This window comes from Geotrypetes seraphini, chromosome 11 (genome assembly GCF_902459505.1).
Source record: "Geotrypetes seraphini chromosome 11, aGeoSer1.1, whole genome shotgun sequence".
NCBI classification, from domain to species: domain Eukaryota; kingdom Metazoa; phylum Chordata; class Amphibia; order Gymnophiona; family Dermophiidae; genus Geotrypetes; species Geotrypetes seraphini.
Genome location: NC_047094.1, coordinates 127,748,130 through 127,892,308, shown reverse-complemented (window position 1 = coordinate 127,892,308; position 144,179 = coordinate 127,748,130). Strand labels below are relative to the sequence as shown.

At 42.8% G+C, this 144,179-nt stretch overlaps 1 protein-coding gene across 5 annotated transcripts; it reads left to right on the top strand.

Annotated features, from left to right (window-relative positions):
* Positions 1 to 43,361: 43,361 nt before the first annotated feature.
* On the top strand, positions 43,362 to 123,075 carry LOC117369323 (phospholemman-like). 5 transcript variants are annotated; one of them, XM_033963752.1, is made up of 10 exons: positions 43,362 to 43,554; positions 58,329 to 58,969; positions 78,381 to 78,445; positions 95,874 to 95,912; positions 105,565 to 105,597; positions 106,657 to 106,731; positions 107,847 to 107,883; positions 115,734 to 115,783; positions 117,143 to 117,188; positions 122,483 to 123,075. In XM_033963752.1, the coding sequence occupies exons 2-9, from the start codon at positions 58,947 to 58,949 to the stop codon at positions 117,163 to 117,165; spliced, it is 345 nt and encodes a 114-aa protein (XP_033819643.1). In that variant the 5' UTR covers positions 43,362 to 43,554; positions 58,329 to 58,946; the 3' UTR covers positions 117,166 to 117,188; positions 122,483 to 123,075. The 5 variants fall into 5 exon arrangements, with proteins under 5 accessions (XP_033819643.1, XP_033819645.1, XP_033819646.1 ...); XM_033963754.1 differs by lacking the exon at positions 58,329 to 58,969 and having other exon boundaries at positions 43,367 to 43,554; XM_033963755.1 differs by lacking the exon at positions 105,565 to 105,597 and having other exon boundaries at positions 43,371 to 43,554.
* Positions 123,076 to 144,179: the final 21,104 nt, after the last annotated feature.

Here is a 144,179-nt window from a genome sequence, read left to right as displayed (position 1 = left end):
AGCAGCATACTGTACTGACCTGAAGAATAAGGATTTGGCATCTGAAAGCTAATTGAAAAATGGATTAGTCCAATAAAAATTGTATTTTCTTAGTTCCCAATATTTGTTTTATTTCTGTTTGTTAATTTGCAAAATGATGATTGCTATTTATCAGTTTTTTTCAAAATTATATCTACTTTCTTTATATTTTGCACAATATTAAGATAGAATAAAGTGCTTTATTTGGACTATATTAATTGAAATATTAATTGCAGATGTCTTTGTACTGTATTCAGTACAAAATATGGAGTCCATTTTCAGGTTTTGTATTTCACAATGTGCATGGTAATGGAGAGCTTTGTGTTGTTATTGCTCAGATAACATGAAAATTAGAATATTTTTTTTTGTATGATGACTTCCAAAGAGAAATGTTCTAATTCTGATTTTCATGTAGCGGTGAAAGAAGCGATCAGAGACAAGAAGATTTCTTTTAAAATATCGAAAAGGTCAAAAACGGACGAAAACTGGAAAAAGCACAAGCAACATCAACGCAGGTGCCATAACACGGTAAGAGGGGCCAAAAGGGATTACAAGGAAAAAATTGCCAAGGAGGCAAAAAACTTCAAGCCGTTCTTTCGATATATTAAGGGGAAACGACCTGCGAAGGAAGCGGTGGGGCCGTTGGATGACCATGGAATAAAGGGAGTGCTAAAGGAGGACAAAACCTTAGCCGACAAACTGAACACGTTTTTTGCATCTGTATTTACAGAAGAGGATATACGCAACATAGCGAAGGCTGACAGGCTATACCTAGGAAATGAAGATGGGAAACTGACTGGGTTGACAGTCAGTCTAGAAGAGGTATGCAGGCAGATTGACAGGGTTAAAAATGACAAATCCCCGGGACTGGATGGAATCCATCCGAGGGTAATCTAGGAACTGAAAGGGGTTATAGCTGAACTGCTTCAACTAATAACCAATCTGTCGATCAAATCGGGAAGGATTCCGGAAGACTGGAAAGTGTCGAATGTTACGCCGATCTTCAAGAAAGGTTCGAGGGGAGATCCGGGAAACTACAGGCCGGTGATTCTGACCTCGGTACTGGGATAGATGGTAGAGGTGTTGATAAAGGATCGCATCGTTGACCACCTTGACGGACACAATCTGATGAGAACCAGCCAGCATGGCTTCAGCAAAGTAAGATCTTGCTTGACGAACTTGCTGCATTTTTTCAAGGGAGTTAACAGGCAGATAGACAAAGGTGAACCGGTCGACATTATACATCTGAATTTTCAGAAGGCATTTGACTACTTCGAAAAATTGCGAGGCATGGGATTGAGGGTGAAATACACACGTGGGGGTAAATGGACAATACTCGGACTGGAAAAGCCTCACCAGTGGAGTGCCGCAGCGTTCAGTGCTTGGGCCTGTGCTCTTCAACATATTTATAAACAACATGGAAATTGGAACAACGAGCGAGGTGATTAAATTTGCAGATGATACAAAGTTATTCAGAGTAGTGAAGACGCAGGAGGATTGTGAAGACCTGCAACAGGCCATAAACATGCTCAAGAAATGGGCTGCGACATGGCAAATGAAGTTTAATGTGGACAAGTGTAAGGTGATGCATGTTGGTAACAAAAATTTTGTACACGAATACAGGATGTCTGGTGCAGTACTCGGAGAGACACCCCAGGAAAGAGACTTGGGAGTACTGGTTGACAAGTCGATGAAGCCGTCCGCACAATGTGTGGCGGCGGCGAAAAGGACAAACAGAATGCTTGGAATGATTAAGAAGGGGATCAGAGAAGGTTATTATGCCGTTGTACCGGGCCATGGTACGCCCTCACCTGGAATACTGTGTCCAGCACTGGTCGCCATACTTGAAGAAGGACACAGTACTATTCGAAAGGATCCAGAGAAGAGCAACTAAAATGGTTAAGGGGCTGGAGGAGTTGTCGTACAGTGAGAGATTAGAGAAACTGGGCCTCTTCTCCCTTGAAAAGAGGAGACTGAGAGGGGACATGATTGAAACCTTCAAGATAATGAAGGGAATAGACTTAGTAGATAAAGACAGATTGTTCACCCTCTCCAAGGTAGGGAGAATGAGAGGGCACTCTCTAAAGTTAAAAGGAGATAGATTCCGTACAAACGTAAGGAAGTTCTTTTTCACCCAGAGAGTGGTGGAAAACTGGAACGCTCTTCTGGAGGCTGTTATAGGGGAAAACACCTTCCAGGGATTCAAGACAAAGTTAGACGAGTTCCTGAGGAACTGGAATGTACGCAGGTAGGGCTGGTCTCAGTTAGGATGCTGGTCTTTGACCTAGGGACCACCGCAGGAGCGGACTGCTGAGCATGATGGACCACTGATCTGACCCAGCAGCGGCAATTCTTATGTTCTTATGATGTGGGGAGGTAGAATATCAGTTCTCATGTAACTAATTTTATTATAGTGTGTTAAACTGAGCTTTTCTTTTGCTTTCTTTCTCATTTTGCTCCTTGTTGTTTGAGCCTCATCTATCTCCTTTGTGTTTTTGCTGAAAAGCAGGTTAAAGTATGTGTGGCGAGAAACATGGGCCTAGATTCACTTAAGATAGCGACTCAATCGCTATTGGCCAATTTTCTGGCCGATTTGCAAACAGCGAATGATTCACTATCAAGTTTGCATGCACGGAGGTGAAAATCATTTGCATGCAAACTCATCGACTCGATCGCTCAATGAGTGATTGAATGGGTGCAGAACCCTGACAGTAGTGACAGGAGAAGCAACCTCCTGTCACTGCTCTCAGGGCTTCTGCCGGGTACAAGGAGGAGGAGCCTAAGGGAGTCCCTGATTGGCTCAGACGCCTAAGATCCTGCCCAAGGGGAGGGGTTTGAGGCATCTGAGCCAATCAGGGCCTTAGGCTCCTCCCCATGCATCAGATGATACACAGCAGCGGCTGGCGGAGGAGCAGGAGGGACTCCTTCTTCCAACTAAAGGTACTGGGTGGTGCAAGGGAGGGTGGTCTCTGCTAGCAGGAGAGTGGGCATCACTCCTGCTATTCGTTGGTGTCGGTGGCAGGTGTCTGGTGGCAAGAGGGAGTGGGCGTCCCTCTTTCCATATTTAATAGTGCAGCGGCAGCAGCGGGGTAGTGTCTGGTGGCAGGAGAGAGTGGGCATCCCTCCTGCCTTATGTTTGGCGGCAGCAGGGGCACTTTTTGGGTTTGGGGAGGGAAGGAGGGAGAGGTTTTGTCATGGGTCGTTGGGGAATGTTTTTGATTTTTTTTAATTGGACATATATTTTGCGTGTATAATACACGCAAAATATCTATGCCATTAAAAAAAATGAAAAAACCAGCAGACCTGTTGGTACCGATAAGTCTACAGCAGTCGGGTTTTAGGATCGCAAAACCCAATGCAAAATAGCCAAGCAAATGTTAGTGAATCAATCGTGTGGCTATTTTGCATAGGGTTTTACAAATTTGCATGGCCAGATTGGAAAATGGATGATTGAGGGGAAAAACACATGGTGGGGCGTTTTGTAAATTGGGTCAGTTAGCAGTGATCGTCACTAAACTTGTGAAAACATTAATGAATTGGGGCCATGGTTCTTTGAGTTTGTTTGGAAAGATCTATTATTTTGCTTTACACATGGGTGACCTGGGCCTAAAAGGAGTGGTGTGCGAGGCTCTGCTGTCATTTACTGTGCAGATGGCCCTGAAGCCATCTGCACAGTGCGCAGAAGCCTCGAAAAAAGCCAACAGGATGCTGGGCATCATAAAGAGGGGCATAACAACCAGGACGCGGGAAGTCATCATGCCATTGTATCGAGTGATGGTGCGTCCACATCTGGAATACTGCGTTCAGTATTGGTCGCCGCATCTCAAGAAGGACATGGCGGTACTTGAGAGAGTCCAAAGGAGAGCAACAAAACTGGTAAAAGGGCTGGAACACTGCCCATACGCCGAGAGGTTGGATAGGCTGGGGCTCTTCTCTCTGGAAAAAAGGAGGCTCATGGGAGATATGATAGAGACCTTCAAGATCATGAGGGGCATAGAGAGGGTGGATAGGGACAGATTCTTCAGACTGAAGGGGACAATAAGTACGAGGGGGCATTCGGAGAAACTGAAGGGAGATAGGTTCTAAACAAATGCAAGGAAGTTTTTTTTCACCCAAAGGGTCGTGGACACTTGGAATGCGCTACCGGAGGAAGTGATCAGGCAGAGTACGGTACAGGGATTCAAACAGGGATTGGACGGATTCCTGAGGGATAAAGGGATCGTGGGATACTGAGAGAGGTGCTGGGATGTAACACAGGTATAGAAAGCTAACCAGGTAATAAGTATAGAAACCCAACAGGTCGTGCATGTGCAAGACCGGAGGGTTAGGACTACGATGGGAAGATAGGACTTCAATGAGAAACCAAGGTGGCAAGGGAGCCCCTTCTGGTGATTCAGACAGGTCGTGACCTGTTTGGGCCGCCGCGGGAGCGGACTGCCGGGCAGGATGGACCTATGGTCTGACCCGGCGGAGGCACTGCTTATGTTCTTATGTTCTTATGTACTGTGTTCCTGAAGCAACTACCCTCTAAGAAGCTGCTGCTTTATGCAGCTGACCAGTGTTGCCTAATAGTTGGGGCAACCCTTGTCACACCCCTATTTTGGATGCTCGGGGGGAGGGGATAGGGAGGGGACTCCAGCTCGTCCCTTGCTTCAGGCAGCAGATTGCCTTGAGCCGCTCCTGCTTAAGAACCTACATAGATTGGCTGATTAGCAGAGAACTGTATTCTGTTCTAAACCACACAGGGAGAATTGGCACTCAGCTGGCAGCTATAGACCTAAAACATCATTGGTATCACATTATGTTTCCCAATAAAGCATTGAGGGCAACCTGCACAAAGCAGTGAGATAATTCTACTCAGCTTCCAGAGACATAGAGACTGCATCATGCAGTGATTGTGGCAGAAACCAAAATTTCAATGAACATAGAGAAGCCACATTTACGTGGAAGAGAGCTGATTTAGTGGAAAATATGTGGGGCTAAGGATTTAAGATTTGAGGTAGTCTGGAGGTTGTAGATTGCCACTTTGCTGAGTTTCAGAGGGAGGGCAGCTGGGAACTCATATTTATGTCTGCCCAAAATATATTAATCTCGTATAGCAATTTGGATGGATTTTGATCTTTTTTTCTGCCATCATTTACTATGCTAGATCTCTCTTGAGATGTGCTTATTTCTCTCTTTCTTCAAAGGTCTGTTTTATTTTATGTTGTTTTACATTATTCAGCAGGTGAACTGAAATATGGACATGTCTCACAAGCTTCACTTCACTCTGAAGCAAGTTTTGTCTTTCAAAACTCATTCGGCTTAGAAGCTCACTGCAAATTAGCCTGAAACCGTGTTAGAAGCTCAGCTCCACTCCTGCTGAGAAACAAGGGATCTTTATTCTGAAAGAATGCACTCTAAGCTGTTCAAGAGGAGGTCTCAATTTGCACAGCTGTGCTCTTATTTGCAGAGCTGGACACAGCTGCAAGCCCAGCCCTGAATGTGTTTGTAAGAGTTCTGCAGAAACAATCGAATATTTTCTCATCCATTGTGGCTGCTGACCAAATTCTATCATTCATTGTTACTTTTAACCACTTCACCAAAGCAATGGAAGATGGAACAATTTTCACATTAACTGAACTTGCAACAGACGTGTGGCCCATGTTTCATTTAATTTCCTTAAAAATTGAAACAACCTCTCTGATTGTTTTAAATTTCTCTTTATTTTTTTGTTATCCCAGTTCTTAAAAAGCTGCATTTTGTTATCCCAGTTCTTAAAAAGAACATTTTAAGCAGAGGCCCAGCAGGTTGGAACATTCTGCCCTCAGTCATTTGTTGCATTTCTTCTTATAAAGATTTCTGGTAGATGTTCTGTAATTTCTTAACTTGAGAACATTTTATGTATTGGTTATGGCCAAAGATTTATTGAATTTGGGAATAATACTGAAAATGAAATTTGCCTAAAATGTTCTTTACCTGCTGTATAGGTATTGATTTGATTGAATATGCTGGGATAGTTTAAAGGTGGTGTACTAATACTGAATATTTTTACTGCTAGAATTCTCTATTGCTTTTTCTTGCTGTACATTGGTTTGGGTTAATTTCTGCAAAAAGCTGGTCATTCCTAAGGAGTTTCTTCAACAATGAGAGAGGCATTTTGGAGCCCCTAGAACAGATGCAGTGCCTTGGGATTGTTCCAGTAGATAGGAAAAATGTTTTTGAGGAACTCATGGCTTAGAACTTAGAGCAAGATTCTAAAACCGCGTTAAAAAGAGACGGTCTGCTAACGCAGCCGTTTTGATAGTGAATTTAAAAAAGAGAGACATTCTCCAAAAATCACGCATGCAACAGCAGCGAAGATTTGCTAAATTTACATGCTAGTGACTGGCACATGCGCAGAATATACAAGGAAAGAGGCGTGAATGTGCGCATGTCCTGGGAAACAAAGCAACGCAATCAGCACGTGTGGTTTTTAAAAAATTATTTATTTATCCAATTTTTCATTAAACTTCCAAGCATATAAATCTTGTACAGATAGTGTGATTAAACAAATAAACATAATAAGGAATTGCAATTAAGCACACAATGAAGAAAACTAAAAACTTAGTTATAATTGTTAAATGCACTCAAGTCCATAATCAGATCCAAGAATTATTAGAAACATAGAAACATAGAAACAATAGACGGCAGATAAGGGCCCACGGCCCATCTAGTCTGCCCACCTTAATGTTCCTCCCCTACCTTTGCCCTGTGAAGAGATCCCATGTGCCGATCCCATTTGGCCTTAAAATCAGGCACGCTGCTGGCCTCAATCACCTGTAGTGGAAGACTATTCCAGCGATCAACCACTCTTTCAGTGAAAAAGAATTTCCTGGTGTCACCTCGTAGTTTCCCGCCCCTGATTTTCAACGGATGCCCTCTTGTTGTCGTGGGACCCTTGAAAAAGAAGATATCTTCCTCCGCCTCGATGCGGCCTGTAAGATACTTGAACGTCTCGATCATGTCCCCCCTCTCTCTGCGCTCCTCGAGCGAGTATAGCTGTAATTTGTCAAGCCGTTTTTCGTATGGTAGATCCTTGAGTCCCGAGACCATCCGGGTGGCCATTCTTTGCACCGACTCCAGTCTCAGCACATCCTTGCGATAATGCGGCCTCCAGAATTGCACACAGTATTCCAGGATTTACATTTTATAAAAGGAAATTAAATGTCCACTGCTAGGCAAGAAACCCAAAATTCATTCATGAGTTGTTATTGTTGTAATTCCTTCATTTTCCGCTCGTTTTTGAGATAAAAATGATGTTAATTGACTCGGATCGAAGAAAACATATTTTAAGGATTTATATCTAACTATGCATTTACATGGATAACGGAGGAAAAAGATTCCTCCAATCTGGATCACACTAGGTTTTAACAAAAGAAACGACGTCTTTTTTTAGTTTCCTTCGAAACATCAGGGAAAACTTGAATATTCAGTCCCAGGAATTCTTTCCTTCTATTTTTGAAAAACAAATTCAACAACCAGTCTCTGTCCAGATATAATGCCACTGTAATTAAAAGAGTAGCCGGAGTAACTATATCACGGTCAGAGGTTTCCAATAGTGTAGAAATATCTAATGGAGCTTCTCTTTGTATATTTAATTCTTCATCTTGGTTTCAATGCGATATTGGCAAATAATATGCCCATGTAAGAGGGGGGGGGGCAAAGATTCTTCAGGAATTTTCAAGATCTCGAGAAAATATTGTTCTACCATTTCTCTGGGTGGTGTTGAGAAAGTCTTTGGAAAATTTATTAACTGTAGATTATTAATTCTATTATGGTTTTCAAGAGTCTCAAGTTTCCTCTGCAGAACAATGTTATCTTTAACAGTTAAATCTTGATTTTGTTTTAATGTTATAACTTCTTTATCAATTTTTTGAGTATCTCTTATCCAAGGCAAATTCATTTTTTTAAGGTGTTAATATCTTCTTTGTGAATATTCACTTCTTTTTCCAAAGTTTTTGTTTGAGAAGTGAAGGAATTTCCTAAGTTTACAATTAAGTCTCATATAGCTTCCAATGTTACCTCCTGGGATTTGGTAGGCTTGAAAAGGGAGCTTGGCATAGATAATGAAGAAGAAACTGGCAATTTTACCTCACAAACGGATATCTTTTCCCTCCCACAGGTTCAACTCCGGAAGTCGACTCATATTGGGAGGTCTCCAACGCCAAGTTCACCAACAAACCGGCCTCAGGAGTCGAGAGCACCTCCTCTCCGGGTGTGTTCTCGTCTCACGATGAACTGGCTCTCTGTGGTGTAGGTTGCATGGGAGGCACTCTCATGTCAGGGCTCAAGGTAACATCTAGCCCTGGGACAGACGCTGCCGCATTACTCCCCGGTAGCGTCTTCAGCGGGCGATTCCCTAACAGTAAAGGTTCTTGCTGTAGTCTTCTGAGGAGCTCATCAATTGTCACAAGAGGGGCTTCTGAGCGTCGGGAGGCTCCACCAGTGCTTTTGCCCCGTCTCTTCGGCATCCACCAAAGTTTTCCGAATCAAGATTGAAGAAAAACTGAGAGGTAATCAGAAGCGTACAGTAGCAGTCAGGCATTAGCAGCATGTGCGTTGTTTGAGCATAGAATATGTTTACGTCACATGTGCGCAAAACACGTGGCTGTAGCAGTTGGTGGCAAAAGCTGTGGTGTCGCAAAACCCGATAGAGTCCCATTGTGAGCAGTTGCTATTGCAAGCACATGGTATAGCAAGCGTGGAGATATTGCCAATCCTTGTTAATCAAATGTTCTACGGTGAGTATAAAAGTAGGTTTTGCAGTTTTATCAGTGATGGGGGAGGGGGGAAGTTGGTATATTTTTGTGTTTTGTCCCCTTTTTCAGAACTGCAAAGAAAAATGAGGGGAGGGATATTTTTGTGTTTGTTGTCATCTTGTTAATCAAATGTTCTACAGTGACTATAAAAGCAGGTTATGTAGTTTTATTAGTGATATATATTAGTGATATATATTAGTGGTAGTTGGTATATTTTTGTGTTTTGTCCCCTTTTGCAGTCCAACAAAAAAAATAGGGTGTGTGTATATCTTTGTAATCTTCCCTTTTGCAATGCTGCAAAGACAGTGTGTGTGTGTGTGGGGAGGGGGGGGTATATATTTGTGTTCTCCCTTTTGCAGAACTGTAAAGCAGATGGGGAGGGGGGATGGGGCTCTCACAGTGGTTATTGCTTTGTTCCCTTTTTAGAATCCCAGAGTGAGCAGTTGCTATTGCAAGCGCGTGGTATAGCAAGCATGGAGATATCATCAATCCTCGTTAATCAAACATTCTACAGTGTGTATAAAAGTAGGTTTTGCAGTTTTATCAGTGATGGTGGGGGGGGGGGTTAGTTGGTATATTTTTGTGTTTTGTCTCCTTTTGCAATACAGAAAATAAAAATAGGGGGAGGAGGGTTATATCTTTGTATTCTCCCCGTTTACAGTGCTGCAAAGACGATGGGGGTGAGTATATTTTTTTGTTTGTTGTCCCTTTTTGTAGAGGATGGGGTGGTATATCTTTTGTGTTCTCCCCTTTGCAGAACTGTAAAGAAGATGGGGGGACAGGGCCAGATTAACGAATAAGGCCAGTAGGCACGTGCCTAGGGCCCAAAATGGTCAGGGGGGCCCAATGAAGGAGGGTATTATTTTCATACAGTGATGGGCCCCCCCAAGCATTGATCGGCAATGCGGCCCCCCCGATCGGCAATGCGGCCCCTCCCATCAGCAGACCTATCGGCAACGGACCCCCCCTCTCCCATCAACGGAAAGTAAGATAAGCAAGGAACGCGAGTAAGAAAGGCAACAGCAACCGTAATCTTCCAAGCGGTGCTACTTGCCCAAAGCTTCCCTCTGATGCAGCTTCCTTTTTCCGCCAGGGCACGTCAGAGGGAAGCTCTGGGCAAGCAGCATCGCTTGGAAAATTACAGTTGCTGTTGCCTTTCTTACCCGTGTTCCTTGCTTATCTTACTTTCTATCGAAGGGGGAGGGGGCCCATTGTCGATCGGACCGTTGATGGGGGAAGGCCCGTGTTCCTGATTGGGAGGCCGTGTTGCCGATCAATGCTGGGGGGGGCGTCGCTATTGAAAAAAAAATAAAAAATCGGAATGAAAGTTGAGTGATGAGATAGGCCTAGGGTGGAGAGAGAGAGAGAAGAGGGACGAGCAGAGCAGATGATGGATGTGGGAAGAAAGGGGCTGGACAGATGATGGAAGTGGGGAGAAGAGAGACAGAAGGGAGCAGGGCAGGGCAGATGATGGAAAATGGGAGAACTTGTGCCCAGCGCTCACCTCCTCACCACTGCTGCTGCTTTCCCACATGCTGGATTGGGGGAAGAAGACAGTAAGTGAGATAGTGGAGGGGTGAAGGAAAAGGGTGGCAAGCTGTGAGTAGACAGAGTGAAAAGAGAGAAATTGAGGGATGAATAGTAAGAAAGAATTTAATTTACACAGAGGCAGAAAATAGAGAAGGAAGACCAGAGAAGAAAAGGAAAGGGAAGAGAAGAGCGAGGAGAGAGATGCCAAAGAACAGGGAAGGAGACAGAGATATCAGATCTGAGTGGAGGAAATGAGAAGAGAGAGAGATGCTAAAACCACAGGGGGGAAGGAAGGAGAGATGGAAGGAGAAAGATGCCAGACCATGAAGGGAACAGAGGGAAGATGATGGATGCCAGACCAAGGGGGAAGGGGGAGGGGGGTAGGAGGAGAGATGGCAGAGGGAGGCAGACATTTTCTGGAAGGGGCAGACGGTGGATGGAAAGAAGAAAATGACTAGAAGATGAGGAAAACAGAAACCACATGACATAGGTAGAAAAAAATTATATTTTTAATTTTTTTGCATTAGGATAAAATAGTATTGTAGCTGTGTTGATAAATATTTACAACAGGGGTGCCCAATACATCGATTGCGATTGACCGGTCGATCACTCAGGCGACCCCAGTCGATCGCAGAGTGGGTTCCCTTCTTCCCTTCTCTTTTTTCCCCTCCTGACTGGCCCGCCTCTTGAAGAACGCCGGCCAATCAGAGTGCTGGCAGGGTAGGGTGAAGGTCGGTGAGGGATGGAGCATAGCGCACCACAGGAAACAGAAGCGCCTGTTGAGTGAGGTAAGAGCCGAGGACTAGTGCTGCCTGATTCGAATCGATTCACATCGGGTGAATCGATACGATTTAAAAAAACAACAACAACCCAAAATCAGCCTCCCAATTCTAGTATTGACCCTCCCCCCTCCCCCCCTAAAGCAGGATTGGCAGTGCTGCCTCTTGCTGGCTGGCCGCCGCCGCTCCTGCTTTAGAGGGGGAGGGGGGAGGGTCAGTTGGGAAGTCAGCTGTGGTGTCCTGCTTTCTCCCTGCCCTGGTTGTAACCCCCTAATTCCAACCCTATGTATCACCAAAGATCATTAAACAGAGACCCCCTCCATACACAAGGAATCCTTGGAAATCAAGCCCAGCTAATTACAGTTTCCTGTGTTTTGCCGTCAGCTAACTAACGCAACCAGTGCACTCACACTGAAAGCCTGCATGTGATCAGCAGATCATACATCCATTCAATGGCTCCGTTCTCCTTCCTCTGCACTCCAGCAATAACTCCATGCGGCTTCTCAGTTATAATTTTATGCCTGAAGAGAGGCAGAGATTTTGTAATTATGTCTGGAGAGAAGTAACAGGCGCACGTGGAGGTCTCAGTCCTGGAAACAGCAGGGGTGTTGCAGAGTAGGACTGAGGTGAATGGACAGGGCTGAGCGCAGAAACAGCTGGGATTTATCATGTCCTTATTCTAATTAATCGCACTCTTATAGATTTGGAGCGTAAGTCTAAATTTCACAAAGGATTAAAAGAAAAGCTCTGGTATTAGGATGACATTACATCACTTCCTTGTTCCTGTGGGGACCTCCAAAGGGGACGAATGGAGACTGCCGGTGGCAGGTGGTACTTTAGCAATTCTTACAGGTTGCCATAGGCCTCAGGAGCTGTTTTCCCTCTGCCGTGGTCCCGCCCCTCCTCTGAGTCAGAGACAGGATTTGGGCAGAGGGAAGAAAGCTCCTGAGGCCTATGGCAACCTGCAAGGATTGCTAAAGTACCAGCGAACCTCTCTGCAGGCTGCTCCCTGCTGGAATTAGGTAAATGGATGTGGGGGAGCAGGCCTTTGAGGGGGGGCAGGCCTTCAGGGGGGACAGACAGGCCTTCAAGGTCCTCGGGGGGGGCAACCTTCGGGGGGGGGGGACAGTGCAGGCCTTCAGGGGGGGTCAGCTTCGGGGGGAATGTGCAGGCCTTCAGGGAAGGGGGGCCCTGTGTAGAAGTAGATGGAGGGAGGGAGAGAAGAGGGGTTCAAAGAGACGGACTTTGGGGGGAAGAAATAATGGGTCTTAAAAACAGAGGAGAGGGAGAGAGATGGTGGACCTTGGGGGAAGGAAGAGTCAGGGAAGAAGTTGGACACAAGGGATGGTGTGGAGGGGGGAATAGAGAACATAAGAAACGCCCTCACCGGATCAGACCGAGGTATACTGATACTGGATAGGAAGGTAATTGGGAAGAGAAGGGAGAGATGGTGGACCCAGGGGGGGGGGGGGAATGAGGGAGAGATGAAGGATGAAAGGGTAGTTGAGAACAGGTGGATCTGTGGATGGAGATGATAAAAAGGAAAGATGCCAGACTTCCGGGGGAGGGAAGGGAAATGGAAGGGGAGGACAGAGATGGAAGATGGATGGTTAGCATGGAGAAAGAAGAAAACGACAAATACAGGGCGGGATTAATTCGTCGAGGGCCCCTAGGCACACAAGTACACTGGGCCCCCTGCCCCGCCCCACCCCACCATGCGCCCAGGTGGAAACAGGAAGCTGCGTCAGAGGGAAGTTTGGGCAAGCAGCACCGCTTGCACAATTACAGTTCCCATTGCCTTTCTTACCCGCGTTGCTTGCTTCTTACTTTCCGTCTATGGGGGGGCCGCGTTGCCAATCTGGGTGGGGCCTGCATTGCCAATCGGGGGGGGGGGGCCTGCGTTGCCGATCGATGCTGGAGGGGCCCATCGCCATTTGGAAAAAACAATGTTGATGCCCTCCTTCATCGGGCCCCCCTGACCATTTCGGGCCCTAGGCACATGCCTACTTGGCCTATTGGTTAATCCTGCCCTGGACAAATGGGCAGGAGACCCTGGCAAGTGAGTTATCAGAAGACAACCAGAGCCTGGGGCCAACATGATTTGAACAGATAACAACAGATAGAAAAAATAATTTTATTTTCTATTTTGTGACTACAATATGTCAAATTTGAAATGTGTATCTTGCCAGAGGTGGGGTTAGACTGCAAACATAAGCTAGGATTTAACAGAGAGAGGAAAAGTCTTTTTTGTTTATTTTGTTTACACCACAGCGCCAGTGTGGGTAGGAGAGGGCAAAGGGGGTGAAAAGGCTATAAAATAAACCCACCAGTATGTTTGAAAAAGACACTTACTTGGGCAGGAAAATCGAATTGAAAAATCAGTTCAGTAGGCTGAATCGAATTAAAATTTTTTTTTTCCTGAATCGGGCAGCACTAGTTGGGAAGAGTTGCTTCAGGACATAATATGGCCAGTCTGAAATGACACCTGCAATCAGATGGAACATGTAGTTCGGACCCAAAAGAAAAATGAGTACAGTCTTAGACTAGAGAAAAAAACGAGGAAATTATATACTCATGGTGGGATCTTAAAACACAGAAGATCATCTTAAAATGAATTGTAGAAAAGATAAAAAGACCCAAATTAAGTTTAAAATAAATGAATAATCCAAGGTGTGAAATAAGTGATCCAAAGTGTTCATGTTGGACAGTGAGCGGTGACTAAATCATGCAGTAAATTAATAGAAGATGAATGTTGAAAATAAGGAAAAAAAAGTCCAAACTTCAATGTTATATATTCAAAGAATACTACTGTGTTTCCCCGAAAATAGGACCTACCCCGAAAATAAGAGCTAGTGCATCTTTTGGGCCCAAAATTAATTTGAGACACTGTCTTATTTTTGGGGAAACACGGTAGCTGAAAACCAGTGAGCTACGTAAAAGGGAGTAGGTAGGTCAATTTGAACCCAATAGTGTGGCAAGTTGAAGTTGTTTTAACATACTGTGTGTGTGTGTGTGTGTGTGTGGTTTGTTAATATGATAATTTGAGCTCATGATAGTGAGTGGGAACAAGTTGGTGTTTGTAATGACTAATAAATTAAGCCAATACTGGTGTTTAGATAGACGAAACACAATGACATGAATGGTTGTATTATTTGAGAATCATGTTATATTAAGCATAGATGTCTTGAAATCACTAATACAATTAATATCAAATTTTATCTGGACTTTTTTCCCCTTATTTCTCTCTCCAGTGTGTCTGTGGGTACACTCCAGTTTTCTGCGGATCTCTTGCTGCCTTTTCCTGATCAGCTAGTTAGGAGAACTTGGAAAAACCTCAGTATATGTAAAAAGCACACTTGATTCTATTTCAAGCTACTGCAAAACTCCACCACACATATCAGTGTCGGAGACTGATAGTAACCTCACTAAAGACGGAAAAAATCTGTTTTGATAATCCGCCGCTAAACTGCATAGAGGCTAAACTGCGGGAAAACAGTTTAGCGAAGGCGTTAAACTTTTGAGAATCTTGCCCCTAGTTAGCGGCTTCCAGTTTATTTATACTAAAGAACAGGCCCAGTCTGACAAACCTCCTTGCCCTGTGGCCAGCGATGTCTAAACTGCCTTCTTACAGCAGCTGCAGCGTTGAAGCTGTGTGTGGCTGCCGTAATGGTCATCTCTGACGCAACCGGAAGTTGCATCAGAGATGACCTTTACGGCAGCCATATGCAACTACAACACTCCTGCTGCTGTAAGAAGGCAGTTTAGACATCGCCGGCCACAGGGCAGGGAGGTTTGTCAGACTGGGCCTGTTGGAGGGGGGGGGGTGAAAGTGCCACGAAGGTAAGGGGGGGGGTGAAAGCACCACGAAGGTAAGGGGCAGGGAGGGAGAAAGGGAGGAAAGGTGGGGTGGAGAGGAAAAGACACTGAAATTAAATGGGTAAAACAGAGGGGGGAGAAGGACGCTGAAAGCACATGGGGAAGACAGAGGGGGGAGAAGGACGCTGAAAGCACAGGGAAGACAGAGGGGGAGAAGGACGCTGAAAGCACATGGGGAAGACAGAGTGGGGAGAAGGACGCTGAAGGGAAATGGGGAAGAGAGAGTGGGGAGAAGACATTGAAGGGAAATGAGAATGACAGAGTGGGGAGAAGGACGCTGAAAGCACATGGGGAAGACAGAGGAAGGAGAAGGATGCTGAAAGGACATGGGGAAGACAGAGGGGGAGAAGGACGCTGACAGCACATGGGGAAGACAGAGTGGGGAGAAGGACGCTGAAAGGACATGGGGAAGACAGAGGGAGAGAAGGACACTGAAAGGACATGGGGAAGACAGAGGGGGGAAAAGGACGCTGAAAGCACATGGGGAAGACAGAGGGGGAGAAAGACGCTGAAAGCACATGGGGAAGACAGAGGGGGGAGAAGGACGCTGAAGGGAAATGGGGAAGAGAGAGTGGGGAGAAGACATTGAAGGGACATGAGGATGACAGAGTGGGGAGAAGACGCTGAAGAGAAATGGGGAAGAAGAAGTGGGGAGAAGATGCTGGAAGGGAAGAAGACAGAGATGCCAGACTATGGGGGGGGGGGAGAGGAGGGAAGAAGATGGGTGCCAGACCAATTTGGAAGGGAGGAGAAAGGGAGAGGCACAGTAACAGAGCAAATGGAAGACGCAGAGAGAAGATAGACAGTGGATGGAAGGAATTGAATGAGAAGATGAGGAAAGCAGAAACCAGACAACAAAGGTAGAAAAAAAAATTATATTTCTTTTTCTTTTTTTTTTGCTTCAGGATACAGTAGTATATTAGTTGTGTTGATAAAAATTTATAAACAAAGCCCTGCCAGCTGAACATCTCTTTCTCCAGTTCAGCAGCCAGAACTTTGATTTATAAGGAAGGAATAAGTTACGGGTGGGGGTGGGGTGGGGGGAGGCGTTTCTGATCTTGTTGCCAAAATCGGAAAGGTGAGGATGGGAGAAAGATGGGCCTGTGGTGGATGGAGAGATTGAGAGAAGGGGCAGATGATGAAAGTGGGGAGAAAGGGGAGAGAGAAGAGGGCAGATGGTGGAAGTGGGGAGAAGGGGGAGGGAGAAGGGGCAGATGATGGAAGTGGGGAGAGAGAAGAGGGCAGATGATGGAAGGGGCAGATGATGGAAGTGGAGAGAAGGGGGAGAGATGGAAGATGATGGAAGTGGGGAGAAGGGGAAGATGATGGAAGTGGGGAGAAGGGAGTGCAAATGCTGAATGGAAGTGGAGAAAGAGAACACATACTGGATGGAAGTAGGGATAAAAAAAAAAGGACATATGCTGGATGGGGGAAGAAGATAGAGTTAGTGAGTTAGTGGAGGGGTGAAGAAAAGGGGTGGCATGCTCTGGGTAGACATAGTGAAAAGAGGGAAACTGAGGACTGCATAGTAAGAAAGAATTTAATTTAGACGGAGGCAGAAAATAAAGAAGGAAGACCAGAGAAGGAAAGGGAAGAGAGAGAGAGAGAGATACTTGAATACAAGTCTCTGAGGTCCATCTCTCTTGTTAAAAGTCTGTACTATTTTGTGCTAACTTTTTGAGTGTTTGTTGTTTTGATAGATTCATTTTGAACACCTGGTTTTGTATTTGTACATAAGAACATAAGAATTGCTGCTGCTGGTTCAGACCAGTGGTCCATCGTGCCCAGCAGTCCGCTCACGCGGTGGCTCTTAGGTCAAAGACCAGTGCCCTAATTGAAACTAGCCTTACCTACGTATGTTCTGGTTCATCAGGAACTTGTCTAACTTTGTCTTGAATCCCTGGAGGGTGTTTTCCCATATAACAACCTCCAGAAGAGCGTTCCAGTTTTTTACTACTCTCTGGGTGAAGAAGAACTTCTTTACATTTGTACGGAATCTATCCCCTTTTAACTTTAGAGAGTGCCCTCTCATTCTCTCTACCTTGGAGAGGGTGAACAACCTGTCTTTATCTACTAAGTCTATTCCCTTCATTATCTTGAATGTTTCAATCATGTCCCCTCTTTTCAAGGGAGAAGAGGCCCAGTTTCTCTAATCCCTCACTGTACGGCAACTCCTCCAGCCCCTTAACCATTTTAATCACTCTTCTCTGGACCCTTTTGAGTAGTATTGTGTCCTTCTTCATGTACAGCGACCAGGGCTGGACACAGTATTCCAGGTGAGGCGTACCATGGCTCGTTACAGCAGCATGATAACTTTGTCTGATCTGTTTGTGATCTCCTTCTTAATCATTCCTAGCATTCTGTTCGCCCTTTTCGACACCATTGTGCATTGCGCGGACGGCTTCATTGACTTGTCTCTTTCATGGGGGGTCTATCCCAGTATTGCATCAGACATCCTGTATTCGTGTATATGATTTTTGTTACCGACATGCATCACCTTACATTTATCCACATTAAACCTCATTTGCCATGTCACTGCCCATTTTTCGAATATGTTTATGTCACGTTGCAGGTCTTCGTAATCCCCCTGCGTCTTCACTACTCTGAATAACTTCGTATTATCTGCAAATTTAATCACCTCACTCGTCATACCTATTTCCAGATCGTTTATAAGAGCCCGGGTCCAAGCACCAAACCCTGCGGCACTCCACTCGTGACATTTCTCCAATCCGAGTATTTTCCTTTTATCCCCACTCTCTGTTTCCTATCCAATAGCCAAATTTAAATCCACGTGAATATTTCACCCTCAATTCCATGGCTCACAATTTTATAAAGTAGTCGTTCATGCGGAATCTTGTCGAACGCCTTCTGAAAATCCAGATATACAATGTCAACCAGGTCACCCTTGACTATCTGCCTGTTTACTCCCTCAAAAAAGTGCAGCAAATTCGTCAGGCAAGATCTTCCTTTGCTGAAGCCATGCTGGCTGGTCCTCATCAGATTGTGTCCGTCAAGGTGATCAATGATGCGGTCTTTTATCAGTGACTCTATCATCTTTTCTGGTACCGAGGTCAGACTCACCGGTCTGTAGTTTCCCAGATCTCCCCTCAACACTTTCTTGAAGATCGGCGTAACATTACCACTTTCCAGTCTTCCAGAATCCTTCCTGATTTGTGCAGAAAAACTTCAGTACTGCAAAACTTATACAGTCCAATTCATGGTTCATTTCAGTTTAACTTGTAGCATTCAATTTATTTCAATGCATCTCTACTTGTAACGTTCAACTCAATTCAGCTACTATTTCATATGCTATTATATATACTTAGCTCAGGTTGCCCAAACAGAGCCGGCATTGTTGCTTATAACCATTATCCGACAAGGCCTTAGTTTCGCAGGACAGACCTTTCTCAACCGCTGCTTTTGTTTCAGCATTGCATAAATCACTTCCCTGAAGTAGCGGGTGAGAAAGGTCTGTCCCACGAAACTAAGGCCTTGTTGGACAATGGTTATAAGCAACAACGCTGGCTCTGTTTGGGCAACATTGATTTAGAAAGGTTTTTGCGTAAATTGCAAATAAAAATATTTTTTGCCGATCAGGAGCTGGTTCCAGATAGAACCATTGTCAAACCAAATTCCACATGGTATCCACCAACACCTATGGATCCATTAGTCAATGCATTTAAACAATGTACCTTGAATGAAGTTACTGCCTGGATATACTAATAATATTTATTGAAACACTGGGTCTCTTGACATACTATTTGGAGTTATTTGGCCTGTACTATACAAAAAATATGACTCACCACAAAGAGATTTTTGAAGGATATTCAGATGAACAGTTCCAGCAGATACTTTTAAGACCTAGTCCGCTGGATGATGGTGGAGATAAACTGATGACTAGCTCCTGGTCAGATTTAGAAAATGCTTGGAAAAGACTTACCGTATTTTCACGCATATAACGCGCGCGTTATACGTGTTTTTACAAACCGTGCATACCCTTGCGCGGTATACACGTGAGCGCGTTGTACAAATTTTTTTTTACATAGTTCCCCCCCCTGACGTCCGATTCACCCCCCGCAGGACCGCTCGCACGCACCCAAGAGGTTCTTTCACAAAAAGAATTAGGGCGCTTTTCCAGTGAGTGGTTGAGTAGGTTGGCTACACTGGTAATACGAGAGAACTATTTCTGGTATAAAGGGGAATTTTTTAAACAAATCCAGGGGGTGGCTATGGGGGCCACATTGGCCCCATCGGTAGCAAGCCTTTATGTGGCTAAATTCAAAAAAGATCGAGTATACCCAGCCCCTGTATTTTTGTCAACATATACGACTAGGGAAGAGATATTTAGATGACATCCTTATTTTCTGGGAAGGGTCCAAGTCTGAATTACAAGAGTTTTGTGAATGGTTGAATACCCTCGATACCCATCTTTCTTTTACTATGACTCACCATAAAGATCAGATAGCTTTATTGGATATTATTTTGATTAGAAATGAGAATAATAAAATATCTACTACCCTCTATAGAAAGGAGGTAGATAGGAAGAATTTTCTACATTTTCAAAGTTTTCATCCATATTTTCTTAAATATAATATCCCCATTAGTCAATTTTTGAGGATCCGTAGACTATGCTCCCATAATGAGGAATTTGAGAGACAAGCTATTATATTGAGAGACAATTTTTATGCTAGAGGATACCCCAAAACAGCAGTCCGCAAAGCATATCTAAGGGCAAAATACGCCCAGAGATCATTGCTATTAAAAGAAAAGCCTATGACTAACCAAGAGGACATTTTAATAAGTGTCCTCCCATTTACAGCTCTTAGTAATTCTTTCTTTGCCATAATCAAACAGCACTGGCCGGTACTTTGACTAGATATTCCACAAGAGAGACTTCCTTTAGTCTCATATAAGAGGGGAAGAACGATTGGTGAATTGTTATCTAACCATCGTTTTGAAATTAAAGAAACAACAGTAGATGAGTTCTTTAGTCATGAGAGTTGCGGTACTTGCCAGTGGTGTGAGTTAACCATAGGAGGACCTACATGGATGTATCCTAATACAAAGAAGATCTATCAGGTAACTTCAAATACCTCCTGTACTAGCACTAATGTAATTTATATGATTGAGTGTCCCTGCAAACTAACATATGTAGGCAGAACAAGTCGAAAGATCAGTGTTAGACTAACGGAACATAAGTCACGGATCACTACAGGTGCCCTTGAGGCACCTTTAGTCCAACATTGGCGAGAAATGCAACATAGAATCTCTGATATTCGCTGGAGAGTTATAGATCAGATACAGATTGGGTGGGAGGGAGGGAACTTTCAAGAAAAACTTAATTTTAAAGAACAAAAATGGATTTATAATTTAAATTGTGTGAAACCTTGGGGTTTGAATTCAGAAATAGAGTGGATGATGTTAGTATGATGGGTTTGCTTTTGGTTGGCCAGGGGCGGGACGAATGAGCATTATGTCATCATCACATGATCTGTCTGAAAGAATATAAATTGAGAGAATGCAGCAGCCATGTTCCCTAACTGACTGAACAATTTAGCGCGGAGAGCATGAGCTGTATGGCATAAGGTATTTATTTATTTATCTATTTATACTTGTTAAGGTTTTATAAAATGCTATTGAGTTATTTAAAAGTGTATTTAAAAGTATATTTATTGCTTCTTATAATACTTGAATTGCTGTTTGCACTTTATAGGGGGACTTTCCTTGATAAAGCCCGATTAGGGCGAAACATAGTTTCTATGTCGGAGTGCTGTCCCCACCCGCGTAGACTGAGATGAGTATGACTATTTATACTACATGAGTTAATAAAGAAAATTGCACTATCAATCTCAGCGTGTCACTCATCTGTATGGAAGAAGGTTTGTTTTCATGCAGCCGACACTAATGAGGTTTATAAACTTTAGAAAGTATCCATGAAGATATACCTTTAGAGACCATATATACTAATAATATTTATTGAAACACTGGGTCTCTTGATATACTATTTGGAGTTATTTGGCCTGGAGTAAAGCAAGACATAAAATCCAAGGCAACTTATTCACTGAACAGAGAAAATCGCTATTGGCCCTGAAGGAGGACAAATCAATTGTCATTAAAAAGGCTGACAAAGGTGGGGCTGTCGTATTATTAAACAAAATCGATTATCATGCAAAAATTTGCAAACAGTTAAACTGTAAAGACACTTATGAAAGATTAAGGTTAGACCCTACATCTCGCCTTCAGAGAACCATTTTGAAAGTCATCAATCAAGGTCCCGTGGCAGGTTTTCTAACCAGGCAAGATCATCGATTTTTGAATAAACAATTTCCTACAATAGCTATATTGTATATTCTCCCTAAAATCCACAAGGATTTGAATTGTCCTCCAGGCCGCCCTATTATGTCGTCTAGAGAGTCGCTACTGGAGCCTTTATCGATTTTCGTTGATCAGTTTTTGAAGTGGGAAGTGCCAAAAATTCCATCTTACATTAAAGATACAACTGATTTTTTAATGAAAATATCAGAGATTAATGTTCTGGATTTCCCATTTATTCTTGCCACTTTTGCTGTAAAGTCACTTTATACAGGATCTATTCCTCAAGAAGAGGCTTTGTTAACCATCAAACAAACATTAGAAGCAGACGCCAGACCCACTACAATTCCTTCAGAATTTTTGCTTACATTAGCTAGATTGGCGATGACCGAAAACTTTTTCATGTATAATAGCTGTATAAACAAAAATTCGGGGTGGCCATGGGAGCTACATTCGCTCCCTCCATAGCTCAATCTTTTTATGACAAAATTTGAGACCGAGAGGCTAGATCATTCCCCTTTTGGCAATAAGTTATTCAAATGGTTCCGTTTCATTGGCGACGTTTTCGCATTATGGAAAGGAACAGAAGCCAAACTATTGCTGTTTTTCAACTGGTTAAATTCATGTAACGAATGTATACAGTTCACCATGAACAGATCTCGCGAGGCAATTTCTTTTTTAGATTTAAACATCAGGCAAGTGTCTGATCACTTTGAAACCAATACTTACACAAAATCTACGGATACTAAAACATTATTGAACTATAAGAGTTGTCATCCGGTCAAATTAAGGGATAGCCTCCCATTTTTGCAATTTTTGCATTTAAAAAGAAACTGACTGGCCCAGAACTTCCTCTCCGACGTCAGAATTGATGTCAGGAAGAAGGCTTGTGGGCAGGCGCCTGGACCTTCCTTTGCTTTAGTTGCAGCGGGCGGCAGTTAGCAGCGGTGGATTGGGGGGGGGGGTTGAAGCGGCAGTAGGCAGCAGCTGGGGCTGGGCTGGAGAGAGGGCAGACTTCAGCTTGGGCGCTGGAGGGAGGGAGGCAAGCAGGCTGGCTTTAGCACGTCAGGGAGGGAGGTAGGCTGGCTAGCTTCGGGGGAGGGGTGGAACAAAGGCTGGAAGGCAGTGAGGGGGACATAGGAAGGAGCAATGGGGGCACTAAGGACATGGGAAGGAGGCACTGGGGGCACTAAGGTCATAGGAAGGAGGCACCAGGGTCACTAAGGACATGGGAAGGAAGGAAGGAGAGAGGGAATAGAAAGGAACAATTGTTGGGCCTGAGTGCAGAAAGAAAGAAAGAAATGAAAGAAAGGATGCACAGTCAGAAGGCAACACAATCAGAGACTCATGAAATCACCAGACAGCAAAGGTAGGAAAAATGATTTTATTTTCAATTTAGTGATCAAAATGTGTCTGTTTTGAGAATTTATATCTGCTGTCTATATTTTACTAAACTGAAATAGCAGTTTTTAGCATAGGGAGCCTAGTAGCATCGAGAGCAGTGCAGGGCATTCATTGCAGCTCCATGCGCTAAAAACCGCTATCACGGTTTAGTAAAAAAGGAGGGGGTATATTTGTCTATTTTTGTATAGTTGTTACTGAGGTGACATTGCATAAAGTCATCTGCCTTGACCTCTTTGAAAACCCGTGGAATATAAATGATAATTAACATTTTCTCTGCGTACAGTGTGCTTTGTGTTTTTAAAAATTTTATTGTTGGTAGATCATTTTGACTTGGCCACGAAGGTAAGGGGAAGAGAGGGGAGCTGTTAGTAATCCTTGCAGGCTTGATTGTGCAGGGAATTATTTTTGTAAAATCATGTTTTGTTATGTGACTTGCATTATTTAGACTTTAATTTCTATGAATGAATAGAATGAAAATGATATAAAATTGCTTGCTTGTTTTTATGTGCGTGCGCTGAAGGGAAGTGGAGAGAGGACGCTGAAGGGAAATGGGGAAGAGAGAGTGGGGAGAAGACGCTGATTTATAAATTGACAATTGTACAGAATATTGTTTCTTTTTATACTTTAATATAATAAGTTCAGTATAAAACTATTCGAGGCTTGTGTGGATGGGATCAGATGGTTTGTGAGGAAGGGGACCGAGCTCGTGGGGACAAAAACAAATTTTTATCCCCGTGTCATTCTCTAGGCTCTGCCACGAATCGATTTCGACTACATGCAAGTGAGCGGGGTGTCAGTCGGGTTGATGTAGCCGTCGTAGCACAAACAGGCGCAGGGTATGGCTTTCAAAAGAAATCTTAATCGTACTGCTGATATTTGGCTCTTTTGACTAATGAGTTTGCCTACTACTGGTCTAGGAGCTTCCATGTATGATCCACCCAAACCACTTCTGTACATGTTCCAAGTTAGTGGAGTTCCCAATGATGCCTTCCCCAGCCCATCCTACACTGAATCGCAACATATGGAACACAGATCATGCAAGTCTGTCCAGTATCGGTCTTAGCACATTAATTTACATTCTTTGTTTAGAAAATGAAGAATATAAATTAAAGAGCTAAGGCCGGTACTGTACAGACTTGCCTGGTCTTTGTTCCATATGTTGTGATTTGGTGTAGGATGGGCTGGGGAGGGCATCAATGGGAACTCCACTAACTTGGAACATGAAGATGTTACTGGCCAGACTTTACAGGAGATATCCTGCAAACAGGATAGTTGGATAGGCTGGAGTGAGCTTGGACTGCAACTTCAGCATTTGGAAGCTAGGACAATGCAGGTGGACTTTACAGTCTATGACCTATAAATATCAAAGAAGAGACAAGTTAATTTAATCATGTATTTTAATGTGTATAATTAATAGGCAGACTGGATGGACCTTTCAGGTCTTTATCTGCCGTCATTTACTATGTTACTATGAGTATTAAACAGTTTACAAAACTAAATACATTAGGTACTTTGGACTTCATTCTCTTTCCTGAACGGGCTCATAATCTAAACTAAAGCGCCTTAAGAGATATAGAAAACCAGGGAAAACGAAGCAGAGTGGTTACATTATAGAGAAAAAGATAGAATAATAAATCTAACAAGATAAATAAAAATTACTATATCAGGTTACAGTTTATATCATCCTATCTATCTGGATAGTTATCCAGGCTCCGGCACTGAATATTTCTGAAGCCCAGATAAGGTCAGGGACAACATCTGGACCACTCTGGCAGTAACTGGATAGTGCTACAGTAGTCAAGGCAGAAATTAGGTGATACTGTCCAGTCTCATAAAAAGTTCATATTATACCCCTTATCCAGTACTGGAGTCCCCTCCCATAATTTAGATTTGACAACATTGTAGTTTCAGCTTGTAAAGTTATTTCTAGAGCTTGTAAAGATGGAACTTTCTATGCCTTAGTATGGATTATTCCTTCTCTTTTAATATCAACTGCAGTCTTGTTATTCAGTTGATTCAATTCCTTGGCAACACAGCCTTCTTGATGTCTTGATTTGCGTGTGGAGCTATATGAGCACAAACTGTAATAAGTGTTTCTTAGAACAATAAAGTCATATTCTTAGCTCAGCTCCCTGATGGAGGCCAGTTCTAGGGAAGTTCATGCCCATATTTTTGCACTGAGGGCTCCCTCTGCTGATATTATAGGGAATTTTGATTATATGTTGACCTCTAAATGAATAATGACATTTTTATGTAGGGGCAACTCAGATGTATCTCTGTTTTGATTCCAACGTGGATGTTGTTCTGGCTCAAATCTTCCCTTAGATTTTTGAGTTGGTAGTAACCCAGTTGTACTCAGAAGAAACATATGCTTATTCTCTGGACATCTGGTGACATGCAGCTAAAAATACTAAATTAACACAGGATTGAAACTTCTGACCAGTGGGGACTTATTCCCAAGTTTAGGGTTGAAATCTTAATGATTAATGTTATTTGTCATAGGTTTCAGATTTCCTCTCATTCAAATGATGTATAAACTTTTAATCATAATTTAAAATAATTTAAACTACTGCTTATTATTTCTATAGCGCTACCAGACACACACAGTGCTGTACATTAACATGGAAGAGGCACTTCCTGCTTAAAAGAGCTTACAATCTAATTGTGACAGACAAACAGGACAAAAAGAGTGAATCTATACACACAGCTCAGGTAGTGACAGAGGGAATAAGGCAGGTAGGGTAGGGAACTATAGAGGGAATACAAACAGATATGAGTGCTTTACAAATTTGTTAGAGCTAGGACTTGAAAGCGGCTTCAAAAAAGTGGGCTTTTAGCATGGATATGAATGCTTCCAGAGGCGGAACCTGACATACCGAATTAGGCAGTTTGTTCCAGGCTTACGATGCAGCAAAGTAGAAGGGATGGAGTCAGAAGTTGACAGTAGAAGAGAAGGGTAGAAATGTGAGAGATTTACCTGATGAACGGAGTTCCTGGGGAGGAGTAGAGGGAAAGACAAGAGAGGAGAGATACTGAGATGCTGCAGAGTGAATGCATTTGTAGATCAGTAAGAGGAGTTTGAACTGTATGCGGAAAAGGACAGTGAATGAAGTGACTTGAGGAGAGGAGTAATATGAGCATAATGACACTGGCAGAATATGAGGTGTACAGCAGAATTCTGAACTGACTGAAGGAGAGAGAGATGGTTTAGAGCACAGGTGTCAAACTCAAGGCCCGTGGGGCCATTTTATGTGGCCCGCGGTGTTTTCATTGCCGTCCCCTATGTTATCTTCTGCCTGTCTCCCTCCTCCTCACTGCCGCAGTGTGCACAAAGTTGCAAGTGGCGGTTGCGTCTCCTACACACGCCATGCGCTTGAACCAGAAGCCTTCTCTCTGATGTCTCAACTTCAGAAGGAATGCTTCCAGATGAGATGCTGGATGTGCGAGGAGCTGCCATCCATGGCTTTGCGCACACTGCGGCAGTGAGGAGGAGGGAGCAGGCCAGAAGATAACACCGGGAGCGGCAATAAAAACACTGCATCACACCGCGGGCCACATAAAATGGCCAGGCGGGAGCCGGCCAGAAGGTAAGACACCCACCGGAGGGAGGCACCTAGTTGAGGCACAGCATGGAGGGAGGGAGGGAAACAACAAAGGTAGGGGAAATGATTTTATTTTCAATTTAGTGATTGAATTGTGCCAATTTTGAGAATTTACATCTGCTGTCTATATATTGCACTGTTCAGGAAGAAATGCATTTGTTTCTTTTTCTCTGGGGTTGTATTGCATGCAGAGTCTTGAATCTTAGGGTGAGCCTTGAAGACGTATGCAGGCAGATAGAAAAACTAAAAACTGACAAATCCTCAGGTACGGACGGAATACATCCAAGGGTTCTGAAGGAATTAAAGGAGGAGATAGCGGAACTACTACAGCAAATTTGCAACCTATCCCTAAAAACAGGAGTGATCCCGGAGGATTGGAAGATAGCCAACGTTACGCCCATCTTTAAAAAGGGATCAAGAGGTGACCCTGGAAACTACAGACCAGTGAGTCTGACCTCGGTTCCGGGAAAAATGGCGGAAGCTCTGATAAAAGAAAACATCGATGAACATTTCGAAAGGAACGAACTTCTGATAACCAGCCAACATGGTTTCTGCAAGGGGAGATCGTGCCTAACGAACTTATTGCACTTCTTCAAGGAAGTTAACAAACAAATGGACAGAGGAGACCCCATAGACATCATATATCTAGATTTCCAAAAAGCCTTTGATAAGGTGCCCCATGAACGTCTACTCCGGAAACTGAAGAACCATGGGGTGGAAGGAGATGCACATAGATGGATCAGAAACTGGTTGGAAGGTAGAAAGCAAAGGGTAGGAGTGAAAGGCCACTACTCGGACTGGAGGAGGGTCACGAGTGGTGTACCGCAGGGCTTGGTGCTTGGGCCGCTGCTATTTAATATATTCATAAATGATCTAGAAACAGGGACAAAGTGTGAGATAATAAAATTTGCAGACGACACCAAACTATTTAGTGGTGCTCGGACTATAGAGGACTGCGAAGAATTGCAAAGGGACTTGAACAAGCTAGGGGAATGGGCGACGAGGTGGCAGATGAAGTTTAACGTTGAGAAATGCAAAGTATTACATATGGGAAGCAGAAACTTGAGGTACAACTATACGATGGGAGGGATATTATTGAATGAGAGTACACAGGAAAGGGACTTGGGGGTAATGGTGGACATGACAATGAAACCGATGGCACAGTGCGCAGCGGCCGCTAAGAGAGTGAATAGAATGCTTGGTATAATCAAGAAGGGCATTGCGACCAGAACGAAAGAAGTTATTCTGCCGTTGTATCGGGCGATGGTGCGTCCGCATCTGGAGTACTGCGTCCAATTTTGGTTGCCGTATCTTAAGAAGGATATTGCGTTACTCGAAAGGGTCCAGAGGAGAGCGACACGTCTGATAAAAGGTATGGAAAACCTTTCATACGCTGAGAGATTGGAGAAATTGGGTCTCTTTTCTCTGGAGAAGAGGAGACTTAGAGGGGATATGATAGAGACTTACAAGATCATGAAGGGCATAGAGAGGGTGGAGAGAGACAGATTCTTCAAACTTTCAAAAAATAAAAGAACAAGAGGGCACTTGGAAAATTTGAAAGGGGACAGATTCAAAACGAATGCTAGGAAGTTCTTCTTTATCCAACGTGTGGTGGACACCTGGAATGCGCTTCCGGAGGACGTAATAGGGCAGAGTACGGTAATGGGGTTTAAGAAAAGATTGGATAATTACCTACTGGAAAAGGGGATAGAGGAGTATAGATAGAGGATTACTGCACAGGTCCTGGACCTGTTGGGCCGCCGCGAGAGTGGACTGCTGGGCACGATGGACCTCAGGTCTGACCCAGCAGAGGCATTGCTTATGAACATAAGAACATAAGAACATAAGCAATGCCTCTGCTGGGTCAGACCTGAGGTCCATCATGCCCAGCTGTCCGCTCACGCGGCGGCCCAACAGGTCCAGAACCTGTGCAGTAATCCTCTATTTATACCCCTCTATCCCCTTTTCCAGCAGGAAATTGTCCAATCCTTTCTTAAACCCCTGTACTGTACTCTGCCCTATTATGCTCTCTGGAAGCGCATTCCAGTTGTCCACCACTCGTTGGGTAAAGAAGAACTTCCTAGCATTAGTTTTAAATCTGTCCCCTTTCAACTTTTCCAAGTGTCCTCTTGTTCTTTTATTTTTCGAAAGTTTGAAGAATCTGTCCTTCTCTACTCTCTCTATGCCCTTCATGATCTTATAAGTCTCTATCATATCCCCTCTAAGTCTCCTCTTCTCCAGGGAAAAGAGACCCAGTTTCTCCAATCTCTCAGCGTATGAGAGGTTTTCCAGGGGAGAAGTGATGAAAGTGTGGATGAGGGTTCCTAGCAGTATGCTCAGAAAGAAAAGGTCAGAATTTAGCAATGTCATAGAGAAAGAAATGACAGGTTTTGGTGGTCTGTTGGATGTGTGAAGAGAAGGAAAGATATGTGTCAAATATGACCCCAAGGTTGCGAGCTGATGAGACAGGGAGGATGAGAGCGTTATCCACAGAAATAGAGAAAAGAATAGAGGAAGAGGAGAGGTGGGTTTAGGAGGAAGAGAAGAAGCTCATTCTAGCAATGTTTAATTTTAGATGATGGTAAGACATCCAGGTTGCAATGTCAGACAGGCAGGCTGAGACTCAGGCCTGGATTCCTGTAGAAATTTCAGGTGTAGAGAGGTAGATCTGTGAGTTGTCAGCATAGAAGTGATGTTTAGATCCATGGGAAGAGATTAGAGCACCGAGGGACAAAGCATAGATGGAGAAAAGAAGAGGTTCCAAGACAGAGTCCGGAGGAGTGGTATAACTGTGGTATGTTTGAAGGCTTCAGGCACAGTTGCAGTAGAGTGATAGGTTGAGGATATGGAAGATAGAGGGGATGACAGTAGGAGAGAGGGTGATAAGTAGATGAATGGGCTCAGAGGAATGGAATGGGATCAGAGGAACAAGTAGTGAGTTTGAAGGAGGAAATAAAATGTGCAGTTTCTTCTTCAGTGATTACAGAGAAGGAAGAAAAAATGGCAGGCGTTGGCAGAGTGAACTACAGGAGGAAGAGGTGGATGTGATTTGGTTGAGAACTTGAGGTTAATCTTGTGAACCTTGTCATGGAAGTATTCAGCCATAGTCTGGGGAGAAAGTGGAGGGCGGGGGGGGTGGGGGTGTTTGGAGGTGAGGGCACTTTGAGTAGAGAGTTGAGTGTGGCAAAGATATAGTGATGGTTAGATCCAAGAGAATTAGTCAAGTGGGTGTAGTAATCTTGTTTTGCAAGGAAAAGTGTGGACTGGAAAGAGATCAGCAGGAATTGGAAATGCAGTACTCCCCCCGAAATTCACAAGGGTTCTGTTCCATTAACACCCGTGAATTTAAAAAAACCACAAATGCAATTTACAAGCTGATTGAAGGCAGGAGAGGGCAGCTGGGGCACTGGCGGGTGCTGAAAATTATTTTCTGACCGCCTCTTTCTGGTACTAAAGTCAGGCTACACCAATCAGGAGCTGCTTTGACATGCCAGCCAGTGTGTCAAAGCAGCTACTGATTGGTGTAGCCTGACTTTAGTACCAGGAAGAGGCGGTCAGAAAATACCACGAATTACTGAATCCGTGATTCGCGAACCTCGAATTCGCGGGGGTTTATTGTATACTAAGTCAGCAAGAATGTGGGATTTCAGCCAAAGATGTTCCACAGATTAGGTACAGGAACATAAATAGCGGATTGTAGAAGTCAGTCAGGGCTGGGACTTTGGCATGCCTTACGTGAAATGGGAGAAGCAAGGGTATCAAGAGCAGAATACAGGAACACAAATAGCGGATTGTAGAAGTCAGTCAGGGCTGGGGCTTTGGCATGCCTTACGTGAAATGGGAGAAGCGAGGGTATCAAGAGCAGAGGAAAGAATGATATTATAGGAAGAGACTGTCTCATTGACAGACTTACGTAGCATAGTGTTTCAGAGGAGGGAGGAGACTGTGGTGGAGAGAGTAAATGGGGCCCTAATTTGCTTAACACAAATTTCTTTAAGTAACTCCGGTGTGCTTGGATTGATTGAATTTTTCTTGTGTGATTGCATTCTGTCAAAATGCAAGACAAAGAATATCTGAAAAATATATTTTGTTGGAGTTAATTTTCTGTCTATACTTTTATTGATTTCATTTGTAAATCACCTTGACTTGGTATTTCTAAAGTTGGCAATATATCAGATTTTAAATAAACAAATATTTAGGATACAGTACCAAAATCTTATGATATGTGATATGTGTTAACAAATTATACGAGGACACACAACATATAATATGTTCATATAATAAGTCAAAATGTTGTATGATCGTGGCACCGAGGTACCCCCCTCTTCAAACCCAGCATGCTGCTTCCTCTGTCACTGCTGTTAGGGCTCTGCGCATGTATCAATCGCTCATTGAGTTGGGTCTGTTGGGTTTGCATATAAATGATTTACACCTCTATGCAAATGATTTGCATGCAAACTTGGTAGTGCATCAATCGCTGTTCCACAATTGGCCAGAGAATTGGCCAATAGTGATCCAGTTGGTATTACCAACTGACTTTAGTGCATCTAGCCCTTACTGTCTAACTATTTTCTCACCTTTGCTACCATACCATATCATTTCTTAAAACCTGCAAATTTCAGCTTGGATACATTGTCGTTTTTTTTTTCTTTTCTCTGTCTTAATTTTGACTGTATAATTTATTGCACACTTTTCTTCATAGTGTTTTTGTGTATATCTTATTGATGCAGGCTGTGATCTGGCGTCGTCTTTCCGGTTCAGCTGTCTTCTTGGTGTGGAAGTATTCTGGAGCAACATTCCTTGTTTTTAGAGCAGGCTGGAAAGATTTGAAGAAGCTTCTGGCTATGTGGCTATGTGGATGGTGTCGTTGAGAGTGTTTTGGCTTCCTGGACCATGGGATGATTTTCCAAGGATTGCTGAGAAGGGATGGTGTGCATCTATCAAAGAAGGGCAAAAGTTTCTTTGGCAGCAGGCTGGCTAATCTACTGAAGAGGGCTTTAAACTAGAAGTGATGGGATGGGGCAAGGTGATCAAAGCCCCCGGGTGAGTATAAGCCCTCAATTAAGTAAATCACTGAATACCTCAACACGGATGGGAAAAGTGGGCAATGCTCGAATGCTCGAAGTATGGGGAGCAAGATTCTGGATCTAGAAGCTATGATAGAAGAAGATAAGTTGGATATAGTGGCGATCATGGAGACTTAGTTCACGGAAAACCATGACTGGGATATAGTTATACCAGGCTATAATCTGTTCAGGAAAGACAGTTAGTATATATGTTTTTGTATGTGTCTACTAACCCAACCTGGTTCTGTTTAGTATTTTAATTCTAACTTGTTTTGTTTCTTTTTTAAGACATATTTTATTTCTGTACACTGCCTAGAAATTTGATTAAGCGATATAATTTTTTTTTTAAATAAATTTGAAACAGGGCAGGAAGAAAAGGAGGGGGAGTAGTATTATATGTTAAAGAACATATTAAATCCACACAATTGCAGGATCTGCACGCCAAGGAAGAGGCACTGTGAATCAATTTGGAAACAGGGAATGGTGAATATATTTACATTGGTGTGATATACAGACTTCCTTCACAGACAGAAGTGGACAGAGATTTAATAGTAGACATCCAGAATATATCTAAAAAAGGGGAAGTTTTATTAATAGATGATTTTAACATGCCGGATGTTGACTGGGGTTTCCAGCAGTTGGTAATGGAACCCACACAGGATACTGGACATAGTGCTTACAAATGGGAAAATGTTTCTGATGTTACAGTAGGTGATCATATGGCATCCAGTGATCATTGCATGGTATGGTTTAATAGTATGATAGGTGGATGGAGTCTGAGGCATTTGAGCCAATCAGGGACTTCCTTAGGAAGGAGCCTAAGGAAGTCATTGATTGGCCATTTGTTTTGGGGACTTCCTTAGGCTCCTTCCTAAGAAAGTACCTCATTGGCTCCGGGAGGAGCCTGAGGTATGTGAGCCAATCAGGGCCTTAGGGCCCTCCCCAGTGTATCACATGATGCACTGGGGAGGGGCCTAAAGCCCAGTGTTGTTTTGGGAGGAGCAGGAAGTGTTTCTAGTACCTCCTACTCCCAACTTCCAGGTACAGGGGTATGGGGCTGGGAGAGGGAGAGGGGGAGGAGGTGTCCAGTGGCAGGAAGGAGCATCTTTGGGGGGAGGGTAGGGGGGAGGTTTGGGTGGGTCACAGCAATTGTCGGGGAGGAGGTGAGCGATTGTCGGGGGTCATTAGGGAGGGCCAGAGTTGACAGTGGGGAATTGTTTTTATTTTTTTTAAATGGGAAAGATATTTTGCGTGTATAATACACGCAAAATATCAGAGTCAATCAGGGATTTCCTTAGACTCCTCCCTAAGGAAGTCCCTGATTGGCTGAGGTACCCCGGCCCCTCCAAAGGGAGGACCCTGAGGCACCTCAGCCATTCAGGGCTGTTGTGTTCATGAGGAGCTAGCTAAAATAAAAGTACACAAAGTGATGGGGCCAGATGGTGTACATCCAAGTGTGCTGAAGGAACATAGGGAAATTCTGGTTTCGTCTGACTTACCTTTTCAATGAGTCTCTAAAATCAGGAGTGGTACCGGAGGACTGGAAAAGGGTGGATGTGGTCCCTCTCCACAAAAGTGGTAGTAAGGAAGAAGTAGGGAATTACAGGCCAGTAAGTCTGACTTCTGTGGTAAGAAAATTAATGGAAACACTTTTAAAACAGAGAATGGTGAAGTTTCTGGAATCCTGTGGATTACTGGACCAGATGCAACATGGATTCACTAGAGGTAGGTCTTGTCAGATATATTTGGTCAATTTCTTTGACTGGGTAACCAGAGAATTGGATAGATGGAGTGTGCTAGATGTGGTGTATTTAGATTTTAGCAAAGCCTTTGACAGTGTTCCACACAGACGTCTACTAAATAAACTTAAGTGCCCTCGGGATGGGTCCCAAAGTGGTGGGCTGGATCAAGAACTGGTTCAGTGGAAGATGACAAAGGGTAGTGATCAATGGAGATCACTCTAAGGAAAGAGATGTTAACAGTGATGTGCCTCAAGATTCTGTTCTTGGGCCTGTTCTTTTTAACATTTTTATAAAAGATATTGCTGAAGGGCTGTCAGGTAAGATTTGCCTCTTTACAGATGATACCAAAATCTGCAATAAAGTAGACACCCAGGATGGTGTGAATAACATGAAGAAAGACCTGGCAAAGCTTGAAGAATGGTCTGAAATTTGGAAGCTAAAATTTAATGCTAAGAAATGCAAGGTCATGCATTTGGGCTGCAAAAATCTGAGAGAACGGTACAGTTTAGGGGGGTGAAGAACTTATGTGCATGATAGAAGAGCAGGACTTGGGTGTGATTGTATGTGTTGATCTTAAGATGGTCAAACAGGTTGAAAAGGTTACAGTGAAAGCTAGAAAGATGTTAGGGCGCATCTGAAGAGGTATGGCCAGTAGGAAAAAGGAGGCATTGATGCCTCTGTATAAGACTCTTGTGAGACCTTATTTAGAATATTGTATACAATTCTGGAGGCCACACCTTCAAAAAGATATAAAAAGGATGGAGTCTGTCAGAGGAAGGGAAATCCCACATCCTCCGTAACTGTTCCCTGCACTGCCAGCACTGCTCACACCACTCAGCAAGGCAGCCAAGGACCAGCAGATGCCTGCAGTCAACAGGAGAGGCTCTCACCAAGATCCCAGAGGCACAGTTCACGAAGGCACTATGGCAGGAGTCTACACAGGAGGCACTTTCACCACACCTCCTCCTCCTCCACCTCTAAACACAGCTAAAAACTCAGCCATGGAAACAGCAGCCATGGAAGCGCACCCTCCTACTTCTCCACAGGTTCACCACCCAAGAAAGCGACCAGGGAGTGGATCACCTTGGGTTTGGCAAGCTACCCAGCCAAGCAAGTGGGGCAGTGCATGACACAGTGAGCCAACAGGGGATGATCAGCAGCAGCAGATAATCCTCCTGCTGATCCAGCTTCTCTCTCAGCAGGGGACGCTACCCCTATACCCCCTCCAAACAAAGCTGCACATAGCACAATGGCTGAAGACCAACTTGACCCAAACTTTGACAGCGACTCTGTTGCCGACTTCCTCGGTACTTACAATTCGGATATCTCACTGCCTGACTCCCCAGCACCATATCAGGATGCCCCAGCAATGGACAAGACTGAAGCTCCCCCGAAAACCAACACCAGAGGAACTGGCCTACCCCAAATTCCTCAGGAAGCTGGCAGCCCAGCTCAACATCTACACAGGGGGGAACATCAGAACCTACCAATGACCAACATGAATTCCTGCAATGCCTCAGCAACCACAATACCTCCATAGCAATCCCAGTGTGCAAGACCACCCTGGAATGCAAGGACAAGATATGGCAAATTCCCTTTTCAGGGCTACTGATATCCAAGGGGCAAGTCCACTGAGCAACGGGCTTTGAAAAGACCCAGCTCCCCCACAAGTCCATTGTGGTCACCTCAACACTTAAGAGACACAAAGCAACTCACACATTCTCCAATGCACTGCCAGAGAAAGACCAAAAAATCTTGAATTTCATGGGGAATCCAAAGTGCCATGCATCACTGCATATCAGTTCCAGATGCTTCTATACCAGGAGGCAATTCTTGACAAGATTAAACAGGGCCTCCCATTCACCACCAAGGCAGTCCAAGAAGACCTCCCTTTTCTGCTCCATGACCTCAAAGATTGCAGCAAACACCTCTTCAAATCTAATATAATCTAATCTAGAATTTGTGAGATGCTCTATGCCTGAAAAGGTTCAAGGTGACATACAATTCAAGTTAAGGCAGAGAAGTAGAGGAGGAGAGGAAGGGAGGAAAGGTCTTCTTTCTTCTTTCGATGCTTTTGAGACCACAGCACGCACAAGAGGGATGGCCTATACAACTTGCACCCACTGATTAGACCGCCATTGTGGGACCTCAACCTAGTACTACAGCAACTCACTCAACCCCCATTTGAACCACTGGGGGAAGCAGACTCCAGGTTCCTCACATGGAAAACATTGTTCCTTACCACCATTGCCTCAGACAGGCGCATCAGCGAAATCCAGGTGCTGATCCACCATCCTCCGTACACACTATTCTTTGAGGACCAGGCTGTGCTCAAGATCCACCTCAGATTCCTGCCTAAGATGGCTTCAGCCTTTCACCTAAACCAAGTAATCGTCCTCCCTGCATTCTACTCAGACTAGGGGAAAAATGGTGGACCCAGCTAATGGCCCACCCTGGACTGCATGCAGGCCATGCGCACCTACCTTGACTGGACACAACAGATCAGGCAAGCTTCTCAACTGTTTGTCCCTTATGACTCCAACAAATTAGACCTCCCAGTCACCAAATGCACACTCTCACGATGGATAACCCAATGCATATCCTTCACCTACAGCAGAAAACAACTTGACCCACTACCGGGGGCCCATGCTCACCAGCTCAGGGTGCTTGCCTTGACCTTGACCCACATCCACCATACACCCATTGAGGATCTCTGCAATGCGGCCACATGGGCCTCGACCCACACCTTTGTCCAGCAGTACTGCCTGGACAGAGACCCCTTCAACCCCGCTTTTGGACAAACAGTGTTACAGGCTGCCCTATCACAACAGCAATGATCAGACCAATCAAGGACAGACCCAACCTGAGAGTTTGGGGCCATTCCAAAGAGGGGACAGGACTTGCTCTGGGCATGAGATAATCCCTGGACACTCCCAGGGCCACTTCAAAAAATAAAAAAAAAGAGACTAAGATGTTGCTACTAAGTTAGTTAACTGGTTTGTAGACAAGAAAGATGTTACTGTTGCTGCCCTGTTTACATGCAAGTTTACATGAAAATGTGATGTTTTAATGCCTTAACTGTTCTACCAAGACTATGTTCTACCTCATTAAAATTTTGACAGTGTCCTCCTTTAACTTTGCCCGGCTCGGATTACCACAGCCATGCTAGGAATGTGCCAGCTTGAGTAAGCCTCTACAAGAGACAGCTGCATATCCCTCAGCTTGGGAATCACCCATTTGTGGCTGACTCATCCTGCTTGTCCTAGGAGAAAGTGTAGTTGCTTACCTATAACATAGGCTCTCTGTGGACAGCAGTATAAGTTAGCCACACTACCCACCCTCTTCCCCTAAGTGCTGATCTGGTCCTAGCTAGGGACATTCTGGGGAAGATGGGAGAAGGAGGGACGTAAGGGGGACCTACCTGGACATGCCCAAGGGGGTTCCCAGCAACCAATGATCCCAGAGAGAGAAAGAGAAAGAATCTCTCTGAGCTATTGGAGAGCTTATCCGACCAATTGTAACTGTCAGGGACATCACCCATTTGTGGTTGACTTATCCTGCTGTCCATGGAGAACCTACTGGGCTTCCTCTCCCTTGAAAAGAGGAGACTGAGAGGGGACATGATCGAAACATTCAAGATAATGAAGGGAATAGACTTAGTAGATAAAGATAAGTTGTTCACCCTCTCCAAGGTAGAGAGAACGAGAGGGCACTCTCTAAAGTTAAAAGGGGATAGATTCCGTACAAACGTAAGGAAGTTCTTCTTCACCCAGAGAGTGGTAGAAAACTGGAACGTTCTTCCAGAGGCTGTTATAGGGGAAAACACCCTCCAAGGATTCAAGACAAAGTTCCTGCTGAACCAGAGCGTACGCAGGTAAGGCTAGTCTCAGTTAGGGCACTGGTTTTTGACCTAAGAGCCGCCACATGAGTGGACTGCTGGGCATGATGGACCACTTGTTTGACCCAGCAGCGGTAATTCTTATGTTCTTATGTACATTACAGGTAAGTAACTACACTTTTCATACACTATTTCAGCTTCCTATGGACTTTTACCATACTTATTCCAGAGGGCACTGCATTTTGCCAAGGTTCTAAAGCTCTCTGTTACACACACATAAAAGGTCACCACTTAGACCTCATTGCCACCTCTTCCAAAGACCCTCTCCAAACCCCTATATCCTCCTCAGAAGTCAATTGTTAACAATCATTCTTGTCAGACCACTACATATTCAAATTCAAACTTAACTGGCTTCAGTCGAAAACCAACAAAACCATACCTCCAACCACAATCTTAACCAGAACACCAATCGATGAGGCCACCTTTGGACTAGCTATGACACCATATTCGCCGACCATCCATCACATGACTTCTACACTGCCTGGGATTCTTTCAGTGACAACACTGTAAATCGCTTTGTACCCAAACGGCTCATGCTCAAATACCCAAGGAAATCAGATAAATGGTTTGACAAAGAGCTGCAAATACTGAAACGTCAAGTAAGACACCTGGAATGTGTCTGGATCAAGAGTAAAGGAGAAGACACCCAACTGAAATGGTGAGAGAAATCAAGAGAATACAAATTCCAACTGAAAGAGAAATGCAAAAACTACTATTTCTCCCGAATAAACAATCATGGCCTCAACTCTAAAGAGCTATTCATACGAGTTGACTACCTGACCGATGTCTCACCTCTAACTAGCCCCTACCTTGATCTCCCTTCCTCTACCAATGCCCTCGCTCACCATTTTCAATCTAAAATACAAACCTCAAGAGCAGTGACAAACCTAGCATATGTGACACTCGGGGCCCATCATTTTTTGACCCCCCCAATCTGTATAAAAATATGATTTTTAGTAACAATCTACATGTCACACAAGAGTGTACCTAGGAAAAGGCAGCATCTTACATACTGCAGTGAGCAGTACATCAATACACCCATTGTAAAACTAAACATGCCAGACTAGTACAGATCAATCATGCATAGTCAATCCTAACAGAAAACCATATCTTTTGCCTAGTATGGAATATGTAATCACAAACTGTGACAAATCTAGCTCTCCTCCTAGCTTCATCACAGGATTGACAAGGAACAACAGTAAGCCCCTATGCAGGAGAGCTGACCAGATTAGCTCTGCTGATTAGGGCAGCGCTGACCTCCCTTGCACCAATAATGATGAGCTAGACAGTGACTGCCAGGTAGAGCTCAGATCAGCTATAGTTCACTACCAAGCCTGTTGTTAGCTCACTTAAAACCTCGAGAGTAAGGAGACTACATTTCCCAGAAAGGCAGAGAACCAGCAAGAAGCTGTCATGTGAGCAGTCACAGCTACAGAGGGAGCTTTCTCCCTTCCCCTTCTTCAGAGCAGGGAGGGGTGGCTTGGAGCCAGTTAAAACGAGGCAGCTCAGAACCAGATAGGAGGAGGAGCAAAGAGGCTGGAAACAAGAGCCTCAGAGGCAGCAGGGCTTGTCTCCCCAGCTGAATGCTGATGAGCTGGGAAAAGATTGTGAAATGGTGGACATTTCAGAGGTGCCTGATCCCACAATTGAGAGGCAGCTAGAAAGCTGGGAACCCATGGACATTGGTGTGCCAATTATTCCTGGTGGGAGATTGGAAGCAATGGATACAAGCTGAAAAGGTTGGAAGTGTTTTTGCTATTTTTTATTCTTACCTGTTTCCTGAAAGTTTTGGGACTAAGTTTGTTTTGTGTTCAGAATTGGTTAAACTTCTCAGAGCTAGGCTCTGAAGAATTCTTGCCCATCGTATATTACCTTGAATTGCCTAACAATTGCAAACTACCCAGCACAGCTGGAGACTAATTAGCTGGAGATAAGCTAGTGCAGGGAACATCAGCCAAAGGAGCTCTGTTTGTATGAGTTTTCTAGCTGCTTGCAGTCTGTGTAGGAGCTTCAAGTTTAGCAGTTTCCTTTTTGGTTTTTGGAAAGTTTTATTTTTTCATACAGCAAGTCTTTTGTTTGCTCCTCTTTCCTGCTCTTTCACACGAAGAGAGCATTGCTAGAACTATCTTTAGCATAAATGGGAATTTCTCGGACTGGGAGAAGGTGACAAGCGGTGTGCCCCAGGGCTCAGTTCTTGGGCCCATCTTATTCAATATCTTCATAAATGACCTGGAAGAGGAAACAACAAGTAATATAATCAAGTTTGCAGATGACACAAAACTATGTTGGGCAGTTGGGTCACAAAAGGACAGCGAGGATCTCCAGAAGGATCTGAACCAGCTGGAGAAATGGGCGGAAAAGTGGCAGATGAAGTTAAACATAGAAAAATGCAAGGTGATGCACCTGGGTAGGAAAAACAAGGAACATAAATATAAAATGTTAGGTGTAACTTTGGGCAAAAGCGAACAAGAAAGGGACCTGGGGGTACTGATAGACAGGAACCTGAAGCCGTCGGCTCAATGCGCAGCGGCGGCAAAGAAAGCAAACAGGATGTTGGGCATGATAAAGAAGGGGATCACGAGTAGATCAGTGGGTGTCATAATGCCGCTTTTCAGAGCAATGGTCAGACCACACTTGGAATACTGTATCCAACACTGGTCTCCATACCTAAAGAAGGATATAACCCTGCTGGAGAGGGTGCAGAGGCAAGCCACAAAACTAGTAAAAGGTATGGAAAATTTGAGCTACAAAGAACACCTCGGAAAACTGGAACTGTTCACCCTCAAAAAGAGGAGACTGCGAGGGGATATGTTAGAGACTTTTAAAATACTAAAAGGATTCGACAAAATAGAGCAAGAAACATTGTTATTCACATTGTCAAATGTGACACGGACAAGAGGTCATGGACTGAAACTGAGGGGCAGCAGGCCCAGGACAAATGTCAGGAAGTTCTGTTTCGCACAGCGAGTAGTGGACGCTTGGAATGCTCTCCCAGAGGAGGTTGTGACGGAGACTACCATTCTGGGATTCAAGCGCAAGTTGGATGCACATCTTCTTGCAAATCACATTGAGGGATATGGGTAATCAAGGTCTCCATCAGGGAGCACCTAGCTTGGCCTCCGTGTGTGCGGGTCGCCGGACTAGATGGACCTAAGGTCTGATCTGGTGAAGGCGTTTCTTATGTTCTTATGAAAGAAAACTTGGAAACTTGGATCTCGATGTGAGACTATCTTATGTCCACAGTAGTCCTTCTTGGAGGCTTCCTTTTGGAAGGGGGGGGGGACCCCCCATCCCCTTCTAGGGTTCTGTTCCCAGTGTTTAGGGTTTCCTAGCCACTTCAGAGACCCTTGTTTTTATTACTAATAACAATATATGCAAATGAGTTTGCAAATTAGTCCTTTTAAGTATGCAAAAAACAGTCCAGCCCTTTATGAAGCAATTCTTTGAGATAGTAGAGCCCGTTTGTCTGTGTCATCACGTATAGCCAGTACATGGGTAGTTTCTGTAATGCCCTATGGTGAGGCAAGAGAAATGAGTTGAATTGGAGGCTTAATGAGCATGAATGGAAATTTGTCATCAATTGTTCTACATGCTATGTAAACAGTAACACAAAAGTAACTTGTAAATTTTGTTAGTAGTTACTAAAATAAGGTAACTAGTTACTTAATTTTGTCAATCTTATCAAGAAGTAACTAGTTACGTTACTAGTTACCTAAAATGTAACTAATTACAGTAATTAGCATTATTATAACTAGTTATAACCCAGCACTAGCCAGGGGGACAGGGGTCTGAAATGGGTGTATTGGCAGACTACAATGCTTAATCTTCTGCTGCAAAGATTTGGTTATGAGAGCCCAATTTGGTTTAATGTGGTAGACTTTTGTGATAAACATGTCAGATAATGGATCAATTCACAGGAAAGGCATACAACTTCCTACTCTTTTAAATAAATCTTTGGGCCACTAATTTACCACAATACAATGTATCCAATGTTATGTTCTTCATATCAATAAAGGTTTCATGCATGAGAAGGGATGCCCGGAAGAATGTGCTGCCTACACATGCTGTAACTCTTGCCTCGAAAATATATCCAAGTTGAGCAGAAAACTAGTGAGAATTATTCCAATAGTTAATATAGCAATGTTTGGGACTGTGCAGACTGTAATGTAGTATTTCTACAGACTGTTCTAGATTTGGGACACTGCAGAATGTCTTATTCCAGGTTCAGAGTTCTGGATCTGTTTTACTTGCTTGAGATTTTGCCAGGTACATGTAGCCTGGGTTGGCTGCTGTTGGGGGTGCGGTGCTGGACTTGGGATCAAATCCCAATGTTGCTCTTTGTGACTCTAGAGAAGGAGACGACTTCAAATTATACAAAACACCGCAATTAAATTAATTCACAAAGCGAAAAAATACGACCACGTTACCCCTTTATTTATCAAATCTCACTGGCTTCCAATCTCTCACCGAATCACTTTCAAAACCTTATTTTTAGTTTATAAAACATTAATCTCAAATGAACCCCAATTTATATCAAAAATGATCGTTCCATACAACCCTTCTCGATCCCTAAGATCATCTTTATCTAATCAGCTTTCAGTCCCTTCATTAAGAATAATCGGCACTAGACGTAATGATATGTTCTCAGTGGTGGCTCCCTCATTGTGGAACTCCCTCCCAAATTTTATTAAAAATGAAAAAGATCTTATCTCTTTTAAAAAATTGTTAAAAACTTACTTATTTCAAGATGCATTTGATTTATGATATGATCTACTTTAGACTTTTATATTTCTCTAATATTCTTTTTTGCCTCATCCCATTTATACCTATTGTATTATCCATTCTATGTAAATTTTAACAAACAATGCAATTGTAACTTTCCCCTTCCTTCCTACCCAATCATGTTTGTCCAAATTGTTTTGTCAATTGTATAACTTAGATAAATTATATGTATTACCACAATCTGTTGGTTTTTAAATTGTGCATCGCTTAGATATTTTTTATAAGCGATACATCAAATGTAAATAAAACTTGAAACTTGAAACATTGTCTCAGGTACAAAATAAGCACCTGTATATACGTAACTGTTTTGAATATGTAACCACAAAAAAGCGGTATACAAGTCCCATTCCCTTTCAGTCTGTCCCAGTTTTGAAACTCTTGTGTTCTTAGCTATTCCTTCCACTGCTTTGCTTTTTGAGCTGCCTGTTTGCAGTTGGATTTGTTTTTTTTGTGTCGTGCCACAGTATGTGGTGACATCTTTATTGACTCCCTTGTGCAGTGCTCTCCCATTGCTTAAAAAAGTCTGTGAGTATGCCTGGGAGTTCCCTGCCCTGTTAAGCACCCCACCCTCTAGCTGCTCAGTCCATAAGATAGCTGTTGGTGGGAAGGAAGGTGTGGTCAAAGTTGAAGTAATGAGCTCTAGCTTGATAAATATTGATATGTTAATATTAATTTTGTTCGATGTACATTTGGTTTGTTTTTATAATATGTATGTCATTTTGTACATCACTTTGATTTTAAGTGGTTGATAAATGTTTTTTAAATAAATAAATAAAGTTCCCCTGCTATTTACAGAGAAGCCCTGTTACAAGTAAGCAACTCGCTTTTTCCTTTCCAGTGGCCCACTTTTTTGAGGTTGCTTTTAACTCCTAATCCCCACTCGCTTGTAAAGCATCCATGCCTGAGCAACTCCCTGACCCTCTACTTGTCCTGTTTGTTTGATTATAAGCTCTACTGAGCAGGGACTGCCTCTTGAATGTTTTAATGTACAGTGCTGCGTACGTCTAGCAGTGCTATATAAATGATAAGCAGTAGTAGAAGGATATGGGACACTAAAATGCGGTATTTCTATGAAATAGATTGTAAACTCTGTCCAGCAGAGACCATCTCTTAGTTGTTTGCTATGTACAGCACCATCTATGTCTAGAAGTAGTAATGCTGTGGTGCATTGTTCACACTGTTCTTTGAGCACTGAAGACAGGAGAATACAACTATGAAGCCGAAATGGTTTTATTTCAAGAAAGAGAGACACACAATATCTCCCTAGTAAATCAGCAGTGAGTCTTCCCCCCCTTTCCTTATTTTATCCAGATCCTCCACACATCCTGAGCTTTGAGGCTCAGGCAGTCCCATGTCCAGTCTGAAGAAACCGGAGGGGAACCCTGACTGACAGCAGGGACTGTGTAATCTCTCTCCCCATCCCCCTCCCAGCCCAGAGATGGAAGGGACCCAAAAACGGGCCAAATTACAGCACAGCTGCCCAGCAATGTGTGAGAGAGTGAGAGGAAAGGGCAGAGGGAGGGGTGGGGGGGGGGGGGGGGAGGCAGAGAGGGCGAGGAGAAGCTGCACAGTAAACAAGGACTGTTTAAATATCCTCACCACATGGACACGCCCCTCTGACAGCAGAAGCCACTGTTTGACAGCTGCAGCAGCCACCCATCAAATCCCCTTCACCCCTAAACGGGGTAAAGCAGCAAAGACGGGAACTTTCAGAGAGGACTCTCTAGTGCCATCACCCAAGAAGGGAAAAGGTTTTCATTCCAGGGTAAGTGTTGCTTGGGCTTCTTGGGATCCCGTGTACCATGCATGCTAGGGAAACCGTTAGTGAAGTGCAGCTGGGGCATGAGTTGGCATTCTCACACCTTCCAGAACTGTTTTTGTGGAGCTCAGAGGACAGGGTTTATACAGTGTTTTGTGAAGTGAGATAAGGGAGGCTCAGTGTACAGGGTCGGTTTCATGTCTGTAATTTCTACCTTCCTTCCAAGTTTATTTGCAGAAGTCAGCTGCTGTGTCGTCTTGAGGTAATGAACTCTGATGAATAGCTGATAAAGATAGGAAACAAACAGAAAGCAAGAAAGAATGAGAGACAGGCAAGGTGAGAAACATCTCGCAGTAACAGAGAAAGAGAAGTTATAGTAACATCAGGAAAGGAAGAGAGATGAAAAATGAGAGTGAGTAAGAGAGAGGGAAAAAGCAGAATGGGGCAGAAACATGAGTGGGACTGAGACACTGCCAGGAATAAAAAAAAAGACACAATGGAAGAGAGAATGAAAACAGAGAACCAGGCAGATAGAAGCAGACAGACCCAGAAAAAGCTCCCTGTCCTCTGTTTGTGGTGGTGCCCTCAAGCCAATAAAACAAGGAGAGACACAGCCTGAGAGAGAGAGATGTCCGAAACTCTTTTCAAGTTTCATAAGCATTATTAGGAACCTCAATATTAGGGTTACCATATGGCTCCGGAAAAAGGAGGACGGATTGAGACATTCGGGTTTTACTTCCATTGCTTTCTACGGAAATAAAACCCAGATGTCTTAATCTGTTTGCCTTATTTCCATTGCTTTCAGTGGAAGTAAAACACAGATGTCACAATCCGTCCTCCTTTTTCTGGAGCCATATGATAACCCTATGTTTGGTGAAAAGGTAGAAGAGATTGATAAGACACTTTTTGTTATGTTACATTACAGCTTACCCCAGCTCTTCCTCCCAACCCCCTTGAATGTTTTGCAGATAAAGCTTTCAAAATCACAATGAAATTTGTTGAGGTAACAGGTCAAACTGACCTTCCTCCATTAAGACTTCAGCAGTGGGTCAAAGGTGAGATAAGTTCCTCTGACCTGAGCTCTCATCTGGTTTGGCAGTATCACTGTAAGCCGGAGGACAGACGCCAATATATATCCTGCATGCCCCCTATCCTTTGAAATCCCCAAATCAACTGAGTTTAAGGCATTAGCATAGTGTCAGGGTTAGAAAAATGCAACGTTAAAACCTATATTTCTGAAATATTTATTTTAAAAAGAAATATTCCACACTATCTACCATTCTAGGTGGATCACATAAGGAAACGCACAAAATTCATAACATACAGGGTTAATAATGAACAATCAAAACTTTCTTAGAACCATTTAGTGCCACATATCAGGAGCCAGCTCTCCCAGTTGCCTGTGAAAGAGAATGAGAATTGTATAAGAAAGGGACAATGAAAACAGAGAGGTAGAAATTAGTTGAGTTCTCTATAGCTGCATCATTATTTTGCACATGTTGGGGTGGAGATAGGGGAGGGGGGTAGCCATACAGTTTATTTGGCTGCTAACCTGGGGTCACAAGGTTCATTTCTATGATTTCAGATCAATCTAGAAGCTCTCCCAGCTATCTACTCTTCTTATCATGCCTTCTGACCAATAGAAGAGTTATCAGCTGCCTACACTTTTTTCTACGCTCTAACCAATAGAAAAGCTGTCCCACCTGCCTTTGTTCCCTTCTATAGTATTTAACAAATAAAATTATGTCTCCCTCCCCCCTCCCCAATGCTTGATTAACACTATATTGGATTTTAAGCAACTATACATTTCTGGCTCTCCCTACCATGCTCCCTCCTCCCTCCACGCACCCTGATTTTTATCCATGCCTTTTCCTCCCAACATTTCAACTCTCCAAAGGTAATAGGGAAAACTGCAGAGCTTAGCTGTGGGCATAGGGACTGCACAGGCATACTGTATATTCTTCAAAAGGAGTGGCTTAATGGTTAGAGCTTGAGAGCTGCCAAGCTAACCAGTTCTAGGAGGGAGATTTTGTCTGTATTTCAGACAACTCTATCCTGTTGCATTATGAGACCTGCGGTTCTGATTTCAATGGTTATAAGAACATAAGAACATAAGAAGCGCCATCTCCGGATCAGACCTTCGGTCCATCAAGTCCGGCGATCCGCACACGCGGAGGCCCTGCTAGGTATTCACCTGGCTTATTTTATAGCCAACCATGTCTTTATATGCCTCTCTCAAGGAGATATGCATCTAGTTTGCTTTTGAAGCCTAGGACTGTCGATTCCGCAATAATCTCCCCTGGGAGAGTATTCCAGATGTCAACCACTCTCTGTGTGAAGCAGAACTTCCTGACATTAGTCCTGAACTTGCCCCCCCTTAGCTTCATTTCATGTCCTCTTGTCCGTGTCAAATTGGACATTGTAAATAATCTTCTCTGCTCTATTTTGTCAATTCCTTTCAGTATTTTGAAGGTCTCGATCATATCCCCACGCAGTCTCCTTTTCTCAAGGGAGAACAATCCCAGTGTTTTAAGTCGATCCTCATATTCCAGTTTCTCCATACCCTTCACTAGTTTAGTTGCTCGTCTCTGCACCCTCTCCAGCAGTTTTATATCCTTCTTTAGGTAGGGAGACCAATGTTGGACGCAGTATTCCAAGTGGGGTCTGACCATTGCCCTATAAAGCGGCATTATAACTTTCTCCGATCTACTCGAGATTCCTTTCTTTATCATGCCCAAGGACTTGAAATAGCATACTGAACTGGAATGTAAATTCAATGAACAGACTGATGAAAAGTCTCTGTCCTGGAACTGGACAATGTAATAGTTTTGCAGTAATGGGCTGAGAAATGAGGTAATTTGGGAAGTCATTTTCTCCCTCTGTTGCCCTAATTCATTGTATCGCAAACTGTGTGCCTCCTAAGATTTCAGGTGTGCCATGGCACTCTGGGGAGGAGGAGAGGTTAACTGCCTACAGGACGTTTCTAGAGTAATTTATCTTTTTTTTTTTTTTTTTTTTACTAAGGCCCACTGAAAAGTGCTGAAGTACCCAATGTGGCCCTTGTGGTGAAAAGTTTAGAGACCCCTGCTCTAGATTATGGAACAATGTGCCACATTCATTTAGAGGGTTAGCACTGTTTCCAGCTTTTAAAACAGCACTGAAGACACATATTTTTGAAATTACATTCAGTCACCAGACTGAGGGCTGTCCATTGCGTCCTGTGGAAATTATTCTGTGGAAATTATCCTATGGAAACTGTCCTTTGTTGAGTGTGTCAATCTAAGAATGAATAATATCCTTTTTTAATTTTAAAATTGGAGTTCCTTTCTGTGTGTAGATATAACAAGAACCTCATAAGCAGGTACATTTGTAGCAGGGGACTTTTCCATTCCAGCCCAAATTTTCGAAGGGAAGCTCTAGAGCAGTTGCAGGTGTGCTGCGAGGTTGCAGGTATGCTGCGAGCTGCCGGCACTGGCAGACTGCCTACAGACCGTGCCTCTTGTGGAGGGAGGTATGTCCTGTAGACAGCCGGCGCCTCTCCTCCTCCCCGGCATCTCTCCTTTTGAGTAACCCCCACTGGCAGCTCAGGGTCTGTCTGCAGAGCCTATGTGCAGATGTCATAGTGATGATGTCACACGTGTGTGATATCATCAAGTTGACGTCCGCACACTTCCGGTGCCCTCCTGCCACAGCCTGCTGTTTAGCGTGCCGCAGCTCTGGATAGTTTGCGAGACACTGCTCTAGAAACCCAGAAATATATATACACATACATATGCATTCTGTTATATTTAGTCATACATGTATTCACCCTCCATGCTAATTGAGCACATGAACAGCAGCACAGTATACTCAAGAAATAATGTATGTCTTTCTGAAAAATGACAGAGGGCTTCCATGTGTGTGCCTGATTGGTACGGAGGGCGAGTACAAGTATGACTAACTACAAAAGAATGCATGTGTATGTGTATATATATATATATATTTCTGTGTCTCTAGAACTTCCCTTTGAAAATTTGGGCTGGAGTGGAAAAGCCCACTGCTACAAATGTACCTGCTTATGAGATTCTTGTTGTATCACCTTTCTGTGGTACAACCAAAGCAGGTTACATACTACATATAGGTTCTTTCTCTGCCCCTAGTAGATTCACAATCTAAGTTTTGTACCAGGAACAGTGGAGGGTTAAGTGGCTTGCCCAGGGTCCCAAAGGACCACAGTGTGAATTAAACATTTTCCATGGTTCTCAGGAATAGTTAGGGCTAGATTCATTAACAATAGCGACTCAGTCACTGTTGGCTGATTCTCTGGCCGATTTTCCAACAGCAATTGATTCACTATTAAGTTTGCATGCAAATGATTTGCACAGAGGTACATCATGTGATGCATGGGGAAGGGCCTAAGGCCCTAATTGGCCTGTAGCATCTGAGCCAATCAGGGACTTCCTTAAGAAGGAGCCTAAGGAAGTCCTTGATTGGCCAAAACAAATGAACGATACAGTTTAGGGGGTGAAGAACTTATGTGCATGATAGAAGAGTGGGACTTGGGTATGATTATATGTGATGATCTTAAGGTAGCCAAACAGGTTGAAAAGGTTACAGTGAAAGCTAGAAAGATGTTAGGGCGCATCTGAAGAGGTATGGCCAGTAGGAAAAAGGAGGCATTGATGCCTCTGTATAAGACTCTTGTGAGACCTTATTTAGAATATTGTATACAATTCTGGAGGTCACACCTTCAAAAAGATATAAAAAGGATGGAGTCTGTCAGAGGAAGGATACCAAAATGGTATGTGGTCTAAGTTATAAGGTGTATGGGTACAGACTTAAAGATCTCAATATGTATACTTTAGAGGAAAGGTGGGAGACGGGAGATATGATAGAGATGTTTAAATACCTAAATGATGTAAATGTGCATGAATCGAGTCTCTTTCATTTGAAAGGAAACTCTGAAATGAGAGGGCATAGGATGTAGTTAAGAGGTGATAGGCTCAGGAGTAATCCAAGGAAATACTTTTTTACAGAAAGAGTAGTAGATGCGTGGAACAGTCTCCCAGAAGAAGTGGTGGTGACTGTGTCTGAATTCAAGAAAGTGTTAGATAGGCACGTGGGATCTCTTAGATGGAGGAAGAGATAATGGTTACTGTGAATGGACAGATTAGATGGGCCATTTGTCCTTTATCTGCCATCATGTTTGCATGTTTCTATGAATTCAATTCAAATTTATCTGCACGATAAAAGAAGGTGCAACAGTGTGAACTACCCCAGTCTACATGGACAATACTGAGTAATCAGAGGTTAGGATATGAAAGACAATGACTCTCTTAAACCTTAAATACAAAAACTCATTTCAAAAAATGCAACTAGCAACTCTAAATCACTCTCTTAGATATTTCTTATAGGCCTCAGAATTGGAGCCTACACACAGTTGTGAAATCACTAACTAAACCCAACCAGCGTAGTGTTATTGCTCCTGCTCCAATCATTGGCCAAAAAACCTGGTGATATCGTTACTATTTTTATCTCTAATTATTTTTTCTACTAATTTTTTTATAAATTTTAGTTATTTTCTCCATATTTTCAAATTTCTGAATCAAAGACTTATTCTCAACGATAGTCCTTCACCATATATATTCAACAGTGTCCTCAATTTATTTCAACAATTTGCTAACGTGCAATTATCTAAGTTGAAAAAAGTGACAAAAAACTACTTATCTTCCGCAATGCTTGTTTCCTAAAAATGCCGACGCGGCCAGCGTTTCGCGAAGGTTATTCTTGTTCGCTGCTTCAGGGCCAATACTCAGGCATCAACTCTACAATGAAAACAATTCATTAACTCTCTATAAAAAATCTAGCGTATATATTCAATAAAACAGTACAGTGGTGCCTCGCATAATGAACGCCTCGCACAACGAACGCTGCACACAACGAACTTCATGTCTTGATTCACACAACGAACTTCGTTTCACACAACGAACTTCACACAACGAACTTCGTTTCACACAACGAACTTCGTTTCACACAACGAACTTCACACAACGAACTTCGTTTCACACAACGAACTTCGTTTCACACAACAAACTTCACACAACGAACTTCGTTTCACACAACGAACTTCGTTTCACACAACGAAGTCGCCCGAGCTGCCGATGTATTGCATCCTTCCGCGCAGGCACTGCAGGCAGTCGTTAGTCACTGCGCTTAACTGCCCTCTCTCACTGTATACAGTCGTCCTTTTAAGATAAACTCAATATTTTTTATATATCATGGCTTCTAAAAAAAGCAGGAAGGTGATTTCTGTTGAAATGAAACGGGAAATAATTAGAAGGAGTGAATGTGGGGTAAAACAGTGTGACCTCGTCAAAGAGTTTGGCCTCAGCAAGACCACCATTTTCACCATTTTGACAAATTTATCTTTTTTTATGTCATCTTAGCATATTTTATGCTGCAGAACGAATTATTTTTTTTAACATGTATTGTTATGGGAAAACGCGTTTCACATAACGAACTTTTCGCATAACAAACTTGCTCCTGGAACCAATTAAGTTCGTTGTGTGAGGCACCACTGTACTTACAACGCTATATCATGCTGTCAACAATTTCCAAACCTCATCAAGATGGCAAAGGCGTTTCTTTATACTCTTGCACTGACATGTTGATGTAACTCCTCCCCACCATCCTCATTGGTGCATGACTCAAGGGACTGTCAATCCAACTCAAAGCCAATCTATTACACATCATTAGCTCAAACTTCCAGTAACTCTGACTTCATATTAACCAGTTGAAACTAAAAGAAATGTTGCCATTCCATATTTTTGTTTAAACCCTTCGGGCTCAGCGTATCTAGTCGATTAATCCAACGTTGTTCATGTTGGGCTAGATAACGTCTAAAGTCACCTCCTCTATTCCCTCTTTCCATCACTTTTATAACGATCGCTCTCAATGACATAAATTCATGGTTATTCTCAACACAATGCTTCGCTAAGGGAGCCCCCATGATCTTATTTGTAATATTACTTTTGTGTTCTGTTAAATGAATGTTAAATCTTCTAGATGTTTATCCTACATATAGCAGATCACAAGGACATTTTAATACATAGATTACCCCATGTGTCTTACAATCAGAGGTATGGTTTAAACTATATTCCTTCTTATCCCTCGGATTGCAAAACTTATCAGTACAAATCATGAGCTCACACATTTGGCAAGCCCCACATTTACTATGACCCTGGTTTAGTATCCCGTTGTCATAGCTGATCTTAGGCAGACTATTTGGGCATAAAATTTCCTTAATATTACGCTTCCTTCGATAAGCTATTCTTAAATGATGATCTTTAAAGACCCCAGATATCTTCAGGATCTCCCAATGTTTTCTAAGGGAACGGACTATTTGATAGCTATTACTTGAATACTGCAGAATATTCATATGAAGGTATTCTGCACCATTTATAATTGTTTGTGCTCGGATTGTTGTATACCAGTACAGACAATATTACAGTAGTCCAGCCTTGATAGGGAAAAGGCATAAAGAAGGGTCATTTGCGAAGAGGGGGGTCAAGATAAATCATGAAAGTGTGAAATTGGTAAAAAGAAAAAAAAGAAGCCTTTACCAAGGTGCTTGATTATCAAAAGAGAGTTAGTAATCAAGTATAATTCCTAGGTTTTTGAAGTGGTCCACAAGGGTTACTGAAGAGCCACAGAGTCTAGGGGTTGGCCAGCAGTCTGTGGATTTTGAGGGGAAGAGAATAAGGCACTTAGAGGATAGCCAAGAAGAGACAGTAGACAGACAACTATCCAGGTGTGAAAGATCAGAATTTAGTGGGCAAATATAATGAATAAGGATATTGTCTGCATGATAATATATACTGACTCTATAGTTTTGAATTAAGAGGGCAAATGGACTCAAAAAATATTAAAAAGGAGTAAGAATAGAGCCTTGAGGGACCCCAGAGAAAACAGGGGATAGGGAAATAGTACCTTAGAATGAAACAGAGAAAAAGCAATTGTGAAGAAAAGGGGAGAACCACTGAAGAACAGTGACTGCAATACCAATGTCTTATAGTCTGGAAGGAAATAGAGTTTGTAAAGCTGTGATAAATTAAGGAAACTGATAGTACTATTTTCCCATCATTGAAAGCAACATGTAATTCATTCAGGAGAGAAGTAAATATAGTTTCAGTACTGTGATCTAAACAAAGACCAGATTGACATGAATGTAAGACACATTCAGTATGCTGAGAGAGTTCTTGAAGGACAACTTTCTCAGCCAACTTCAAGATGAAGGAAAGATGGGAAATGGTGAGAGATGGAATTGTGGGGTACACAGAAGATTTCTTATGGTTGGATAAACTATTACATGCTTTCAGAGATCAGGAACTTCACCACTGAATAAGCTATTATTGATCTGAAATAGAGCCAGTGGAATGAGATCCATGTTGTGCTAAAGAGAACTTGTATTTACAGTACTTGCCCCATCACATTTCACCCCATTCCTCTTAAATTACTACCCCTTCTCAACAACCCTAGTCCCCTCCCAAGACACTCACTTGCTCACTGGCTCTCAAATGTCTTGTGCAAGGGGGAGTGGTCTACCTCGGGTACAGTCTATAAGGGGGGTTGCTCCGAGGGCCAATGTCGTGAACTTCTTCCTGCAGTAGCAGCATTCACAATTTGCTGCTCTGCCAGCATCTGACCTTCCTCTCTGCTGCTGTTTCCATGAAGGCAGCAGAGAGGAAGACCCGAAGCCAGCAAAAGCCGTGAGTTGTGAAGGCTGTGCTGCCAATGGAGAAGGGGAAGGAGAGAGGGGAGTAGGAGAGAAATGCTGTACCCAATTGTGGAGAGAGAGGAAGAAAGAAGACAAGAAGAAAGAGAGATGCCAGACAATGGGGAAGGGAGGGAAAGGAAGGAAAGAAAGAAAGGAGATAGCAGACCATGGATGGGGAGGGAGAGATGCCAAGGCATGGGGGGAGGGAAGGAGACAGATGCCAGATCAGAGGAGAGGAAGGAGGGAGGGAGGGAAAGGACAGAGAGGAGATGCCAGATCATGGTGGGGGAAGGAGATTTGAAAGGGAAGGAGAGGAGAGAGATGCCAAAGCTCTTTGAAACACCTTCTCTTCCTCTGTCCTTTCACTCATCTCTACTGGAAATCTTTACTATGCTCCCTATTCCACATTAATATCTCAAAAAGTTATCAAATGTTATGAACATGAATTGTCTGTGGATGGTGCTTTTGTGATAGATATCTTAACTCTTGCCTTGAAAATTCTCCTCAGTTCATGGAAAGATTTAACCAAGGCATCCCACTCTCAATGGTGGAACCTGGTATGTTTAACATACAGATTTGAAGCCTAGATTTCCACAATTTCAGAGAAAATGGAATTCTCTTAAACTTATTTACGAAGCTCCAATCCTTGATTCATTCTTTTTTCCTCTTTACTTCATTTCTATTGTGTTTTTTTTTTTCTTTTATTTCGATTCATGCTGTCAGATGACTAGTTATATGATGTTATATGCAATGTGAGTTATGCCTTTCAAAAGTAACTGTTTTGTTTATAAAAGTCCTCTTGATGTTTTTCTCATAGTTGTGTTTTACACTGCATACTTCTTATGTATAACTTTCATGTTGGTTTTTGTTTTTTTTAAGTTCCAGTAATTTTTATTGGTTTTATAATCAATACATGTTTTATAATGTGTTCATGCATTTTTCCATATGAAAACTTTCAATAAATAATCCTTGATTAAAAAAAAAAAATTGCAGCTGGTTTTCTCAACTCCCTAAATTTCATGAAGCTCTCCTCAACCTTTCCCGTAGTGTGGAGCAAAGATTTGTTAATGTAAATCCAGTACCGCTGTCCCTCCTGGACTGGACACTGTAAATCCCTCATGGAATAATAGTTCTCTAGCCACTCCTTCCACTGAAATGCATCTGGGTTGCACTGAGGTCTACCGAAAAACTTGGGTTCTCTCCCAAAGCAGGATGAGATGAGTCCACTGGGTGGGTACGAGCTCCAACGATCGTCATCTGAACCAGTTGCTAGGAAAACATTGGCCATGTTGCCCAGGAAAATAAACATATCATCTGCAAAGAGATTAATTTTGTGTTCCTTGGTCCTTAGTCTTATCCCCTGAAATAAGTGCAGCTGCCTGATCTTTGCCACCAAAGGCTCTAAGAAGAGTACAAAAACAGGGAGAAGGGGATAGTCCTGCCCTTCTCTAGATTTAAAGTTGGGGTAAGGTCCCCACTGATCAAAATTTGAGCCATTGGGTTATCATACAAAGCATAAACCCCTGCCAGAAAACTTCTCATTATGCCAAATTGAAGGAGCACCCAAAAAAATTCTTCCAAATGCTTTTTCAGCATCCAGGCTCACAATGAATGCTTCCCTTTGCCATCTCCTATCCCCTTGCAGCACCACCAGTGCTCAAAGAACGTTTGCAGAGGCATATCTACCCAGTACAAACCCAGCTTGATCAGGATGGATCAAGGAAGGCAGGATCTTCCCTATCCTGGTGCAAGAATTGCATCAAACAGCTTGATGTTCTGATTCAGCAGCAAGATCGGACGATATAAACCAAACTGTTCTCGGTCTCTCCCAGGTTTATGTAACACCACGATAGTAGCATACAAAGAGCCTGAAAACGACCCAGCACCTTGGTATGTAAAATTTTATAACATTCCAGTCCAAAACCATCAGGACCTGGTCCTTTGGTCTATTTCAGAGCCTTAATTTCCTTCTGTATCTTGAGTCCCCTGAATTGGAGAATTAAGTCTATCTGAGCCATATGGTGATATGACACCATCCCATTCTCAATAATGGCCTTTTTAAACCTTGATGACAAAGGTGCCTCCCAACTAAGTCAACGCAGCTTGTAACAAATGTCAACACCACTAAAAAGCAGGGTCATGAGGAGTCTCCCACCTGACATCAACCCCCTTCCTGATACTGTAAGATCCACTTCCCTCCATCTAACTCTCCTCCCAATCCCTCCTCCTCCTTTTACACACTCATATCAATCACCATTAATACTGAAAAACAAACCCACACATTGATAACAACCCACCAATACTGCACATTCTCATGCATACTCAATACCACTTCTCATACACTTGCTCTTTACTCCTATCCACTTCCCCCACATCCATATCACCAAAAGAAATAGTAGTACTTTGGAGTGTAAAAAACAATACAACTACAACAAGAACTCAACAAGACAACATAGGAAATCTAGCAGCCTAACAGAATCCTCTATCTTCCACAGGAATCTGCGGGTGGCTTTATAGCCTGTAGAAATCAACACACAGGGTAACTCCAACATTGTCTAACTAAAATAGCAAAGCAATCACTGGCACCAAAAGCTATGCATATCAAGTCATCGGGAAAGGTCCCATATATCTTCCACAGGAGTATATAATTAAATTGCGAACAGCCCTTCTGGATAACAAATGCACCATCATCCTCAGTTAAATCAAAAATCATTCTTCAGGGTCTCTCCTTTTTTATTGAGGCAAAAGTTCCTCAATAAAGCGCCAAAGCTCCTCAGGATTAGTCATGTTAAAAGTTTGATTATTATAGGTGAGACAAACTCTGAAGAGTGAAAGACTAAAAAGGTTAGGGCTCTTCAGCTTGGAAAAGAGAAAGCTGAGGGGAAATATGATTGAAGTCTACAAAATCCTGAGTGGAGTAGAACGGGTACAAGTGGATCGACTTTTCACTCTGTCAAAAATTACAAAGACTAGGACACTCAATGAAACTGCAGGGAAATACTTTTAAAATCAATAGGAGGAAATATTTTTTCACTCAGAGGATAGTTAAGCTCTTGAATGCGTTGCCAGAGGTTGTGGTAAAAGTGAATAGCATAGCTGTTTTTTAAGAAAGGCGAAAAAACAGTGTGACAAGGCAGTGGCTGCTGCCAGAAGGATTCTGGGCTGTATAAAGAGAGGCGTAGTCAGTAGAAGGAAGAAGGTGTTGATGCCCCTGTACAGGTCATTGGTGAGGCCCCACTTGGAGTATTGTGTTCAGTTTTGGAGACCGTATCTGGCGAAAGACGTAAGAAGACTTGAGGCGGTCCAGAGGAGGGCGATGAAAATGATAGGAGGCTTGCGCCAGAAGACGTATGAGGAGAGACTGGAAGCCCTGAATATGTATACCCTAGAGGAAAGGAGAGACAGGGGAGATATGATTCAGACGTTCAAATACTTAAAAGGTATTAACGTAGAACAAAATCTTTTCCTGAGAAAGGAAAATGGTAAAACCAGAGGACATAATTTGAGGTTGAGGGGTGGTAGATTCAGGGGCAATGTTAGGAAATTCTACTTTACGGAGAGGGTGGTGGATGCCTGGAATGCGCTCCCGAGAGAGGTGGTGGAGAGTAAAACTGTGACTGAGTTCAAAGAAGCGTGGGATGAACACAGAAGATTGAGAATCAGAAAATAATATTAAAGATTGAACTAGGCCAGTTACTGGGCAGACTTGTACGGTCTGTGTCTGTGCATGGCCGTTTGGAGGAGGATGGGCAGGGGAGGACTTCAATGGCTGGGAGGGTGTAGATGGGCTGGAGTAAGTCTTAACAGAGATTTCGGCAGTTGGAACCCAAGCACAGTACCGGGTAAAGCTTTGGATTCTCGCCCAGAAATAGCTAAGAAGAAAAAATAAAATAAAATAATAATTTAAATTGAATCAGGCTGGGCAGACTGGATGGACCATTCGGGTCTTTATCTGCCGTCATCTACTATGTTACTATGTTACTATGTTTGGACAAATTCCTGGAGGAAAAGTCCATGGTTTGTTATTAATACATGGGGGAAACCTCTGCTTGCCCTGGATCAGTAGCATGGAATGTTGCTACTCAGGGTTTTGGCCAGGTACTAGTGACCTGGATTGGCCACTATGAGAATGGGCTACTGGGCTTGATGGACCATTGGTCTGACCCAGTAAGGCTATTCTTATGTTTCTTATGTAACAATGCCCTTACTGAACAACTGAGAACAAAACCGTGTCAGATTTGCTCAAGGAAAAAAGAGGGCACATGGCGTCACCCTGTTATGCTTCCAGCCCTGCCATGTTCCGCCCCCCACATAAAACTCATCTCTTCTCCTTCCTCAAGCACACCATTGTTTTCTTGGGTTGCTTCTACTTCCCTATCCCTTCCAGTACTTCTCTCAGGACTTTAAAACGATGGCAGCTCTTCTGAACTTAAAGGTATGGCTTTGTAGTAAATCTCGAGGCTGCTTAGGTCAGCTTAAATTTTAATGTCTGAAGCCTATCCTTCCAGACCTTGCGAACAAGCTGTGACTTCTGTTACTAGATACTGTAGGTCTGAGTTTTAAAGCAGGGTGGCTGGTATACTAGATGATAAGGGCACAAGTTCTAAATTGGGACATGACACATTTTTAAATAGTTTAGACATGAACTCATTGTTAGCTTTGTAGACATGCAGTGTGTGTTGTACTGGTTTGTGTAGGTTATATGAGTTTATAATTTTGCTGGGTTTTTTTAGTCATTAACTAGTTTTTAACTTGCTCTTTACCACATTGTATATGTATGAAATTTAAAAAAAAAAAATACAATTTGTAAATCAATCAAATGAATTTCATGTCCATTCGGGGGGTAATTTTGTAAGAGGGGTGGTTCAGCATATGAGATCTACACACAAAAGAACAACAGGATTTGGAGATGATCGTATCTTTATTAGAAATTCTATGCTGCTTAAATGACTATAAGTAGCAAATCAAAGTGGTTTACAATGAACAATCAAAGTTACAATAGCCATAAGAACACACAGATTCACGTAGGACATTGATAAAATGTACCATCATTCTCTTCCCAGTGTAGTCAAACAGGTAGAAAAGGTGATGACAAATGCTTGGGTACTAGGGAGAGAAACAGCTAGCAGGAAAAAGGAAGTGGCAAACTACGAGCCTAATGGTTAGTGTAGTGGGCTGGAGAACTGGGTTCAATTCCCACTGTAGCTCCTTGTGACCCTAACTAAGTCACCTAACCCTCCAAAAACTTTAGATTACACTATGTGACAAAATTGTATATATATATATATATATGTATATTTTTTTTTGTTTCTGGATAACGTGTTCTTTCTTAATTGCTTATGCCACAAAAGTATAGAAAATGGTTAGCATTCCCCTCAGAATTTGCTTTTGTGACCAGGACATTGATATTTAGAAATTTACCTTTTTTGCAGAACATTCCAGATTGATTCCAAGCTGAGTAAACTTAGGGTCCCTTTTACTAAAAGTGCAAACATCCAGTAGGTGCATTTTACTTTGTATGCTGCCAGTTTATCAAGACAAGAGGAAAAAAATGCTCCATAGAAACATCTGCTATGATAGGCGATGCCTACAAGACATATTTCAACATGTCTTTTGGGAATCAAGACAAAACCCTGGGCACTTCAATTGCAAGCACTGCCAAAAAAAATTTTGGAAGGTAAGACAAATCTGTTTCTCACTAGGATGGTGGAGTTTTCTGCTATAACATTTCTTAGCATGTTTAAGCCCCCTTGTATCAAGCTGCTGGCTGCTGCAGTAAAAGCTCCAATGCTCATAGGAATTCTTTGAGCTTCTGAGCTTTTACCACTGTGGCTGGCAATAAAAACTCTAATGCGGCTTGTTAAAAGAGGCCCTTAATTTTTAAACATAATTATTTTTAAAGTTTTTCAGTGTTATCTGAAAATATATCATATATGAAATATGTTAAAAGAATCTCATATAGATTAGTCATAGGTGAAATAAATTTATTGTTTTCATTACCACAATTTCATTTTTACGTTTACAGGATGTTACAGAGAGGAAGAGAGCCATGAAGTTTGCTATCCCAAGAATTTGGCAGGAACCCACTGACCACTCAAGGAACTGCTACTTCTGCATGGTGGACCCTTCCAAACGTCGAACTGGCAAGCATACATCTGCAATCACTTATCCGGATATACTTTCAGCCATTGTGCTGGTGCCACATTGCCTTGAGTTCTCTATACCCACTCCCCCAGAGAGAGAGCAGCTGTCTTCAAAAGAGAGCAGCAAGCCAGAGAGTGAGGGAGACATTGTAGATTCAGTTTACGATATCAGTGGTGCAGCTGATGAGAGAAACCCATAGCATCCAAACCAAAAAGATCTCAACGATTTGATCAGAGATCTCGGTCTCACTAAGTCCGATGCTGAGCTTTTGATGTCTAGGCATAAGCAGTGGACCTTGTTGGATGAAAGCATTTAAGTTACAGATCAGAGGAAGCATCACCAAGATTTTTCCACCCAAGCTTTTTTCACCTTCTTTACCCATCAAGATGAGCTCTGCTTCTGCCACAATGTGACCGGGCTGTTTGAGGCAATTGGAATTGTCTGTAAACTGAAAGAATGATATCTCTTCATTGACAGCTCATCCAGGAGCATCAAAACCATGCTGCTCCATAACGGGAACAAGTATGCATTTCTTCTACTGGCTTATTCAGTGTACCTCAAAGAGGATTACAACTGCATCAAGACCTTACTAGGCACCTTGAAGGATGATGAGTATGGCTGGATAGATACCAGAGACTTCATAATGGTGACATTCCTAATTGGTCTCCAAGGCAGTTTTACTAAGTTTCCCTGCTATCTCTGCCTTTGGTACAGCAGGGACACAAAGAGGGGCATAATCTAAACTTTAAAATGTCCAGAAACCTGCCTAAGTTGGCACTTGGACATCCTAATAGCAGGGACGTCCAAGTGCCGATATTCAAAACAAAATTTCTGGATGTTCAGCAGCACTTCTAAGCTACTGTGTTTCCAGAACTCAAAGGGGCATGTTGGGAGGTGTGTTATGGGTGGGAATCGGGCAGGCTTCCACCTGGACATCCTGAAGCAATAAAAAATCAAAGCTTTTTCAAGACATCCTAGGACTGAGACTTAGACCAAAGATCTAATTGCCCCAAAAGTAACCAAACTGACAAGATGACCACTGGAGGGTTAAGGCACTACCCCCCTTAATCTCCTAGTGGTCATGACCCCTGCCTTTCACCCAGAGATGGGGGAAAAACCCAGCATATTGAGGGCTTGCCATCAGCTGATCACAGCAGAGGAATCCTCATCTGCTGAGCCAGTTTTGGGAATTCCTGCTGGCTCAGTTGATGGGGATTCTCCCTGCCAGGATCAGCTGAGCCACGGAGCCCTACAACTCTTCCCACGACATCCCCCAACATACCCATGACATCCCAACCTCCCTGACATCTCCCAACATTGTTGGACCCCCCCATATCCTCAGACTCCCCGTACCTGCCGATGACAGATCAGCAGGAGGGAAACTAAACTAAACTAAACCTGAAGTTTATATACTGCATCCTCTCCATAAAGATAGAGCTCAGCATGTTTTACAGGTACTTTAATAAATGAGGGAAGAACATAAGAATTAGTGGTTATAAAGGGGGTGGTGAGCTTCACATTTTTGAGAAAAGCCAGGTTTTCAGATGCTTTCAGAATAATTGGAAGGAGCCCAGATTCTGGAGCAGGGCAGGAAGGTTATTCCAAAGCTCAGTGATTTTGAAGAAAAGAGATTTCCCTAATTTTCCTGCATAGATGGCACCTTTTAATGAGGGGAAAGATAGTTTAAGTTTTTGGGTGGATCTGGTAATGTCAGGTCTCGAAGAATTCCAAGATAGTGGAATTAGGGGAGGTAGAATACCTTAAATACCTGGGCTTACAGAGCTGCATGCTGCGAATGACGGGACTTCCACCTCCCAATGCATTTTGGGATGCAGTGGGAGGGGTCTAAGGCCTTGATTAGCTCAAAATGGCAATTTTGAGCCACTCAGTGCCTTAAGCCCCTCTCACTGCATCCCAAGATGCATTTGGAAGGGGAAGGTCCATCATTCAGCCCTGTAGACAAGAGGGAGAGGACTTCCCTTTTGCTGATCTGTCACTGGCAGGCATGGGGAGTCCAGGGATAAGGGAAGGGGGTTCAACAACATTGAGGGATGTGGGGAAGGAGGGATTAGGGCTCCTTGGCTCATCTGATCCTGGCAGGGGGAATCCCCATCTGCTAAGCTGGTAGAAATCCTCGAAACCAGCTCAGCTGATGGAGATTCCTCTGCCGCCATCAGACAAGGTAGTTGGGTATGTCTACAAAACATGCTTTGTGTGTTTTTCTTGCGGACATTTTTATTTTTGGAAATGGCCAAAAAAGATAGACGTCCTAAGGACCAAAACTTATACATAGGTCATTTTCAAAAATAAAAGATAGACATCTGGCAGTTTTGAAAATGGACATTTTTTCTGCTGGGTTTATAGATGACTTGCCCCAAATATCCAACCTCAGTCTTAGATATCCTTTCAAAAATTCCTCTCATAGGCATACTACCAAATGTGGGACTGGCTAGAGCGGACCAAGTTCTTGGTGGGAAGACATAGCGTCAAATGGGAACCACTGATGGACTGAAGGTGCCGATGCCACCACTGCACATCAAATTGGGCCTAATGAAACAATTTGTTAGAGCTCTAGATAAGGAATCAGCAGCCTTCAAGTACCTCCAAGGCATCTTCCCTAATCTATCTGAGGCAAAGATCAAAGCTGGTGTCTTTGTCAGACCACAGATAATGAAGATTCTGGAGTGCAAGGAATTTCCCAAGAAGCTAACTAGGTAGAAGAAAGCAGCTTGGAACAGCTTTGTCGCAGTGGTTTGGGGCTTCCTGGACAATCATAAAGCCAAAAATTGCATGGAGTTGGTTAAGAATCTTGTGAAGAATTACAGTAAAATAAGCTCTAGGATATTTCTCAAGGTCCAAGTCCTTGATGCTCATCTTGAGACATTCAAGGAGAACATGGGAGCATACTCAAGAGGATTAAGGTGAGTACTTCCACCAGGATATACTGGACTTCAAAACACCAAGGACAATATAATGAGAACATGATGGGAAACTATATCTGGGGTCTGATTCATGAGAAATTTACAATATAATTGCAAATCTCGAAATACTACTCACTTTTAAATCTTTGGTCATTTTTGTATAATTTCAATATAAATACATGTTAATTATGATTCATATGTTGCTTTTTATGACTCTATAAAAGATTGAAAAGATAAAAATTCAATTGTTTCATGTTTTAAATAGGTAAATAGCAAAATTTGACTATAATGAGAGTGGCCTAAGGTATCTGGCCATTCTGAATCTTAGGCCACTTCCAGTACATCCTAAGATTCCGGTTGACCCAGGTACCTAAGGCCCCTCCCATAGGAGGGGCTTTAGGCACCTGGGCCAATCGCGGCCGCTAAACTGATTGTGGTAGGGAGATTACCTTGCTGCGATTGACTTAGCGGCTATGTCTATTTGAAATATAGACCAGCATTTTGCTGGCCTACATTTCAGGTGCCTATCGCAGCCCTAGGGAGATGCCCAGGACCGCCTAGGACCTTCTGCGTGAAACCATGCCCATACCTAGCCTTGGGCGAGCTTAGGCAGCTCTAAGTGTCTCCCTAGGCTCACAAAAATGCCTACAATATAGGCTGCTAGCCTTGGGGTGTTTTTTTTTTTTTAAACATGCATCCCGATTGGCTGGTTAGACAGTGGTAGGATGCCTGCTGCCGCCTACAATCGGACACCGTTTATACAATTCACCCCCACCTTTTCTCCCTACTTCCAACTGCTTGATTTCCCTTCTTACACCAACTGCCTTCTGTGCTTTTCTCTACAGTTTATTAGACAGAAAAAACCTCTGACTCTTTCAAAAGAGCCAATAGTAGCTCTCTGTCCCTGGCAGTTGGAGAAGTCAATTATAGCTTTATTTGTAATTAGTATGCTGTGTTATTTGTTCTGCTTTACACATTTGGGGATAATATAGATCACAATGTTGTCTTCAGCAAAAAGCAATATATAAAATAAAAGAAAATTTGTAAGAGTAGGAGAGCATTTTGGTGCTATACTAGACATTTAGTCAAGGTACTGGAGTCAGAGAATGCAAAAGAATGAAAGGGAGGACAGAGACTTCTTATCGTATACAAACAGTGTTAAGTAAATATAAAAATGTAGTTCTCATGACAACCAGTCTCTGATCTGCAGTACATAACCCCATAGTTGACAAACTTAGGTAATAGATTACTGCAGATCATACAGGCTTAAAGATTGTAAGTGGGAAATTTGAGAGAAAAAGAGCTGGCCAAAAAAGAGTAAGACTTCAGAGTAAGGTGAGTACAGTATTTATGAGGCCCAGTTTCAAAGACAGCTTTTAAACCTTCAAGGTAGGAGTGACCAATTGGCTCCAGATCCCTTTCCCTGATACCCATTTATCCTCCTTCTCCTCGATTTTCTAATTGGTGCTTATAATACAGATGCTGGTTAGTGAATCGTGGTGTTAGGTGAAGGACTGGCCTCTCCCACATCTAAAAGGTCTTGTTTTGGGCATTTGGGAGTTGGATAAATTTTTGGTCAAGAATATGGTATAAAGCTAGATGTAGTGGTGATTTGGGCGATTAAACACCTGGACGTACAGGTAAGCCATTCTTGAAAAAAAAAAAAAACCAACACCACCACATTGTGTACATACTTTTTGAGAATGGACATTTTCCTACCGCCAACTTTGGCCGACTAGTGTCTTAGGCCAAAAACGGGCTTGGACGTTTTTTTTAAATTATGCCCCTCCACATGTTCAATCCCAACCTGCAGTCCGGGTATTGCAGGAATTCACATTTTTTTCAGAACACATGGTGCCCCCACCCCCAGTGGTAAAATCAGTTCAGTCCCAAAGTCAAGCACATACCTGTAAATCCAGAACAAAGGGGGTAAAGGGGAGAATTCCCATCAACACAAGTAAGTCACAAACTGGTATACTCTGCAAAATATCAACAAGGAATAAACAGGCACAAAGGTATCTCAGAAGAAAACATTGATAAACAATGTAGAACTAACCTGCTGTGTGCAACGAGCACCCCAAGAAAGAGTCTTTGACAATGTGCATACTCACAGAAAACTCCCCACAGGATCTGGCAACTGGCTGGCCAATCTTCAAGCCTGTAAGGAGAATAACCGAGGCAGAAAGAAGCAGGCTATTCCAAACCACCGAGTGGGTGGGTTGTATGGAATCCTCCAGGGACTAACAGAAAGAAGATTATCGTAGGTAGAAACCTAATCTTCTGTTCTGCTACGTCCCTTCTGGATTCCATACGCTAGGTGATGTACCAAAGCCACGGAAGCTAGGGATGACTGAAGAGCCTACCCACAAAACTGAGGACCTGAAAAACAGCAGCAGAATGCACTGCCACATCCTAAACTAAACTAAACCTTAAGTTTATATACCGCATCCTCTCCACAATTGTAGAGCCTGGTAGTGTCAGGACTCGAGGAGTTCCAAGATAGTGGAATTAGGGGAGGGAGGATGCTGTGTAGGATCTTAAAAGCTAGGCAGGCACATTTGAAATGAACCCTGGACATTACTGGGAGCCAGTGAATTTTGGCCAGAAGTGGGGGAAACATGATCAAATTTGCGTTTTGTGAAGATCAACTTGGCTGCAGTGTTCTGAATTAGCTGAAATCGTTGAAGACTTATTTTTAGTTAGACTTAGGTAGATGGATGATAGATGATAGATTGAACAAGGATGGCAAAATGTTGGCGAAAGCAGGATCTCACTTTCTTCAGCATGTGGAGGCTAAAGAAGCTTGATTTTACCAAGGAGTTGAGGTGGTCGTTGAAGGAAAGAGAGGAGTTGATAATGATGCCTAGAACTTTGCTTGAGAACTCAAGCTGCAGTGTGGCACCAGAGGGCAGTGAGAAGAGGGTGGGCAGCTGTTCTAATTTTGGGTCGAGCCAGAGTAGTTTCATTTTAGGTTCGTTCAGTTTCATTTGAACTGAGAGGGACCAGGATTGGAGTTTCATTATGCAATGTTATGTTCTCAAAGAGGTTGGTGAGGTTCGAGTTTGTCTCGAGAAGGACAAGGATATCATCAGTATATATATAGATTGTTTCAAGGGAAGATAGATGGAAGAGTTTCAGGGAAGACATATAGATGTTGAAGAGAATAGGGGATAGGGGTGATCCCTTCGGGACTCCGCAAGTTGGTTTCCAAGGAGCGGACGTGGTGCCATTTGTGTTGACAGTGTAGGAGCGGGAGTGTAAGAAGTTCGAGAACCACTCTAAAACTGTGGAGTAAATGCCTATCTCGGAAAGTTGATAGATTAGAATATTGTGATGGATGACACCAAAAGCTGCAGAGAGATCGAATTGTAATAGAACAGCAAACTTATTACGAGAATGTAATTGTTGCACCTTTGAAATTGAGGAGACCAGTAGGGATTCAGTGCTGAAGTTGTGTCTGAAGCTATATTGATAAGGTAAGAGAATGGAGAATCTCTCTAAGTAAGATGATAGCTGGGTAGATATGATGGCCTCTACCATTTTAGTCAGGAGAGGGATATTTGCTATGGGATGGTAGTTAGATGGTAAGGAAGGGTCAAGATCAGTTTTTTTTCAGTAATGGAGACAAGGCAATATGTCCCATTTCTACAGAGAATAGGCCCGCTAGTAAAGCAGAGTTTATAAGTCTGGTGAGGGATGAGATGGCCTGCGCGGGAATATTCTCATATAGGTAGGAAGGGAATGGATCCAGGGCACATTTGCAGGATTTCAGTTTGAGACAGAGTTTAGAGATCTGGGATTCGGATACGAGTTCAAAGTCAGACCAGGATCTGTCTGCTGGGATAGGGTTAGAGTCGTTGGGGGCCAGAGAATTGTAGGAGACTGTTGGAGGGAAGGAGTTCCTTATGGTAGTGATCTTTTTGTTGAAGAATTTTGCTAGGTCATCTGCTGATGGGGAGGAGGGGGGAATGGTGGAATCAATTTTAGAAGTTAAGGTGCGCCAGATGTTAAACAGTGTACTACTTTGGTTGTTGGATCTGGAGATTTTCTCACCATAGAAGTTCTTCCTTGTTTTTTTTTAGTACTGCGTTATAGAACTTGATATTGTTCCTCCAGGATTGTTTGTCTGTCTGAAGGGGATTTAGATTTTTTTCATTTACGCTCCAGTGCTCAACATTTCTGCTTCAGTTCTCTGTGGTACGGAAGATACCAAGGGACCTTACGGGAGTAGGAGATAGTTTTAGTAGATAAAGGGGCAAGAGCACAATAGGTAGTCTTGGAGAGGTTTACCCAATTGTGTCAGTTAGATTCTGGGTCAACAGGCTTAGGACAAGAGGGAAGTTGGTTGAGAAATTGGGTCCAGAACAGTTCGCTTGCGATTTTTTTACGGAAGGTAATAGAATTTGTGGCATGGGGTAGAGATCCAAGGTGAGACATGAAAATGGGGAGGCAGAAAGAACCTAGAAAGTGATCGGACCAAGGGACATGTTCCCAACGAGCATCTTCGGCAGAAGTTTTGTGCTCGGTCAGGTCGAGGAAGCTGATGATGTCTAGTGTATGCCCCTTTTCGAGGGTTGTGGAGGATGCAGAAGTGGGGAAACCTAGAGAGTTATTGAATTTGGTTACATCCTTGCTGGTGTTATCATCTAGGTGTAGATTAATATCGCCAATGATCAGTAGTCTCTGAAATTTGAGGAAGGCGCTGTTATGGTTTCGAGGTTAAGATCAGAGGATTTATTCCAGGGGGTTGGTGACTGGTATAGTAACAAGATACCTAATGGGTAGGGGTGGAATTCGTCGTTGACTGAAGCTAACATATATTCTAGTGAAGTACAGCTACCCTTTTCGAGGGAGTGAACGTTGAAGAATGATTTGTAGAGGAGTGCCAGGCCTCCTCCTTTCCGGTTTATTCTAGGAGAGAAGAGGCCATGGTAACCATAGGAGCAGAGTTCATTTTGTGTGAATAAATCATCTTTTTCGATCCAAGATTCTGTGATGCACAGGAATCCAGGATCGAAGTCTCCAAATAAGTCCTTTAGTATTTGGGTCTTGTTGCAAGCTGATCTGGTGTTACAGTAGAGTGTTGAGACTGGGGTGAGAAAGTCAGAGGTGAGGTTGGGTAGATTGGCAGGAGGAACGGGCTTTAAAGAGGAGTAGTTAACTCCTCAGGGTTTGTTTGTTTGTTTTGAAGGGGTGAATTCTGGTGTGAACTAGCACGAGGATCTGAGGCCAGGGCAAGTATTACTGTGCTTTGTGGAGTCGAGTAAATTGGGGAGGAGAGGTTTCAGGCAGTGAGTTGTGTTGGTAAATGAGCAGAGTAAGAGAAGAAGGAGACAAGAAGGTGGCTTCATGGTGGGATCACGGAGAACTGATAAGAGAGCTAAAGGCAGAACCTGTTTGTTTGTCATGTAGAGATCTGGAATCAGAGGTTTGGTGCTTGTTGAGTGTTTGATAGTAGAGGTCTAAGGATTTGTTTGATTCTCTGAATAGTGGCTTAAAACAGATGAAAACTTAGCACCTGATTGCTTCTATAAAGACAAAACGGAGGTAAAACTTAAATCAGAATGAAAAACAGCACCTAATTGCTTCTAGTAGGACAAAACGGGGGAAAAACTTAAATCAGATGAAAACTTAACACCCAATTGCTTCTAGTAAGAACATAAATGGAAGTAGAACTTAACAGCTATTAGTTTCATGTAAGAACTTGGTCAGAGATAGACATTAGCATCTAGTTAAGGTACGATTTAGCACCAAGGTACGATTTAGCATCCATTCGGTAAAACTGGGTAAAAGTATAAATGAGGACCAAGAGCCACCCTGCAAATTTCAGCAGGATAATTCACACAAGATACCGCCCATGATGCCACCACCCTTCCCGTCAAAAGTGCTGGAAGTGAAATCGGTGGCTGTGCACTGCAGGCAATGTAAGTCATGGAATGGCCATTCGAATCCATTGAGCAATCGAGGAATTGGATGCCAGCCCACCACAGTGAGGTGCAGCAGTGAGAACCAAAAAGTGATCAGACAGCCCAGAACTCAGTTATCCTTTCCGAATAAAGGAGCAAGATCTTCTGGACATCTAATTTGTGGAAGATCTGATCTGCGTGCTATGAACCTGTTATATGAAATGCAGGCAATCTAACCTCCTGATGGATTCGGAAAGCTGAGACCACCGTTGACAAGAAAGAATGTTCACTACGGAGGAAAACACCCATGTCTCTCACACGGTAAAAAAGTGCTCTGAACGAAAGAGCAAAAACTCCAAAATACACTGTGCTGAGATAACAATGACCAGAAAAAACATCATGAACATCAGATCCAGAAGAACTATATCCTGTAGTGGATCAAAGAAGACTCATCAAGGCCTTGCAAAATGATGTTAAGAATCCACGAAGGGAAAAGGAGATGCAAGGGAGGACGCGGACATAACATCTCTCTCATACATCTGGTCAGATCTGAAAGAGTAGTAAGCGAATTAGCTCCTCTGCACACCTGAAAACATGCAAAGCCTGCAACCTGAACTTTCAAGGAGGCCACTGCCAGATTTCTGGCTAAACCATCCTGAAGGAAAATCAGGACTACCTAACTGGGAGCCTGTTCAGGTTCCGCCTAACTCCTAGCACCCCCCTGTGAGAAAAGTCTACCAGGCTTTGGCAGAAGAAGCCAAAGTAGAGGGAACTTTGAGCGCAAAAGAATCAAGATAACCTCCAAATAACCATTCATCATTAAGGCTGAGCACTCAAGAGCCATGCCATAAGACCAAATTGCTGTGGGGTTTCCAAGGACACCAGACCCTGACTGAGAAGATATTAATAAAAGGGAACCGGAGCCTCTCGTCCCGCTAAAGACATACGAGAACCACAGTGAGTGGCGAGGCCAAATCAGAGCCACTAAAGACACCAAGCTGGAATATGCCGCTTGTCCAGTAGTACTTGAGCGGGTCCAGAGAAGAGCGACAAAAATGATAAAAGGTATGGAAGGCTGTTCATACGCTGACAGGTTGGACAAGTGGGGGCTCTTCTCCCTGAAGAAGCGGAGACTTAGAGGAGACATGATAGAAACTTTTAAGATCATGAAAGGCATAGAGAAAGTAGACAAGGAAAGATTCTTCAGACTACGGGGAACCACAAGTACAAGGGGGCACTCAGAGAAACTAAAAGGGGACAGGTTTAGAACTAACGCTAGGAGGTTCTTCTTCACTCAGCGGGTTGTGGACACATGGAACACACTCCCAGAGGATGTGATCGGACAGAGTACATTACGGGGATTCAAAGAGGGATTGGATAGATTCCTGAAGGATAGGGGGATTGAGGGGTACAGATAGGGGTAGATAGAGTATAGAAAGAATATAGATTGAAAAATAAGGGGACATAGGGCTCAGTGGCGTACAAAGGAGGGAGCGGGGGGGGGGGCAGTCCGCCCCAGGTACAAGGCCCAAGGGAGTGTTCAGCTGGCCACTTACCGGGGAATAGGCTGCCACCGGGGAAAGGCTGCCATTGCCGTCATCAGAAAGAAGCCAGCGCTGAATTCTCCCTCCCTGCTGCTTCTCTTCCCCGAGCCAAGCAACTCTAGCCATCCAACGTCAATTCTGACGTCGGAGAGGACGTTTTGGACCAGCAAATCGCTGCCTAGCTGGCCCGGAACGTCCTCTATGACGTTAGAATTGACATTGGGCAGCCAGAGTTGGTTGGCCCGCGGGAAAAGAAGGAGGGCGAATTCGGCGGCAGTCTCTTTCCGATGGCCAGTGGCAGCCTTTCCCCGGCAGTGGTGGCAGCATGGTGGTGGTAGCGGTGGTGGAATGAAAACACCCTTCAGGGATTCAAGACAAAGTTAGACAAGTTCCTGCTGAACTAGATTGTATGCTAGTAAGGCTAGTCTCAATTAGGGCACTGGTCTTTGACCTAAGGGCATCCGTGTGAGTGGACTGCTGGGCACAATTGACCACTGGTCTGACCCAGCAGCGGCAATTCTTATGTTCTTACAGATGCTATTTTCATCTGAATGGAAAGAACCAGTCAGCTTCATATTCCAGGTTATTCTTGGTATAGGGTGAATTCTTAAACTTACTAGATGGCAACTGAATCCATGCTAGGTTTACTCCTATTGCAGCTATGGACTTATAGTTCTAGATTTGTTTGTGTTTTTTATTAGGATATAGATGATATAATAGGGTTAAACTAGCACTGGTTCAGTTTTTCCCTAATGACCTGGAACCATCTACGATAGTAACCCTGTAATATTAGCCTAGTTTAAGTGTGATACACAGAGAATCATAATGTATTTTGGGATGAGCATGACAGATGCTATCTTAATTTGGTTTTAGGCTTACATACAAGATCAATATTTTTAAAGACTTGGCTATAGTTCAAGCAGAGCGCGATGGCGGGAAAACTGAACGTGGAGGAGAGCAAGGTCTTGTTGTTAAAGATTGGAAGCTGTTAGCCACTGTTTGAAGTTTAGGACCCATCCAAACAGGATTTGTACTGAAGGAAAAGGAAAAAGCTGTTTCCAGACATGAAGCAGTTTAAATACTAGAAGAAGAGTGTGTATACAAGCTCTTCCTTGCTGACTTAGCGTATGGGTCGGAATTGTACTTAAGTATTAAAGCCTATATGACCTGGAAATAGCAAAAATTGATAAACAAATTTGGACTTTGAAAAAAACCCCAAAACTGGCAGAACACAAGAGCAGATATGTTCACTGTCGCAGGTCCACAATGGTGGAACTCCCTTCCCCAGTACATTAGAATAGAACAAGATATTTCAGCTTTTAAAAATTTTTTAAAAACTTATTTGTTTAAGGATGCTTATGACCTTTAAAAATTCTAAACTATCTATTTTGTTTTAATTAATATTCATAAAGTGTGCTTTGAAATTATTTACCCTACCTTTTGTTTTTCCCTTTTTTTCTGTGCCCTTATTGTAACTTTACCCCCTTTCCTTCTTTTCATGTTAGTTATTATTGGAATTTTATGTTATTATGTTTAAAGTTGCTTTATTATATTATGTACATCGCCTAGAAAATTCGAAATAGGTGATTCATCAAGAGCTAAATAAACTTGAAACTTGAATTACCTCTGGCCATACGGGTTACGGTACAACCAAACAAATATTCTAGGAGAGGCGTGGCTGGAAAAGTCAACTGCTCTCCATGTAAACTTATTTTATTTGTTTATTCATGTAATTTGACTCACGCCTTTTTCCTTTGTAACTCAAGGCAAATTATATTCACATACATATAATATTTTAAAAAAACATTCGAAAACCGGGTTGGTTCTCTTTTCCGTCAGTAAAAGCATGCCGTTATAAAAAATTTTTATATAGGACCTTGGCATTCCAGGCTGGAGTAATAAATTCATGTTTGAACGTTCTTATTTCCCCCATCCCTTTCCTATTATCAATTTCGGAAAGATCTTAAAACTTATCTATTTAAAAAACATGAAACATAGAATTGATTTTAATTTATAACCTTCAGTAATCCATTTAAGTTTCTAATTGATTATTTGATGAATTTGTATTATCAGCTGAATTCCATTTTTTAATAAGTTTTAGGAAGCTGCTATTTCTTTGCTTAGTGTTGTATTACTTAGATTTGTGTCATTTCCATTTTTAACATTACTGTATGACCTTGTACTTTTAATGCCCAGTGCATTATTATTGTGAACCACCATGAACTGATGGTTTGGCGGTATATAAAAATAAACTATTATTATTATTAAGTAGGTAAGAGGGGTGTTCAAAAATTTATCTACCTGAGTATGAAAGAAAGTAGCAAGCATATTGAAACAAGTCTGTACAAATTACTCATGCACAATTGTGGCTCAGTGCAAATCTAACATTGTAAGAGATAGGATGTTAGGAGAATCCTCTTGCAAATCAAGTAAGAAAATGCTAAATTTGGAGCACCATTCAGTGGTAAAATTTCTCACAAAAGAAGGGAAAAAGCCAAAGGAGATAGATCCATGAACACATGACTGCAGTTTATGGTGAGTCTGCCACATCATCATACAAAGTAAAATTTTGGAACAAGCAGTTTAAGTGGGCTAAAGAATCCATTGAAGATGACCCTCACACCGGATAGCTGGTGGAAGCAACTTCCACAGAAATGTGCAAGAAAGTCAAGGATTTAATTTTGTCAGACAGACAAATTAAGGTTTCCCGAATAGCTAAAGAACTGGGCATCTCAACAGATACAGTTTGAAAAATAATTCATGAAAAGTTGGGCATGTCCAAGGTTAGTGCAAGATGAAATCCAAGAATGCTGACACCATGGATTTACCAGAGGCAGGTCCTGCCAATCCAATCTGATTAGTTTCTTTGACTGGATAACAAGGAAACTGGATGTGGGTGAGTCCCTGGACGTCGTTTACTTGGACTTTAGTAAAGCTTTTGATAGCGTTCCGCACCGCAGACTATTGAACAAGATGAAATCAATGGGACTGGGAGAGACGTTAACTACATGGGTCGGTGATTGGCTAAACAGTAGACTTCAGAGAGTGGTGGTAAATGGTGCCCCTTCAAAAACGTCGGAGGTGATCAGTGGAGTGCCTCAGGGCTCGGTCTTGGGCCCGATCCTCTTCAACATATTTGTGGGAGATCTGACTCAGGGGCTTCAGGGTAAAATCACATTATTCGCCGATGACGCCAAACTATGCAACATAGTAAGTGAGAACACTTTACCAGACAGTATGACGCAGGACCTACTTCTATTGGAACATTGGTCCTCGACTTGGCAGCTAAACTTCAATGCTAGAAAATGTAAGGTCATGCACCTCGGCAGCAGGAATCCATGCAAAACTTACACACTAAATGGTGAAACCTTAGTTAGGACCAAGGCGGAACGTGATTTGGGGGTGATCATTAGCGAAGACATGAAGACTGCCAATCAAGTGGAGAAGGCTTCATCAAAGGCAAGACAAATGATGGGATGCATCCGAAGAAGTTTTATTAGCCGGAAGCCCGAAGTTATAATGCCATTGTACAGATCCATGGTGAGGCCTCATCTGGAGTATTGTGTACAATTCTGGAGGCCACATTACCAAAAGGATGTGCTGAGAGTTGAGTCGGTTCAAAGAATGGCCACCAAAATGGTCTCGGGACTCAAAGACCTCCCGTATGAAGAAAGGCTGAATAAATTGCAGCTATATTCACTTGAAGAACGTAGAGAGAGAGGAGACATGATAGAGACGTTTAAATATATCACTGGCCGTATTGAGGTGGAGGATGATATCTTCTTTTTTAAAGGCCCCTCTGCCACAAGAGGCCATCCGCTGAAAATCAGGGGTGGGAAATTTCATGGCGACACCAGGAAGTTCTTCTTCACCGAAAGGGTGGTCGATCGTTGGAATGAACTTCCACCTCAGGTGATTCAGGCCAGCAGCGTGAAGGATTTTAAAAGGAAATGGGATACACATGTGGGATCTCTAGGGGGGTAAATTCAAGGGGGTAGGGTTGTTGGAGTGGGCAGACTTGATGGGCTGTGGCCCTTTTCTGCCGTCATCTTCTATGTTTCTATGTTTCATGTCAGAAGGCAATGAGCCTCCAGTGCTATCAGAAGAACTTGGAGATGCTCCATGAAGACCAAGTGAATTTTTTTTATTGTTTGGTGACTGGAGATGAAACTTTGGTCTATCACAGAGATCCCAAGTACAAAATAGAGTCAATGCAGTAGAAGCACAAGTCATCCCCCACCCCAGAAAAGTTCAAGATAGAAAAATCTGCAGGCAAAGTCATGACATCTGTCTTCTGGGATGATGAAGGACTTTTACTGGGAGAGTTATGCCAACAGAATGATTGCTTTGTGGGAGTCAATCAAGGCGAAAAGATGAGAAAAACTCACAGCAGGCATGCTGGTTCTTCATGACAATGCACTGGTGCACGTGTCATGACAATCACAGGCTGCCATCCGAGAATGTGGCTTTCAGCAGCTGAACCATCCACCCTACAGTCCTGACCTGGCTCCTTTGGACAGCAGTTTACAAGTGATGAAGACGTCAAGGAAGCTGTGGACGTCCTGGTTTTAAGGTCAAACAGAAGAATTATATTCAAAGGGGCTAAAGTAATTGCAAGAAAGATAGATTAAGTGTATGGAGTTATCGGGGGACTATATTGAAAAGTAAAACAACAGTTTTTTAAAACTATTTTTTCTTACTGAGGTAGATAAATTATTGAACGCCCCTCATATTTTTGTTAGTCCAGCCAAATAGCAGGCATAATTTTAAAGGTATAAATTATGAGCCCAGTATTAAAACTGTGTGTGTGTGTATGTGTGTATATATATATACTGTGTCGTTTTTATAATGATGATCATTTCTGTTAATTGATTTTTATTTTTTTATTTGTTATGTTTTGTAAGTTTTTATGGTTTTATTATGAGTTTTTGTTTTGTAAACCATTTTGGTTAAAGCAGGATACAAATGCAAAAAGTAAATAATAAATATACACTCAAATAGTGCCACTGATACACAGTGACTAGTGACCAGTGAGGACTCAGAAGGCCTAATTCTAAACACATGACTTACCCATTCAGCAGCTGAATATTGCTGCTCAGTGGATATGTGCTAACATTACCTTTACTCTTACCAATGCTGAATCCTAATGGTTAAAATCTGGCTGTTTATCAAGTTAAATGGCCCAATTTTATACATATAACAGCTGAAAATATACAGATTCTCGAAGGGGTCCTTTTGGTAAACCACACTAAAATATGGCTGGTGCTGTTTTTAGTGTAAGGGTTTCCCACGTGCTGAGGCCTCTTTTTAGCACTGTTTAGTAAAAGGACCCCTTAATGAATCTGTATATTTTCAGTTATTATATGAATAAAATTGGGCCATTGCAAAATTAATGGATGGCCATCAGTATGTGAGCCCTCAATTCCACCTATTTGGTAGACACTAAGGGATCCCATGCTAATCCTGCAGTAATCAGTCAGCGCACACCAATGCCGATGCACTAACCGATTAGTTCAGGGCACGCTTACTCTCTTCCCCCAAACACACCCTGACGCTAGGGAATAAAATGCATTTTTTTAGTGCATGTGTGGCACTCACTGAGCCTGCAGTTAGTACATGGCTCCTGAGTGTGATTCATTAGCACTGTTTTTAGGTAGCATAAAGCCTGTGTTAGTGCTTACTGCCACTTAAGGCTCCTTTTACGAAGCCGCGTTAGCGGCTTTAGCGTGCGTGACTTTTAATCACGCGCTAACCCCTGCGCTAGCCGAAAAACTACCGCCTGCTCAAGAGGAGGCATAGTGGCTAGCGTGGCCGGCAGTCTAACGCGTGCTTTTACAGCTTCGTGACGCGTGCTAATGCGGCTTCGTACAAGGAGCCCGTAGTAAAAGGACCCCTAAGTGAGTTGTGCATTTGTCACTTGCCACATTATTTTTTTTCTCCTTTATTGTTAACTTTTCTTAATACCATTGTAGTTCTTCCCTTCTTTCCCCTTGTTCCGGTTAGTTTGTTGCCCAAAGTTTGTCTTGTTTGTATTTCGTGATTGTTTCATATCCCCTATTTTTATTATTATGTACATCGCTTAGAAAATTTTATAAAATTTTATAAAAATTTAATTAAACTTGAAACTTGAACTTGAATATCTGGTTCTATAATGTTTACTGCCTGAGAAAATCTGAACAACTGTGCAATACCGAATTTGTGAACAATATGCCTCTCATGCACAATTCTGTATTTGCTGCAAAGAGGAAATGGCAGCATCAGTATTTGGCCCTATGCGTATGTAAGAAAACTGCAGCAAAGAAAGTCAGTGTCTGGTGTGGGGGGCTGGAAAACAAGGAGCCTGTAATAGCAGTGTGGCCTGCGTCGCCATAGAAAGAAGCCAACGAGGCAATGAGAGCAAAAACTGTGCAGAGACAGAACTAGTACTCTCTACTGGGAGAGGGCTGGAGAAAGAAAAGCTGTGATGGGAAGTCTGAGCCTGGATGAGGCAGAGGGAGAGACTGAGAGAATTGTAGGATATGCAGAATAAATTTTTTTTTAAATAAATAAAGTGGGGAAGGGAGGAAGTTTGAGCCTGGGTGGAGAGATGGAATGATAGAACCTGGGAGCTGGAGGAAGCCAGGACATATGATAGGGGGAAATCTGCAGAAAAACTATTCTATATTTTGGAGTAATACATTTGTTCTGTATTGAATCTTGTTACACAAAGGTGTTGGTTATATTGTGTTATGTGAACAAATAAAGTTTGCAGAATTCTAAAATATTGATGAATGCAGAATTTGTATTAAGTTTTAAACAGAATTCCCAAGGAGTAAAAGTTTTACAATTATATTCAGAGGGTTAAGGCTTGCTGAATACATGTGTAAGTTATAATGTTAACAATTACATGTTTGCAGCTGATAGAATATTGGGCTCTGAAAATTTACAGCCTTGAATGAAGGAAAATCAGGACTAACTCAGACTGAAATAGAGCAGTATCAACTGAGTCCGTCAGATCTCAGTTCTGTTCCCCTTGCATAGGGTTACCATAGACATGTTCATAGATTTACCTACCTTATCCTTGTGGACTAGAGAAAAATTTGTTACCTTGTACGAAAGGGTTCAGGGTTGAACTCCCCTAAAAAGGGGGGTCTAACAGCTCATGGCAGTTGCAATGTGTTAACATTTTAAATATGTACCCGGAGCAGTTACAGAGCAGCAGCAGTGCCATCCTGCATTCAGATAAGTCACCCATTTTTCTTGTACTATATGTTAAATCAAGATTCGAAATAAATAGTGGTGGCTACTAGCAGTGAACTTGCTGTGATGGTCTCTATAATAACTGACTCCGTGATTTCTCACTAGAGCTTGGTTATGGGTCTGAGCGTTCACTTTGAAGTCTAGAGTCACTGCAGTGACTATGAAAATATTTATTCATTTATTTATACGAGGATAAGGTGATTATTTTGTGGATGTTATATTGCTATCACCTTTGTAGAAAGAAGTTCCCTTATATTTTATGCATAGATTTACCTAGACATGCCCTCTTTTTAGAGGACTGTCCGGGTGTCCAGACAGTTTCCTGGACTGGGGAGAGTTTGCCAGGTTTTGGACTTACTTTCTCCAGCCCCCCACCCCAGAGTCTTTATGTGTGGAATGCCCCAAACATATCACATTCTAAAGTACAGGAAGTGCAGCGAATTAATAAACAGCTGAAATCAAGAGCACTGTTTTAATTCAAGGTCATAAAAAGGCACACCTTTATAAATATCCAGTCCATGGAAGAGCATCAGTCCCGACTCTGCTCTTGAGCTGACCAGAGTCCCAAGCTCCCTGTCCCCTTTAGCCACAGGGATGCACGTGGCCACTTCCGCTTTGGGGGAGGGGATTGTCCTGCATCTCGGCGTCACATCTCCATGTCCCAGTCCCAGAGCACCTACTCGTGCACCTGCATGCACAGTCACTGCTCCAGCGGCCATCTGTTTCCTAGGCATGTGTGCACATCCGTGTCCTGCCACCAGAGCAGTTTGCAGGCTCCTGTGAGGAATCAATTCTTGAGAAGTTGACTCTGAAGAAAGGAAAGGGACATCCCCCATTAACCCCAGATCAGAAAGCAGAGTGGAGAATGGACACAGGTAACTGCTGGCAAAATAATAATAAACTTTATTTTTATATACTGCCCAACCATAAGCTCTGGGAGGTTTACATAAAAGAAAAAACTTAACAAATTCAGTGATACATACAATAATAAAAACCATCGCAGTACAATAAAAAATTAAAACAGTAAAGATTTAACAAAGCATAGAAGAATTCAAATTACATTTTTTCAAATAATTTAGTTTTTAATAGCTTCCTAAAAGAGTAACGAGAATCAACTGAAGGAATAAGGGAGCTCAACCAGGCATTCATTTTTCCTGCTTGAAAAGCAAAGGTTTGTTCATGAAATCTCTTGTATCAGACAGACTTCAAAGATGGATACATAAACATATTATTAATTTGTGTAATCCTGTTAGGATTATGTACTTTAAACAGAGAAGAGAGATATCCAGGAGCTAAACCAAATTATGCCTTAAAGCAGATACATCCAAATTTAAATAAGATTCTCGCTCCCTCCAAAAAAGACAGTTTCCTCCCAGAAAAAGACTTCAGAAGAACTTCAAGCAGCAAGACATACAGATAAGCTACGGTACTCTCACCAGCTCTAAGCCTCTTGTGCTCCAGCAGTGCTGCATAAGCCCTCCAGACCCAGAATAGCAGGGACTTTTGCAGTTCTCTCTACATGTATTATAGCAGTGGTCTCAAACACGTGGCCCGGGGGCCACATGCGGCCCGCCAGGTACTATTTTGAGGCCCTCGGTATTTTTATCATAATCACAAAAGTAAAATAAAACAATTTCTTGATCATATGTCTCTTTAGCTATAAATAATAATATTATTATTAAGACTTAGCCAAAAAGAAAGATTTATAAACTATAAAGAGTTTTACCTCGTGCAAAATTGTCATTTCTTTAATAAGACATTAACTATTTATTTCTGAGGCCCTCCAAGTACCTACAAATCCAAAATGTGGCCCTGCAAAGAGTTTGAGTTTGAGACCACTGTATTATAGTGATGAATCTCTTAGCCAGGGACAGCCTTAAGCAGGGGCAACAGGGGCAGCTGCATAGAGACCCGAGCAAAAGAGAGACAATTTACTGGATGAAAATGAGACAGAGAGAGAGAGAGTGCACTGGATAGGAGAAAAAGAAGGGGACACACTGGATGGAAGTGGGAACAAAGAGAGAAAGACCTACTGGATGGAAGAGAGTTAGTGTGTGTGGGGGGGGGAGGGGGGAGGCAGGGGAGCAGTGGCAGGGCTATGGGCAGTGCCATGTGCCCTCTTTTTTGTCTTCACATACATGTATATGGTAACCCTACTTATGCATCACTTACAGCATGCCCATGAGACACTCCCTTAATGTTCAGGTGGGCAGGGACTCGTTAACACTAGTGATACTCTAGAGAGGAGTGACCTACTATGCTGAATCTTGCTGGTGACTGGATGGTAGTTTGAGATCTTCATACTTTCTGTTTGTTTGTGTAGGACCAGGATGCGGCTCCCTGTGCATCTCCTTGTGCTTGTTCCTCTTCTCCTGACTGCAGTGGCTGGTAAGTTCTATGCTGAGATCCTTTGATTGATCTCTCTGCACTAAAGGCCTAGAGTAGTAGAGGGATCCAAGTGAAGTTGAAGGATTATATGTGAACTGGTGTGGGAGAGGAAGAGTCATATCTTTTCAGGAGATGTTTCAGAACTCTTTGAGGTCAACCGTGTGATTTATGATCATGCTAATTGAATATGATGTAGTGGAAGAATGATGAGTCAAAAATAGAGTGGAGGGGCATATTCAAAACAAACGTCTAAGTCCCCTTTTGGCCTAAGGCCCTAAATGCTGAAAGTAGCAGCAGGGAAAATGTCTATTCTCAAAAAAAAAATGTCCAAAATGAAGGGTTTTTTTGAGAATGGCCTACCTCTACGTTCAGCAGTTTAAACAGCCAGATCACCACTACGTCTAAACTTACAAAACATAATCAACCAAAAAAAAGCCTAAGTCCCAAACGCCCAAAACATGAGCTTTTAGACGAAGGAGGGGCCAGTTCTTTGCCTAAAAGCTGGATTCTGTAACCGGTGTCTCTCAAAAAAACACTGGCTACAAAATCCATCCCCCCCGCCGCAACAATTGCGGCAGGAGAGATGGCTCATCTTCCCTGCCTCGATCGACCTCCTTCCGAACTGCCGCGACAGGAGAGATGCCCAATCTCTCCTGCCATGATCCCCTCCCCGAACCAATACTGGCAGGAGGGAGCACACCTTTATAGATTTCCTCCTGCCCACAATGCACCCTGTACCCCCCCACTAAGATATGGACAGGAGGGAGCCCAACCCCTCCTGCCCACGACGCATCACCACCCCCCACTAAGATACAGGCAAGAGAGAGCCCAACCCTTCCTGCCCACGATGCACCCTCCCACCCCCACTAAGATATGGGCAGGAGGGAGCCCAATCCCTCCTGCCCATGACGCAATCCTCACCTCCCACTAAGATAAGGGCAGGAGGGAGCCCAATCCCTCCTGCCCATGACGATACCCCCATGACCGCTCCCAAACTCCTGATCACCCCCTCACCCCGTGAGCCCCCGACCAGCTCCCCCACCCCGACACCCCCCTTACAATCAGTTGGCCAGGCGGATGGGTCCCAAGCCCGTCCACCCGGCATGCCCGCCATACGCTCAATGGTGGGCCTTAGGGCCTGATTGGGCCAGGCGCCTAAGGTCACGCCCACAGGCGGGGCCTTAGGCGCCTGTTCCAACCGGAATAGGCCCAGTTGCCTTAGGCCCCCTCTGTGGGCAGGGCCTTAGGCACATGGGGCAAACCCAGCCCATGCGCCTATGGCCCCTGTCCATAGGAGGTGCCTAAAGCAACTTGGCCTATTTCGGTTGGCCCAGGCGCCTAAGGCCCCTCCTGTGGGTGGGGCCTTAGGTGCTTGGCCCAATCAGGCCCTAAAGCCTGCCATTCAGTGTGTGGTGGGCCTGAAGGATGGACAGGCTTGGGACCTGTCCGCCCTGTCAACTGATTGTGAGTAAGGGGGGTGTCAGGGGTGAGGGCTGGTTGGGGGGTTGCGAGGTTCGGGGCGATTGGAGGTTTTGGGGGGCGATTGGGGGTTCAGGGGTGCAGGCGGTGGGGCATTGTGGGCAGGAGGGCCTGGGATACTTCTTGCCCACATTTTAGGGGGTCATCATTGGTAGGAGGGGTTGAGCTCCCTCTTGCCCGTATCTTAGTGGGAGTTTGGGGGGGTCATTGTGGACAGGAAGGGTTGGACTCCCTCTTGCTCATATCTTAGTGGGGGGTGGGGTTGGGCTCCCAACTGCCCGTATTGGTTCAGGGGTGGGGGGTCACGTCTAGGCAGGAGAGAATGGCTATCTCTCCTGTCATGATAGCGATCCCCCTAAGTGCCACCAACCGCGGCACTTTGGGGTAAGGATCGTGGCAGGGGATATTCCTAATCTCTCCTGCCACGATACTCACCCCGAAGTACCGTGGTTCGCGGCAATTCGGGGATTGCTATCGTGGCAGGGGAGATGAGGCATTTCTCCTGCCGCAATTGTTGCGGTGGAGGGTGGGCAGGTTGTTAGGGCCGCTGAACTGATCGCGACAGCTCAGCGGCCCCTTTATGGAACTTATATCTGTTTTGACTTGGTCTAAGTTAAAACGTATAAGGTCCAAGTATGTTCAAGGTTTTGATTATACTTGCTGTACGACTACGTCTAGGTCGGCCCACCTCCCGCCCTTTCCCTTCCTCTAAAAACGCCTCTTTTCTCTCTAGGTGTTTAGAGGCAGAGGAAAGGCCTAAGCTGGTTTTAGATACGTCTAAAACCAGCTTTGATTATCGGTACTTGGACGATCTGACTTTTTGATTGTCCAAGTACCAATTTAGGCCCCTTTTTGGATTTTTTTTTTGTTTAATTTTTTATTATGAGCCCCATAGTATATTGTTTGGAAGATTAAGCTTTCTATGAAATCTGAGTTGATTGTTCATGTATAATAATTGACTGTTCTTAGCACTAGCAATCCATATCCACTCCTCAAGCAGATAATGGAAATATGCTGCTCTCCTGAAGGTAGGCATAGTCTGAGTGTTCTTTCCCAGGTAAGGGAATTCCTTCAGAGTTCCACATACTCTTCTTACTCTTAGCATCTGAAGCAGTGTATTATAAACTGTGTGCCTCCTGAGATTTCAGGTGTACCATGGCACACTAAGGAGGAGGAGAGGTTCTGGCACCGGCTGACTGACTACAGGTCGTGCCTCTCGCAGCAAAAGGCACATCCTGTAGGCAATGAGCCGGTGCCAGCGCCTGTCCTTCTCTCTGGCCCTCTTCCCTGCTGGCACCCCTAACTGGTGTCTCAGGGCCCGTCTGAAGGACGAGATGATGTGCCTCAAGCTGCGGCCACTATCTTTAGTGTGCTGCAGCTCGAGAAAGTTTGCAGGATGGAGGCTCTTCTGTCATTCCTAAACATAAGGGGGAGGGGGAGAGATCTTTCAGGACTGCAAGCAAGGCAGGTCTATACCCTCTAAGCTGCTCCTTCAACAGGAAACCACACTTTCCTACTTAAAATTTCTGAGACATATGTATCCAAAAATACAAAGGTACTGCCCTGGAATACATACAGTTTACACATCCATCTATGTACTCCCACATACACATATGATTAAACAACCATACACCCAATCAACCTCACATACATGCACCAGAAACATACATATAAACAATGACATGGAGATCTACAAATACATGTAACCACAAATAATAAAACCATGCACACTAAACAGAAGCACTAAACATGTATCCAACACACATACATGCTATAATTTCAAACTACAATAAGACAAGGAAAATTTACTTTATGATTGCAATTTCGATTAAGTTTTTTGGTGCATGGTGCTGGGTGAGAAAGCAGAAAGATTTCCTCTCTGCTGGACAGGATCCAACCCTCTTTTAACTGTCTCTGATATTCTATTATTAGCGAATACTTGAGCAGAGATAAGAGGGAAGTGTGGCATAGGAGAGGCACAGAAAAGCAGGCTGCTATGCGCACACATCTGTTCACTCATATATACACACACAGACTGAACTGAAAACCTTACATGATCAAATTCTGCATGTAGCTCAGCCCGAGAAATAAAAACAGTATCACTTTTCCTCTTGTGCTCTGCAGCTACTAACATTTCAAGAAAGTACATCGAGGGGGGGGGGGGGAATATATATTGTATTATTCCTTGGTGGATGTAGTGGAAGGGAGGGAGGTGGAAAAATATAGTTTGTATTGTTATTGATCGATTGTAAGTGCTGTCTATGATAATAACTGTATGTAAATTTAATGCATTTTGTTCTTGTTTTCAAAATTAATAAAGAAGTTAAAAAAAAAGAAAAGTATATTTTCCAAAGATGCCCCCCCCCCCAAAAGGAGGGCCTGTTCCCTCAAAAGAAATGAGCTGAAGCCCCCCCCCCCCTTTCTAATCCTATTTTGCTTGAGTAGCAAATCATTCTATACCCTGTGACCCGGTCAGCAATGTAATATTGCCAGAAACAATATTGTGTGCTCCAGGAACCTGGAATCGTCTTTATTTCTCTTGAATACTTTGTAATGCTTAATGCAACCACTTTATGCATTAGTTTGCACTGCATGTGGAAATCTGTCATATCAAGAAAGTGTCTTGAATCTAGACAGATGTGCAATTCGAGGAGTGTTCAATAATTTATCTATTTGAGTATAAAAGAAAGTAGGCATGTTGAAACAAATTTGTGCATGTTGTGACATGTCTCAAGGTTACTAATGCACAGTTGCAGACCGTGAGACATTAGTATAAGAATCTTGATATTGAGTGGGTCAAATATGTCTAAAATATTGCATATAGTGTCCCATACTTTTGTGCTGTTCCTGCTTAGGATGACCTTTTTCTATGTCACTGCTCGTGTATAGATGTAACCAATATATTCTCGCATACTCGCACTAGTTGCTTACTTGAACCCTGACTTCAATGTATATGTACTACAATGTTGGACCATATACTCTGTAAATGCATTTATGTTTGTTTCCTTTGTATTGTGTATTATGAAACTTAATAAAAACTTTGAACACTAATGCACAGTTGCAGCTCAATGCAAGTCTATCATTCCAAGAGACCGGATGTCAGGAGAGTCCTCATACAAATCAAGTAAGAAACTGCTAGATTCGGAGCACTGTTCAGTGATAACATTTCTCACAAAAGAAGGGAAAAAGCCAAAGGAGATCTATGAAAGGATGACTGCAGTTTATGGTGTCTGCCCCATCATTCTACAAAGAAAAATTTTTGAGCAAGCTGTTTAAGTGGGGTAGATAGTCTTTTGAAAATGACCCTCACACTAGATGACCTGTGAAAGCAACTTCCACAGAAATGTGCAAGAAAATTGATTTCATTTTGTCATACAGACGAATTAAAATTTTCTGAATAGCTGAAGAAATGGATATCAAATACAAAAGCATCAAGACAAGAATGTACTCAGTGATGGCTCCAAGGTGGTGGAACTCCCTTCTGAAGGAACTAAACTAGAAGAGGACACCGGAAAATTCAAAAAAGAGATAAAGACCATCCTCTTCACAGACTACTTTAACTAATAATGCAACACAGAGGAGATAGCTGGTAATCCCCACAAGGAACACGATAGGGTGAACACTGTAGAGATACCCAGAATTGCTGAGGATATGATAAATAAAATACAAATCACTAGAATTATCAGGATATATGTAAATCTAAGATGAACATGTGCATGACAGAAGAGCGGGACTTTGTATGCGATGATCTTAAGGTGGCCAAACAGGCTGAAAAGGTGACGGCGAAAGCTAGAAAGATGCTACGTTGTATAGAGAGAGATATGGCCAGTAGGAAAAAGGAGGTATTGATGCCCCTATATAAGACTTTGGCGAGACCTCATTTAGAATATTGTGTACAATTCTGGAGGCCACACCTTCAAAAAGATATAAAAAGGATGGAGTCGGTCTAGAGGAAGGCTACTAAAATGGTATGTGGTCTTCATAAGGCGTATGGGGACAGACTTAAAGATCTCAATCTGTATACTTTGGAGGAAAGGCGGGAGAGGGGAGATATGATAGAGATTTAAATACTTACATAATGTAAATGCACATGAGTCGAGTCTCTGCAATGAGAGGACATAGGATGAAATTAAGAGGTGATAGGCTCCAGAGTAATCTAAGGAAATACTTTTTTACAGAATGGGTGGTAGATGCATGGAACAGTCTCCCAGAAGAGGTGATGGAGACAGAGACTGTGTCTGAATTCAATAGGATCTGGGATAGGCACATGGGATCTCTCAGAGAGAGAAAGAGATAATGGTTACTGAAAATGGGCAGACTAGATGGGCCATTTGGCCTTCATCTGCCATCATATTTCTATGATACAGGTATTATATGTGCAAATAAGTAGGATTTAGTATGAATACAGTACACAATACTTAACGTGACCATTTATTTTTTTATCAAAAGGGGACATCTATTAATTGTCAATCCCACCCCCAATTTCTTCCATTCATTTTCTATGTACACATAATATCTTATTAATTCATAATGGTAAACCATAAAATGGAAAAAAAACTACAAAGCACACTATACGCAGAGAAAATGTTAATTATCATTTATATTTGGGGAGTTTTCAAAGATGTTACTTCAGTAACTATAGAAAAATAGACAAATATTGTGCAAAATATAGACAGCAGATATAAATTCTCAAAACTGACACATTTTGATCACTAAATTGAAAATAAAATCATTTTTTCTACCTTTGCTGTTTGGTGATTTCATGAGTCTCTGGTTGCGTTTCCTTCTGACTGCGTATCCTTTCTTTCATTTCTTTCTTTCTGCACTCAGGCCCAACAATTGTCCCTTTCTATTCCCTGCCTTCTTCCTTCCTATGTCCTTAGTGACCTCAGTGTTTCCTTCCTATCTCATTAGTGTCCCTTCCTATGTCCTTAGTATCCCATCCTATGTCCTTAGTGTCCCTTCCTATGTCCTTAGTGCCCCCAGTGCCTCCTTCCCATGTCCTTAGTACCTTAGTGCCTCCTTCCTATGCCCCCAGTGCCTCCTTCCTATGTCCTTAGTGCCCCCAATGCCCCCTTCCTATGTCCTTAGTGCCTTCAGTGTCTCCTTCCTATGCCCTCAGTGCTCCTTCCTATGTCCTTAGTGTCCCTTCCTATGTCCTTAGTGCCCTCAGTGCCTCCTTCCTATGCACTTAGTGCCTCTTCCCATGTCTTTAGTGCCCTTAGTTACCCTTCTCATGTCCTTAGTGCTCTCAGTGCCTCCTTCCCATGTCCCCCTCACTGCCATCCAGACTTTGTCCCAATCCCACCCCCAAAGCCAGCCTGCCTGCCTACCTGCCTCCCTGCCATGCCAAAGCCAGCCTGCTTGCCTGCCTACCTCCTTCCCTCTCTGCCGTGCAAAAAAAAAAAAAAAAAAAAGCTTCCCTCCTGCGCCCGATTAAAAGACTTCCCGGTCCACCGCCGCTGCTTACCTCCCTGCTGCTGCTAATCACATCCCAGAAGCCTTCTTCCCGACGTCAATTCTGACATCGGAGAGGACGTTCCGGGCCAACCAGAATCAAGTTTGTTACAACAATGAAATATAAAGTAAACAGTATACTCTGAGGGTACTTACCAGAGATAGGAGATGTAGTAATCATTCAGTAAAGGGAAACATTGAGCTGTCAGAATAGGACAGCATTTTGAAGTACAATACAGTTGAGATATGTACAAGTAGATTGGTGCGATTATGGTATGTCGAGTTTGGGGAGGGAAATCGTGGTTTCTGGAAGGGTGAAATGCTGAGGAGGTTGCTGTGGAAGAGCATACTTGTTATGTATCGATGGAACATATGTTCTCAAAATGAAAAATCTTCCATTTCTTTTGAAATCTGGGGTAGTTAGGTTCTGTCATGGTTGGTGACTTCAGTATTCACATCGACACTGCTCTGCACCTTCAGGAATCAGTGTTTTTGTCTTTTCTAAACAACATCAATCTTCTGTAATTTGTCCATTTTCTGATGCATTCTGTGTGCAGTTCATACTCATGACTTAATACTACTTCAACAGATCACTTCTCTGTCTGTCATACATTTTCAATCGTTTCCCTTACCGTGCACAGACCATATTCTAATAACATTCTCTTTCCATGCTTCATTTGGTTTTCCCTCCCCTAAGGTTCTCAAGATGGCACAATATCTTATTTCATGATGAACCACCAGGACTCTTCAATTTGTTCCCCTTTTTTCTTCTTCTTTCCTGGGAATTTCCTCAGTCTGAATCTTGATGAGATGGGTAACTGCTGGAACTTTACGCTGAACCCTCATTTTTCTCTGATGTTCCACAATGGGCTAGCCCTCCTTCGGTGACAAACTTGTAGAGCTGAACATTAATGGTGCAAGCTCCAAAACTCGGTATCTTTGACCATCTTCAAAAATTACTGCAGATGTTCTTTCCAACTTAAGCTAGCTAAGAAATCTTACTTTTCCAAGCCAATATTTTATGACATAGATCTAATCGTGGCCTAGAAGCCTTCTTCCCGATGTCAATTATAACGTCGAAGAGGATGTTCCGGGCCAGCCAATCGCTGCCTGGCTGGCCTGGAACGTCCTCTCCGACGTCAGAATTGACGTCGGGAAGAAGGCTTCTGGGCCGCGATTAGCAGCAGCATGGGGATAAGCAGCGGCGGCGGACTGGGTTTTTAAAAAAATCGGGCGCTGGAGGGAGGTTGTTTTTTTTTTGTGCGGCAGGGAGGGACAGGAAGCGATCGCCTGTCCCGTTGTCCCTGCGCACAGCTTCGGGACACTGTCCTGGAAAACGGGACATTTCGGCGTCCCGAAGCTGTGTATGGGGACAACGGGACAGGGGATTCCAAAACGGGATGGTCCCATTCAAAACGGGACTTATGGTCACCTTAACAATACTAGTATTATATGTATTGTGGCAGGGAAAGTGAGCAATCCCCAGATACACAGGGATTGGCAGCAGGAGCCAGTCCTGCCACTGTTCAAAGAACCATGAGAACAGACCATAAATATAAGCAGGAAGTTCCAGGAGACAGGGATAGTCCTGGAACCGAGGTGTATTTGCCCTTAAACAAGCGTACTGATGAGCAGCTAGCAGGGGCAAGTTTTGCACTCGCTTCTAGATTCACTACTTGCAGAGGTGGTAGGGTAAACCTCACTCAGCACATAGCAGAGAAGCTCATTAAGCAATCTGCTAATCAGCCAATGAGGGAGCCTGTTAGTTCGGCTCTACAGGATAAACCAGATGTGTTTCTACTGTTAGGAAGGCACAGACCCAGGCAGGAGCAGCGGGAGAGGAACAGGTAAGCCAAACTTTCTGGCTACAAACTACACAGTTCTAAAAGGGACTGCAAAGCTGACACACTGCAACATATCAGGACAGGCAAGGAACTTGATTGTAAACTTCCAGCTAGGAGAGTATGTAGGTCAGCTCACCTAGTTAATCATTATCAGAGATTAAGTGTAGCTGATAGCAATGTGAAGAGCCTGTCTGATGGAGAAGGCGGTTTATCTGGGTGCCTGGAAATGTTCCTGGCAGTTTATCTGGGTCCCAGAAATATCCCTGAAATTGAGCGGGTGTGAGAGTGAATGTAATAACATTGGCATATGCACAAAAGACAGTTGGATTAACCAATAGGCCAAGTAGGCACGTGCCTAGGGCCCAAAATGGTCAGGGGGACCCGATGAAGGAGGGCATCAATATTGTTTTTTCCAAATGGCGATGGGCCCCTCCAGCATTGATTGGCAATGCGGGCCCCCCCGATCAGCAACAAGGGCCCCACCCCGATTAGCAATGCAGCCCCCTCCCCCCATCGACCTAAAGTAAGAAAAGCAAGCAACGCGGGTAAGAAAGGCAATGGGAACTGTAATTTTGCAAGCGGTGCTGCTTGCCCAAAGCTTCCCTCTGACGCAGCTTCCTATTTCCGCCTAGGCGCATGGTGGGGCGGGGCGGGGCAGGGGGACCAGTGTACTTGTGTGCCTCAATGAATTAATCCTGCCCTGGGTATTACCAACTGGATCACGGCTGATTCACTGGCCGATTCCTCAACAGCGATCGATGCACTATCAAGTTTGCATGCAAATGATTTGCATGTAGGTGCAAATCATGTGCATGCAAACGCGACCAGTTCAGTCTCTCAGTGAGCGATTGACACATGCGCAAAGCCCTGACAGTAGTGACAGGGAAAACAGCCTCCTGTCTCTGCTGTTAGGGCTTCTGGTTTTGTTTTTTAATGGCACAGATGTTGTGCGTGTGTTAAACACAACCTGTCCCATTAAAAAAAAAGCCCCCCTGAACTATGCCCTCCCACCCTGAGCCGCCATCCAGCCCCCCGACCAGCTGTCCACCCTAGTGCTGCCTGATTTCCTATTCGAATTGATTCACCAATTCACATTGGGTGAATTGATTCGTTTCTACAAAAAAACAAACTGACCGATTCAAGTCAGCGACTCGGCCCCCTTTAGAGACCCGTTCGGGCTTTCCCTCTGCTCCTGGAGTCTATCTAATGTAACTTCTGCTCTGCATGCGCTACCCGACCAACGGCTACAGGCGAGAGCCCAGAGGCCACTACCGCTTCTGCTCCTCCCATCTTTATTCTTGCACTCTCTCCCCTCATGCTTCCGAGTACACCTCTATCACCTCTTCCGCTTCCTAGTGCCTGACAGCTCAGTCCACGCATCCTGCCCTGCGTACAAATCTCCCAGGTGTATCTAGATTTTCAGAAAGCTTTTTTCAAAGTTTCTCATGAGTGGCTCCTGAGAAAATTAAAGAGTCATGAGCTAGGAGGCAATGTTCTGTTGTGGAAGCCATGGAATATTTAAACTTTATGGTTAATAAAATGGAAAGGTTGTATGGGAAGATCCAGGGCAGGAGATTTTTCCAAGTCATTAGATTCAAAAACTAATGATAAATGGACTAGTTTTCGAGAAGTTAGTGAGGAGAGAATTCCAAAATTTGTACATTCTTTACATCTTACCAGAGCTGTGGATGACCCCTGCTCGCTGTCTATTGTTCAAAAATTAGGGAACAGAATTTTACCTTCTTTAACAATGATTGTTAATAGATCTCTGCAGTCAGGCTATATGCCAAGGTTGTTGAAAACAGCTACTGTTAAGTCAAAATTTTAAAAAACGCATTTGGATGACACAGAATTAGCAAATTTCAGGCCAATTTTTGTTGTCCCATTCTTAGGAAAGGTAATAGAAAAGGCTGTTCTGGAACAACTAGTGGAATTTGTTGAGAGAGAAAAAATCCTTGATTGTCATCAATTCGGATTCCGTACCGGACATAGTGTTGAGACACTACTGTTGATCAACTAAAAAGATGGATGGACCAAAATAATACTATTTGTTTCGTTTCACTAGATATTTCTTCAGCCTTTGACACAGTGGACAGCCATATCCTGTTGCAGACTTTGAAAGATTATGGTGTGGACTGTGTTATAATGGCTCACATCTTATTTTCAAGACCGTATGTTTAAGGTGCAAAGTAGTGATAACTTATCCAACAGTAAGCCAATGTACCACAGGGCTCAGCCCTTAGTTCGTTACTTTATAATTTGTACATGTCATCATTAGGTGAGAGTCTTCAGAAAATAGAAGTAGCATATTGTATTTATGCTGACAACATCAAATTTTTCTTTCCTATGCAAGACTGGAGAGGTGAATTGAATGAAAGATTGACTGGATGTATGAAAAGCATGAATGAGTGGATGGTGAAGCACAAATTGGTTCTGAATCTTACAAAATCAGAAGTTATGTTGATTGGGAGAAAGGAGGATCCACGATGGCCTAGAGATTAAGGTGTTTGATCAGATCCTATTGATACAATGAAAGTTGAAAATTCTAGGAGTCTGACTGTATTCCACATGAAGGATCAAGTTTTGGCTGTAGTTAAATCTGCTTTTTTTCAGTTGTGACTGTAACGTCGTTTAAAATCGATGATGTCAACATATGATTTACGATAGTGGTACAGACAATAGTCTTATCAAAATTGGACTATTGCAATGCCCTTTATTTAGGGATTACAACAGTACAGTGTAAAGCATTACAAATGATTCAAAACTGCTGCAAGATTGATTTGTGGTGTTAGAAAGTTTGAACATATAACCCCTTGGCTAAGGAATCTCCACTGGTTACCTGTACGCTTACGTATTATTTTCAAGACATTAGCAATGGTCTTTAAAGTCATTTATCATGGGATTCCTTGGTATTTATTAGAGAATGACACGGTGGCGGTTTACCCGCGGCCACCGCATTTTAGCCGCGGGTCACCGCCGAAAACGGGGAAGAAAACTAGCAGTCGCTGCGGCGACGGGGACAAGGCCATTCACCGCCCGCGGGGCGGTGAATGGGTCTTGTCCCCGCAGTGAGGCATGAAGGATCGCGCGGTCCCCGCAGCTCACACCCGCCTGCCCAATCGATTCTAGTGTTTAGCCAGCTCTCTCCCTTCTCCTCACCTTAGTTTGTAGATTTTCTTTTTCGGCGACCCGCACGCTATCAGAGAGCCGCGCACCCGCTGCTCCTCAGTTTCGATCTTCTGCTCTGACGCAACCGGAAACAGGAAGTTGCAGCAGAGCAGAAGATTGAACACTGAGCAGCCGCGCGTGTGCGGCTCTTTGGGAAAGCGTGCAGGTCGCTGAAAAAGAAAGCCTGCAAATTAAGGTGAGGAGAAGGGAGAGAGCTGGCTAAACACTAGGATCGATTGGGCAGGCGGGTGGGGGCTGCGAGGACCGTGCGATCGCTAGTGTTCCCGGCTCAGACTGTAAGGAGGGAGTGAAAGGGAAAAGGATTCTGGGCCAAGGTGATGAAAACGGAAAGAAAAACCCACAGCAGGAAAGAAAGGGAAGGACAGGCAGGTGAGCCAGATGCTAGAAGCAGGGGGGGGGGGGGGGGAAGAAAGAGGGAAAAAAGCTAGATGGGGTTGAAAAGAAGAGACACACTGGTATGGAAGAGGAAGATAGGGGAAATCTGGACACAGGAAGGTAACAGAAAGAGGGGAAATTATGTGCATGGGGCATAGGGACAGAGACAAAAAGGGGACATGCCATGGGGATGGAATATGGACACAGGGGGGGGCAATGGCAGATACATAGGGGAGATATTAGAAAAGTATATAAAATCGTACCCATTTGAGGCTTTTATGTATGCAGCGGTGACGGTGACGGGGCGGTGAATGGGGTTGCAGTGGCGGTGACGGGGCGGTGAATGGGGTGGCAGTGGCGGTGACGGGGCGGTGAAGGGAATGGCGGTGACGGGGCGGTGCAGAGGATGGTGAGACGGGGACGGGGCGGTGACGGGGACCAATTTTTTCACCGTGTCATTCTCTAGTATTTATCCCAAACCATGGCAATCTATCGCCCGCTTAGAACTCTGTGGATTTCTCAAAAGTGCATTATGAGAATACGAGAGCCTCTGCTATCTTCATCATAGGAGTACGGTAACTCTGTGGAACAAATTGACTGGACCGCAAAGAGCTCTGCCCGATATTTTGAAGTTTAAGAAAATGCTCAAGACCATACTTTTTAAAGAAGCATTCCAATGAATGATGTTTCTGACCAATTTTTCTTTTTGGATTTACAGTATTATGGCGAGTTGTGAAACAACTGTTTACTTTGATTGATTTGTAATCGTTGATGTTTGTACAAGTCTAATTTGCCATATTTTATGAATGTTACTTTTGTAAAGTTGCCTAGGAATAGGTGGTTGAGAAATCTTTTAAATAAAATAAAATAAATAAATAGAAAACAGAGGGCAGGGTTAAATGGCCCATTCTCAATGGAGAGGGGGGTCTGTACTGAGACTGGTGCTATTTAACATTTTTATAAATGATCTGGAAATTGAAACAAGTGAGGCAATTCAATTTGCAGATGACACAAAACTATTCAAAGTTGTCAAAACACATGAGGACTATGAAAAATTGCAGGAAGACCTTAAGAAATTGGAAGACTGGGTATCCAAATGGCAAATGAAATTTAATGTGGAGAAATGCAAAGTGATGCACTTCAGAAAGAATAATCCAAATCATATTTATCTTATGCCAAGGTCCATCTTAGGAGTCAGCACACAAGAAAAAGACCTGGGTGTCATTGTGGACATTACGTTAAAATCTTCTGCGCCTGTGGCACAAAAAACAAACAGGATGCTAGGAATTATTATAATTATAATGCTTCTGTATTGCTCCATAGTGCAATCTCACCTTTAGTTCTGCGCACAGTTCTGGTCACTATATTTCAAAAAAGATATAGCAGAATTAGAAAATGTTCAAAGAAGAGCGATTAAAATGATAAAACAGATGGAACTCCTCGATTATGAGGAAAGACTAAAGAAGTTGGGGCTCTTTAACTTAGAAAAGAGACGGCCAAGGGGGAACATGATTGAGGTCTACGAAATCCTAGGTATAGAACGGGTAAGAGTGAATAAATGTTCCACCCTTTCAAAAAGTATAAAACCAGGGGAATATTCAATAAAATTACATGGAAATACAGTGGAACCTTGGTTTACGAGCATAATGCGTTCCAGAAGCATGCTCGTAAACCAATTTACTCGTAAATCAAAGCGAGTTTCCCCATAGAAAGTAAGGGAAACTCGCTTGATTCGTTCCACTTCCCATCCCCTCCCTCCCCCGGCTACTGACATTGCTCCACCACATCACATCCCCCAACCCCCCCACCCCACCCCGAGGCCACTGGTGCGCTTCTACATCTCCCCCCTGCGAACAAGCATGCCCCCCCCGCCTGTAAATGCTGCTCCCCCATGAACCGGCATCACCCCCCCCTCACATGAACTGGCATCCCCCGCCTGCCCAAACTGTGGCTTCGGCATGCAGCACTAAGCCACAGGAGGTGCCAGTGCCCGAAGATCGTGCCTCTCCTCCGATTGGGCCTTGAGCATCTGCGCATGCTCAAGGCCTTCTGGCTCCCGCCTCTCTCCGAGATTCTCAGAGAGAATGAGAGCCAGAAGGCCTTGAGCATGTGCAGATGCTCTAGGCCCTGTCGGAAGAGAGGCATGATCTTCGGGCACCAGCACTAGCACCTCCTGTGGCTTAGTGCTGCGTGCCGGTGCCACACTGGGGGTAAGCTTGCAGTTTGGGCGGGCGGGGGATGCCAGTTCGCGCGGGGGAGAGCAGGCGTTCACAAGGGGGGGGGGAAGCAATGCCGGTTCGCAGGGGTGCAGCATTTGCAGGCAGGGGGGCGATGTCGGTTAGCGGGCGAGGGAAATCGCAAATCGAGTCAATGCTCGGTTTGCGAGTCACGATTTGTAAGAATGTTTTGCTTGTCTTGCAAAACACTCGCAAACCGGTGCACTCGTAAACCGAGGTTTGACTATACTTTTAAAACAAATAAAAGGAAATATTTTTTCACTCAAATAATAGTTCTGGAACTCATTGCCAGAGCATGTAGTAGTAACAGCAGTTAATATAGCTGGATTTAAGAAAGGTTTGAACAAGTTCCTGGAAGAAAAGACCATAGATAGGCAGGCAGGCTGGCTTGGGGAGTGGGGGTGGGACAAAGTGTGGAAGGCACTGAGAGGGACATAGGAAGGAGGCACTAAAGACATGAGAATGAAGCACTGGGGGCACTAAAGACAGGAAGGGGCACTAAGGACATGGGAAGGAGGCACTGGGGGCACTAAAGACATAGGAAGGAGGCACCGTGGGTACTAAGGACACAGGAAGGAAAGAGGGAGGGAATAGAAAAGGACAATTCTTGGGCCTGAGTGCAGAAAGAAAGAAATGAAAGAAAGGATACACAGACAGAAGGAAACACAACCAGAGACTCATGAAATCACCAGACAGCAAAGGTAGGAAAAATGATTTTATTTTCTATTTAGTGATCAAAACGTGTCAGTTTTGAGAATTTATATCTGCTGTCTATATTTTGCACTATATTTTTCTATTTTTCTATAGTTACTGAGGTGACCGAGCTCGCGGAGATGGGGCGGAAACGGGGTTTTTAAATTTTAGTCCTAGTAGTTTGCCGGTCCATAAAATAACTCTTTTATTTCTGCTGGTCCACGGGTGTAAAAAGGTTTAAAACTACTGTTCTAGGCAATCGCCATTCACAGTTCCTCCCCTCCCTTTAACAGCACAAACAGCATTCATATAATTTGCATGCTATTGTGCTAAGAATCACCAGCAATACAAAAATCGCTCCCACCATGGTATTTTTTTTTACCATGGTATCGAAGCTTAGAGTATCTGGCCCTCAATATGGCTATTCTTATGTTCTTATGAGAATGAGACTCAACAGAGATAGATATAAACTCATAATTAATGAAGGACCTGATATAGAAAACATTTTAAACGGCCAGGAGAGGTTCTTGGTCATTTAAATTGCCTGTCCTGGGTTAATCAGGCATTTTCAGTAGCACTTAACTGGATAGTGCTGCTGAAAATGCCCAATTAGCAATTAAGCCCAAACTGTGTATTTTGGGGTGTTCCAGGGGCAGAGTCAACATTTAGTTAAGTGCTGATATAGAAAGCAGTCCTATCTTTATGTGGTTCTTCATGGCTGGTTAAGTGCTGAATATTGCACTTAACCAGCTATGTTTTCGCTGGTTCTGTATACCCAGAAATTCAATGCTGGAGCCTAGAAATGGCCCGGCATTAAATTTCTGGGTGTAATGCTGGCAGCAGTTGTCAAAACATTGAGCACCAATGGCTGAACATCTGGCCCAAAGAATTTTATGCAGACATGGAACAGTAATTATTCCTATTGGAGGTAAGCTCCAAAGGGTGGTGGTGAACGGCACCCCCTCCGAAATGATGGAGGTGATTAGTGGAGTACCACAGGGCTCAGTCTTGGGCCCAATCCTATTCAACATCTTTATAAGAGACTTGGCAGAAGGGCTTCGAGGTAAAATAACATTATTCGCCGATGACGCCAAACTGAGTAATGTAGTGGGCAAATGCACAACAGACGAAGATTCAGTGCCCGACAACATGATGCACGACCTACTCCTACTGGAGCGATGGTCTAGGACATGGCAACTCAACTTCAATGCCAAAAAATGCAAAGTTATGCACCTGGGCAGCCAGAATCCATGCAAGTCTTATACCCTTAATGGTGAGATCCTAGCAAAAACGGTAGCAGAACGAGACTTGGGGGTAATCGTCAGTGAGGACATGAAGTCTGCCAATCAAGTGGAGCAGGCTTCGTCCAAGGCAAGACAAATCATGGGCTACATACGAAGGGGTTTCGTCAGTCGTAAGGCGGAAGTCATTATGCCATTGTATAGATCCATGGTGAGGCCCCACCTGGAATACTGTGTGCAATTCTGGAGGCCACATTATCGCAAGGATGTGCTGAGACTGGAGTCGGTGCAAAGAATGGCCACCCGGATGGTCTCGGGACTCAAGGATCTACCATACGAAAAACGGCTTGACAAATTACAGCTATACTCGCTCGAGGAGCGCAGAGAGAGGGGGGACATGATCGAGACGTTCAAGTATCTTACGGGCCGCATCGAGGCGGAGGAAGATATCTTCTTTTTCAAGGGTCCCACGACAACAAGAGGGCATCCGTTGAAAATCAGGGGCGGGAAACTACGAGGTGACACCAGGAAATTCTTTTTCACTGAAAGAGTGGTTGATCGCTGGAATAGTCTTCCACTACAGGTGATTGAGGCCAGCAGCGTGCCTGATTTTAAGGCCAAATGGGATCGGCACATGGGATCTATTCACAGGGCAAAGGTAGGGGAGGGACATTAAGGTGGGCAGACTAGATGGGCCGTGGGCCCTTATCTGCCGTCTATTTCTATGTTTCTATTTAAATAAGGCTCATAGAGAGGAGTGGCCTTTTGTCTTTTAATTTCTCTCATTAAAAATATCTTCCAATGTCCATTTGTTTCTTGGTATAGCACTATTCTCCATGGGCTTTGAAGAGGTAAACAAAGATTGTAGATGCTAAAGTTCACTGAATCTCTTCCTCTGGATCTTCTTTTTCAGAATCTGAGACAAAAAATGAACGTGACCCCTTCACCTATGGTGAGTTTAACCTCCATACCTGTGCTGACCCCATACCTCAGTGTGATCCTAATTCCAATCTAGCTCTGCGCTTTACTCTTGCATCAAATCTGATTTTTAGTCCTAACCATGACGTTAACCCTACAAACTTTATTGTTGTACTATGTCTGAACCCTATCTCTAACCCCTATATTTTAATTGAGTTTGAAAAAAAACTCTGTACCTACTCCTAATTCTATCCTTAAATGTTCCCTCTGGGACTGTGGCTGGATATTGTGGTGCCCCAGATTGGGGAGAAGGACTTCCCTCTGAATGTGGCCAGCTTGAGGGTGTTCCCTTCTGATGTAGCAACTGGCCGTGCTAATGAGGCTGGGGGCCATGTGGGAGCATACCTCCCCTGCAGAACTGGTGGCAACATGACATCAAATTGTCCCCTTCCCAAGCCAGGTGCCTCAAGTGAATTTCCATATTATTTAGGCCTTGTGATGGTCCTGAATACTCCTTATCTTTCATGGAATGTGAACCCTAAGTCTAATTCTTGTGTTGTGCCTAGCTCCTTGCATGTGGAGGCCTAATATTAATCTTTGTTTGAAATAATTTTAATTCTAACAAGAGGGGAAAGCATAAAGAGCATGGCTTATGTAATTCTTTCTACCCCTCTACATTATGTGTGTGTGTACTTGTGCACAGCTGTTAGTATGTATCTGTGTATTAGGTTTGTGTGTGTATGTGTGTGTGCATATACATCTATTTTGTATGTCTATGTGTATTTATTTTATTTTTAGTATTTATATACCACTTATAGCCTAAGTGGTGTACATTCAGGTATTTGAGCATTTTTCCCTATCTGTCCTGGCAGGCTCACACTCTATCTAATGTACCTGGGGCAATGGGGGAATTAGACATCAGAGAGAAAGCTTTTGCCGCAGACGCGGCCCATGGCTTTGAATGGAAAAACGATTGCAGCAAGGGAGTCAGCCAGAAGCTAAACACCCGCTGGAGGGATGCAAAGAAGAGAAAGAGAGAGACCTAGAACTCACTGCTCTTAATTGCTTTCTTCAGGCCTTCCTCCATGGACACAGAAAGTAGGTGGGACCTGGCAGCGTGGAAGGCCCGAAGCAAGCAAGAGTAGCAAGTTGTGAATGCTGCACTGTTGACGGGTGTGTGAGGCAGGGAGAGGAAGGGGAAGGGGGGGGGAGAGATATGCTGCTGAACAGGGAAGGGGGGAGGGAAGGGGGAAGAGAAATGCTGCTGTAACCAATTGGGGAGAGAGAGGGAAGGAGGGAGAAGGAAGACAAGGGAGAGGAGAGGAACAAGAGATGCCAGGGAGGGAAAGGAAAGAAGGAAAGGAGATACCAGACCATGGAGGGGGAGGGAGAGATGCCAGGGCATGGGGGAGGAAAGAAGCAGATGCCAGACCAGGGAAAAGGAAGGAAGGAGGGAGGGAGAGAAAGGAAGAAAGGAGAGGAGTTGCCAGATAATGGAGGTGGAGTTTGGAGGAGAGGAGAAAGATGCTAGGGCATTGGGGGAGGGAAGGGAAGGAGATGTCAGACCATGGGGTGGAGTGGGAAGGAAGGAAGGAAAGGAGAAGAGAGATTCCAGAGTATAGGGGAGGAGGTGAAGACAGAAAAATTGAGAGGGGGTGAAGCTGAAAAGAATCATGTACAAAAGAGAGAAGGGGCACAGGATATACAGTTTATTGAAGGGACATAGAAAGAGGGAAAATGCCATATAGAAGAGAGAGAAGGTGGAAAGCCGATGAAAAGGGCAGAGAGGGTGGACAGTTGATGGAAAGGGCAGAGAGAGTGTGGGCAGTAGATGGAAGGGGTAGGGAGGGCAAAAGCTGGGTGGAAGGGGAAAAGAGAGGACAGATGTTGCATGGAAGGGAGAGAGGACAAACACTGTATAAAAAGAAGAGAGAGAAGAGAAGATGATTAAAGCAGAAACAACAAAAGGTAGAAAGATTTTTATGTTGCTTTACTTAGAATCAAATAGTATTGTAACTGTATTGATAAAAGTTTATAAACAGGAAATAGAAATAAGGCAATCTTTTTTGGACTAAACCCCTTTCCTCAGGTCAGGATAGGATACCATAACAGCAGTATACTGTACTGTTCTGAAGAAAGATTTGTCCTCTGAAAGCTAATTGAAAAATGGATTAGTCCAATAAAATGGTATTTTCTTATTTCTCATTATTTGTTTTATTTCTATTTGTTAATTTGTAAAGTGGTGATTGTTATGTATCAGGTTTTTTTTTAAATTTACATCTAAGGTCTTTATATTTTGCACATTATTAGGGGACATGTGTCATTGTTTCTGTAGTGTTGTAGTGTTGCATTGTATGCAGAGTCTGGTTTCTTGGCTGTTCAGTTTAACTTTTGTCTACATATTTCTATTTTTAGTTTGTGATTATTCCATATTGGGCAAGGGTGTATCTCTGTTCTGTGTGTATGAAAAGGACATGGTTTTCTGTTGGCATTGACTGTATAGGATCAATTGACTGTGCCAGATCTGGCTTGTTTAATTTTACAATGTGTGTGTTGGTATTCCAGTGTTCACTGCAGTGTTTAAGATGCTGACATTTCCTAGGTACACTCTTGTGCAATATGTGGATCGTGTCAAAAAATAATGGGCCCTGGGTGTCACATATGCTAGGGTCAACACTGGCCCTAGGTAAACCTTCAGTTTTGTACCTCCTCCAATTAACATTTAGACCCCTTGGCCCTCCCAACAATTATCAGTGCCCATCCCAGAATAATCATCGCAGTCAGTTCCTCATGGCTGTTTCAGTGCGATGAACTGGCTGCGATGAATCCAACTCAGCATGTAGGCCCCCCCAAAATTATATCCACCCTCTGAATTAGCAGCAGGCCGCTGGGGGGAGGGGAGGGGGGAAGCAGTCAGCAGTGAGCAGCAGGCCACAGGGTAAGGCTGGGAAGCATGCATGAGGCAGTGGCTGGTGGGGTTGGCGGTGGCAGTGGCAGTGGCTGGCAGGAAGCCTGGGCCCTGGGCTGGAGCTGCACTTCATCTGCTCACTGATAGGGTCCTGGGGGAAGAAGCTGCTGCCAGAGCTGCTCTTCACAACAAACGGTCAGTGGTGGCTGGCAGAGAGACCTGACCAGAGCTTTCAGGTGCTCATCTCAGGAGGCCCTTCCAGAGCTTTCAGCAGCTAATCTCAGAAGCCCAACCTCTCTGTAATGGAATGATTCATATGGCTATTTCAACTCAGGCACGATGAAACGTTCTGTGATGAAACAGCCATGATGAATTATCCTATTCCGGTAGTAGATTAGATTGGGAGGGAAAAAAGACTTTGCAATCATACTGCTTGCAACCTCAAAAGGATCCAGCGAGAGGTGAGGGAGGATAATTTACTCATAGGCATCTCTGAAAAGGAACACTTTTAAGGACAATTTAAATGTCTAGTGAGGATTCTAATCTAAGGTAAAAGGGGAGAGCATTCCATAGGGTTACAGAGAAGATGCTATTACTTCTGGGAGGGACTCAGTCAGTCCTCAAAGTTTCTCTAACCTGGTTCAAAGGAATCCAGTCCAGGTTTTGTCTTTAGCTGCTTCCTGGCTATACTTGAGTGCCAAGTGAAGCAACATATTTTAGTCCGAAGTCTCTTTGGGTTGTACTCCAACCAGGAAAAGAAACTCCAGAAATCCAATCAGCTTTCATTAGTCTTTGTAAGTGCAAGGGGTTCAGAACTTCTTTTTAATGAAACCTCCCTCACATAGGCGCATGCAAACATACATGCACTGACACCCAAATACACACATGCAAAACAAATAAACACACACACATATATTTTTTTATAATCTAATCCAGTATTTCTGAGTTGCACTATGCCTAATTAGATTCAAGGCAACTTACAATATAAGGAATTATAGAATGTATAAACTACATTATATTATAGCAGTCTGAAGAGAACCGAGTTATGAATGAAGTAATGGGGAAGGGAGGATTGTACTTTTATAACACTTGAGTCAAGTTTGGGATTTAGTGATACTAGGTATATTGAGTTAGTTGGCCATAGTGTGTTTGCCAGGGGTGTCCAATGTCGGTCCTCAAGGGCCGCAGTCCAGTCGGGTTTTCAGGATTTCCCCAATGAATATACATGAGGTCTATTTGCATGCACTGCTTTCATTGTATGCTAATAGATCTCATGCATATTCACTGGGGAAATCCTGAAAACCCGACTGGACTGCGGCCCTCGAGGACCGACATTGGACACCCCTGGTGTATGCTCTCAAAGAAGAGAGTTTTTAATTTTTTTTTGGAATCTGTTGTAAAATGTTTCCATCCTAATGTCATTCGAGAGGTTATTCCAGGTCTTGGTACCAAGATAAGTGAAAAGCGAGTTGAATATGCATTTGTATTTAATTCCTTTGGGACATGGGATGAGTAGCTGAAGTGATATCAGTTTTCTGGTTAATGTTTGACAGGAATTGGTGAATAAGTTTATGAGCGGCTCTGCTGTTTTTCACAGGGTAAGGCAAAAAAAGAAACTTCCTACAGTTTTTTTTGCAGTTTATTCAGCAATTACTTTGAGTTTCAACAAGAAATTTTACATAATTATTTAGTCATCATACTTATATATTACTACTAAACAAAATTTTATTATTTTAAGCTATGTTGATGTTACTGACATTTTAGCGTTATTACTTAACGATTTTTGCAAGTTACAAATGATCAAGGCCAATTCTTAAGATGATATGATATTGTATTTGCTCCAAAACCTTGTTCATACAGAGGTCCATTTTTGAAAAGGATGTCTAAGTTTGGTTTGGATGTTTCCCACTAAACATCCAAACTCGAAAGCACAGAAACAAATATTCAAAAATGTTCAAAAATATTTCTTTCTTTGAAAATCACCTACTTGGACATCTAGGCCAATGGGACGTCCAACCCTTAGGACGCCTAACTTTATACTCCATTTTCAACCAAAGAAACATCCAAGTTGAAATGTCCAAATCGAGACCATCTGGACGTGGGAGTGACCATCATTGTGACAGACTGGCCACACAGATATGCCAAAGAACAGTGGAACACCTTAGAGGGCACTGCTGTGAAATTCACATAAAGAGTGCCAAAAGTATATCTCACCATATAATTTATGATGAGCCCTCCAAAACTCCACCCAAACCTACTAGACCTACCTGTCTACCACCCCAATAGCCCTCATGGCTACAGGTGGCACCTATATTGCAATAGAACAGGGTTTTGTGGGGCTCACACTTTCCACCATAAATATAGTGGTTACAGTGGCTTATGGGCCTGGGTCCTCCTCTATATGGTTCACTAACTCATCTAACAGGTTACTTAAGACACCTGTGTGATGCTCTACTAGGCTTTCCCATACCTAGTGCTGCTGGTCTAGAGACAGGTATATACTCCTTCATTCAAATTTTGGGGGGTGGGTGAGGTTTAGTGAGCAATGGGGGTGTGTGGGAAGATAATGCCTTAATGTATCCAGTGGTCATCTAGTCAGTTTGTGGCACTTAGATGCTTCTAAAACGCTTAGAACATTTCCATTTTCCATTTCCATTTCTAGACTGCAAATACCTTTCAGTTCATTGTGGTGAACAAAGAAACTGTAAAACCACAGTGACTTACAAAATTTACAGAAACAATTTGTATAAAATAGCAAACATTTTCAGTTATAAAATAAATTGCTGGATTTTCAATTACTGATAAATTTTTTTAAACAATGATGATTTCAATAATTTTCTAAATTGCAAATATAAATACAATGCTTGCAGACCAAACTTTCTTGAAGAATTTCAATTAAAAATGAATGAATATTTTCAATTCAATGCTTTAGAGGAAATCTCATTGGAAACATTGTGGGATGCTTTTAAAGCTACCATAAGGGGACAAATCATATCGTATTCAGTACATATTAGGAAACAAAGGAAAAAAGAATTTTCTAATTTGGAATAAAATATTAAAGATTTGGAGTCCAAATTGGTTTTGAAATAGGAACCAATTACATTACAGGCCCTCTTAAAAACAAAATATAAGCATAATGAGATATCTTCACAATTGGCCAGGAAATATTTGTTTTCTCAACAAGCTCTGTATTAAGAAAACTCGAATAAGGCGGGAAGATTATTAGCTAATTACCTTAAAGGAAAAAAAGAAAAGTAAAAATTGTTGCAATTAAAGATGAGAAGGGTGAAACTCATTCTCAAATTGGAAACATTTTAAAACAATTTCTGAAATTTTATAAAGCTTTATATTCTTCTAAGTCTTATTCAAATAAAGAAATTGAAGGTTTAGCGTTTTTAAAGTTGACAAGGGGCCAAAAATTCCCGAGCATATAAAAGAAAGTCTTGAAAGAACTACAAGCAGCATTGAAGTCCCTTAGAGTTGGATCCGCTCCAGGTGGTGATGGTTTCACAGTAGAGTTTTATAAATCCTTTCAAATTACCCTATTACTTCATCTATTAAATTTATATCAAGCTCAACTAACTAAAGGTTGCATTTTAGGTACTATGGCAGAATCTTTAACTATAGTTGTACCAAAGCCAAATAAAGTCATGTTGGTTTCAAATTACAGGCCTATTTATTTGATCAATGTAGATGGGAAATTGTTGGCTAAGTTATTGGTATTGCGCTTGGCCAAGGCTTTCCCTTATATCATTGGTATGCACCAAATGGGGTTCATTGCTCAAAGACATTCTTCAAACAAAACCAGATTGGCTTTCCACATGTTAAATTTAACAAAAACCATGGAAGATCCGGCTTTCTCTGTATCCTTGGATGAAGAAAAGGCCTTTGATCGTGTGGAATGGACCTTCATGTATCAAGCAATGGATTGGTTTGGTATTGGTTCTGGATTCATACAAATGATTCAAACCTTGTATAGTTCCCCTTTTGTTAGACTTTATATTAATAATAATTTTTCAGAATGCTTTCAGCTCCAGAGGCTGATGGTAGCCTGCAAGGATCATTCCAGCATCAGCGATCCTCTCTGTAGGCTGCTCCACTGGTATAATTAGGTAAATGTAAGAGCGGGATGCCAGGGGGGAAGCCGAAGGACACTGCACATTTCCTGATTGACCCTCCTCCCTCACCCCCTAAAGCTGGAGCAGCAGCGGCCAGCCAGCAAGAGGCAACGCTCCTGCTATAGGGGGTGAGGGGAGAGGGTCAGTCACCGAATCTGGAGGCTGATTTAAAAAAAAAAATTGATTTGAATCGATTTACCCGAAGTGAATTGGTTAATCAATTTGAATCGGAAATCGGGCAGCACTAGTTGTCAGGTTACAGGGGAATGTTTAAATATTGGGGCAGTTAATAGAGTAGTGGAGCAGTTGCAGGTGGTAGTTGTAAGTGGATACAGCAGCTGCATGAGGTATTGGGCTGCATATATATTTCTGGCAGCGATATCAAAATGATAAGTAGTTATGGTAAGTGTGAGGGGTAATTTTGGGACAGTGGGGAAGTTTGGGGGAAATAGTTCTATTGGATAGGGCTAGTTTTGGTGGTTGTAGGCATTTTATAGGGTGGTGGGAAGAGGGGTAGTTTTGGGGGTTAGAGGCAGAAAGTGAGGTATTAAGGCAGTTGCGGGGGAGTGAGTTTTACAAGTTGAGGACAGATTGTGAAGGTTAGTTTTAGGGGTTGGGCCACTTGTGGGGAGGTAGTTCCATAGGGTGGGGCTAATTTAGGTGGTTAGAGGCATTTTATAAAGTGGTGGGAGAGTAAAGAGGGATAATTTGGGAGATTAGTTACAAGTTATAAGTTTCAAGTTTTATTTAAAATTTGTTAACCGCTTATACAGGGTTTCTAGGTACAATAATGTCCGGTGGCTGAGCAGAGGACGAGTGTTAGAGAGATTTGTGGCCTGCTTGGAAGAAGTTAGGCTATTTATGAACGAAAAGGGGGAAGACTATCCTCAACTCACCAACATGGCCTGGCTTACCAACCTCATGTTCTTTACAGATTTTACTAACCACTTTAATGTACTAAACAAAAAATTACAAGGCATGGGAAAAACAGCAGAAAGCATGTTTAGTGACATCAAAGCTTTTGAGAGAAAATTGCATGTTTTTGAAAAAGACCTTGAGAGTGGACAGCTAAAATATTTTCCCAACCTAAAACTACATTTGGATAATTCTACAACATTTGTGGACAGTCATAAAAAACACCAGGAAATCCACAAAGCATATTCCACCATTGTAGCCGAAGCAAAGGAGAATTTTAGTAAAAGATTTTCTCAGTTCCGTAAGATGGAGACAACCCTTTCATTTATAACTTCCCCAGAAAAGCCCACATTTGAAGATCTTGATCTTTCCTGCTTACAGTGGTTGGATATTCAAAATTTGGAAATGGAGCTACTGGAATTTCAAGAAAGCTCTATCTGGAAAAGTAAATTCAATGACCTGTGTGCGGCTCTTGAACGTATTGAGTGTGAAAGGGTGACAAATGAAATCACTGCTAGCAGTTCTGAAAATGAAATCCTAAAAGCGTGGAATTCTCTGCCAGACAATTTTAAGTCCATGAAAGCACTTGGGATTGCTCTTCTTACTTTGTTTGGGTCATCCTATGCTTGTGAGCAGCTGTTTTCGGCTTTGAATCATATAAAATCTGATGCTAGAAACAGATTAACGGATGACATGAGTGCTGCATGTGTTGCTCTGAAATTAACGCAATATGAGCCAAGGATTGACAAGTTATCAGCATGCATGCAACAACAAAAATCACATTAATTTATTTCAGAGCATGCCCAATGCATATGTTTACATGAAGCAGTGTTTTCAGTTTGCAGTTATGACACTTTCTAAGTTATTTAAATATTATTTAAAGATGTTATTTAAAAAAGGGACTTTACATGGTCCTGTTGTATTCCAATCTGGAATTTCCAATAAAAACGGTTGGTTTAATTGAAAGCTCTTTTGTTTTCTTTACATCATATTATTAGAAATGAAATGATTTAACTATTTTCTAATTTGATTGTAAATTTTACAAAAAAACATGTATAGACTCTTTGGGAATACACACCGAATCTTGACACAGTTAACAGTTTTAAGAAGTTTATCTTTTTTTTTTACTCAGGATACATTTGACATGTTATGTGAATAATACATTTAAAATATATTGTGTAACTGAATCAAATTCTTCCTAAATTCATTAAATTGAATGAAATCATTAAAACATTATAAATTGCCAATAAATTGAAATGAAAACCAAAGGATTGTGAATCAAATTGATTCTCTGACAATACAAAGATTCCAACCTTTAAAAATGATGTTACATAGTTCAGGCAACTTTATAAAGAGTTTTTAGATACTAAAATCTTGTTATTAAGGTTTAATTGACGTGCTGGCACTTTGAGGAAATTCTTTGGTTTTGTGCGGCAGTTTGGGCACTCGGGCTCAAAAAGGTTAGCCATCACTGGCCTAGAATCTTCAAAGTGAACATTAAAGTCACCTAATATTATTGGTTTAGTAGTGGTTGTGCAAAATTCAAAAATAAGCAATTGAATGAGGATAATCATATCTCAACAGATAGGCAGTGGTAAGTATAAGAGTAGGCAACCTATAGAGAGGTCATTAACAAGTTTGAATTGAATAAACTCAAGTGGGGAGTTGCCAATTACTGTTCAATGTCCATTATCAGGGATGTTCAGTGAATACATTCTTTCTTTCCCTAAACGATTATTGTAAAGATATGAAAAACCCGGAGGACAGGTGTATGACAGGTAAGCTTCCTCTCCCTCAGTCAGCCATGTTTCCATAATGCAAAAACGATCAAGTTTATGATGAAGAATTGTGTCTTGTAAAGTATGGTGTTTTGTTCTCATTGATTAAGCAGGTATTAGCGGTAGAACGACAGTTGTAGAAGGGGGGAGTTTTACAAGTTGCTGATAGGTGCTGATTCTGTACATGGCATCTAGAAAATGGACGCCAGCTGTGTATTAAGGCACCACTTACAGAATCATGGCAAGAACCCTAGGCATCAGAAATGTAGGCTAGGGTTTTACATTTCTGGTGCCTAAGGTCCTTGCAGAATCGCAGCCAGCGGGGCCTAGTGACACTGAAGTCTGGTGTCGCTCCCTAAACATGCCCACTTCCGGGCTTTGGCATCACTAGGTGCTAGGTGCTGTGGACCCAGGCACCAGTCCTGGAGGCCACCTAGTGGCACCAAATGTTTTTTAAATGAGTTTTTAATTGTTTTTTTAAAGGTGCAACCAATTATTGCACCACTTATAACTAATTAAAGCGCCAGTAGGCTAAGTTAGGCGCCAGTGTCTTTCTGCAACTTTTTTAAAAATCTGCTCAATAGTGGGTAGAGGTCCAATTGTGAGGAGGGATAGTTTTAGGGGTTGGGGCAGTTACTGGAGTTGTGGGGCAGTTGTGGGATTAATGGTAGGGAATGGTGTAGCTTGGGGGTGATCAGGCAATTAAGGGGCTAGTTTGAGATGGGGAGTTTGTGAGGGAGGAGCTTTTGCAGGGGTAGTTTGGGTGGTAGGGCTGTTGTGAGGACATAGTTTGGGTGGTTGGGTTGTTTGTGGAAGAGTGATCTTTGGTCCATAGTTTTGGAAGGGGGATCATTTTGTGGGGTGGTAGGCAGTTGCAGGTATCTAGTTTTTGTGAACTAAGCAAATACTGCGATGGTGAGAAAGGTTATGGTGGGAGGTTAATAGAGAGAAGAAAGTAGAGAAAGGGACAAACAGGGAAGAAATTAAAAATGAACAACAAGAAAGGGGTAGAGAACATGTAACCTCTCTAGCCCTAGTACATTTGTCTTTGTTTTGCAGATTATAAAACCCTGAGGATTGGTGGCCTGGTCTTTGCTGGGGTTCTCTTTATTCTAGGGATCATGATTATATTAAGTGAGTTCTCATCCGCTCTCAATTATATTTTATGAATGTTAATATGAAGAATATAATCAAATTTTTTTGTTGGCCATTATTTGCAGTATGAGTACCGAGGAAGCTCTTATGTGTCTGACCATTTGTCCCTCTGTTCATTTTCATCTTTGAGGGTTGGGCTTATATCTTTGAAAGTTGTGCATGCCCCGTAACTTGAAAAATGATATGAACACACAAACCTTTGAAAATGAATGTGCCTTAGGAAAGTTTGTGTACTTATCAGAGTACATCTTTCCAATCCTGTTTACTTTAGATCCAGAATACTTCACTGTTCTTTTCTGGATCCAGCTCAGTTGGAACCAGCATCTTTTGGGCCTTGATGAAATGAGCCTTCATTCACAGCTAGCTGGAGTTTTCCCCAGTTTAATCCTATCCCTACCCTCATCTATACCAGGTACCACAGTGGCATTCCACAGACTATGGCTCTCTCTAGAACTTGCCTAACCTGAAACCCTAAATCTATCCACTAGCTGGCCAATATTCAGTGCTATTTGGCCGGCCAGGAACGACCAAATAGCACTTAGCTGGCTATCTGTCAATATTTAACAGGAAATAACCGACTATCTCCTGCTGAATATCTGGCTCAGCAGATTGCCACTGACTGGCCATGCCATGTGATATATAGCAGGTCACCCCCAATATTCAGCATCTGGCCAGCTAAGTTCAGTGGCCAGATAGACCTTCCTGAAAGGATGGTCTGTGTTTGACTGCTAAGACTTAGCCGGCCAGCTGCTGAATATTGGTATAGCCAGTTATGTCTCAGTCAGCTATGTCTCAGCCAGCCAAACATAGACTGGAAATTCAATGATGGTCACTGGATATGAGGCTGGCATTGAATTTCCAGGTTTGCCACAGACTGTGGGAGATAGCTGTGTGTCTCCTGTGCCACTGTTGAGGACTGACTAATGCTCTATCCCCTCCAAGGACTGTGAGCTCTGCCTCACTGCATCGGGCTTTGAATTCAAACCCACTGGCGTGGAGCACTGCCAGTGAGCCATTGGGCTGGCTTAGTCAAATGTATTTTTGATGGGGTTCTTATTCTCTGTTTATTTATTTGACATTTTTATTCTAATCAGGTAGAAAATGCCGCTGCAAATTTAATCAGCACCAGAGGTATGTTCTTTCTTTTCTTGCATGACAGCAGCAACACTTTCTAAGTTTTGGATGTATTCATGCTTTACATCTGGAAGTGTGATGTCTGCACAGGAGTTTGATGCAGATCAGCTCTTCAGCTGCCTGTGTTGCATTCATGCTTGACATGTATCAGTGTGACACCTGCACAATACTCTGATTAACATCTGCTCTGTCAATGCTGTATTTTTGCTTTCAGACACAAGATGTCATGCTGATTGATTCTCTTTTGAATTTGGTTTTAGGTCTGTCTTATGTTTTTTGGAGTTATTTTCTATTTAAAATTTTGCTTTGTGAACCACATTGATTAGTTATAAGTTGATGCGGTATATCACATTTTTAATAAACATAAACATAGTATGATGTCAGATTAGGGCTGCGATGAAAATCTATATATGTGCTGCATTTATCCTTTACAATTCTAAGCCTGGTTTCACCTGACACCATATTCAGGAGGATAATGGCACTCCTAGTTTGTCTATTTTGCTCTCAAAAATATTATTCAGAGTATTTTCTCCCTTTCTAAAGAGCAGGTTACTAAAGACCATATATTATGTGAGTTGGTGATGGTGGCCTAAGAAAGTGCTGTCTTAGCACTCCTGTTATTAAAAGATGTATTATCTCTAAAATGTCAGCAATTTTGAGGCACAGATAGGACTCAGCATTTTTGTAACCTGCTTTGGTATTAGGGCTGCTGCCAAGTCACCCAGCACAAGGAGGAAGAATTAAAACCAGTCCTGGATTTCTGGCCCCTAATCCTAATGTTTTCTGGGACCTGCAAGGCTGATTTCAAATGGTACAAGAAGCATTTGAAATGCATCACGTTGGTATGAAAGTTAAAAACCAGGATTGGTCTAAAATGCCCTAAAGTAGTATTTTTCAGTGTAAGGCCCAGGGACTAATGGCAGACCCTGAAGATCTATGGAGTGGCCCTCATCATCATTCTAGCTTTTTATCTTCTCTTTGACTCGCTACTCAAGCTCATGGCTAAAAGGGGAAAGTAGGTGGGAGGAAAAGCCGCTTGCTTGAAGAACAAGGTATTTCTCAATAGATGAAAAGGATACCCTCAATAAAAAGTTTGAAGGTGGGCTAGTGAGATACATGCCACTGATACACACTGGTCAGCAATGGTGCAGCCTCACATGGAAAGATATTTGGTGGCTCTACTTCATTAAATTAATTTGGATTCAAAGTGGCCGCAATGTAAAAATTAGTGAAGACCACTGCCCTACTAGAACTGAGCCATGTCACATGGGGGCCAATTTTGGTTAATAAATCCTGATAAATCATTTTAGAACAGGGCACCAGTGTGAAAAGTCCAAAAAGGTACCTATTATAGAAAGGCAACAAAATCCCTAAAACACCCTAGCCTTATACTAATTCCAGACCAACCTATGCTTTTCAAAAACTCATATTGAAAATTCTTATAAATACATACCATATATACTCGAATATAAACCGAGATTTTGGAGTGAAATATAGCCCAAAAATAGTGGGTCTCAGTTTATATTTGGGTCCTCAAGTCTGCACGCTCCCCTGCCCCCAACCCAGACCCATTGCAGTCCTCCTGCAGGCCTGCCTTAAGCTCTGGTGGTCACATCCTTTCCTGGCCAACTGTTAACCACCCCACTTCCCTCCCACATCCCGAACCCCTCTACAACATACCTTTTGAACCCTGGTGGTCTAGCAATGAAGTAGGAGTGAGTTTTCTTCACTTCTGCCCCATGCAGAGCTGCAATCAGAAATGGCTGTGCAAGCTCCCGGGGCAGTCTGGTGAGTTCTCATGCCTCCTTTCTGAGGCTCAAGTGAAGATCTGCCCTCCAGCTGTCTGTTTTGTATATTCACTTCACATATGTCAGTGCGACTTATGTATAGGGTTTGGATGTTGCAGTAGTTGAGGCAAGAGGTGATAAGGGTGTGGATAAGGGTTTTTGTGACCTACTCTAAGAGGAAGGGTTGGATTTTGGTGATATAGAGAAAGAAGCAACAGGTTTTGGCAGTTTGCTGGATTTGTACAGAGAAGGAGTCAACAATGACCCTGAGGTTGCAAGCTAACGAGACAGGTAATCAAATATACTGATATATAAGCATGCTTTAAACACCTTTAATAAAGTTCTGTATAGGTATACAGCTGGTGTAAATGACTGTGCCTTAATTAGGCATGGTTCCCAGTGCTAAGCACTATTCTATTACGGTGCACCATTTATAGAATAGCACTAGCATTATTTTTTGGTGAAGGTGCCTTTTAGGATAAGGCCCTCCGTCAGTAGTGCAGAGACTTGAGCCAGAGACTGAAGAGATGTAAAAAGGCTTTTATTAAACAAGCATATATGCTGGACTTCTGGGCAGAACTGGCTGCATAAACAGAAGACCCTGAGAGTTTCGGACACAAAGGTTATATAGGGTCCTGGCCAGTCCAAACCGGTATAACCAGCTCTGGCCAAAAGGTAAGAGCAGAGAGAAAAACAAAACCATAAATCCATCCTATAGTCTATACATCAAAGCTAGCTAACAGCAGCATCCTGTTGCCCCCTGGCCGTGCCTGGTACAAGACAGATACAAAGAACAGGCCTGCATACAGTACTGTGATATCTCAGAGCAATAATATGGAGTCTCAGGTTGCTGTTTTTAGTTTTACTACCCACTGATCTAAGATGGAGTTTCTTCATATACACCGTGACCCAGCTATGTCAGCTAGCTAGGGATCCTTCATTTGGTACTAATTTTTTAGGCACCATTTAGAGCAGGGCTGTCCAACCTCAGCCCTCGCCAGGTCGGGTTTTCAGGATGCCCCAAATGAATATGCACGAGATCTATTTGCATACAATAGAAGCAGTGTATGCAATTAGATCTCATGCAAAATTCATTGGGGCAAATCCTGAAAACCCGACTGGATTGCAGCCCTCGAGGACTGATGGACAACCCTGATTTAGAAAATTGAGTCCTTTATGTGCATACAGAGGTGTTTATATATCAAAAAGTGCTTTACTAAAATTCTGTATAGGTATACAAGCAGAAAACATGTATACATTATACATAATATATGAGGGGCTGCTGAAAAGTTCTCAGCCCAGCCAAGAAGAGCTCAGTGGTACAAAAATGTTTCTTTAAACTAAAAATGATTAGATCAATCAAGTCACTACTTAACCCCAATTCAATCAACATTCTTATCCATTCGTTAGTAATTTCAAACTTAGATTCAAACTCACTTTACCAGGGTATCACGCAAAAAGAGATCAGGAGATTACAAGCCATTCAAAACACTGCTGTAAAAGTCATCTTTAACGCTATAAAATTGACCATGTAACCACTTTCCTCAGAAAAGCTTATTGGTTACCCATTTCACATACTTTTAAAATATTACTCCTTGCATTCAAAGTCCAATCTAATCACATTCCCTCATTTATAGACAGATTGCTGATCCACTATGATTCGCATAGGGCACTACGCTCTTCCCAACAATATCTTTTAGCAGTCCCTTCAGTTCGTCAGTTATTTTATGATACAACATGTAAAACAATCTTTTCAGTTACCGCTCCCACTGTGGAATGCCTTACCTCTGACCCTGAGACAAGATTCTTAACAATTTTAAAGCTAATCTCAAAACATTTCTTTTTACAGATGCTTTTGAGATCTATAGCACAGTTCTTCAACCGCTGGTCCGCGGACCGGTGCCGGTCTGCAAAAAAATCTTGCCGGTCCGCGAAGGATTCGGGTCCCCGCCGCAACGAAAGGTGCCGGCATCAGCTGACTTGCAACTTCCTGTTGCCGTCGCTGTGCCGGGACTCCTGCCGCATATGCTTCCTGCCCTGTCTCCGCACCTTCAGACCAGCTGCGGCAGCTCTGTGTACTTTTAACTTTGGCACAGAGCTGCCCCTAATCAATAGTTTAGCGCGGTTTCATGAGGCTGCCTCGGGGCCTTTGCTAGGCCGGCCCGCTTCGATGATGCGATGTGGGCCGGCCTAGCAAAGGCCCCGAGGCTGCCTCATGAAACCGCGCTAAACTACTGATTAGGGACAGCTCTGTGCCGAAGTTAAAAGCACACAGAGCTGCCGCTTGCCTAAAGATTCTTGGGCCGCTGAAGGAAGGCAAAGAGCAGCTGTCCTGGAGGTCTCCCTTTTTTCCACCTTTTTTTTTTTTTTCTTCAAAAGGCAAAGGGCCCCAGCATCAACATCAAGTAAGTTGCAAGGAACAGTGGAAGCGGTTCTGCTCGGCCAAAGCTTCCCCTCTGACATGAGCCACCCTCAGGGGAAAGAAAGTGACCCGCAAAGGTGAGGGGAAGGGGGCCAGATGATGGAAGTTGGGGGGGGAGAGAGAGAAGGGGCAGATGATGGAATGGAGGAGATGAGAGAGAGAAGGGGACAGATGATGGAAGTGAGAAGAAGGGAGAGAGAGCAGAAGGCAGATGGATGTCAGTTGAGAGGGGAGAGCAGATGCTGAATGGAAGTGGGGAAAGAACACATACTGGATGGAAGGAGGAGATAAATAAAGGGGGAAGAAAATAGTAAGATAATGGAGAGGTGAGGGAAAGGGGTGACAAGCTGTGGATAGACACAGTGAAAAGAGGGAAACAGGACTAAATAGTAAGAAAGAATTTAATTTAGATGGAGGCAGAAAATAGAGAAGGAAGACCAGAGAAGAAAAGGGAAGAGAGAGCAGAGAACGATATCAGATCTGAGTGGAGGAAATGAGAAGAGAGAGATGCTAAAAGCCACAGGGGGGAGGGAAGAACAGAGATGCCAGACCATGAGAGGAACAAAAGGAAGATGATGGATGCCAGACCAAAATTGGGGGGGGGGGGCAAGAGGAGAGATGGCAGGGAAAGACAGACAGCGAATGGAAGGGGCAGATGCAGGACTGAAGAGACAGAGAAGGTTATGGGCCATGGTACGCCCTCACCTGGAGTACTGCATCCAGCACTGGTCACTGTACATGAAGAAGGACACGGTACTACTCCAAAGGGTCAGAGAAGAGCGACTAAGATGGTTAAGGGGTTGGAGGAGCTGCCGTACAGTGAAAGATTAGAGAAACTGGGCTTCTTCTCCCTCGAACAGAGGAGATTAAGAGGGGACATGATCGAAACATTCAAGATACTGAAGGGAATAGACTTAGTAGAGAAAGACACTATTCACCCTCTCCAAAGTAGGGAGAACGAGAGGGCACTCTCTAAAGTGGCAAATGAGTTTCAACATAGGGAAATGCAAGGTCATGCATATAGGGAAAATAAACCCGATGTTCACTTACAAAATGGGGGGATCAGCGCTAGGGGTGAGCGACCTTGAAAGAGACCTGGGAGTGATGGTAGACACAACATTGAAGTCGTCGGCTCAGTGTGCCACGGCCTCAAGGAAAGCAAACAGAATGTTGGGTATCATTAAGAAGGGTATCACGACCAGGACAAAGGAAGTCATCCTGCCACTGTATCGTGCTATGGTGAGCCCGCACCTGGAGTACTGTGTTCAGTTCTGGTCGCCGTACCTCAAGAAGGACATGGAGATACTTGAGAGGGTCCAGAGAAGAGCAACTAAGCTAATAAAGGGCATGGAGGACCTCTCATATACTGACAGACTGAAAAAGCTAGGGCTTTTCTCCCTGGAAAAGCGGAGACTTAGAGGAGACATGATAGAAACCTTCAAGATCATGAAGGGCATAGAAAAAATAGACAGGGACAGATTTTTCAAATTAAGGGGATCAATAAGTACAAGGGGGCACTCAGAGAAATTGAAAGGGGAGAGGTTTAGAACAAACGCCAGGAAGTTCTTTTTCACACAGAGGGTGGTGGATACATGGAACGTGCAACCAGAGGATGTGATAAACAGGAGCACGCTACAGGGGTTCAAAGAAGCTTTGGATCGGTACTTGGAAGACAAAGGGATTGAGGGGTACAGATAAGAGTAAAGGTAGATTATAGGGATGGGATTAGAGGTAAGTTACAAAATTAATCAGGGACCACTGTTCAGGCACTAGGCCTGATGGGCCGCCGTGGGAGCGGACCGCTGAGCAAGATGGACCTCTGGTCTGACTCAGCGGGGGCAACTTCTTATGTTCTTATGTAAGGAAGTTCTTCTTCACCCAAAGAGTGGTAGAAAGCTGGAACGCTCTTCCAGAGGCTGTTATAGGGGAAAACACCCTCCAAGGATTCAAGACAAAGTTAGACAAGTTCCTGCTGAACAAGAACGTGCACTGGTAGGGCTAGACTCAGTTAGGGTGCTGGTCTTAGACCAGAGGGCCGCCGCATGAGCGGACTGCTGGGCATGATGGACCACTGATCTGACCCAGTAGTGGCAGTTCTTAGGGCAGACGCTGGATGGAAGAGAGTGAAAAGGCAGAAACCAGAACCAGAAGCAGAAACCAGAGACGACAAAAGGTAGAAAAAAATAATTTTATTTCTATCTTGTGATTCAAATATATCAGATTTGAAATATGTATCTTGCTAGACATAACTGGGGAGTGCAAAGCCCAGGCAGTGCTTCTTTAGCTTCCAGCTGGCTTAGGGCTCTCTCTGACCAGGGGGCAGTTGCCCTAGTTCCACTCCCCTAACACCATTCCTGTCATGTGTGACTGTGGTATTCTGTTACATGATATTTGTGTAGCATTCTGTAATAATTTGGCTTATTCAGTTTTCTTGATAGTAGAGGGGATATATGTGAAGGGGAGGGGAGACAGGGGTTTTGTTGATCTTTGCCCTGTACTATTTGTATTTATAAAATGACAATTGTATAGAATATTGTTTCTTTTTATACTTTAATAAAATATGTTCAATATAAAATCATAACTATTTGAGGCTTGTGTGGATGGGATCAGATGGTTTGTGGGACCGAGCTCGCGGGGATGGGGTGGCGATGGTTTTTAAAAAAAATTTCAGTCTTAGTAGTTTGCCGGTCCACGAAATAATTATTTTATTTCTGCCAGTCCATAGGTGTAAAAAGGTTGAAGAACACTGATCTACAGTATACCTAGCTATCCTTATTCAAAAACCTCAGACATCAGGCTTTACATTAAAGATCCCCTTAATTCCTTTTGTATTATACCTCCCCTTTCTTTTATTTTAAGCAATGTACCCTCCACATCTGCCCATATTTATCATGTTATGTCCGTACCGTAACTGTGAATTTGTTCCCTCTATTTTATATTTTCTTAAAACTTTTATATGCTTTGTATAAATTGGAAACCACTTTGTTGATAAAAGTGGTATATCAAGACCTAAATAAACGTGAAACTTGAATGATGTGCAGCCATGAAACTTACAAGTTATTCCACACTTTTCTTGACAGTTTTCATTTCATTTCATATCACTGAGAAGTGTCAAGAAAAGTGTGAAATAACTTGTAAGTTTAATGGCTCCACATTATTCTCTTCTTGGTTGGGCATAGGACTTTTCAGCGGCCCCTCATTTATTATGTATAATGTATACACATTTTCTGCTTTAAAGCATGCTTGTATACCTGTACAGAGTTTTATTAAAGGTCTTTAAACCATGCTTGTATATCAGCATATTTGAACTACCTGTGGTAAAAAAAAAAAAAAAATGGTGTGCAAATATGTACAATTTGTGCCATTTGTAGGCATTCCTGGGGGGAGCAGGGATAGTGTTGTAATGTGCATTTATATTTAATAAAGTACCCAGGTGCCTGCATTGAGTACACACGCATTTCCACTGGTTTTGAAGTAGGTGTAAACCGGGAGTTGCATGCTGCTAGGACTGGTGCTGGGGTGGTTATTTTATAATATGTGGATTTTTTCATGTTCCACATTATTGCATTGATATAAACGCAGGCTTATAATGGCTTCCCATGCAAGTTCATGACATATAATCTGCCTTTCACTTATAGGATTGGTGAACCTGTTATAGAAGAAGGGTCTCTGAGAGCCTCCATCAGACGTAAGTCTCATGTGTCCAGATCTGAGCCTATTGCATCCTTCCCTCACACCAATCACAGCTGTATTCATGACTAATGTACTGGAGATGTCAGTGGTTATGTCCAGATATGCAGTATAAGGGTAGCTCTTTAAATCAGGCACACTCAGCTTTATGTGGCCCTTGAATATGTTCATAGAATACTAGCACAGGATACCGAAACACTATTCCATAAGGGTGCTATAACTTATATAACTCATAAATCAAAGGAGTGTATATATGGGCAGAACATGGTCAAGGCTACATGTATGTACATAAATGACAAATAATGTATGTTACATGCCCAAGTGTTATAAAACATCTTCAGTTGCAGAATTGCCTCTTATTATCATATTCATAAATCTTTCTAACTCTATATGCTATTTTTTTAAATTATTTTTATTTGCTAATTAATTCATTTTACTCTCTTATCTGCCTATGCACTCCACCTCTGCTTATACCTTTTACTGTTAAGATGTTTTAATGTGTTGACACTGTAAACATCATGTCACCTGAAGCAAGAACAGAAAAACAAGCCTCCACAATCAGTACAAAGCACTGGAACAGTAAAGATGAAAACCAAAACCAAACAGAAAATGCTTGGTAATTCTTTATTGTGATTTTTGCTGACTTCACATGAGCCGTGTTTTGGCTAAAGTGTATGCATCAGGAGTCTGAAAGTGTATCAGAGCAGATTCTGAATGAAGGCATAGTTTATATCCACAATCCTACTGATGTCCCACGGAAAGCTCATAGTTGAAAATCGCAAATGAAATGCACCATGAAAACTGCCTGAACCACAGTAGCAGAGTGCAGTTCAGGCAGTTTTCTTGGTGCATTTCATTCATGATTTACAACTCTAAGTTTTCCCTGGAACATCAGTAGAATTGTGGATATAGACCATGAGGCGAGTCAGTGAAAATCACAATGAAAAAATTACCAAGCATTTTTGTTTTGTGTTGTGTGTATCTCCATTGTTCTAGTTGTTAAGTGGCATATTATGCCATATTGTGTAGTTTTGTTTGCATATTTTGTTTTGTGAAATGGTCTATTGCTTTTGTCCAGACTATTCTTGTTGTACACTGCCTTGGATGAATTTCTTCAAAAAGGCATTAAATAAATTCCAATAAATTTATAGGAGCATATCACCAAGGCTCATGTGAATTAAATCAGGAGACCTCTTCAGCTAATCTAGGGCTGTAAGAATTTGGCCTGGCCAGAGAGGATGATCTCAGTTATATTTTTATTTTCTTCCCACCAGATATTACTAACAACTTTTGTACACTGACAGAAAGTGTTCTTTTACTTGTATACGTGTACTAAATTTTATACCTTCTCTTCTAGGATTATCAAGCCGGAGATTATAGAACTGCAGCTTTTCTAAAGCATGGTAAGCCTTCACTATAACTTGTAGTGCAAGATCTCTTCCATTGGAGTATCCTACCTTGTTGCAAAGTTGTATGGTATATGCATCTTTTGTATGTATCAATATACCTCCTATTTTTGCCTTGAACACACCTTTTAAAATCAAATCAATACACCTATCCCTCCACCCACAGAAATAGTATGTGCAGAATCCATAGACACTATTGTGCCCAGATAATCAATGTTCCAAAGAAAAATCTCACTGAAAAATTCTGTTTAAAAAATAGCCTCTTTGAAAATTGATCCCTTAATTTTTTATGGTTGGATGGTGCATTCTGTGGGACTGGCACTCAATATCACTTATTATTATAGTGTTGAGAATGGAAATGGAAATACAAAAAATGTTTTCATGTTGTGAAACTTTGATTTTATGGTGTGCATGTGTGTTTATAATTTGTAAGAATTAATAGAAATTTGGATGGTGGAGAGAGGTGTGTGTGTGGGCTCGATTTTTATGTGTAGTGTTTGCTGAGTCTGGCTCCCTCTTAATTTTGGAAAAAGAGAAGATACTTTCCAGCCCCCTCTCCCCCAGATTATCCAGGTAACTTTTGACAAATATCAAGTTCAGCCATGTTTGGAAGTTTTTGCAGCTATGGCAAGGCCACTGTTGATTCATTCAGACTGAATGGACAGCAACACCCCAGAAGTATTGTGGCCAGTGGGACAATTTGAATATAGCAAGAACGAAGAGCCTGCTGCTAAACAAAAATATGTGTATGTGGTCTGTCGTGGTGTGGTGTTCTCACTGCTCGTGGGAATCTGTTGGAAGAGAGGTACAGTGGTGCCTCACACAACGAACTTAATTCGTTCCAGGAGCAAGTTTGTTATGCGAAAAGTTCGTTATGTGAAACGCGTTTTCCATAACAATACATGTTAAAAAAAATAATTCGTTCTGTAGCATAAAATATGCTAAGATGACATAAAAAAAGATAAATTTTTGGTTATTATTTTTATTTAGATACATCTAAAAACATAATTGTTTTTTAAAACAACACACATTTTTTAAATTTAAAGACAGACTAAGTAGAGTCTAATTTTACAGTGAGAGGGCAGAGTCTCAGCGGCAAAAACTGGGACTTAACTGTTCATTTTTTTTTTTTTTTCTACCGTGTTTCCCCGATGATAAGGCAGGGCCATCAAATAAGACAGCCCCCCCTTTTTAGAAAAAAATGTAAAATAAGGCACCCCCCCGCAAATAAGCCACCCACCGATACCTGCGCTTACCCGAATCGGGTGGTACGGTGGGTGACTCCGTGTGGTCCCTGGCACCCCCGACACGATCGGGGCAAGAGGGAGCTCAAGCCCTCTTGCCCCCCCGACCCCCCGACACGATCGGGGCAAGAGGGAGCTCAAGCCCTCTTGCCCCCCCCGACTCCCCGACACGATCGGGGCAAAAGGGAGCCCAAGCCCTCTTGCCCCGCCGATTCCCCAACTCCCCGACAATATCGGGCCAGGAGGGAGCCCAAGTCCTCCTGGCCACGGCGACCCCCTAACCCCACCCTGCACTACATTACGGGCAGGAGGGATCCCAGGCCCTCCTGCCCTCGACGCAAACCCCCCCTCCCCCCAACGACCGCCCCCCCCAAGAACCTCCGACCACCCCCCCAGCCGACCCGCGACCCCCCTGGCCGACCCCCACGACACCCCCAACCCCCTTCCCCGTACCTTTCTGTAGTTGGCCGGACAGACGGGAGCCAAACCCGCCTGTCCGGCAGGCAGCCAACGACGGAATGAGGCCGGATTGGCCCATCCGCCCAAAGCTCCGCCTACTGGTGGGGCCTAAGGCGCCTGGGCCAATCAGAATAGGCCCTGGAGCCTTAGGTCCCTCCTGGGGGCAGGGCCTGAGGCACATGGTCGGGTTGGGCCCATGTGCCTCAGGCCCCGCCCCCAGGAGGGACCTAAGGCTCCCGGGCCTATTCTGATTGGCCCAGGCGCCTTAGGCCCCACCAGTAGGCGGAGCTTTGGGACGGATGGGCCAATCCGGCCTCATTCCGTCGTTGGCTGCCTGCCGGACAGGCGGGTTTGGCTCCCGTCCGTCCGGCCAACTACAGAAAGGTACGGGGAAGGGGGTTGGGGGTGTCGTGGGGGTCGGCCAGGGGGGGCGCGGGTCGGCTGGGGGGGCGGTCGGAGGTTCTTGGGGGGGGGCGGTCGTTGGGGGGAGGGGGGGTTTGCGTCGAGGGCAGGAGGGCCTGGGATCCCTCCTGCCTGTAATGTAGTGCAGGGTGGGGTTAGGGGGTCGCCGTGGCCAGGAGGACTTGGGCTCCCTCCTGGCCCGATATTGTCGGGGAGTTGGGGAATCGGCGGGGCAAGAGGGCTTGGGCTCCTTTTTGCCCCGATCGTGTCGGGGAGTCGGGGGGGCAAGAGGGAGCCAGGCGGAGAGAGGGCAGTTAAGCGCAGTGCCTGCGCGGAAGGATGCAGCTCGGGCGACTTCGTTGTGTGAAACGAAGTTCGTTGTACGAATCAAGACATAAAGTTCGTTGTGCGCAGCGTGCGCTGTGCGAGGCGTCCGTTGTGTGAGGCACCACTGTACAACACAGAGGGAAATAAATAATTCTGTGCTGAGTAGAAGCATTTCATTGTGATCATGGAGGTATGATGGCCTTGAGATGTGCGCATGCTCAAGGCCTGCGAGTTCACATTCTCTCTGAGAATCTCGGAGAGAACGTGAACTCGCAGGCCTTGAGCATGCGCACATGCTCAAGGCCAGCGCAGAAGAGGAGGCCGACATGCCGGTGCTACATTAAAGTAAGAAGAGGGCTCTGGGGGACTTCAGGTCACGGCGGGGGTGGGGGGTGGTGCCAGATCACGGGGTGGGGGAGGGTGTTGGATCGTGGGGCCTTTGGGGGGAGCAATGCTGGTTCTCATGGGGGGGGAGCAGCGCTGCTGGCCTCGGTGGGGGGGGGGGGGTGAGAACGTATCAAAGCGAGTTTCCATTATTTCCTATGGGGAAACTCGCTTTGATAAACGAGCATTTTGGATTACGAGCATGCTCCTGGAATGGATTATGCTCGAAATCCAAGGTACCACTGTATAGGATAACAGTGGCTATTTTTACTGGACTAATAATTTTGCCAATTTTTACTACTTTTACCAAGTTACATTTGATGCTTGTAGTTTAAAGTAAAAAGTAAAAGTAGAAGGGAGATGTAAATGACAATTCCTCTGTAAACCAAATGAAACAGGAAAACTGGGAACAGGATTATGCTATTGCAAACCTCTTCATGCTAACAATGGATCATTTAATCTTAAATTTTGCTGTTCAGTGAATATAGCCTATATGAACAATGGCGTTGCCTGTGTTTGAACTGGTTAGATGAACTGGCTCACTTTAAAGTGGAGATGGAGATGAAGCTGAAGTTGGTATCAATTCTTGATGAACAGATATTGTAGTGGCAGTACTTTTACATTTTACATGTTAAGTATATATTTCTTCTTAGTGTTGCTTTCCTTAGAGATTGAACTATTGCGAGTAACATGGTTTGCGAGTGTTTTGCAAGACGAGCAAAACATTCTCGCAAATCTTGTCTCGCAAACTGAGCGTTGACTTGATTTGCGAGCACCCCCCCCCCCAAGAACTGGCATCACTCCCCACCCCCACTCGCGAACAACCCCCCCACGAACTGGCACCCCTTTGAGCATCTGCACATGCTCAAGGCCTTCTGGTTCTCGCTCTCTCGGAGGCCCAGGCAAGAGGCAGGAACTTCTTTCACCGGCACCGGCACGTCCTGTGGGCTGCGTGCCGGTGCCAGATGGGGGGTAAGACTGAATGCTGTTCAGGCAGGGGGTGCCAGTTCACATGGGGGAGGGGGCATATGCAAGCGGGGGGGGGGGAGCAATGCCATTTATCGGGGGATGGAGCAGCGCCACTGGCCTTGGGGGGGGAGGTGTGGTGGGTGGGAACATATCAAGCGAGTTTCCATTACTTCCTATGGGGAATCTCGCTTTGATATACGAGTAATTTGGTTTACGAGCATGCTTCTGGAACGAATTATGCTCGTAAACCAAGGTTCCACTGTACTTCATTTGATATTTGGCCTTGCATATCAACTTAGCAGGGGAGAGAAAAGACTAGTGAAATGGAGCATTATGGTTGCACAAAGTGTTATAACAAGTTGGTGGAAACAAGTAGAAGTTCCTATGTTACCTGAATGGAAGAAGCAGTTGAACTACATAGCAAGGATAGAGAAATTAACTGATAATCAAACATCAGAAATATAGAAGAAGTGGAATGGTGCAAGCAAGATGTGTATTGAAAAAGAGACATAAGGGGGTAGGGGAATGGAAGGAGCAGGGTGAGAAGCTGGAAGGGAGATAGGTAATGGCTGAATGGGAGTCTTCCACCTACAGTCCTGCCAGTGGTGGGGTGCTGTTTCACTATCACATTTTCAATAATGAGAGACAGGCAAGCTATATAGGACTCCAGGGAACCTGTCTGATCCTAGGTTACTGAAAACACAATAATAAAGTACACGATATTAAAGTACACTCCCCCCCCCCCGCCAATGAAGCACTCCCGCTCGACCTAGTGATCATGAGAGATGGAACTCCTGATGTTTGCAGTTTCAATGGTTATATTATGTTTTAAAAACCTTCAATAAAGATCTCATCCGTTTGAAGAAAACAAAAAAGAATTAATAGAAACTTGCACTGAGCAGGTGAGAGTTTATTTTTCAATTCTTTTACATATTAAGGAGCTTCAGTCCTATGAAAAAAAAAATTTAGCCGGTGAGATTAATAGAAGCAGTGTAGCAATGACAGGAATAATATATCTGCTTGCTGCATACCAAATCACAGCAGATGTAGGACTACCATTAAGTAGGGCTATTTTATCAAAAGTGCTGTTTTAGCAAAAGGTATTATTTTATAAAAAGGGATCCTGTGCTAAAATAGGATGGGTTATTTTATCACGTTATCCCAAGAGTAACCCATGGTGATAATTTCCCTGTTTAGGTCTGACAGAAGAGACACTTATATTGCAATATTCCAATCAGAGGTTGAAACAAATAAAGAACATGCATAAAGATCATCTGCTCTCTCCAGAAGCATCATTTTAACACAGAATAAAAGGATGTGTTTGTTAGAATGGTTTAACAAATTATTCCACCACAACACCACTCAACGGTTTTCCGTGACTTCTGTACATTTTTCTAACCTTTCTACTTGGACAATCTTATATTCTTTGTTACTGTAACATTCGTTTCAGTCTTAGAATTTATGAAGATATGAATTTTGGGGGATATTTCTTTTATGTTCTTACAGATATGTTCAAAGACACAGGGAAGTTTCTCAGACATCAGCCTTTCAATCTGGAAATTGGAAATGACTTTTTCACTGGAATTCTACAGCAGAAGATCTTACTTCCCATGGACTAGTGATGTCCCAGAGTGGCATTTGCTTGGGTGCTGTGAACTAGCCCTTTTAACCAGAGTCCTTTCCACCAAAGTCTCTGCCCCCCCAGGATAAAACTGTAACCTCCTGTTGTGTCCCTGGCATCTCTTCACCTTGCTGACTGTCTCATAAGAGCATATCTATTCTCTTACCCATCATGCATCTGTTGACATCACAGCTGAGAAACCTGTATTGAAAGGAAGCTGTGATGTCATCAGTAGGCAAGGACTTGTCCTGTTTTGTAAACTGGGCTTTTATGGTAAAGAATATATTTTCCTAAAGCTAATTAATAAAGAATTTGTTATACAATCTTATGGGATTAAGTGTGTGAAATATATAGACATATAAGTCTATACTTCTTCAAGAGTAGCCTGAGAAGTATTGAGATGGTGTCATCTTGGAGACTCAAACAAAGTGCCTGGCTGAAGCTTGCAATAATAAAGGTTTGTGAAATTGCATCAGAATACATGCTGGTACTTATCCTTTAATTTATCTCAGCTGTGTAACACATCTCTGTATTCATTTATCCTATTACAGAACTCGAAATCCATTCACACACCTCATAAATCTCGGCTGTATTACATACCCTGTACCCAGTCATACCCTCCTATAGTTTTGTGCATGCCATGGCAGTAATGAACTTTAGGGGAAATTCTACAAATGCCTTACCAGCCCTAAAGTTAATTAAGAAACACCGTTTAAAATGGCAAACAACGTTAAAGTACCTAGCAGCGCCTAAAAAATCAGCACCAGAATTGTGCCTCCATAGGCCTAATGCTACTGTGGGTGTGGCTAACACCGAAAATGGTGTTAGATAGCCTAAGGTGCCTACGTGGGGGTGATCCACAACGAAGATAGGCACTGAAAATGTAGGTCTGGAAAATCTGGCTTACATTTCCAGTGCCTATCTTTCCTGGAGGTGTGATTTTATATACGGTGCCGTCATGTGATTGACATGTGATCGGCGGCCACTGATATTGGTGCCATATAGAGAATCCTGGCCTTCATTCCTAAGCCAAGGTATTTGGAGTATGATCTCAATCTCATATTTATTGCTAACACGCTCCATAGTACTTGAACCTTACCAGAGAGCTTCTCTCTAGAATTCACAAGATATAACATGTATAGACAACCAATCCAGGTGTGCTTGGACATTCTTCTAAATCAAGCCTGTGGCACCCAATAAAATGGGAAATATTTATATATTTTTTTCTGCCTCATTACTTTGGTCGTTGTCTGCATTTCTTGTTATTTGAGGATCTTCTCTCTTTCCATGTTATTCACAGAATAATCACTTGACACTGGTGTATCTATTATATCAATATAGATCTCATGTTTTCTCCATTATTACTATGTCTGTTTTTCTTGCATGAAGATTTTTTCATTTGATATTAATAATGTCCCATGTGATCAAAACCTCTTCCTTTTCCATAACTCTTTTTGGGATAAGATCATGGTGCTTATTTAATACAGAGCCGTAATGTTTACAACATTTTTAATGGACAAGATGTACCACCTTATTGTGCCTTTCTGTCTAGAAATTTTCTCTCATCAAAATATAGCACAGCATGAGATGAGTAACTGTTTCCATCTTTTTCTTACCAACTCTACATTTATGTTTTTACCAGGTTTTTTTTTTCTATTGATGTGAACTATTTTGTCACTGTCCTGGGCTGCAACTATCAGTCTTTCATCCTCAAGTTTCATTTCACCTCTTCCTCACCATTCACATGTTCAGTTTTGATCAAAATGTGGCTTCTGAACTAGTACTTTGTATTTCCCACAGTATTTATTCATTTGCCACTCGTTTCTTTCTGCTGATCTAACTCTGTTAAGAGTTTTTTTCTCTTGCTTTACAATTCAGCTGCATATGTATATGCATATGTATATGTATACTGGTAGATTCTCATTAATTCCTTTTGCCCTTTAATAATGGAACTGGATTCTGGAAATTTATTTTCATATTTCATTACTCTGTGCTTTGGGATTTATTGATGCTGTTAAGTTCTGTTTTTATAATCAATTTTTATACTGTGAAGTCCAATCTTTTTTGGACTCTAGAATGTACAGAGGAGAGTGTGGTGTAGTGGTTACACCTACAGCCTCAGCACCTTGAAGGTGTGGGTTTAAACTCTGTGCTGCTCCCCGTGACCCTGGGAAAGTCACTTAATCCTCTACTGCCCCAGGTACATTAGATAGATTGAGAGCCCACTGGGACAGATAGGGAAAATGCTTGAAGTACCTGTATGTAAACCACTTTTGAGTCTGGTTGTAAAAGTACAAAAAGTAGTATACAAGTCCCAATCCGTTTCCCTTACAGTCTCATCATACACTGATTCTTATAAATTATCTCATGTTCAAGAGGAGTTTCCTTGTTCACTGAATTTTTCAAGATATTTAAGATGCCAGTCTAAAATTCCAAATCTCTATGAGTAAGGAAAGTGCCAGCTCTGTCACACATCCCTTCTTTATCTCAGGCCTTTTACACATTTCCAAATTCACTCTTACCCTTTCTATATCTCGGTGCTTGATATACATACCTGTATCCATTCACATCTCTGTTCTCATGTCCCCCTATGCTTTTTATTCTTTTCTTTTATTACTGATATGCCTTTTAATTGATGCAGAAATGATACATACAGTCTCTAGACCTCATAGAGTTCTTTTGAAAGTCATCCAAAGATGGAGTCCATATGGACTGGAAGGCTCCTCTTTTACACAAAGTGTGACTTGTTCTTATTTAGGCATAGTGAAGAGTCTAAACCTGTTAAGGCTGCATGCTGCAAGGATAAATGTCCATGTTCCACCTTCAAATGTAAGCTTCCAGTATGCTTTTATCTGCTTCTGGCTCAACCCTGGTTAGTCATTCATTTGCATATATCCACCTTACATATAAGTTGGTGCGAAGCGTGAGTGACACCAGGAAGTATTTCTTCACAGAAAGAGTGGTAGATCACTGGAACAAACTTCCTGTGCAGGTAGTCAAGGCCACAGGCGTGCTCGACTTTAAGAATAAATGGGACATCCACGTGGGATCCCTACGTGGCTCGAGCAGCACTCAGACTTAATAGGGTGGGCCAGTAGAGTGGGCAGACTTGATGGGCTGTAGCCCTTTTCTGCCGTCACCTTTCTATGTTTCTATGTGTAGTATGTTGCAAAGTAAACTTGAAGAATGTTGGTACAGACAGTTTTCAGATGAGAGAACCACACATCTTGGGAGGTTTACAAAAAATGTGCAGTCATGGCAGACAATTGTATACTGTGTTTTTACTGAATGCACCATTTCTGTGTCTGTACAACCCTGTACATCAGGCAAATTGCACATCTGTTGAGAAACGAGTATATGTATATTCATGATAAATAAATCAGGCGAGGCCAACTGCTCACATATTGGTATTACTCCATTTAGAAACCAAGCAATGTTTCTGTCAAGCCATTCAGTATATATTAGACAATAAAATCATGATTTATAAATAGAAATCAATAATAAAATGTATTTACTCTGATTTTTGTCATTTGTTAAAGAGAATCTGGTGGCAGGACTTTACTGTCAGTGCATTCATTGCTGTGCCTGCCTCTGAGAATTGAGTCCTAAGTTTGAGTAGAAAATGAGTAAGGTTACATGGAGTTTCAGGTCACACAGCACTCTAGCTCAGCAGTAGGCTACACAGTGAGTCAGTGGTGGGATTGGAATCTGGGTTTCCAGGATCTGTCGGTGTGTGCAATGCTGGGTGTGGGTGTGCAATGCTGAAGGAATGGCCCAGTGACTGACACTATGAGATCAGCTGTCTTTCAGTCAAACTTATTGGGGGGGGGGGGGGGGGTCCATGCTCTGTGAGCCAAGGACTTTCATTTTTTCTTTTCCCTTTCTTATTGGACACTTGCCTATTAACATTCTAGGCGATATATATAACACTGGCATTCGCATCACTCCTTATACTCACATCACTGAATAAAGACACATAACACTTAGTAATGGCAAAGCATGGGCCGCAGCTTTATTAAACTTATTCATCAATGAATTTGTAAAACATAACATTTATATATAAATAATTCAGTGTAGCATAACCATAAACCTTGGAGCTATTCGGTGTCGAACTAGCTTAACTCACAAAACTCAAACCCCTTGATGCTAATCGGTGTCGAATTAGCACAGCTCAACAAATTCATCACATTCCACGAAACCCCACTTCCCCCAGCAAGACTCGCGGTATCGCAGAATCATGCCGGCCACCCATGGCGGTTCCGCACATGAGCAGAATAAGCACATAAAAGATATAACTTCATAAGCCACACTGTGCCACAATTCACCCCCATAACACATTTCCGCAAAAGCTGCGACCAACCCAACACCACCACCAAAACCAAACCACCCAAAAACTGGGAGGGCGGGAAATAGGGAACACAAATTTAACCCTGCTCTACCCACCTCTTCCCCACACACCCACACCTTCCCAAACTGATTTTTGCCCGCCAAATTCACCCCTTAATCCTCACAAGTCCTCCACCAATCACCCCTCACCCTTTCTCACAACCAATCCTCCTGCCTAGCACCCCAACCACCAATCCCTTCCAACCTCTAGCTCCCACTACCAACCTCACATTCCAACCCCCCCCTCCATCCCCCACCACTGAAATTATGTTATAAGGAATTCGCTCAGCCACTGTTATCAGCTTACAGCTAACTGTAAGCTCCCATATAATTAAACTGAGGAGATCAAATTAAAATAATTAATGAGAACAAACACGGAACAAGACCATTGACAAACAGAAAACAAGAGGGTAGAGGGTTTAAATACAATAATTTTAGAAAAGAAGACTTCGAAGGATAACACAAAAGGGTAGGGGAAAGTTAGTGGAGAGCCTTTTCATAGATTTTTGTAAAAGAGTCCTGGATTATGGAATTAAAGTGTCTCTGTAGAGGAAGCTTTATAATGCTCCTTTAATTTGTCAATATTTGATTCTTCCCTTAGATAGGAGGGTAGGGAGTTCCAGATTTGGGGTGCTGCAATGGCAAATGATGTGGTACTTCGCACGTGAAAAGTTTTGAGGGAGGGAACAAAAAGTAGATTTTGAGAAGAAGATCTAAGAATTCTGGCTGGCGTGTGCAGAATCAATAGCTTATCAATAAAAACTGGAAGTCTGGATTTGAACGTTTTAAAGGTGAGAAGTATGATTTTGAAAGTGATGCAATGTGGAATGGAAGCCAGTGTGCATTTTTTAATAACGGAGTGACATGATCATTTTTTTTTTTTTGCATTGCTAATAATTTTAATAGCGGTGTTTTGAATGAGTTGTAGCCATCTGATTTCCTTTTGCGTAATTCCTTTATAGAGAGAGTTGCAATAATCAATTGTAACGATAACCAGCGAGTGAATTAGAATATTTAGTGACGATGGCTCAAGGAAGCTATAAAGAGATCTAATCAGTCAAATTTTATAAAAACAGTTTCTGACCATGACACTAATTTGCTGGTGATAATTAAGCTTGCTGTCTACGATCACACGAAGGATTTTTTTTTGCGGATATCTCGGTTATCGGTAACCTATTGATACAGATTGGGGTTGACAGTTGTATGCCCTCCTTCCAGGGAAAGAGTAGGCAGTTTGTTATGGATATGCTTAAAGACAGCATATTGTCTCTGAGCCAGTTTTTGATCTTGGATAGTTTTAAGCTAATGGATTGAATTTCAGTGGGGTTTGTGGGATCTAAAGGATGAAGTAGCTGAATGTCATCAGCATAGGCATAGGATGTAAAGCCTATAGATTGGCATAATGTCAGAAGTGAGGCTAAATAAATATTAAATAATAGCGGTGATAAAATTGAACCCTGAGGAATGCTGTAATTAGTGTAAGTTTTGGAGGAAGTACCGTCAAGCAATACTGTGTAAGTTCGATCTTTGAGATAGGAGTAGAACCATTCAATAGCATGTTCTTTGATACCTACCGCAAATAATCTGTTCAGAAGAAGTTGGTGATCTATTGTATCAAAGGTGGCCAATAGGTATAATGAAATAAGAATTACTGATTTGTGTTGGTCAAGAAAGTATTGAATTGAATTGGTTAAGCCGAGTAGTGAATATTCAGTGGAATGGTGTTGCCGAAAACCCATTTCATTAGGGTGAGGAATGTTAATTTTTTCGATGAAGCTTAGGATTTGATTATATACTATCTTCTTGGTCAGTTTAGCGAAAAATGGTAAGTTTGCGATGGGCCGAAAGTTGTTACAGTCCTGACTTGATAATTTGGGATTTTTAATGATGGGATGGATGGTTGCATGTTTCCAATCCCTTGGAAAAAATGGAGGTATTTTGGACATTGGGTGATAAAGTGTGAGATAAATGGGGCAAAATTAGCAAAGTATTTTTTAAGTAGGAATGGAGGAATAGCCTCTGCTTTTACATCCTTTTATGTTGAGTTACTGACTAATTTTTTGAAGCTCATTATTTGAAGGGATTAAAAAATTAGAAAAGGTGGAACATAAGGGACTGTTATTTTCCTTGGAAAGGTCATTGCTAGGTGATCAAGTTTCAAGTTTCAAGTTTAATATGTATTTGATTGATCGCTTTATCAATTTCAAAGCGATTAACACATGATTAAAATTACAATATATAAAAATTACAATATATAAAATTATTAAAAAAAAAAAAAACACAACAAGACATAAACTAATTACGAGACAAATTGGAAACATTAGGATAAATAGGGGGAGAAATTACAATATATTTGAGCAGAGTGGGAAACAAATTAAGGAAAACACATGTGGGTGGGTTAAGAGGGGAGAAGATTGAAAAAATATTCTAGCAATAAGAAAGGAATTGATTCCGAAAACTTATAAAAATATATAAGAAGAAGCCAAATAAAATTAAATAATAAAAGCGTCATTAAATAAAAAAGTTTTAAGATTACTTTTGAATTTGTCCAAGTTAGATTCTTCACGTAAGTGGATGGGGAGAGAATTCCAGGTTTGGGGCGCTGTAACTGAAAAGATGTATTGTCGACGCGTATTGATTATTTTTAATGAGGGAATTGTTAATAAGCGCTGATTCTCTGATCTTAAAGTTCTGTTAGAAGAATAAGGAATTAATAATTTGTAAATGAAAGCCGGAGATTGACCAAGTCTTGCTGAATGGTGTTGATTTTATTTTGAAAGAAGTCAGCGAGGTTTTGGGCTGCAGAGTAATTGTGGGAAAGAAGTGGTCGCTTTGATTTAAATCCCAGATATTCAGTGCCAAGGTTGCTGACATTGAATATCCAGGACAAAGGTTGGCAGCTCATACTTAGCTGGCCAAGCTGATTTTCATTGGCTGGCCAGCTAAGGCTAATAGTCAAAGATAGACCAGACTTTTAGGCAGGTTTATTTGGCTGCATGCAAATATTTAATGAGAGATAACCAGCTATCTCCTGTTGAATATTGGCAGAAAGCTGGCCAAACGGGACTTAGCCGTTCCTGGACAGCTAATATCGGGGAGGGGGGTGAGTGTTTTTGCCCCATAGTGCTTACAATTTATGTGAGTATTTACACAACTGTTTCATAAAGGAATACTTGTACTAAGCTGTGATAAAAGTGGACTTAGCGTGCCCTTATACTGTCTTTCCAGCATGCTATGACCATTTTTCCTTTTTTCTTTTTTGCATTTATGGCTATGTGCTATCTGCCATTAGCGCATAGCCCTTTTTTAAAAAAAAATTCTTTATTAATTTTCAATGAAACAAAAAGGGAAGTTCCAACCTAAACTGCAGTAAAAAACAACCGAAAGCAAAACAAGACAAAACTGCAGATCTGTACAAGACGTAGGCAAGATTTATTTGTGACAAAAAATTATATGCAAACCCTTTTACCAATCAGGGGACCCGACACGGTCCGTGATTCGGACAAACCTCGTCAGGGGTCCATGGTTAAAAATAGGGGGAAAAAAACAAAAAATCACAAAGATACTGTATAGTGGCAGCAAAATATAAGCGACGTCAAGATTCGTCACTATAGATAGCTATTAGTGTCGGGTCCCCTGATTGGTAAAAGGGTTTGCATATAATTTTTTGTCACAAATAAATCTTGCCTACGTCTTGTACAGATCTGCAGTTTTGTCTTGTTTGCTTTCGCTATTAATTTTCAAATCACATACAAAAGTGCACAGAATATATAATCAATTAATTACAATAATCAGCACTTACATTTAACAAATAATAATAATATAAAGTACATCCCCCCCTCCCTCTCTGGATGTGTGTGAAAAAACAATTAGGAATCAAAGGCTTATTTGGTTTAATCAGTTTTTACAAATTCCGTTAATGGGACCCCAAGTTTCTTTAAATTTTTTATAATGTCCCAGTTGTTCTGAATTCATTCTCTCATATCTATAAAATTGACACAGGGTTTCCCACCAAAAGTTGAAATTAAGTCTGTCCCAGTTTTTCCAATTTTTTGTTATCAACTGCATAGCTATCCCTGTCATTATAAGAAGTCTGTTCTTGCTTGTATTAATTGGACTCGTGGTTTTAATAAAGTCCCAAATAACACGATGGGCTCCTTTTACTAAGCTGCACTAGCGGTTTTAGCGTGCCCTTAGCACATGCAGCAATGCCGCGCACGCTAGACGCTAACACCTCCATAGAGCTGGCATTAGTTTTTCCATGTAGCGCAGGGGGCAGCGCAAGCTAATCTGCAGCGCGCGCTAAAAACACTATCGCAGCTTAGTACAAGGAGCCCTATGTTATAGGACAATGGAATCGAAGCTTCCAATATCATGTTGATTTTGCCCAAATAGACTTCCAAAAATTGAGTATCAATAGACAATAGAATAGCAAGTGATCCACTGTCCCTATATCAAGATGACAGTGCCAGCATCTATTAGATTTTGAACTATGTAACTTTTGCAAACGAACTGGGGTCCAAAAAATTCTATACAACAGAAAAAAACAAGTTTGTCTCATAGGTGCTGACACTGTACATCTCATTCTCCAAGTCCAAATCCGTGGCCATCGAGTAGCAGAAATATGGTGATTTGTCTCAATGCTCCAAAGTCTTTTAGACTTGTTTTAGGTTTTTTATTCAAATATTACGATATTAATTTATACCACTTGGTGGCAGTGGCGTACCTAGCATATGTGATACCCAGGGCCCATCATTTTTTGACACTCCCCCCATCTGTACGAAAAACATGAGTACCTAGGAAAAGGCAGCATCTTACCTACTGCAGTGAGCAAATACAATATCAATATACCCATTGTAAAACTAAACAAAGCCAGAATAGTACAGATCAATCCTGCAGTCAATCCTAACAAAAAACCATGTCTTTTGAACACACAGAAAACACCTTTGGCCTAATATGGAATATGTAATCACAAACTAACCCCTCCATCTTTTACAAAACTGTAGTGTGGATTTTAGCCATGGTGGTAACAGCTCTGACGCTCATTAGAAATTCTGAGCATCAGAGCTGCTACCACCACGGCTGGTGCTAAAAAACGCTCCACAGTTTGTAAAAGGGGGGATAAAATAGAAATACATAGACGTTAAATTGAACCAGTGAGAAGCTGGACTCTGCATACAGTGCACCACATAAACAGTGACACATGTCTCCTAAAGCAATAAAAAAAAGAAATTTCTTTTCTACCTTTGTCTTCTGTGGTTTCCGCTTTCCTCATCTTCTTGTAACTCTCTTCCTTCCATCCATCTGCCTGCCATCTCTCTTCACCCTATTATGGCATCTTCTCTCCTTCTATGCCCCTTCCAGAAACTGTATGCCTCCCCCTTCCATCTCTCCTTTCACCCCCATTGGTCTGGCATCTCTCTCCTCTCCTTCCCTCTCCCACACCTTTCCTCTGCAATCCTTTTCCCTTTTCCCATTTTCCTTTTCAATTTATTTTCTGCATCTGTCTAGATTACGTTCTTACTACCCTCTCATCAATACCCCTTTTTTACTGTCTACCTAAAGCTTTGCCACCTCTTTTCCTCACCCCTCCAGTGTTTCCCTAACTCAATTCTTTTCTCCCCATCATGTGCCCTCCTTTTATTTATCCCCTCCTTCCATCATGTACCCTCTTTCTCCAACCCTTCCATCTAGTACCTCTCTCTGTCCACTTCCATCCAGGCGTCTGCTCCCCTCTTTCCTCTTCTCCCATTTCCTTCCTGCATTTGCTCCTTATCTCTCCCATCTGCACTTCCATCCAGCATAGGGTTCCCCACTACCATCCAATGTCTGCCTTCTCTCGCCATCCACCCTCTTCAATCAGCATCTGCCTCCTTTCTTTCCCTCCAATATCCTTCCCCTTATGTCTCTCCCCTTTCTCTGTACATCAATTCTAGCAGCACCACCCTTCCATATCACCCTGCCCCCTTTCTTTCCCTCCACCACTCTTCCATTCCAGCAATCCTGCTCCTTTCTCTCACTTCATGTAGCAAGGTCCCACGATGACTGTAGCTGCCGGCTGCCAGTCCACTCTACTCCGACATACTTGCTCTGGAGCGGACTCAGCAGCCGCATGCTGGAAGGTCCTGCGATGACAGCGGCACCCTTGGAGACCCTTGATAAAACAACCAGTGACGTGTGAAACATGTCGGGGTCTGACTCCCTGGATCTTTGGCTGAGATAAGTACTAAGTACTATTTACTTTCCAAAAGATATAAGTGAAAAACTAATTTGAAATATTTATTCAATGAGAAACTAATTAGAACTAAAGCAAAAAGAAAACTTTATTAAAACTTTTTTCAAAAATTGACTAGCCAATGATGAAGCACCACAATATGCTTCCCGCGATATGAAACACTTTAAGCGGTGGAGTGGTGGGGCTGAGGCGTCTTTTTGAAAAGGACAGAGAGCTTCATCTGTATCCAGATAACTACTATTTCCATATTAATAAAGATGAATGTAAGGCAGAAAGTGAAGGAGAGAAAAACAGCAAATGGATAAGAAGGCCATGCAAACACAACAGCACAGACAGAAAGAAGTGCAACCAGAGACTGGGAAATAATGATTAGATTACCAGACAACAAATGTAGGGAATATGATTTTATTTGGAATTTACTGATTGTGAAATGTGTGAGTTATTTGAGAATTTATATCTGCTATCTACTGTATATTATGCACTGTTAGGAATAAATTAATTTATTTTCTATTTCTCAGGTGTTATAATGCTGTAGAGTCTGGTATCTTAGGGTTTCATTTGTGTATATTAGTATGACCAAGGCCAGGTGTTCTGGTAGGAATGAGAAGCATACAGTATGCTTTGTGTAGTTTAATTTTGTGGTTAAGCATTATGTGTTGTTAATAGATTATACTGTGTGTATATTTGAAAATTGAATGGAAAAAAAAATGGTATTACAATTAATACTGCAGAGAAGAAGTGGAAATGGACAATGAACACTCCAATGGAGATCACTGAGTATAAACAAACTTGTTTATTTCAATCAAGGACACGTATATAAGCATGTGGACCCACTTCCTTCTGTGCTATTACATATTAATACATATCATTATATAGGGGGGGTAGGATCAGGGGTGGAATCTGGGGGAGCTTTTGGGCCATTCCAAACAAAAAAGTGTTCTGCTGCCTATGGCCTGGTCGGGTTCATGTGCCTACTTTTCCCGCTTACTTTACCAAAGTCTTCTCCTTAAAAATAGTCTTGGGATGCTTGTCAGTACATTGCTGGACCTCACATTGGAACTGCGTCTCCTGCCGCTCTACAACACCCGGTCCCAGTTAATGATGATGTCATCCTGGACGAGACCCAAAGCTTTGAGAAAAAGTGCTGCTCACGATAGCGAAAGACTCTGCAGAGACTTTGGATAAAGTAATGTGAAAAGGATTAGGTCCCAATTTCCTGCCCCATACTTTCTCTGTCATTTGGAAGACAGATGCACATGGGGGACATATCTTAAAGACCAGAAGTCATCTTCCAAAACATGTCCGCTTTCATATCAGCTTCACATTCCTTTTATATCTTTTACATGAATCAGTGTTGTCAGCATGTGTCAGCATGTGACGTAAACACAAACCATATATGGACACAGGTCACATGAAACTTTAAACACATCAGCATTTTTTCTATCTGGAGATTGAAGTCCATAGAGGGTCAGAAAAAGCTTTGACCAGCAGAGCCCCTAATCTAAATCTGTTTGCAAATACGGCTTATAAAAACAATTGAATTCACTTCACAACATCTCTGTTCAAACATACATGTCCTTGTAGTATTTTCAAAGAGGGAAAGACAAACAGAGTCTGGCTTTCTTACAGCTGGAAAACATGGTCTAAGGACATGATACGTGTCCCTTCAATCCCCTCTTACGTCATGAAAATGACGTCATATGTCTCTCGAGGAGGGGTTTTTTAGGAGCTGTACATGAGCAGTCAAAAACAAGAGTGCAGATAATAATAGAGATTATAACAATAAAAAGGTCTTTTACCCAACCCTGCATTCAACTAAAGTGCTGATCCCAAGAATTAGATAAATCAGAGTTACATTTGAGCTCAGCAAAGAGGTCTGCTAATTTCTGAATGGCCATAGTAGGACCTATATTGTCAGAAAGAAAAGTACAACAGCTTAAAGTACAGAGGAGAATTTAACAGAATTCTCAGCTAGAATCATATCTAGGGCCACACGATTTTGAAAACCATCTGAGAAGTGGAGCCTAATTGATAAGTAATACCTTGCAAGGCGTCCCTAGAATAGTTCACAAAGCGTTACTGATTATAATACATTTTAATTAATAGTAATAAAGGGAATAAGGAACTCAAACCCAGCCTTAACCTGAGCTCGGGCCTTAAATTCATCTGGGACCCCTCTTAGGACCCTATAGCATCTATGTATACATGTGATCAGATTTATATCGAGACAAATAAAAGGAAAAACCATGTGAATAGGAAGGATGCCTTTCAGAAAGAATATGCAGAAGCATGATAACCTTAGCTAAAGTGCACTGGCCTATCCACTGGCTGGGTAGCTTAACACGGAGCCAAAAGTCTCCATAAAGCCAGTAAATATCAAATCTGATGTAGCAACAATAGGGCATACCTATGAGCCAAGACAGAACAATAACCTGGGGGTAAATTACCTACAAAACTACCCTGTGTCAGATTAGAAACATGACATGTGTAATTGCCCTTATAGATGGTAACGGCAATATCAAGCTTTTGCTGTCCTGGCAGCAAAAGGTATTTAGAACACCACAGTGCACAAAGGGGATAGGTAAAATTAGAGGAGATATTGGTAAATAACCCAAAAAAGCATGGTTGGATACCAGGAGGGAGGTCCAGAGGTACGGTTCCTAGATGGGGGGTCTAGCTTGAGCACATATGTAACAATTACTCTTATTATGTTGATCAGCAGTGAATTTCATCCATTCTAACCAAAGGTTACGTTCTGAAAACCCTACCTCAACAGCCACAGTATCTTCAAAAGTGGGATTTGGCAACTAGCCATCATGTCAGTAAGTTTATTGAATGTAGGGGCCAGTGGGTTAGTATTTTTGGCCTCCACAAAATGGCGGGAGAGGATGAGTGGAGGTAGATAGATCCCATAAGAAAACTGATGGGTCGGATAGCTAGACCCACCCTTAAACCACATGTCCATAATGTACATACCTTCATCAGTAGGTCTAGGTTGTCAATAGTAAGGAGAAAGCTTAATAATTTGTAGCAGGAACACTTTTCCTATAACAGTGTCCAACCTTATGAAGGGTCATACAAGTAAGCAGTGATTTACCATTTTGGTCCACTGTTTTGTTTTTTCAGAGTATTTTCTAGTTTATAAAGCCCAGTCAGTATCAATATTCCACCCTACCGCTCCCCAGAATGCACACTTATCCCCCAACGTGAGTCAGTAACATATATATATACATATGTCTTTAGTTTTTAGGAATCTCTGAGGACCAATGGCACAGCCTTGGGATATCAATTGATGAACAGTCCACAATGTCACAATACTCAAAGGAGAAGGTGGCAACTTGCACACTGCTGGAATTATACCATAGGTAGTATACTGTCTGTCTTTCTGGATTCCAATTGAAGGTCAGCCTTTGCGAGGGAGTAGTCCAGCTTAACGTGTGTTCGCAAAGAGATGCCGGGGGTGCTGTTTACAGCAGGAGTGTCATTTACAGATGGGTTATGGGCAGAAAGTGTCGTGAACCCAGAACACATCATCCCTGTACACCCCAGTTAGAAATGATCCATACAGGAGAAAAACTAGCAGCAGCGTTGCAGTAAGAGAATGTATAAAGTTGGTAGAATGCTGCAATGAGATCATCATGTTGTTCCACTGGAGGAGGTGAAATCTGGCACAGGAAACGACTTGCTTCTGGGGTTTTAGGTTAACCCTCTTCAAGTGACTTGCGTGGATCCAAACAGGAAACTCCTCAGTGAGTGCAGCGGGCCTGGTCACAGCGATCACAGTAGTGGGAAGGCCAAAGGGGAAATCCGTCTGCTTCCGATCCTTGGAAAGCTTCTGGACAATCACCAGGCAGGAATAAAAGGGTAGAATCTGTGGAGAGAAAGGAGAAGTGCAAGACACGTTTCTTTGAACAAGCCCTAATTATTTCAATTAGCTTTTGGACGTATTCCTCCTGTATCTAGGGAAAATCTACCCATGGGGCGGGGAAAGGTCGTCCCGTGAGAACCTCAAAGGGAGAGCAGCCAGATGTCTGTGCATACAGAAAGAGATACTTGAAAAGAGATGCTTGAAAAGCATTCCAAATATCATTCAGCAGCTGTACTCCAATGTGATTCCAAATAAGAGATAGAAAACAAGAAAGAGACCATGTTGCCTGTACTGAATGTGGCAACATGTAACAATTACCAATTCATTTACTTAGCATAGCTATGGCAAAAAGAGAGACAATAATCAGTTACTTAAGGTTCTTAATTGAACAATCCAAAAGGATAATGTTTTTTTCGTGCTGCATATAACTTATTATGCACATTCAGAGAGACCATACTGATGTACTGAATGTATTCAGAAATGTATATTGAACGGATCATATGTAGGGAACACCACGAAATAAACGCTGTATAAAGTACAACTTTTTCTTAAACATATAACCCTTAACTAAACTATATTCAGAATATAAAAACTATAAGTAAAAGAACATTGCGCAGTTAGGCTAGTAAGAAGTGGAGAAAGAGCTCTAGAAATGGCCAATGTTATGTATCCTGGGGTACCCACTAAACTAAAACAAGTAGACATGACACAGACAAAACATAAAGTTTTAAGCGTGGAGCTATTACTCCATCTGTCAAGTGTGCAGGGCTGAATTTAACTCTGCAAATAAACACATTGATATAAAAAACCAAAACTTCAAATAATGTATATCATAACCGTCTCATATTTGGAAAAAGGCATAAAGCTAATGTCTCTTTGTAGCGTCTCTATCTCTGCAGTGATAAAGAGGACCCTTGGAAAACATTAGAAATATCTGTGCCAAAACTGATCTGGGATGGCTATGTATAAATCCGGACAAAACATTTTAAATTAGCAACATCCTAATTTCAGCTAAAACAATAGAAAGGAATTGTATTTTCCAATTTATTTTCAATTCACAACCGTGCCAGCTGTAATTATCGAACTATATATCTCTGTATCAAGGAACAAAAGGTCAAGAATGAAAATATCACTAGCAAGAAGTTAAAATGTCGAGCGAGCACTACGATAACCAATACCATGATATTGGGCAATGAATAAGGGAGAGCTAGCAGCTGGTATCCAGGGTTTCCCCTCTTTGCACCAAAGTCCATCCAAAAGGGCGGCTTTGGGCACCTGCTAAACGCCAGGCATCAAATTCAGAGGGGGGGGGGTAACAAAGGACTGAAGCTGTGAAAAAAGAGAGGAAGAGAATCCTGTTCACCCGTGAGACCCAGGAGCCCATTTAAAAGAAGGACTTGGACATCGTGAAAAGTGTGAAGGGTAATGGGGTGACCAAGGGTCAGAGGAGTAACCATCTCTACCACCATAGCACAAGCAGCCACTTGAACAGGAGTGACTATAGAAAAAAAGGCAACAGAGCATAACTTACCGCCATGTTCTCCCTTCATGGTGTTACAATAGTCCCAAACAAAGAGATAAAACATGTGGGCATAAGCAGGAGAACCCAAACCTGAGCTAGAAACCAAAGCACATCTCAAATATCCAACATTTCATGAGTCCATCTGATAAGAGCAGTCATTTCAGAAACCAGGGTCTGTCTCAAAATCTGGTCATAGAAGGAACAAGCAGAGATCCATTGGCGGCAGTGACCAATCATAGCAAGAAAAGTAAGCATGTCTTTCTTGGTAGCTGGGCGGGGCAGACCCAGAACAGCAGCAGTGCGGAAAGTGCAGATTTTCCTCTGACCATGAGACAGGACAAAACCCAGGTATTTCACTTCAGATTTACAGACAACCATTATAAAAGGTGCAAACTATCAGCCTGACAGGTCTCCTGAATTATGGAACACAAAAAGATGTACAAAATAAGGGCAGGACCATGAGGGGCAGTGCATGACTGTAGAATAGCCCAGAGGACAATGAAGTCAACATAGCCCTGGGGCATTCCACACTAGGTATACTGTTGCTTAAAGGTGAAGGCAAAAAAGAGCTGAAAAGCCTCACCAACAGGGTCAAAAATAAAACATTCTTTAGGACAATAACAGAAAAAAAATCATTGGCTGCCGGTGAAATGGTGGAAGAAACATAAGTGCAATGAGAATTACCAAAACATTAACAGCCCTAAAGTCTAGGACGAAACGGGGAATGCCATCAGCTTTGACAACAAGAGCGATGGGCGTATTATAAGAAGAGATGGTGGTTTTGATAATGCCGGAGAAAAGATAAGTGACAAGCAGTGGAATCACACCATACTGCTTGATAAAAACAAGAATGAGTAACTTCAAAGAAACACTATAGGGGGTCAGTGGAAGCCCAAAGTCTAGGGGAAGGGGCAAGTCTAGGGGAAGGGGCAAAAGCATTCATGCACGGACCCTGATAATGAAAGCAAAGAACAGATTAGCTTTGCTCCGCACAAGAAAGAAAGCCTCTAAAACGGAATTTTTTCTTTTTCTTTTTTATGATCCAGCACAGAACACAAAGGAAGCAGCCGTAGATGAAACACACAAAATTAGTCAGGATCAAAAGGAAGACAAGAAATAGTGCTTGTGTACAAACTACAAGGGAAAGATCTTAGACTGATTCAAACAGCGCTTTCAATTCATTCCACATAACAGCACGTCCTACCTCAGTATTAAAGATTGGTAATGTGAGCTGAAGGAAGAATGTCATACACACACAGCCGTACAAGTCTCATTTGTCTAGGAGAAATCCTAAGTGCCTTTTATGACTCATTACAAAAACAATATAAACAATGCAAAAATAATTTGCTTATCTTACCTTATAAGCGAGGGTACAGTAATAAGAGACAATAAAATCTTATCTAATATAATAAAATGGGTAAGCGCGCATGCGCACTAAAAAAAACGTGTTCCGTGAGCTGTAGCGAAAAAAACAATTGCGCATGCGCGGCCCCGGCGGCGGCTTTCAAATAAAAAAAAAATTTCCATAGCTGCGGCGGCCTTCCTCACCCCCGGCTCCTCTCTTGAACTGGACGGTCCCCGCGTCTGCCTACCCTTCCCCCCAACACAGCGCATTCCCCCCCCCCCAACGAATCAATAAATCGAGCCGGGCCGCCCTCCGCAACAGACCAGAGGAGTTCTTTGCCGCTCACACCCCTTCCCTTGCCGCTGACCCGAATACCTACCCGGCGATTCAAGAAGCCTGTGCAGCAGTCTTCACACGCTGCTTCAGGCTCTTCTACTGCCTTGATTTGCTCTGCCGCGTCTCTGATGATGTCATCAGAGACGCGGCAGAGCAAATAAGCGCAGTAGAAGGACCCGAAGCAGCGTGTGAAGACTGCTGCACAGGCTTCTTGAATCGCCGACTTACAAGTGAAGGGGAGCGGGGGCGGGGGGGCGGCCGCAATGACTCTATCCGATTAATTAAAAACTCTGCACAAGGGGAGCAGGAAGAGATGATGATGGACAGGGGGGGAAAGGAAGGGAGGCCTATTGTTGGACAGGGGGAGCAGGAAGAGGTGCAGATGGACAGCGGGGGAAATTAAGGGAGACCTGCTGATGGACAGGGGGGGGAAATGAAGGGAGTACTGCTGGACAGGGGGAGCAAGAAGAGGTGCTGATGGACAGGGGGGAGGTAAAACAAAGGGAGAAGGGCTGCTGCTGGATAAGGGGAGCAATGAAGAGGTGGTGGTGGACAGGGGGGAAAAATGAAGGGAGGCCTAATGCTGGACAGGGGGAGCGGAAGAGGTGCTGATGGACAGGGGGAAAAAAAATGAAGGGATGCCTACTGCTGGACAGGGGGAGCAGGAAGAGATGCTGATGGACAGGGGGAAAAAATAAAGGGAGGCCTACTGCTGGACAGAGGGAGCAGGAAGAGGTGATGATGGACAGGGGGAAAAAGGAAGGGATGCCTATTGTTGGACAGGGGGAGAAGGAAGAGGTACTGATGGACAGGGGGGAGGTAAAACAAAGGGGGAAGGGCTGTTGCTGGATAAGGGAGCAGTGAAGGGGTGGTCGTGGACACAGGGGAGGTAAAAAGAAGGGAGAATGGACAGGAAAAAGTGGCTAAGGAGACAGAGAGAGAAAGAAATAAAGACAGACACCACACATATATTCTAGCCCGAGGGAGGAAAATGCTGCACAGGGAAGTAGGGAGGGGGAAATGCTGATGCACAAGGAAATGGAGGGGGAGGGAATGCTGATATGGCTACTGTACAGGAAGGTGGGACAAGGGGAGATAAATGCTGCATAGGGGGCAGAAAGAGAGATAATAGAAAGAAAGACAAATAATAGGAGGGAGAGAGACAGAAATAAAAGAAGAAAGACACAAGGGCAGGGATGTGAGACAGAAAGAAAGACAGGACATACATATATTCTAGCACCCGTTAATGTAACGGGCTTAAAGACTAGTACTCTATAAAGTTTTAACCTTACAAATGCCGAAAGTATGGCAGCTGCTTATATTCACGAAGGGCGCTTACCGAAAGTACCCCGAGATTTTTCCCAAAAAACTCCATAATAGAACCCAAAGCTTGAACTTAAAATAAGGGGTGGGTACAGATCACCACTACCCAGTGAGTATTAAAGAACAGAAAAAATTCAGAGAAATACTCACAAAATATTGGTGATATCACTGCCCATCGCGGACGTGCCCCCAACTGAAAAGGATTAGGTCCCAATTCCTGCCCCATACTTTCTCTGTCATTTGGAAGACAGATGCACCTGGGGACATATCTTAAGACCAGAAGTCATCTTCCAAAACATGTCCGCTTTAATATCAGCTTCACATTCCTTTTATATCTTTTACATGAATCAGTGTTGTCAGCATGTGACGTAAACACAAACCATGTATGGACACAGGTCACATGAAACTTTAAACACATCAGCATTTTTTCTATCTGGAGATTGAAGTCACAGAGGGTCAGAAAAAGCCTTGACCAGGAGAGCCCCTAATCTAAATCTGTTTGCAAATACGGCTTATAAAAACAATTGAATTCACTCACAACATCTCTGTTCAAAATACATGTCCTTGTAGTATTTTCAAAGAGGGAAAGACAAACAGAGTCTGGCTTTCTTACAGCTGGAAAACATGGCCTAAGGACATTGATATGTGTCCCTTCATAATGCAATTTAGTTTATTTGCTTTTTGGCCCAAAAGGGTATCCAATCTGCACAAAAATTGGCAAGATAGGCACACAGAAGTTTACATGATCACACAATATATAGTTAGTTCATATCTTTATAAGTCCCTCCTGCCTGTCTTCTCATTGGATAGAGCAAAGACAGTTCACAACCTATCAAATACTTTCTCTGCTTCTTCTAGTCTCTCCACCCCTAATTACTTCTCCCATTACCATTATTCCATAGACCCCTAACTCTATTTACCATTGCCCATATTTGGGCACTCACTTCTCCCCTCATATGCTCGCCCCTCATGTGACATGCTTAGAACATAAGAAGTTGCCCCCGCTGAGTCATACCAGAGGTCCATCTTGCTCAGCGGTCCGCTCCCGCGGCGGCCCATCAGGCCTAGTGCCTGAACAGTGATCCCTGATTAATTTTATAACTTACCTCTAATCCCATCCCTATAATCTACCTCTACTCTTATCTGTACCCCTCAATCCCTTTGTCTTCCAAGTACCTATCCAAAGCTTCTTTGAACCCCTGTAGCGTGCTCCTGTTTATCACATCCTCCGGTAGTGCGTTCCATGTATCCACCACCCTCTGTGTGAAAAAGAACTTCCTAGCGTTTGTTCTAAACTTCTCCCCTTTCAATTTCTCTGAGTGCCTCCTTGTACTTGTTGATCCCCTTAATTTGAAAAATCTGTCCCTGTCTATTTTTTCTATGCCCTTCATGATCTTGAAGGTTTCTATCATGTCTCCTCTAAGTCTCCGCTTTTCCAGGGAGAAAAGCCCTAGCCTTTTCAGTCTGTCAGTATATGAGAGGTCCTCCATACCCTTTATTAGCTTAGTTGCTCTTCTTTGAACTCTCTCAAGTACCTCCATGTCCTTCTTGAGGTACGGCGACCAGAATTGAACACAGTACTCCAGGTGCGGGCGCACCATAGCACGATACAGTGGCAGGATGACTTCCTTCTTTCTGGTCTTCTTAATGATACCCAACATTTTGTTTGCTTTCCTTGAGGCTGTTGCACACTGCGCCGACGCCTTCAATGTTGTGTCTACCATCACTCCCAGGTCTCTTTCAAGGTCGCTCACCTCTAGCGCTGATCCCCCCATTTTGTAAGTGAACATTGTTTTTTTTTTCCCTATATGTACGACTTTGCACTTCCCTATGTTGAAACTCATTTGCCATTTTTTGGCCCATTCTTCCAGTGTTGTCAGATCTTTTTGGAGATCTTCGCAGTCCTCCATGTTATTTACCTTGCGATATAGTTTGGTGTCATCCGCAAATTTAATAACCTCACATTTTGTTCCTGCCTCCAGGTTGTTAATGAATATGTTGAAAAGTAGCGGTCCCAGCACCGACTCCTGTGGAACTCCGCTTGTGACCCATTGCCAGTCTGAGTAATGGCCCTTTACTCCAACCCTCTGTTTCCTGTCCGCCAATCAGTTTTTGATCCATCGGTGGACCTCCCCTTGCACCCCGTGGTTCCATAGCTTCCTTAGTAGTCTTTCATGTGGCACCTTGTCGAAGGCTTTTTGGAAGTCAAGGTAAATGATATCTATGGATTCCCCTTTATCCACCTGGCTGGTTACCCCCTCAAAGAAGTATATATAAGTTCGTGAGGCATGACCTGCCCTTGCAGAAGCCATGCTGGCTCGACTTTAGCTGCCCATAGTTGTCGATGTGTTCCCAGATGCTGTCTTTAATCAGTGCTTCCATCATCTTTCCCGGGACCGAGGTCAAGCTCACCGGCCTGTAGTTTCCTGGGTCTCCCCTTGAGCCTTTCTTGAAGATGGGCGTAACATTTGCTATTTTCCAGTCTTCCGGAATCTCTCTAGTTTTTAAGGATAGGTTGCATATTTGTTGAAGTGGTTCAGCTATTTCATTCCTTAGTTCCTTGAGTA

Coding starts and splice junctions, on each gene's coding strand:
- LOC117369323 (XM_033963750.1), top strand. CDS start 61,238: ATGGAGTTGGTTAAGAATCTTGTGAAGAATTACAGTAAAATAAGCTCT. Junction 61,369..78,380: donor GCATACTCAAGAGGATTAAG/GTGAGTACTTCC, acceptor TTGTTTGTGTAG/GACCAGGATGCGGCTCCCTG. Junction 107,884..115,733: donor AAATTTAATCAGCACCAGAG/GTATGTTCTTTC, acceptor TTTCACTTATAG/GATTGGTGAACCTGTTATAG.